This window comes from Salmo salar, chromosome ssa22, assembly GCF_905237065.1.
Source record: "Salmo salar chromosome ssa22, Ssal_v3.1, whole genome shotgun sequence".
In the NCBI taxonomy this organism is placed as follows: Eukaryota; Metazoa; Chordata; class Actinopteri; order Salmoniformes; family Salmonidae; genus Salmo; species Salmo salar.
In genome coordinates, this window is record NC_059463.1 from 13321835 (window position 1) to 13453326 (window position 131492).

At 43.0% G+C, this 131492-nt stretch overlaps 1 protein-coding gene across 12 annotated transcripts; it reads left to right on the plus strand.

The window, feature by feature from the left end:
- The first annotated feature begins 19151 nt into the window (after positions 1-19151).
- On the plus strand, positions 19152-121588 carry LOC106582844 (band 4.1-like protein 1). 12 transcript variants are annotated; one of them, XM_014166354.2, is made up of 26 exons: positions 19152-19323; positions 80361-80497; positions 80969-81136; positions 84438-84542; positions 88980-89022; positions 90384-90459; positions 93246-93464; positions 93961-94048; positions 94133-94285; positions 95426-95523; positions 96964-97139; positions 97322-97569; positions 98222-98257; positions 98892-98924; positions 99836-99985; positions 105214-105288; positions 105733-107466; positions 109296-109346; positions 109870-110250; positions 111502-111633; positions 113796-113876; positions 114703-114768; positions 117216-117311; positions 117453-117533; positions 117695-117811; positions 118372-121588. In XM_014166354.2, exons 2-26 carry the CDS (start codon positions 80378-80380, stop codon positions 118375-118377), a joined length of 4533 nt encoding a protein of 1510 aa, XP_014021829.1. In that variant the 5' UTR covers positions 19152-19323; positions 80361-80377; the 3' UTR covers positions 118378-121588. The 12 variants fall into 12 exon arrangements, with proteins under 12 accessions (XP_014021829.1, XP_045561750.1, XP_014021822.1 ...); XM_045705794.1 differs by having other exon boundaries at positions 97325-97569; XM_014166347.2 differs by having other exon boundaries at positions 93961-94285.
- The last annotated feature ends 9904 nt before the right edge of the window (positions 121589-131492 follow it).

Genomic DNA, 131492 nt, shown 5'->3' on the forward strand with positions numbered 1-131492 from the left:
TTGGTCCACATAATATTTTCCCCAGGATTTAGGCTCGTTTAGGCAGGTTTTTGAGAAGTTCAATCAGGCTTTCTTGTGTCTCCTTCAGCAGTGGGGTCTTCCTGTGTTTACCAACGACCAAATTACGCTTTCAAGGAAAATACTTATAGGGGAGGTTCGATAATGCTGTGGGCTTACCTGGCTCCACGATGGGGCAAAACTGAAACTTGTGCCCCCTCAAATCTGTATCTCCACTGCACTGTCAGCACAATGGTCAGAACACACTAGTGGCTATGGAAAGCCACTGGGGCTCAGGGTTTCCGTTAGCTGGAAATGTACAGCTTTTGACCGATAAAATAAATGAAAAGCTAATAAATACAATTTAAGGTGGCCAAATTATCTGGAGCTGCCCTGCTGCTGAGGAGAGAGAGAAAGCGAGGGAGCAGTCTTGGCCTAGGCTGCTGTTGTTTGCGAATATTGAGGCCTTTTTCATTGAAGTAAAATGAAAGTTAGAGAGTGCCTATTGTAAAAAGCCTACAAGTATGCAACCATTTAGTCACATTTTGCGACCCTTTGACAACTGGCTGTGGGAGATAAAAAATGCATCAATGCGGGCAGAACATTCATTCGCCTCACTAAAAACGAGGCTAAAACCATGATTTGGTCAAACAGTAAAGTACATTATCCTCATGATTCCTGTAATGAAAGTGTCTGCCTGCCTGCCCCTGTACCTGTTTTGCTGCATGAGGCCTGCTGCTGAGTCGAGTGAGCCACTCTCTCTCTCTCATTTCCCAGGAGGAAAAAATGCTCTGGGAGAAAGAAAAGTGATGTTTTAAAATCCAATTGCTGGGAGAGCATAGCTACCCTGTTGTTACAGATGTTCTCATCTTTCTCTAGGTATACTTTTCATTTCTCAACTCTCAAATATGAGGTCAATAGCAACTACTTTACAAAGATATTTGATATGGTTTTGAGATACGGAGCGTACGAAATGTACATTGGCCATTGCAAGTGCATAGGCCTCATTGGATGGTACAGAAGGCTACAACTGTGTGACACAAAAATGTGACATTAAATGCACTGTTAGATGAATACATGGCTACTATGAGTGCGTATTATCTTTAGAGTTAGTGATCTAGCTAATGGGTTTTGAGTTTCCACTTAGTCAGGTGGCTGAATTAGCCGCAAATAAATTAGCCTATGATATTAGAGCGCATAAAGATGGAGGCAAAATCATCTCTATTGAACAAAACAAAGTCAGAACATTCTGGAGCCTTATTTCAACAGTAGAATATAACAACAATAGCAACATTCTACCCAAAATAAATGACAATCACTGGATTACGTTGTGCATTCAAATATTTAGTATAATGTTTTTCCTCATAATCCTGGACTATCGGACCACCATTTTATAATGTTTGCAATCGCAACAAATAATCTGCTCAGACCCCAACCAAGGATCATCAAAAGCCGTGCTCTAAATTCTTGGACAACCCAAAGATTCCTAGATGCCCTTCCAAACTCCCTCCACCTACCCAAGGACATCAGAGTACAACAATTGGTTCTTATTGAGGAGAATAAGAACAATCCCAAATGTATTTTTGATACTGTCGCAAAGCTAACTAAAAAGCAGCATTCCCCAAGAGAGGATGGCTTTCACTTCAGCAGTGATAAATTCATAAACTTCTTTTACGAAAAGATCATGATCGTTAGAAAGCAAATTATGGACTCCTCTTTAAATCTGCGTATTTCTCCGAAGCTCAGTTGTCCTGAGTCTGCACAACACTGTCAGGTCCTAGGATCAAGGGAGACACTCAAGTTTTTAAATACTATATCTCTTGACACATTGATGAAAATAGTCTTGGCCTCTAAACCTTCAAACTGAATACTGGGCCCTATTCCAACTAAACTACTGAAAGAGCTGCTTCCTTTGCTTGGCCCTCCTATGTTGAATATAATAAACGGCTCCCAATCCACCGGATGTGTACCAAACTCACTAAAAGTGGCAGTAGTAAAGCCTCTCTTGAAAAAGCCAAACCGTGTCCCAGAAAATATAAAAACTAATCGGCCCATATCGAATCTCCCATTCCTCTCAAAAATGTTAGAAAAAGCTGTTGTGCAGCAACTCACTGACTTCTTGAAGACAAACAATGTACAGTATACAAAACACTTCAGTCTGGTTTTAGACCCCATCATACCACTGAGACTGCTCTCGTGAAGGTGGTAAATTACCTTTTAATGGCATCAGACCAAGGCTCTGCATCTGTCCTCGTGCTCCTAGACCTTAGTGCTGCTTTCGAAACCATCGATCACCACATTTTGGAGAGATTGGAAACCCAAATTGATCTAAACGGACAAGTTCTGGCCTGGTTTAGATCTTATCTGTCGGAAAGATATCAGTTTGTCTCTGTGGATGGTTTGTCTTCTGACAAATCAACTGTAAATTTTGGTGTTCCTCAAGGTTCCGTTTTAGGACCACTATTGTTTTCACTTTATATTTTACCTCTTGGTGATGTCATTCGGAAACATAGTGTTAACTTTCACTGCTATGCGGATGATACACAGCTGTACATTTCCATGAAATGTGGTGAAGCCCCAAAATTGCCCTCCCTGGAAGCTTGTGTTTCAGACATAAGTAAGTGGATGGCGGCAATTGTTTTTATTTTAAACTCGGACAAAACAGAGATGCTAGTTCTAGGTCCCAAGAAACAAAGAGATCTTCTCTTGGATCTGACAATTAAGCTTGATGGTTGTACAGTCATCTCAAATAAAACTGTGAAGGACCTCGGCGTTACTCTGGACCCTGATCTCTCTTTTGACGAACATATCAAGAATATTTCAAGGACAGCTTTTTTCCATTTTCGTAATATTGCAAAAATCAGAAACTTTCTGTCCAAAAATGATGCAGAAAAATCAGTCCATGCATTTGTCACTTCTACATTAGACTACTGCAATGCTCTACTTTCCGGCTACCGGGATAAGGCACTAAATTAACTTTATTTAGTGCTAAACACGGCTGCTAGAATCTTGACTAGAACCCCCAAATTTGATCATATTACCCCAGTGCCTGCCTCTCTACACTGGCTTCCTGTTAAGGCTAAGGGATGATTTCAAGGTTTTACTGCTAACCTACAAAGCATTACAATGGCTTGCTCCTACCTATCTTTCCGATTTGGTCCTGCCGTACATACCTACACGTACACTACGGTCACAAGACGCAGACCTCCTTACTGTCCCTAGAATTTCTAAACAAACAGCTGGAGGCAGGGCTTTCTCCTATAGAGCTCAATTTTTATGGAATGGTCTGCCTATCCATGTGAGAGACACAGACTTGATCTCGAGCTTTAAGTTTTAATTGAAGACTCATCTCTTCAGTAGATCCTATGATTGAGTGTAGTCTGGCCCAGGGGTGTGAAGGTGAATGGAAATGCACTGGAGCGACGAACCGCCCTTGCTGTCTCTGCCTGGCCGGTTCCCCTCTCTCCACTGGGATTCTCTGCCTCTAACCCTATTACGGGGGCTGAGTCTCTGGCTTACTGGTGCTCTTCCATGCCGTCCGTAGGAGGGGTGCATCACTTGAGTGGGTTGAGTCACTGACGTGATCTTCCTGTCCGGGTTGGCGCCCCCCTATGGGTTGTACAGTGGGGGAGATCTTCGAGAGGGCTATACTTGGCCTTGTCTCAGGGTAGTAGGTTGGTGGTTGAAGATATCCCTCTAGTAGTGTGGGGGCTGTGCTTTGGAAAAGTTGGTGGGGTTATATCCTGCCTGTTTGGCCCTGTCCGGGGGTATCGTCGGACAGGGCCACAGTGTCTACCGACCCCTCCTGTCTCAGCCTCCAGTATTTATGCTGCAATAGTTTATGTGTCGTGGGGCTAAGGTCAGTCTGTTATATCTGGTTATATCTGGAATATTTCTCCTGTCTTATCCGGTGTCCTGCGTGAATTTAAGTATGCTCCCTCTCATTCTCTCTCTCTCTTTCTCCTTCTCTCTCTCTCTTTCTCTCTCTCTTCTCTCGGAGGACTTGAGCCCTAGGACCATGCCTCAGAACTACCTGGCCTGATGACTCCTTGCTGTCCCCACTCTACCTGGTCATGCTGCTGCTCCAGTTTCAACTGTTCTGCCAGAGGCTATGGACCCCTGACCTGTTCACTGGAAGTGCTACCTTGTCCCGGACCTGCTGTTTTGGACTCGCACCTGCTGTCTCTCACTCTGAATGATCGGCTATGAAAAGCCAACTGACATTTACTCCTGAAGTGCTGACCTGTTGCACCCTCTACAACCACATTGATTATTATAATCTGACCCTGCTGGTCATCTATGAACGTTTGAACATCTTGGCCATGTTCTGTTATAATCTCTCCACCTGGCACAGCCAGAAGAGGACTGGCCACCCCTCGGAGCCTGGTTCCTCTCTATGTTTATTTCTAGGTTCCGGCCTCTGTATGGAGTTTTTCCTAGCAATCGTGCTTCTACATCTGCATTGCTGCTGTTTGGGGTTTTAGGCTGGGTTTCTGTACAGCACTTTGTGACATCGGCTGATGTAAAAAGGGCTTTATAAATACATTTGATTGATAAATTTGATTGACAACATCACAAGATAATGAAATAACGTATTTCTTCAGTACCATCTCAGTAATCTATTACATTGTTTAACAAAGCACTGTGAATGACTATATTTTTTTTCTATTGCGTGATGGCACAACATTTTTTATGGATGTGACCAAATCATGGGCTGGTGTCACCAACTGAAAAGCTTAGTGGCACCAGTGCCAGCAGGGGAAAATGTTAGTCTGGAGCCCGGCTACAAGGGGAATGTCCTCGCTATGGAAAAGTGAGAAGAACATTGGCGCGGACAAAGCATGCTAGTGTGCAACTCGCTATTCAGGTACATTGGGGGAAAAAAGTATTTGATCCCCTGCTGATTTTGTACGTTTGCCCACTGACAAAGAAATGATCAGTCTATAATTTTAATGGTAGGTTTATTTGAACAGTGAGAGACAAAATAACGACAAAAATATCCAGAAAAACACATGTCAAAAATGTTATAAATTTATTTGCATTTTAATGAGGGAAATAAGTATTTGACCCCCTCTCAATCAGAAAGATTTCTGGCTCCCAGGTGTCTTTTATACAGGAAACGAGCTGAGATTAGGAGCACACTCTTAAAGGGAGTGCTCCTAGCCTCAGCTTGTTACCTGTAAAAAAGACACCTGTCCACAGAAGCAATCAATCAATCAGATTCCAAACTCTCCACCATGGCCAAGACCAAAGAGCTCTCCAAGGACGTCAGGGACAAGATTGTAGACCTACACAAGGCTGGAATGGGCTACAAGACCATCGCCAAGCAGCTTGGTGAGAAGGTGACAACATTTGGTGCGATTATTTGCAAATGGAAGAAACACAAAAGAACTGTCAATATCCCTCGGCCTGGGGATTTTTTTGTTGTTTTTCTGTCTCTCACTGTTCAAATAAACCTACCATTAACATTATAGACTGATAATTTCTTTGTCAGTGGGGAAACGTACAAAATCAGCAGGGGATCAAATACTTTTTTCCCCCACTGTAGGATGAAATATCAACGTTTTATTGATTATTGATTTCGTATTTATAATCATGTTTTATCATGTTTTATACAGTTGAAGTTGGAAGTTTCCATACACTTAGGTTGGAGTCATTAAAACTAGTTTTTCAACCACTCCACAAATTTCTTGTTAACAAACTATAGTTATGGCAAGTCGGTTAGGACATCTACTTTGTGCATTACACAAGTTATTTTTCCAGCAATTGTTTACAGACAGAATATTTCACTTATAATTCACTGTATCACAATTCCAGTGGGTCAGAAGTTTACATACACTAAGTTGACTGTGCCTTTAAACAGCTTGGAGAATTCCTGAAAGTTGTGTAATGGCTTTAGAAGCGTCTGATAGGCTAATTGACATCATTTGAGTCAATTGGGGGTGTACCTGTGGATGTATTTCAAGGACTACCTTTACACTCACTGCCTCTTTGCTTGACATCATGGGAAAAATCAAAAGAAATCAGCCAAGACCTCAGAAAAACAATTGTAGACCTCCACAAGTCTGGTTCGTTCTTGGGAGCAATTTCCAAATGCCTGAAGGTACCACGTTCATCTGTACAAACAATTGTATGCAAGTATAAACAACATGGGACCACGCAGCCTACATACCGCTCAGGAAGGAGACACATTCTGTCTCTTAGAGATTAACGTACTTTGGTGCGAAAAGTGCAAATCAATCCCAGAACAACAGCAAAGGACCTTGTGAAGATGCTGGAGGAAACAGATACAAAAGTATCTATATCTACAGTAAAACGAGTCCTATATCGACATGACCTGAAAGGCCACTCCGCAAGGAAGATGCCACTGCTCCAAAACCGCCATAAAAAAGCCAGACTATGGTTTGCAACTGCACATGGGGACAAAGATAGTACTTTTTGGAGAAATGTCCTCTGGTCTGATGAAACAAAAATAGAACTGTTTGGCCATAATGACCATCATTATGTTTGGAGGAAAAAGGGGAAGGCTTGCAAGCCGAAGAACACCATCCCAACCGTGAAGCACGGGGGTGGCAGCATCATGTTGTGGGGATGCTTTGCTGCAGGAGGGACTGGTGCACTTCACAAAATAGATGGCATCATGAGGTAAGAAAGTTATGTGGATGAATTGAAGCAACATCTCAAGACATAAGTCAGGAAGTTAAAGCTTGGTCGCAAAAGTGTCTTCCAAATGGACAATGACCCCAAGCATACTTCCAAAGTTGTGGCAAAATGGCTTAAGGACAACAAAGTCAAGGTATTGGAGTGGCCATCACAAAGCCCTGACCTCAATCCTATAGAAAATCTGTGGGCAGAACTGAAAAACCTGACTCAGTTACACCAGCTCTGTCAGGAGGAATGGGCCGAAATTCCCCCAACTTATTGTGGGAAGCTTGTGGAAGGCTACCCGAAACGTTTGACCCAAGTTGAACATTTTAAAGGCAATACTACCAAATACTAATTGAGTGTATGTAAACTTCTGACCCACTGGCTGAAATAAAAGCTGAAATAAATAATTCTCTCTACTATTATTCTGACATTTCACATTCTTAAAATAAAGTGGTGATCGTAACTGATCTAAGACAGGGAATTTTTACTATGATTAAATGTCAGGAATTGTGAAAAACTGAGTTTGAATGAATTTGGCTAAGTTGTATGTAAACTTCCGACTTCAACTGTATTTGTTATTAGTGTAGGCCTATGTATTAATCCAAACCTGTTATTTAAGTTATTTAAATATGAAAAACGTATATTTCTGTTGAGACATTTTCTTTTGTGAAGGTTTAAACCAGTTCATAAGTGTTTTGTTTCATTCTGTTAAGCGATTTTCTTTGGCCAAATTAAATTCTAACTGTAACGTTGTGTTTTCTGCAATGTAATATCCTGCTCGTATTTTCTATATAAACAATGGCTTGACTTATTCCAATAAAGTTTAGAAACTTTTATTAAGGTTTGACATTCAAAAAAATATATTATTTAGCAGACATTCTTATCTAGAGTGACTGACATGAGCAATCAGGTCTAAGTGCCTTGCTTAAGGGCACATCAACAGATTTTTCACCTAGTCAGCTCTGGGATTCAAACCAGTGACCTTTCGGTTTCTGGCCCAACGCGCTTAACCGCTATGGCTACCTACCTGCCTTGTACTACTTACCTACCTGGCTTATACTGCAGGCCTATGGTATGATGGAAATATGCACATGTGCTCCAAATGACTCCGACAGTTGAACTTGAGGTGTGGAAGAATGTTCTAGGCCTTCCAGAGTTACTCCTATAATCTAACAATATAATGCTTTACTTTATAAAAAAATATTGTTGGGGCGGTATGCAAATTTGAGTGGGTCCAGAGTTTCTGGAATGATGGTGTTGATGTGAGCCATGATCAACCTTTCAAAGCATTTCATGGCTACAGATGTGAGTGCTACGGGGCAGTAGTCATTTAGACAGGTTACCTTGGCGTTCTTCGGCACAGGGACCATTGGTGGTTGGCTTGAAACATGTAAGTCTTACAGACTGGGTCAGGGACAGGTTGAAAATGTCAGTGAAGACACTTCCCAGCTGGTCAGCGTATGCTCTGAGTACGCGTCCTGGTAATTCGTCTGGCCCTGCGGCCTTGTGAATATTAACCGGTTTAAAGGTCTCACTTACATCGGCTAAATCTAAAAGTAAAAGAATCCAATTAAGAAATATATAAATATTAGATTGAGCAATGTCGGAGTGGCATTGACTAATATACAGTAGAATAGAATACAGTATATACATATGAGATGAGTAAAGCTGTATGTAAACATGATTAAAGTGACTAGTGTTCCATTATTAAAGTGGCCAGTGATTCCAAGTCTATGTAAACTCAGCAAAAAAATAAACGTCCTCTCACTGTCAACTGCGTTTATTTTCAGCAAACTTAACAAAACAAGATTCAATAACTGAGACAAAAACTGAACAAGTTCCACAGACATATGTAACAGTCTTCTCCTTCATCTGACGATATGTTAAAATCACTGTCAGAAAAGGTGGACCAATACGCAGCGGGTTGCGTGTTCATCATGATAATTTATTAAATAAACGTGAACACGGAAAAACAATAAACAAAAGAGAACGACAGACCGACAGTTTTACAGGCTAAGTACTTACATACAGCAGTGCAAAATCAACTACCCACAAAATAACCAAAGCAAACACACACCTCTATATAGGACTCTCAATCAGAGGCAACTAGAAACACCTGCCTCCAATTGAGAGTCCAACACCCAATCCTAAACATAGAGAAACTAAACTAGACAGAACATAGAAATGCATACACAACACAAACCCTCTGCCACGCCCTGACCAAAACTAATACTCCCTCTGCTGGTCAGGACGTGACAACATATGACTACCAGAAATGGAATAATGTGTCCCTGAACAAAGGGGGGGCCAAAATCAAAAGTAACAGTCAGTATCTGGTGTGGCCACCAGCTGCATTAAGTACTGCAGTGCATCTCCTCCTCATGGACTGCACCAGATTTGCCAGCTCTTCCTGTGAGATGTTACCCCACTCTTCCACCAAGGCACCTGCAAGTTCCCGGACATTTCTAGGGGGAATGGCCCTAGCACTCACCCTCCGATCCAACAGGTCCCAGACGTGCTCAATGGGATTGAGATCCGGGCTCTTCGCTGGCCATGGCAGAACACTGACATTCCTGTCTTGCAGGAAATCACTCACAGAACGAGAAGTATGGCAGGTGGCATTGTCATGCTGGAGGGTCATGTCAGGTTGAGCCTGCAGGAAGGGTATCACATGAGGGAGGAGGATGTCTTCCCTATAACACACAGCGTTGAGATTGCCTGCAATGACAACAAGCTCAGTCCGATGATGCTGTGACACACCGCCCCAGACCATGACGGACCCTCCACCTCCAAATCGATCCCGCTCCAGAGTACAGGCCTCGGTGTAACGCTCATTCCTTTGACGATAAACGCGAATCCGACCATCACCCCTGGTGAGACATAACCGCAACTCGTCAGTGAAGAGCACTTTTTGCCAGTCCTGTCTGGTCCAGCGACGGTAGGTTTGTGCCCATAGGCGACGTTGTTGCCGGTGATGTCTAGTGAGGACCTGGCTTACAACAGGCCTACAAGCCCTCAGTCTAGCCTCTCTCAGCCTATTGCGGACAGTCTGAGCACTGATGGAGGGATTGTGCGTTCCTGGTGTAACTCGGGCAGTTGTTGTTGCCATCCTGTACCTGTCCCACAGGTGTGATGTTCGGATGTACCGATCCTGTGCAGGTGTTGTTACATGTGGTCTGCCACTACGAGGATGTTCAGCTGTCCGTCCTGTCTCCCTGTAGCACTGTCTTAGGCGACTCACAGTACAGACATTGCAATTTATTGCCCTGGCCACATCTGTAGTCCTCATGCCTCCTTGCAGCATGCCTAAGGCACGTTCATGCAGATGAGCAAGGACCCTGGGCATCTTTCTTTTGGTGTTTTTCAGAGTCAATAGAAAGGCCTCTTTAATGGCCTAAGTTTTCATAACTGTGACCTTAATTGCCTACCGTCTTAACGACCGTTCCACAGGTGCATGTTCATTAATTGTTTATGGTTCATTGAACAAGCATGGGAAACTGCGTTTAAACCCTTTACAATGAAGATCTGTGAAGTTATTTGGATTTTTACGAATTATCTTTAAAAGTCACGGTCCTGAAAAAGGGACGTTTATTTTTTTGCTGAGTTTATATAGGGCAGCAGCCTCTAAGGTGCAGGGTTGCATAACCGGGTGGAAGCCGGCTAGTGATGGCTATTTTACAGTCTGATGGCCTTAAGATAGAAGCCATTTTTCACTCTCTCTGTCCCAGCTTTGATGCACCTGTACTGACCTTACCTTCTGGATGATAGTGAACAGGCCGTGGCTCTGGTGGTTGATGTCCTTGATGATCATTTTGGCCTCCCTGTGACATCAGGTGCTGTAGGTGTCCTGGAGGTCAGGTAGTTTGCCCCCAGTGATACGTTGTGTAGACCGCACCACCCTCTGGAGAGCCCTGCGGTTGTGGGTGGTGCAGTTGCCATACCAGGCGGTGATACAGCCTGACAGGATGCTTTCAATTGTGCATCTGTAAAAGTTTGTGAGGGTTTAAGGGAGACAAGACAAATTTCTTCAGCCTCCTGAGGTTGAAGAGGTGCTGTTGCGCCTTCTTCACCACACTGTCTGTGTGGGTGGACTATTTCAGATCGTCAGTGATGTGTATGCCGAGGATATTGAAGCTTTCCACATTCTCCACTGCGGTCCCGTCGATGTGGATAGGGGCGTGCTCCCTCTGCTGTGTCCTAAGTCCACAATCAGTTCCTTTGTTTTATTTACATTGAGTGAGAGGTTATTTTCCTGGCACAAGTCTCCCATGGCCCTCACCTCCTCCCTGTAGGCTGTCTCATCATTGTTGGTAATCAGGCCTACTACTGTTGTGTTGTCTGCAAACTTGATGATTGAGTTGGAGGCATGTGTGGCCACGCAGTCATGAGTGAACAGGGAGTACAGTAGGGGGCTGAGGGTCTGCGAAGTGGAGGTGTTGTTACCTACCTTCACCACTTAGGGGCGGCCCGTCAGGGAGTCCAGGACACACAAGCTTAATGGTGAGCTTGGAGGGTACTGTGGTGTTGAATGGGCCGACAGCCTTGCGAGGGTTAACACGCTTAAATGTCTTACTCACGTCAGCCACAGAGAAGGAGAGCCCACAGTCCTTGGTAGCGGGTCGCATTGGTGGCACTGTGTTATCCTCAAAGCGGGCGAAAAAGGTGTTAGCTTGTCCGGAAGCAAGACCTTGGTGTCTGCGACGTGGCTGGTTTTCCCTTTGTAGTCTGTGATTGTCTGTAGACCCTGTCACATGCGTCTCGTGTCTGAGCCGTTGAATTGCGACTCCACTTTGCCTCTGTACTGACATTTTGCCTGTTTGATTGCCTTACGGAGGGAACACCTACATTGTTTGTATTTGGCCATATTCCCAGTCACCTTGCCATGGTTAAATGCATTGGTTCGTGTTTTCAGTTTTTTTAAAATGCTGCCATCTATCCACAGTTTCTGGTTGGGTAGGTTTTAACATTTACATTTTAGTCATTTAGCAGACACTCTTATCCAGAGCAACTTACAGTAGTGAGTGCATACATTTCATTTCATGCATTTTTTTTTTGTACTGGCCCCCTGTGGGAATACGAACCCACAACCCTGGCGTTGCACACACCATGCTGGCGTTGCTAACACCATGCTCTACCAACTGAGCCACAGGGAAGACCTTTTAATAGGCACAGTGGGTACAACAACTCCTACACAATTCCTGATGAACTCAGTCACCAGATCCGTGTATTCGTTGATGTTATTCTCAGAGGCTACCCGGAACATATCCCAGTCCGCGTGATCAAAACAATCTTGAAACATGGATTTCCGATTAGTCAGACCAGCGTTGAATAGACCTTGGCAAGGGTATTTCCTGTTTGAGGTTCTGCCTATAGGAAGGGAGGAGCAAAATTAAGTAGTGATCAGATTTGCCGAAGGGAGGGCTGGGGAGGGCCTTGTAGGTATTTCGAAAAGTTGAGAAGCAGGGGTCCAATGTTTTACCAGCGCGAGTACTACAGTCAATGTGTTGGTAAAACTTCGGTAGCATTTTCCTCAAATTTGCTTTGTTAAAATCCCTAGCTACAATAAATGTGGCCTCAGGATATGTGGTTTCCAGTTTGCATGAAGTCCAGTGTAGATCTTTGAGGGCCGTCGTGGTATCGGCTTGTTGGGAAATATACACGGCTGTGACTATAATCGAAGAGAATTCTCTTGGGAGGTAGTACGGTCTGCATTTGATTGTGAGGTATTCTAATTTCTCAAAAATCTCTAAACCTTCAAATAAAATCGAATGAATATCAATATTCAGGTGGTTTATGCCTACTAGTCGAAGATCCTTGCCATCATCTTACCCTACATAGACAACATGTGATGCATTTATGAGTTGCCTAGCATGTGCACAATACTAAAATGTCAAATTATATATGATTCCTGGAGCATTTTATATCTAATGTAGATTTGTATTTCAAAACTGTCCATGAGTGGCTGCAAAAATACATAGCCTCATGTAATTCATTTTCAAAGACACAAGTAGGCATATCATTTTTCAAATACGTGATTACAATTGGGAAGAAGTGGAATAATGAAATACGTTTGGAGAATAACAGCAGTGTTCTTGCTGACAAGCACAGTAATCACCCTATATTTTAGCCCATTGTTAAGTATGAGAATTATACACTGATCAGACTGAATAAAGTAAACAGATAATAAAATCTCCTGAAGACAAGATGAATCCAACTCAACACCGTAACCAAAGTATTGTTATATTTATTGTCCCCCCTCTAGAATCAAATTTACACTTTTGGGTTCACAATCTGTTTGACAAAAGTATTTATAGTTACAAATCAGACCTATGCATTTGTGGATTAAATCGACTTTAGTACAGGCTGTCAAAGGCTGCATTCTGCAATAGATTTATGGACGGGAGTATCAGCAACCTAATTTTGTTGACAACATTGTACATAAAACATTGCTACCGTGCTACACTTTACAGTTGTATAAACTTAGCAGAGAATGTTCCCCCTCTCCATTCAACTCAACTTTAATAGTGAGGGGCGTTTCTTTAAAACCTGCTTCCAATTCCCTCGATCCCTTACATAACTAGACCAATCATATACTTCAATGTGTCACTGTTCACAAGGAAGTGGCAAGACAGGACAATGATAGAGGTTCTGCTCGTGATGTTAAATTGCAGGCACAGATGCTACGAGTTCAAAATGATTTGGAGCACAGTTGAAAAGTTAACGCGCTGTACTTTTCAATGCGTAATATATAAGAGGTGTGCCGTGAAAGCGTGAGAAGAGGGTCAAATGCGTGTGTCTCACAGCCAATGCGTGGCAGCTCTGGATGAGAAGATTTTGAAGAGCACTCTAAAAACACTCCACTAAGGCTAGCAGCAGCAGAGTGGCTGCATCTACATTTCTGCTATTACATCATTTTACCAAACAATTCTGATACAGAGTACCAAACCCTAGCCTTAACCTAACCCTGCTGTAGTGCTTCATAGCAGGCTAATTGGGATTTGCCATGATGAAAAATGTCAATAACGTAAATCTCTGAGGCAAAACCAAAGTCCTTCAACGGCGGGAGGTCTGTTGTGTCCTTGAACGTGTTTTGGAATTTTAGAACCTGGTGATTTATGTGGTAGCCAGCCACCATTCAATCCCAAACGCCTTCACTGGAGGCAGGGTCACATTACTGCCCCCTATAGATGTTACCCTTACAAAAAAGATTGCAGTTTTGAAACTGCAGTGTAAGTGCAGTAACTGCAGTTGACTGTGGTATTTTGGACACAGTAACTGCAGTTATACTGCACTCTAACTACAGTTACACTGAAAAATTACTGCAGTAAAACAAACAGTGTTATTTTGGACACAGTATTTGCTGCATACTGCAGTTGTACTGCGCTCTAACTGCAGTTAAAATCAAATCAAATTGTATTGTTTACATACACATGGTTAGCAGATGTTAATGCGAGTGTAGCGAAATGCTTGTGCTTCTAGTTCCGACAGTGCAGTAATATCTAACAAGTAATCTAACAATTTCCCAATAACTCCCTAATACACACAAATCTAAAGGGGTGAATGAGAATATGTACATATAAGTATATGGGTGAGTGATGGCCGAGTAGCATAGGCAAGGTGCAACAGATGGTATAAAATACAGTATATACATGTGATATGAGTAATGTATGATATGTAAACATTATTAAAGTGGCATTATTTAAAGTTGCATTGTTTAAAGTGACTAGTGATCCATTTATTAAAGTGGACAGTGATTGGGTCTCAATGTAGGCAGCAGCTTCTCTCAGTTAGAGATTGCTGTTTAGCAGTCTGATGGCCTTGGGATAGAAGCTGTTTTTCAGTCTCTCGGTCCCAGCTTTGATGCACTTGTACTGACCTCGCCTTCTGGATGGTAGCGGTGTGAACAGGCAGTGGGGTCATTGTTTTTGGCCTTCCTGTGACATCGGGTGCTGTAGGTGTCATGGAGGGCAGGTAGTTTGCCCCCGGTGATGCATTGTGCAGACTGCACCACCCTCTGGAGAGCCTTGCAGTTGAGGGCGGTGTAGTTGCCGTACCAGGCTGTGATACAGCCAAACAGGATGCTCTCGATTGTGCATCTATAAAAGTTTGTCAGGGTTTTGGGTGACAAGCCAAAACTCCTTCTTCACCACACTGTCTGTGTGGGTGGACCATTTCAGTTTGTCTGTGACGTGTACGCCAAGGAACTTAAAACTTTCCACCTTCTCCACTGCTGTCCCTTTGATGTGGAAAGGGGGGTGCTCCCTCTGCTCTTTCCTGAAGTCCACGATCATCTCCTTTGTTTTGTTGACGTTGAGTGAGAGGTTGTTTTCCTGACACCACACTCCGAGTGCTCTCACCTCCTCCCTGTAGGCTGTCTCATCGGTGTTGGTAATCAAGCCCACTACTGTTGTGTCGTCTGCAAACTTGATGATTGAGTTGGATGCGTGCACGCACACTTGTGGGGCCCCAGTTTTGAGTGTACTGCAGTTATACTGCACTCTGACTGCAATCTGTTATCGTAAGTGTAGGCAGGGGGGATGGGAGTTGTGTGCTGACTTTATACTCCAGTATAGTCCAACAGAAACAGTGCTAATCTGAAACACAGATGGTCCGAATCACAGGTTGAGAGTGACAGGACTCTCACCGACTGCATGTCTAACATATTGATACATATTGATGTGCAGTGGTATACAGCTAGTGATTTCATCATCTTCCTGGCTGCAAGTGTGTCTGTACTCCCTCGCAGCTACACTGAGTGGACAGACGCTGTACTTTTCCACAGTGGTACTGGTCTGTTTGAAGGTAAACACACTCAGTGACGCATGCTTATTAATGTTTGAGGGGCAAGGGGAGTTCTAAGCATAGATCAGTGCTTCTAAGAAGGCAGTACATCATTATTTACATTATCTACAGCCCAGAGAAAGAGGGGAAGGTAGGAAATGATCTAAACCAGTGAGTAGGCTACGACAGGTCTACTGTAAGTGTCTGCTCTTTTTTCATCTTTACTGCTTCGCTACATGAGAACATCATGCATGGCATGAAATAGTTGTTTTTCCTACAATACAGTGGATTTGATAGGCCTAACAACCAGCCTGGTCTTACAGACATGGTAAACGTAAATCCGGCAGACTGAAATGAGTATGATATGTTACTCTTGATATGGTTACGTAAGACAGAAGGTTACTTAAGGCAAAAATGAAAGGAGGGTGGTTGGTCAGGGTGGTTGGGTCGGCATATAATGCAAACGTCTAATAATCCAAAGTTTGCATGTTCGAATCGCATCACAGACAATTTTAGCTGATTAGCAACTTTGCAACAACTTACTACTTTTTAGCTACTTTGTTACTAACACTAACACGAATGTTACTAACACGAATGTCTAGCAACCCAAAGATGGTGTGTTTACCTCTCATCACAGGTAGCATTTTAGCTTATTAGCAACTTATTGCAACTTCTTATGCAACTACTTAGCATGTTAGCTAATCCTTCCCCTTCCACTAACCTCAACCCTTTAACCTAACCTTAACCCTAACCCCTAGCCTAGCTAATGTTAACGTTAGCCATCTAGCACCCTAGCTAACGTTGGCCACAACAAATTGGAATTCGAACATATCATACAAAATAGATGATGGACATCCACAAATGAATACATACCATATGAAACATAACATATCATACTAAATGGAGGGAAACAGATTTACATTTACTACGTTATGTCTACTAGTGATGCATGGGCCAACTCATAACCCTCATCCCTGTGGAAATAGGGGCGGACAGGTTTAGGGCCATTAAATATTGTGTGGATGAAGGGCGGCTATGTGGTGGATGGGTTGAATAAAGAGTAAATAATAGTCTACCTTAAAAAATCCATAAATGTATAATTCTTGTGCAATTTATATCTGTAGGGTACATTGAAGTTTTTCTTTAATTATTTGAGGCTATCTGGGAATAGTGCATAAGCCTACATTTGAGGGCCTACTGTACGCGTGCAAAATAGCCTACACGCCAATTGACAAATGCTTTTGGGAACGGGCAGAAAAAGTTAACCTCAATCCATGAAGAATTTGTTCTTAACTGACTTGCCTAGTTAAATAAAGGTTAAATAAAAGAAAAATGTTTTCAAACCCTTTGCTATGAGACTTGAAATTGAGCTCAGGTGCACCCTGTTTCCATTGATCATCCTTGAAATGTTTCTACAACTTGATTGGAGTCCACCTGTGGTAAATTCAATTGATTGGATATGATTTATAAAGGCACACAACTGTCTATATAAGGTATCACAGTTGACAGTGCATGTCAGGGCAAAAATCAAGAGACGAGATTGAAGGAATTGTCCGTAGAGCTCCGAGACAGGATGGTGTCGGGGCACAGATCTGGGGAAGGGTACCAAACCATTTCTGCAGCATTGAAGGTCCCCAAGAACACAGTGCAGCACTCCACCAATCAGGCCTTTATGGTAGAGTGGCCAGACGGAAGCCACTCCTAAGTAAAAGGCATCACATCCTGCTTGGAGTTTGCCAAATGGCACCTAAAGGACTCTCAGACCATGAGAAACAAGATTCTCTGGTCTGATGAAACCAAGATTGAACGCTTTGGCCTGAATGCCAAGCGTCACGTCTGGAGGAAACCTGGCACCATCCCTAAGGTGAAGCATGGTGGTGGCAGCATAATGCTGTGGGGATGTTTTTCAGCATCAGGGACTGGGAGACTAGTCAAGATTGAGGGAAAGATGAACAGAGCAAAGTACAGAGAGATCCTTGACGAGAACCTGCTCCAGAGCACTCAGGACCTCAGACTGGGGCGAAGGTTCACCTTCCAACAGGACAATGACCCTAAGCACACAGGCAAGACATTGCAGGAGTGGCTTCGGGACAAGTCTCTGAATGTCCTTGAGTGGCCCATCCAGATCCCGGACCTGAACCCTATCTAACATCTCTGCAGAGACCTGAAAATAGCTGTCCAACTAGACAGAGCTTGAGAGGATCTGCAGAGAAGAATTTGAGAAACTCCCCAAATACAGGTTTGTCAAGCTTGTTGTCATACCCAAGAAAACTTGGGGTCTGAATACTTATGTAAATGTAATATTTCAATGTATTTTTTTATACATTTGCAAAAATGTCTAAAAACCTGTTTTTGCTTTGTCATTATGGGGTATTGTGTGTAGATTGATGAGGAAAATTAACAATTTAATTCAGTTTAGAATAAGTCTGTAACGTAACAAAATGTGCAACAAGTTAAGGGGTCTGTGTGGTGATTGAGGCTCGAAACAAATTCGACAGTCACAAGAGGGGGACTTTAAATAGGCCTAATGTACATCAAGGGAACTGTAGCCTACTGCTCAGATGGGTTAAAATGGAAACTGAAATCTAAACACTGACTGCAGGTCTATTACCTCTCTCACAGCCTTAATATTAACTCCTGCAGAATTAAGCATTTCTTGCAGTAAAAGGATACACCAAACGTAGGCAAAATGTTCACTTGGGAACAGGAGTGGAGAAATGATTTCTTTCAGCATCTTGAGAGAATGCAAATGCTGTTTGAAACCTTCCTTTGAAATCTTATCAGAAACCTGTTTTGTTGTTTTCACAGCTTTCTATTTTCTTACAAACATCAAACTGATGTAATTTGGAAATTTTGAACAGAAAATCTTTCCTGTTTTTTTTGTTATTGCATTTTCTCCCCAGTCCCTAAATTCCTGGCAAAGATGACAGAGAACGTTACAGATGTCAACTTGATTTATGACATTATTCTGGTTTATTTTGTCTTGTAGGGCAACATATAATGACAGAAGAGAAGCTGCATGTAATTGATTATAGACAAGCCGACTAACAAATAGCCTCGAAAATTATAAGCAGAAATCAAACAACAACAAAAAACCTGCACCCAATGTCAAAAATCGTTCTGCTGTCTTTGATTGTAGCCTACAGCTCATTTTCTATATTAACGGTTTAGGGTTGGGTGCAGGCTTCAGATGTTTTCTTTATCACATAGTCGGGTGGACCTGATGGGTTATTAGCAATTGCGGGCGGGTGCGGTTGAACAAACAGCTGAGTCGCGCACCACTAACGTCTACCGCTGAGTCCAGGTTGAATAGATTGACATACTTTCAAGTTATAGGCCTACAGAACAAACCATTTTATTTGACCTTTTTAATCAATTAGAACAGGATAGGGTTCTTGTTTAACCAAGAAGGAAAACTATAAATGCATGTTCTCACTAAGTAGTGCTACCATAGTTTACACATAGGTGGTAATCTATGTCGCATGTATAAGCCATTCATAAAGAAAAGGCCCTGACTTGATGTACCAATTTCACTATGCCTGGTATCGTCTTCTATATGCAAAATGAGACTGTTTCATCGCATATTCTAGACTCCCTCAATAGGGGTTTGTGTTATGCCAATGATATAAATCAAAGTCTTTGCAGTGCCAAAGAAGTGAAGGCCGTTCTCTGCGTTGGGGGGAAAAGACTTGCGCGTCTTTCTCTACCTCACAGTCTCTGTCCCTCCCTCTTTCACTCTCCTTCTCTTCCTCATACTCACTCGAAGCTCGCTCACTCCCTCATACCACTGCTCCCTTTAAAGCAGGGAATAACGACGGGGCGGAGGCAGTATTGGATTGATTTGGCCGCGGTGCGCAACGTCAATGGTCCACACCTGGATGTGAGTTTGACGGAAAGGTAGGTAGCAACATTTTGCATTGTATTATTTACATTCCAAAGCCTACATGCGCATCCATCTCATCATAGGGAATAGTTTATTACGCTACAATCTCTCCTTACTTCTAAATAAATTGTTGCCGATGCATGAAAAAAATAATAATAATCCACTATTGTTGCTCCCGCTAACGTTGTCCACAACACACACGTCCAAAAATGTACTTATGCCTCGTTTTTTAAATATAAAATGTTGGTAGGCTATAAGGCCATTTGTAGGCTATGCTGGATTCCGTTACTTAGTGATTTTTCTTCTTCTTGATGTAGCCCTACCGCACTATTTAGTGGGATTGGCTACAATCATGTTGTGCAATGGTATTCCATGTGAAAGACACGCTAGACCGAAATGTGTTTCACTATTTTATCTTTTGTAAGGGAGACCATGTCAATGCTTGGTTATTCTGCAATAATTCCATTCCATACGATTTCCTTTATGCTCCTCGAGTATAAAGCGAATATGATTCGGAATATGTTTGGTGGAACATGCCCATAGCCTCATCATCATAACATCCCATATGCGCACACAGGAAATTATGTGAAGGCGATGTGTGGCATGAGGTGATAGGAAATAAACGTTTCATTTCCATGGCGCGTCCTATGGCTCCAGAGGCACAACTTGTAGCGTCAATGACGCGGCTATTCGCCTGACAGCCCCCGCCCTAACTCCTGACAGAATTAATAACAAACCTACTCTTCATCTAGCCATGATGTCATAAAGAGCCAGTAGACCCACACAAATAATGAAGAATAACTCCGATAGATGTCACGTATCTTAAAGGGAGAAAACTGTTTTAAGAAATAGGAGTTCCCAGTAATGAGAATAAAAAGTTGTCATCAAACACATCCGTATACGTTATCAGTATCACAGGGACCGTGTGGTGTAGTGAAGTGAGGGTAGCCTTGAGGTGACTGCCTGTTAAGCCCGAGGCTGTGTTAGCCTACTGGGAATGTTGCTGTGCAGAGGACAGAAGAGAGCACTTTCTATTCTATTCTATTATGGTATGTTCTGTTATATGACCACTCAGGTGGGTGGCATCTTGTTTAAGGCCATGTAGCGGAGTGAATTTAGATAGCTGATTACACAGTCAATCCTTGAGCACTTATGTTGAATACATTGCCAGGTATACCTGCATGCAATTGCTCACACAGTGCTTTCACCTTTTTTTATCATAACGGTTTCACCAGGCATTACAATCCATACCCAGTCAAATGCCTCCTTTTTTATCATCACGGTTTCACAATCCATACCCAGTCAAATGCCTCACCTCTACATCCCTTTGTTAAGCCTGCGTAACAGTGTGATGGCTTGAATCCCACTCACTCTTAAAACTAGCAGACTCTCACTCTCACTCACCTTCATGTTTACCCTCATGGGAGATGCTGTATAGTTTTTGTTGTTGTTTCTGTTCATTTCAGCCCTGCGCAGCTATCTCATAGTATGTCTCTGGTTGACAATTGTCAGTCTTACTGTGTTGAGTACTGCTGCTTGTAACCAATGTTAATTCACACCATCTCTCGTGACTGCAATATATCGATTTGTTTTCGTCTAGGACTTTAATTTGTCTCAGTCCTGCTGTCAAGGCAAATTGGATCTTCTATCCCAACTTAAAGTTAGCACAATCCACTTGCCTGATTTTCCCCAGACATGCCCATCTCACACAGTGCACACACACTCCGCCTGACTGATGCTTATGCACACACCCACACACAAACACACACACACACACACGCACGCGCGCACACACACACGTATGCATAACATGTTGAGACACCGATCCAAATGGCAAACATAGTCCCATTTCACACCCTCTCTGAAACACCCAAACACCGCCAGGGTGCATGTTCAGTCAGGCACTTCTAAAATGACTGTGTTTGACGTTTCTCAAAGGCATTTGTATGAACTGTGGACAGAATATTGAGTGACTGACAGCCCATCACCAATACCCAAATCACTGATTGTTGTGGCCTTTGTCCAGATAATCACACCAAAGAAGGTATTCCTACTGTCACGCTGGTATAAAGGACTTTGGAGACAGGCGCAGGAATACACCATAGGGGTTTTTAATACACCCAAAACAAACACGTCTACAAAACACTGGGCTGTACCCAAACTAAAGAGTGAGGGTAAACCTCGTTGAACTACACCCGTAATACACACTATATATAGCACGCAGCATAACAGCTGCACCAACGCATAGGTACTCACACCACCAACGGACATGGGAACAATAACCGACAAAGACAGAGGGAACATGTATAACATACTAATCAGGGGAAATGGGAACCAGGTGTGTATAATCAGACAGTCCGGGGTTGGTGGTAATGAATCCCGTTCAGTGAAGCCTAGAAAGCCGGTGACGTAGACCTCCAGAACTGGTGAACAGAATGAGCAGCAGTACCGGGGGGATCCGTGACACCGACAGATACCTCTCACTGTGAGGGAGTACAGTGGAAGCATCTGGCAGAAGTTAAATGAAATAACCATTCAGAAGACTAGGCTCTGTTGCATGCTCAGACTGGTCCATGAATGGTGGTGGTCTCACCTCTGACCATCATGCTTCTGAGGCCTTTCTGGTTTCTTTGACAGCAAATACATAAGATCTGGACAGGGTTTCCCAAAAGCATTGTAGCTCGTCCATTTAGTTTCAATGGAATTAAGATGATCTTGTTGCTATGATGATTTTGGGAATCCCAGCCCTGTTTCAGATCAGATGCTTCAATAAAAATGTAACAACTTTAGGTTCTCATAAAAGGCAAACATCTCTTCAGTGTATTTAACCAACACAAACTACACTGAGTGTACAAAACATTAAGAACACCTGCTCTTTCCATGACAGACTGACCAGGTAAATCCAGGTGAAAGCTACGATCCCTTATTGATGTCACTTGTTAAATTCAATTCAGTCGGTGTAGATGAAGGGTAGGCGACAGGTTAAAGAAGGATTTTTAAGCCTTGAGACAATTGAGACATGGATTGTGTAAGTGTGCTATTCAAAGTTCCCTTTGAACGGTGTATGGTAGTAGATGCCAGGCGCACTGGTTTGTGTCAAGAACTGAAACATTGCTGGGTTTTTCATACTCAGTTTCCTGTGTGTATCAAGAATGGTCCACCACCCAAAGGACATCTAGCCAACTTCACACAACTGTGGGAAGCATTGGAGTCAACATGGGCCAGCATCCCTGTGGAACGATTTCGACGCCTTGTAGAATCCATGCCCTGACGAATTTAGGCAGTTCTAAGGGCAAAAGGGGGAGTGGTGCAACTCTATATTAGGAAGGTGTTCTTAATGTTTTGTACGTTCAGTGTATGTTATGTGTATCGCACTGATACAATGGACATGGTCATTGGTGAGGCTTAGTGCTTTTTTTTTTTGGGGGGGGGGGTGTTTTGTCTTCAGTGGACAATTGACCTCTTCATGGAGCTCTACGGTACTCTTCATAGGGCTGTATTCTACATTACTGTTAACATTTGTCATGCATCATACAGTATCTGACTGTGGCAATCACATTAAGGTGAACAGCTTGCTACTGGAAGTCTTATTTTTATGGAGGCGTTTCATTTGGACAGCTTTCAAGTTGTGTTTAATTTTCGACTGAATGGAATGTTGATTTGGATAGCTGTTGTCTACCCTCCTCTTGAATTTGAACTTGGCACAGGATGGATATTTTGTTGTTATTAGATTGCATTAATGATGCTGCAACATTTACAACAAAGTAGCCATTTAATTCACCAAACCCGGCTAATTAAGCCAAGTATATAATGAAATAACTTGTGTCAATTGCCTTCCTGTGATCTAGCTATGTGAAGAATGCTTACCAAAAGCCTTATCAAATGCGTAAAACGAATACATGTGGTAAATATTTAATCGCTTGATTCAATCAGCTATCCAGCACGTGTTGGTGAAGTCACTGATGTTTAGCCACAGGACATAATCCTCTTTTTGTTTGGGTCTGAAAACTGGAACTAGGCTATGATATAAATGCTCTATTAGGCCCCATTCCCACTACGAGAGACAAAGGAGAGTCTGAGGAGCGGGGTGGCGAAAGCGATTTTTCTACTTTTCATTTCACATTACATCCATGTGTTACCTTTCGTTGTGACTGGTAATTCGTCATCCTTGGTCCGCAACTCAAATTGACCTTATATCAGTCGCCGCTAGCCAGTAAGCACAAACTATTTAACAATTCAAGCTACTTTTCTTCTAAAACATATTACAATATTGAATAATGCAACCAAACTATATTCCAGTCTTGAATAATGCAACAACCAACAAGCATGTGCATTCAATTAAAGGGTTTATTTTCTCGTCCGTACACATTAAATTGACCTACAGACAGGTAACGCCTCAAAAGTCTCAATGTACAGACATTTTCCTTCTTTTTTAAAATCTGTTTAAAAAACATTGCTATGCTATTACAATTTTTACTGTAATAGTGTTGGCTGAACAAGACAATTCTGTTTACACTGCTCTGCTGCTTAGAGGGGGCAACTGTAGGGCGAGTGTCGAGCGCAACTTCTGGAGGTAGCCGTGGAGACGTTACAAGTACACCAGTTTACATTGTAGTATGTGTAGCCGCTTAGATCCAACCTCTTCTGACATTTATGCTCAAATCATCGCTAAGTAGACCTCTATTTCTTCATCTGTATCATCATGTTCTTTCAGCAGTTTCTTCCATCCCAGCTTATTTTTATAGTTTGTTTGGGTTCGTTAAATCCCTCTCTCTTAGCCAGCGCTGTCTTTCTTCCAGCCGACACAGTCCGAGTCAGCAGCCTTACTGGGTAGAGCTGTCAGACAGTAGCTTTGTTAACATTAGGCCTGGAATACTCCTCTGCCAGTTTAGATCTCCCCTGCCCAGAGCACCACTTGCCTGCCTATACTCTTAAAAATAAAAGTGCAAGTTGGAACCAAATAAGCTTCTTGAGAGCAAAGCCATAGTGGGACCATTTTAGGGTCTCTGAAAAATTATAAATGGGATGATTCTTTGAAGAACCATACAAAAATCACAAACCATAAATGTTTTGGCCCACCAGGACTGGAATTCAATAGCCCTGCTGTAGAGTTTTAAGCCTTATTTGCATATTTCCCAGGGTGGATTTTGAGTGAATTTTAGACTTACCAGTACCACCCACGACTGTGTTTGCTAGTGACAGAGGACATGGTTGTTTTATTCATTCACTTTCAGTCTTGTGGCCTTCACCAAATGAGGTCCTAAGAGAATATGTTGTCATTAAAATTACATTCTTTAAGACAATACATATTTCATAAGACCTATTTCTTAACACAAGCCTAGTTTTATCCTAATACAGTTAGTCTGAAACTCATATTTTACAGCCTGCTAGTCATATTATGCTGGCTTGCAAAGTGATGTGTAATTCCTGTTGGAATCCAGCCGGAGTGGGGATATCCAATTTTTTTCTAATTTTTACTCACCTGCATTCAGAATGACTGCCAGGATTGGGAAGACCAAGATATGAGACTGCCTTAATCATCTAAATTGGAACAACCATTTCAGTAATAGGTGCAATAAGTCCAACTAACAGATTGGATTAGTTTAGGAAAATGTATTATTTATATTTGAGTAGCATAAGATGACTCAATCAATCAATGTACATGCAAGAAAATAGATATTGAAACAAATAATTCTAAAAATCAACCTGCAATAGAGCATGCTGGGAAATATGATATTGGTGGGTGTGGTTTTGGTTCATCTCTGGTTATTAACACCAACACTGGAGTTCATTTAACTATTTACAATGTAAAGGCAAGAGTTCTCCAAGGTACCTTACGAGCTGGGGAATAGGCATTTATGAACACTTTTTGTCATTGTACTGAGAGACTTGGATGAAAGAGAACTGCTGCCATGACATCACATCATATCACTCCCCTGACAGCTCTGTCTCTGTCTGTGTCTGTCTCTAAGCTTTTGTATGTCTGTACGGTAAACGTGTGGCACATCTGTCTCACTCTGGGGTCATGTAGATACATGAGTTGGTCGTAGTGTACGTGTGTGTGTTTTGTTAAATGCTTGAGGCTGCTGGAATTTTAGATCACAGCATGCTAACTTAAGCCACCCATAGACTGTTCACTCGACTACTGTCCGGCAAATAGTGCCTGAGCATCTGCTCAGATAGATTCTACCCCCAAGCCATAAGACTGCTAAATAACCACAAGACTGCTAAATAGTTAGTTGCACTGACTCTATGCACATTCTCAAGACTATATATACACTCACACTCACACACTACACTGACACTCACAGAAATCCCAAACACATTCACATACACTACATATGCGCACACACATACACACACATCATATGCTGCTAATCTGTCCTTTATTTGACTCTTTTTATTATCTATCCTGATGCCTAGTCACTTTACCCTGCCTTTTATGTACATATCTACCTCAAATTCCTCATACCCCTGCACAGTGATATGGTACTCTCTGTATTTTGCTTTATTCTTATTTTTTATTTTATTTTTTTAACTTGGCATCGTTGGAAAAGGCTCGTGAGCAAGTATTTCACGGTAAAGTCTACACCTGATGCATTCGGCGCATGTGACCAACAACATATTGTTTTGATTTTCCCTGATTTGCAATTCAAATGAGGAAGTATGAAGCACCCACTGGGTCTGAGGCACAAAGGCAGTGCTCCTCGCTCTGCTCAGTCTTTACCTGGAGACAACCAGCTCCTGTACCCCATGTTAACCTCATAGACTGATCCTACTGCTCATTACCACTTAACAACATGCTGCTTTCAACGTTAGAAAATAGAAGTGCATTATCTTGCTTGTGTCATTATTCATTTATTACAGTATCAAACCAGAGGACATATGAACCCAGATCTACACAGACTTTAGTACGTGGGCTTTACAGTGCGGTGTGTGTTGAGGACAGAGTGTATGCTTTAGTCAGTGTCTCCACTGAGCTGTCATTGCTGCTGGCCCTGTGGAATGTTCCCTGGCTCCGTGTTGTAGTTGGGCGAATCTGGTCACGTCTCATGCAGCGGCGCAGGGACGAGTCGGAGGGAGTCACAGAGACGAGCCACAGGCTTGGTCAGGGACACTGTACTACTGAGAACACACATAGACAGAGGAGGAGACTTTGCTTTACACTGCTCTCTGAGGTTAGGGTGGCAATGCAACGTCTATTCTGGACAGTGTCATTCATGTCGTTGTAAAGTGTGGCGTTTCAGAGTAGTGATCACGTGCTTTTGTCTTGTGAGAGTGGGTGACATAATGTTTTTATATTGTGAGGGATGTGAAAGGATATTACACTGATTGATAGTTGATGTTTTGAGAGATGCCTGTCAAACACCAGTTTGAAATGAGCGATACAGTGTACAGGATAAGACACACCTGCAACGAACGGTAAGCACAGTGTAAGTAGGAGCAATAAGAGAACTGAAAAGCAGATGAAAGGATTGTAATCTCGTTAGTGAGGAAACAATGATGCCTTTAAAAAAGGACAAGGAAAATGTTTCCATAATACCATGGCGTGGAACTGGCCAAGGGGGGAGCTGGATGTCTATTCACGTTCTTGGTTTAGAAAGCTTTCGCTCTGGGATTGAATTAGGCCTTACAAGAGGTGTAGTGGAATCCTTGTGGTCTTTTCAAAATCGTATTACCCCGCAACAGAGTAACTCCCTTGATTTAACGCACGGAGGGCTGTGTTCCCTCGTGGTCAGACTGTTGGCAAACACAGTCGATGGCTGATTTTTGAATGCGATATTAGTCCAATGTTTTATTTGTGTACCACTCCTGGACTGCAGTAATTGAGATGATTTATCTTCATGAATCCGCAACCTTGTTGGTTACTGAAGCTCTGCCATCACAGGTTTTAAGGAGAACCATAGGACTATTTGCTGTCTCTGACCGCTGGGGACAATGGGTATTGTCTTGCCATAGGAAGTCAATAAATGTCTCTTTTTAATGGGCTAGACAGACAGTGTGTTGTTGACGTTTCTAATGACTGCTGGGCAATGAGCTGTCTCTCCTCTCTATGTGTTCTCTCTGGCATCATGGCTCTTTCTCTCATTCCCTCAGTGTTGTCCCTTCACCTCCTACTACTGTCGCTCTGTCTGTCTGCTCAGGAGATATATTTTGTATCATTTTTTTTTTACGTACTGCACTAGCCTCACTGATTCACTGGCACCTCTCTCGCATCCGTCTCTGTTCCGATGAGATGGGTGTTCTACTACTGTAAATCCCAGGGAGCTGCTATTTCATTTCCTTAAGACGGTTTTAGTCCTGTCTTTTATTTCCAGCTTGCCATCATAGCTCGTTGAGTGTGATGGGAAGTGTCACTTTGTCCTTCTGAAGGGGAGGCAGAGCCAGCCCAGAGGGGGAGTGGAGCGTCTGGTCTGTTCTCCAGAGCTGCAGAAGCTCTCTGTGCTCCTGCTGATTGCAGTGAGTCAGCAGGTTCTGAGGCTGGGATGGTTTTCTCTCTCTTTTTTTTCTTACATACCTGCCTCCCCCCCCCACTCTCTCTAAAGAAATCTCCCCTCCTTTTTCAGGGATGAGTCATGTCCCATGCTCTCTCTGATCAAGTGGGATGATGATTATATGTGCATGCTTCATGCCTCATTGTCTTTCAACCCAGCTCAGACAGTGGGGGTGTGCTCTTCTCTTTGTGCTACTGTATCTTACAGCCATCCAGTATCTCAGGGATTCAGTGATGTTGATTGGTGGAGGAGTTGTGTAGCTGTCTGTAGCTCTATGCAGCCAGTGATGTTGGCAGGTAGCCTAGTGGTTAGAGTGTTGGGCCAATAACCGAAAGGTTGCTAGATCGAATCCCCGAGTTGACGAGGTAAAAATCTGTTGTTCTGCCCCTGAACGAGGCCGTTAACCCACTGTTCCTAGGCTGTCATTGTAAATAAAAATTTGTCCTTAACTGACTTGCCTAGTTAAATAAAATAAAAAATGTCACTGCAGAATGTGTTTTTCCTGTTGTCTGTCTGTGACCTCAGCGACGCTTAAACTCTCCACTGTAATAAACATCAGAGATTGTAATTAGCCTGTCAGGAGATGAAATGAGAAGAGCACGTTTAATCAGTGCTCATGTAAACTGTGACATTCGATTCATGCCACGTTTGTTTTTATTTTTTGATGACGGCGAGTTCCCATGATCTATCCACACACTGCTGCAGAAAGTATTACCATCAAACTGGATATTGCAGGGCAGACCGGTTGGATAGGGGCGACATCACATCAATTTGTTAGCTCGTGAGAAGAAAAAAAAACATGTCTTTGTTTTCACTCAATTCCCAGTGCTAGCTTCCCTGGTCAGGATGCTTGTTGATGTTTGTAGGCTAGTCGCCTAGCAGCAGAAGGTGTGTGGAATAGTTAGGGTCTGAGGAGCAGAGGAGAGGAGACTACTCCTAGTCCCGCTGGGCCTGTCTTGTGGCTCCCAAACTGGTCAGACAGGTTGGATAGGAGATCCCGGATGTGCCTCACCATACTGTACTTGGTGTATGCCTGCTGTGTGCTTAGAGATCTATAGACAATGTACAGGATTATTTACAAGCTAACCGATATCAATGTATGTGTGAATGACGTCTGGTCTCAGGTAATTGCTGGTTTGTATGTAGTGTGTGTGACTGTGACAGGGGTGAGGTGTCTGCAGCCTGTTATTATGTCACAGTGCTACTTTACCCCTGATGCCTGACACAAGGACACTCCCAGCTCCTCTATCATGACCATGAGCACAGCAACACACAGTATCTCTCTGCAATCAGCTACCAACTCTGCTCTTTCTCCCTGCAGACAGAACTACACTGCCAACTTTGGTCCTGGAATACTCAAATGGGTTAGCCATATAATTGACTCCAATATGTCAATGGGTGTGAGTGCCTCGCCCGTTAGAACTTATTAAAACCGTACATGCTTCCTATGATTTAAGATTCAGACCAGAGACTCACGTCCAGGGTGAGTTTCATAGTCACATTTCACACATTCGGTTCCTCATAAACAGGGAGATTTTACTGGGGATATTAAAGAGCTGACGTTAAGTGTCTTAGTCAGGAGGACGTTAGACCGTAACCAGTATATGACCTACCGACAGGCCTGCTGTTGAACATCTAGACTACACCACAGCTCCATCCTAAAGGACTAAAAACTGAAACCGAGTGATATGATTTGATAACGGTGTGTGTGTGTGTGTGTGTGGCAATCCCAATCTATTTATTAGTAGACTAACAATGATGTTTAAATCACTTCTCTGCATTTTCTATCAACTCAGAACTGAAACGGGTGAAATGACTTGATAACATCACTGTAGTTTAATTGTGCGACCGTATGACAATCCTGATGTGTTCAGCAGTCAACGACTAGGGGGTTTGTTTGTGTTGTTGTGCTCACTGATGCACTGTTATCAGCAGAAGGAGGAAACAGAGCTCTCAGTTCTCCTTGGCACCTGCATGCAGAGCTAACATAAACCCCTCAGTCGTGAAGAGAGCCCACACAGTGTTGTGGCACTCTCTGAACAGATCGCCGTATTTCTCAACTACAGGCTGTATTAACCGTAATAACTAGTAATTGGTAGTTGAGTCCGTTAGTTAGTGTAGATATGTTAGTACTAGTAGTCGTTAGATAAAGTGAATTTCCCCCATACAATGTAAAGCCCTTTGATCAAGACAAAAAAAAGCGTTATATTAATCGAACCCGTTAATTAGTTTTCATTGTATAGTTCCACAGTTTGAGATCCTAGCATCTGTTCTGCTCTCCACACAGATATTTCTGTGATTCTCTGTGGTACATTGATTCTCATCGTGAAAAAAGCCAAAAAGGTCCTTGATAATTCGTATCATGATGTTGAAGAGTAGCCGCCATGGTACCGCTCTGCTGCTGCATTCCTTTTGGACATTGACACTAGCACACAGCGCTGCCAACTCCTCTACAGTGCACTGATGCTTTCAGCTAGCACTCAGTAGACCTTCTATTCTGATGCACACAATGGTCTTTAAACAAGAGACTGGTTTACTGGACTGACAGTAAGTCTTAAACAGTTAGCTCTTCGGCTCAGTAGTAAAGGCATTGACTGGGTGACTCTTAGTTAGGCCTCTCTGTGTCTAGATGGCAGTAACATCGAGCTCGCCATTCGACCCCTTTACTAGCTCCCTGTCACTGACACCAATAACACACAGAGTCCCTTTAGCTTCCTTTCAGCCATGCTCTGATCCTAATAAGGAGATGAATGGCTCTATACAAACAGGAGAGTGAGCTGAGCTTGGACTGGACCCATGCCCACTGCCAGCCTCTCCTTCTAAAATGTCTGTCTCTCTCCCCCAGAGCGTCTCCTCGCAGACTCACCCGGCCTCTCTACCAGCCTCCCCTTGCTTCGCTCAGCTCTCAGCTTTTTGGGTAGAATGACCAAGTCCCATGTGGCTGGAATCAGGATGTAACAACTAGGGACATGAATGTGGTCAGACAAGAAAGGAGAGAGGGCAGTAGGAACTAATATTGCCACAAACACTTCCTCCCTTCTCCCCCTTCATGACTCTCTCCCTCCTAGGCAGGCAGACCAAAGCATGCTAAATGGGCACCAGCTGACAGAAAAAGCAGAGAATATTTTGTGTTAAAACGCATCTTTAGTGGCTGTCAGCGAATGACAAGCCCCATGTAAGAAATCATTGTTTTGGTGTTTTTAAGAAAATGGAATAGAGTTCACTGGGGCAGTATTTCCACTTGGTAACTGAGCATGTGCCAGTCAGGGATAGGATTTCCCAAGGGAGGCCTTTTCAACTAGTCTCCCATTTAATATAGCTCTGCTTCCATGGTAACTCTGTCTCCCTCATACAGAAGAGTGCTGTTCTCTTTGTTGAATGTTTTATACACTAGCGGTCTTTTGTCGGTCTTAGTTGACATCTTCATTTCTTAATAAATGTGTCAGAAAGGAGTGGTGTCGACTGAAAAGGTGTGCCTGCCACACACATTCATAGCAGAGGTGTTGAATATGAGTGTAATGGTAACACCCCAGAGAATGTACAGTACTGCACACAGAAGCAGTTCATACACTTTTGAGCTTTTCAGATTAGGTTGAAATACAGTATTTTTTTGCCACTGTCCTTGAATCTCTGGTCTTCAGCCTTTTTAAAGGACAAAACTGTAAGCCTTCATACCCACGTCTATCGACTATTGTTGTAAACAAAAAGAAAATCCTTCGTTCCCTCACATACTATGGTATGTCTTGATATGTTCTGGCTTCTCTTCTTTACACATTACTCTAACATGGCATAGGACCCACCCCCGCATGTCCTTCTCATTGGTTCCTTACAACTCCTTCAATACAGTGGCATACCGTCAGCTCAGGGACTGAATGTGTACATCAGGGTTCCCCCAACTGGCAGCCCGTGGGTGTTTTTTATTTGGCCCCCTTATATATATATTTTGTTTTTGTTTCGGACATAAAAGACTGTAAAAACACCAGCAAATCAGCTCCAACTGATTTTAATTTTGGAGATGTGTTCCAAAGTATTCCCACGCATAATAGAGAGATGTATGTGATCGTGTACAAGATTTGAAATGATTATGTTTGAGTCAAATATTATACCTGTTTGGGATTCTTGCGGTCAATTTGCAGTCTACAAAGGATTTGTGGATGCCCCCCTGATCATCCACTCAAGAGAAAATCGGTGCGCCGCTGAACCTAGTTGATGATCCACGGTGTAGATCTTCTATCTTCTATTGAGGTGATGGAGCTGATCTAAATGGACAGCCTTGAATAAGACCCCTTTAATTCCAGTCAACAGACTATCCATTAATTCCATTACCAGCCAAGACATCAGGCAGGCAGTCCTCCTGTGTTCTGTTTGTTTTCAGTGTTGGACTTAATTTTCACTAGGTAGCCTAAGGGTCCAACAGCCATTGTGTATGTAAGCAGATGCTTCAGTCAACACCTGTGGTCACTGCCCACTGTCTAGTCACACAGATGCTAGGCTTTGCCAGCAAGTTTCACAGTTAAAATGTATATAACACACGATTGGCATATTTTGTAATGATTATATGTTTGGCTGGCATTTATTGCAGTCTTTTTTGGGGGGCTACAATTTGATTTTGAGAGTCACTGACTGGAAGGAAATTCTGTGTTCTCGCCATCAATTAAATTTAATAAACTCGTATCTCTGCTTTGAGAGTGATGAAATATTTTTATAGAGTCACGAATCTTATGTTTTCACAGCAACCACAATGATTTGCAAGCAGCTTATGGTCAGTGGATTGCTATTTGCAGCATTATCGTGTGCTGATGACAGACCTACCAATGGCCGTCCAGAGTTTTGTCTGCATAGCCTTTGGCTGCATTTATTTATACAGTATCTGCCTTCTCATAATCATGGCTCAGTCAAAGTAAGACTATCATTACGATTCAGTAAAATCAATCAAACAAGACAACAAACAGATTTAGATGGCTTGAGTATATTTGTGACCGTCCGGCTCAAACAAGTCTTATGTACTGTAGCAAAATTTGAAATTGTGTTTTTTACATTGGATACAAGTACAGACTCAGAGCTACAAAATGGTATATCATACACTACAGTCGAGGAACAATTAGAAAGTAATTACACTTTGAACTACTAACTCGCTACTTCCAGACACAATTGAGAGAAGTACATTACTCAACGGCAGTCAAGCACCCAAGCTAACTGGCTAACATTGGCTAGCTTGCTAGCTACTTCCAGACACAAATGAGAGAACCCCCCCCCACTCTGACCATTTTACTCGCCCTAGCAGAGCTGGTTAAGCTGTTTTCATGTTATTCAGAGCGTTGGTGACTAACTGTGGTGCTGGCAACAATTTTTTATTATGCTTTTTTGCAGAAGTTTACTGACACCAGCCATATTCAACGGGTGTTGAGCGTTCGTAAATTCATCAGTTATTTTGCACTCTGGTACACTCAGATGAGAGTGCTCTAAAATTGGAGTTGATGGCCAGACTGAATTTACGAACGCACCCGAAATGTACATTACTCAACGGCAGTCAAGCACCCAAGCTAACTGGCTAACATTGGCTAGCTTGCTAGCTACTTCCAGACACAAATGAGAGAAACCCCCCCCCCACTCTGACCATGTTACTCGCCCTAGCAGAGCTGGTTAAGCTGTTTTCATGTTATTCAGAGCGTTGGTGACTAACTGTGGTGCTGGCAACAATTTTTTATTATGCTTTTTTGCAGAAGTTTACTGACACCAGCCATATTCAACGGGTGTTGAGCGTTCGTAAATTCATCAGTTATTTTGCACTCTGGTACACTCAGATGAGAGTGCTCTAAAATTGGAGTTGATGGCCAGACTGAATTTACGAACGCACCCGAAATGTTTACTTGCATAGTGGAGTCTTTTGTTAAGACACGTATTTAGCTAGCTAGGTAAACAATGAACCATAATCCCAACTCATGACGTTACTACCCTGCATGAATCTGCTGGTAGCTAACCAACCAGGTTCAATGGTAGCTAGCTAACATCAGGTTATAACTAGACAAGCAAATGGCTCTGAAATATGAATAAGAAGATCATACACGTAACGTTAGCTAGAGAGCCAGCCAGCTAACGTTAGCTAGCTTGTTAACAGTACACTTTAACATGAAATGAAAATAGAAATGTGTAATATCTGAAAATATACCTAGCTAGACTATCTTACCCATATACATCATGGATGGATGTGTCTCCTGCCAGATGCCATGGTTGCCCTTAGTTTAAAGATGTAATCCGGAGACAAGTGTTTTTTCTCCTTAGCTATCATACTCGAATTCCACTGATTTTAAAACTCGGTCCTCCAGAAAGTGGAGAGCAACAGTTATGCATTTTTATTTTGCGATACATAAAAGCAGCATTAGACTGGATTACCTAAACATAGACGCGTATTATACGGCATGTCTAACCCACTCATTATCTCAGCCAATCATGGCTAGCGGGAAGATTGCTGTCTTTTTCTGTGGCTAAACCAACTAGGCTCGTAATTTAACAATTTTATTTGTATGTACAGATGGCATACACATTTGTTATTAAGGCACATAAAAGTTCACATGTTCGAGAAGGCATTTCTGCCAAAAAACACATTTAGATTTAAAAAATAGTTTACGTTCAAACGGCTCTTCTGTGAAGTAGTGACCAAACACCTAGTTTCCTGAAACGAGTCACATTTTGTAATTTCACTCGCTAGATCAATGCAGGAAAAAATATTACACGGTAACGGGATCTAGTGTGTCCAATGGACAGCCTGAAATGACCACAGGACCCGTTGATGTGTTAGACCCCTTCTCCCCATGCTTTTTCCTTAGCTGTCACAAAGGCAGTCATCTTGAGTGACCCTCTATGAATATGGTATTGACGTGAAAGGGACCCCGTGCCCAGACCTAGAGGAGACCGTTGATTATTCTAGCGACAGGCTATTCATTTTTTTGTTGTTGTTAGACCTGCACAATGCTGCTTGACTCAAAAACAAGACGTAGACACGAGATCAATTTAAGGAACATGGCAGGAACTTTCGTCTGCTCAATCGTAAATGTCCACCACTAAATCATAGCTCACACTTGGCAGCCAATCGTCAGGAAGGATGATAGGCAAGACCGTAGGAGGTGAGGGAAGCACTCACCCTCTCACAATTCCCCTTTACTAACGGCCATTCTTCCAGTGCAGGGATGGCCAGCTTTGATTGGGGTGGGGGCCACAAAAAAATCTAAACTCATCATGAGGGGCTGCAGTGGCTTGCAGGTCTGTGTACCCACATATGCAGTCTGAGCCGGCCTTTGCCTTTGGGGGCACTAAGTTAAATTATGGGGGCCCACCTTGCAAGCAAAACATTTTAGTTGCCCCCCCTCAACATTGTTTGTTTGTTTTAGGGTTAATTTCCTGCAATTCTACACATTTTGCCATGGGTGGAGAGAAGATTTTGCAATTGTTTAACTATACTGAACAAAAAATAAATGCAACAATTTCAACAATTTCACTGAATTACAGTTCATATAAGGAAATCGGTAAAATGAAAAATTAATTAGGCACAAATCTATGGATTTCACATGACTGGGCAGGGACACAGTTATGGGTGGGCCTGGGAGAGAGTAGTTCCACCCACTTGTGAGCCAGGCCCACCCACTGGGGAGACAGGCCCAGCCAATCAGAATGAGTTTTTTTCCCCCACGAAAGGGCTTTATTACAGATATAGATACTCCTCAGTTTTATCAGCTGTCCGGGTGGTTGGTCTCAGACGATCCCTCAGTTGAAGAAGCCGGATGTGGAGGTCCTGGGCTGCCATGGTTACATGTGGTATGCAGATGCACAACCAAATAAAAAAAATGTACCTTGTGTATTCTACTATTCTAACTCTCAACTGAGTCCCCCCCCTTGAAAGAAAAAAAAATGATATCATTTTCCTAGATTTTTGTGTAAATTGATCTGCGGGCCTACAAAAGGAGGGCCGCTAGTGACATGTTCTGTGGCCGGGGTTGCCATGGTAACACTGATGTAACATTAGCGACCTTTTGGTGGCATGCTGGAGCAGCTGACCTCACAGCAGGACCATGCTCACACGTTACACAATGTGCGAGCTAGTAACCCCAGCTTAGAGGTCTACTCGGCTGAGGAATGTATGAAGGAGTTAATATAACCTACTGAAGAATGAGTCTGACTGGCTTCATGCTCCTCATCGAATGTCACCAGCTCTGTCGATCTCCAAACTGCCACTGATGCAAATATTGTCTGCTGAAACGCTGACCGAACCCATAGGATTCTCTATTACACGCAGCCTTTATGGATTTTTCATTCAGATGATGGTGGAACACACACACGTACACTCCTTTTAGCCTCAGGCTGAGCGTGGGATGACTGTGTGAGCAACGCAGTACTGCTCATGTCAATCTCTTCACCGATGGACGCTGTGCGCTATGATCACTGCTGTGTCTCTCTCTCTTTCGCCTGAATGGATGCTGATCAAGTTACTCCCTGAACACCAGTCACTTTAATAATGTTTAAATATCTTGCATTTATCTCATATGTATATACTGTATTCTATACTATTCTACAGTATCTTAGTCTATGCTGCTCTGACATTGCTGGTCCATATATTTAGATATTCTTAATTCCTTTACTTAGATTTGTGTGTATTGGGTGTATGTTGTGAAATTGTTAGATATTACTTGTTAGATATTACTGCCCCGTCGGCGCTAGAAACACAAGCATTTCCCTACCCCCGCAATAACATCTGCTAAACATGTGACCAATAAAATTTGATTTGGCCAAGCCTCTGGGCCTCTGCAGAAGGACCTGGGGGATTTTCTAGGTCATTTTCAGCAGTGTGTCTTTGTGTGGGTGTGTGTGCGTGTTTGTCTAATGGCACTCTCTCCCCTCCATGGACAAGGCCAACCGGACAAATAGTGCAGTGTCAGCACAACAAGATCCTTTTATCTCAAGGGGCAGGCAGTGAGCCGTTAGAGAACTAAATGAAAGGTGTGTTTGTTTTGGTTGATTGTTGCCCTCTCTGGTTCTGTGTTTCAGCGTGTCACAGGGAGGTACAATAGTCTTTTGTTTCCAGGTGTTCCCTGAGCTGCCTGCCACTGAGTGAGGAGTGCTGAGCTGCTGCAATAGAGGTCATGTTCAGAGCCTGTGTGTGTGTGTGTGTGTGTGTGTGTGTGTGTGTGTGTGTGTGTGTGTGTGTGTGTGTGTGTGTGTGTGTGTGTGTGTGTGTGTGTGTGTGTGTGTGTGTGTGTGTGTGTGTGTCGAGCTGCAATATAGGTCATGTTGTGAGCCACCATTGATAGTTACTTCCTTCTCATCTTGCCCAAAGCACACCTTTATCCTGGCCTTACTTGAGCCACGCATCACACACAGCCTTCAGTTATAATTCTGCATGTCCCTTAATGGGAAAAAAGCCTGTTGTGTTAAGCAGGCCGTGGTACAAAAAAAAATGTCTGAGATGATTATAGAAGACAGAAACTCAGCCCTATAAGCAAAGATCTAGATAATTAATGACGATGCAGAACGGCATAGAGAGAAGAAGCAAGTCACACCCACCACCACACAAACCCACAACTCATTTCAATATCCTCTGACATATCTCAGTGGGAGGAAACAGTAACCATCATCACTCTGAATGTGGACCATCACTACTCTACAAACATACAATTTCAGATATCAGAACATGGAAAACCCTAGTGTGTCTTGACTAGCAGTTTGTGCCCCTGAGTCAGGTCTTTGGATAATTTAGTAGAGCCTTGGTGAGGGGCATTATGGGTAGCATGTTGGCCATGACTTCATGCTTGCCCTCCTTTCCCTTCCTCCACCCCTCTGTCCTCCGGTCTGTGGCTCATTCAGATCAGATTGATGGTTTTTATAACTGGCAGCATTTTTACTAAGGATTCCAATGAACTGGGATTAAGGGCCAGCATACTAAACAGGGAGGTATATATGAGAGGGCTGACTGCTATCGATTCCCTCTGCTTCGATCTGACGAGCAGCCCATGAAGGGAGGGAGTGTCCCGATGGTGACTGATGTGCAGGATCAGGATCAGTCTGAGTTGTAAGCTGTGTGTGGTGCAATAGAGCTGGTGTGGGTGTGTGTAGCTCTAAACTGAACAGGGCTTATTTTGGAGCTGGTTTGGTGTGTGTGTAGTCTGTCGCTCACTGCACAATTGGGTAGGGAGGGGTTGTTCTGGCTGACGGTCTGGAGACAGGGTCAGCCAGGCTATCAGTAAGTCCTCCTGGGGGGTGGGTACTGTCCGGTGAGTAGCGCTCTGTGGAACAGCTTGTTGGCTGTCAAGCAGTCAACTCCCTTTTCTGCCAGAAAGCTCACACACACATACACATAGGCACTCACACACATACACACACACACATGTAGTTACAGGCCCTGCACCGCAGTGACGCATAACCTCAGTGGGAGGTACAGACCACGAGAGGAGCCTCCTCTCTCACTTATAAACACACTACAACGTTGCGACAGGGTGTGTGTGTGTACTGCATGTGTCTCTCTCTTTGTGTGTGTGTATGTGTAAATTACATGGTGCCTGTTTTAGACGGCTGTACTGTTTGTGTATATTTGAGAGGTCCCATGTGAGAAGCTGCAGTACTGTAGCTGTGAGTCGTTTGAGAGGCTGTGAATCTGTTGGCTGGCCCATTGCGAACTACTCTAATGAGTCAATCTCAGTGTGAGACCATGTTATGCAACAGTGTAATGCTTCAGTATGGGCTGTATTTATCTGTCTTTGCAGTTGGGTTCTTGTAGTCTACACTGTTACAAAAAAAGGGTTCCAAACGGATAACCATTTTCGGTTCCAGGTAGAACACTTTTGGGTTCCATGTAGAGCCCTCTGTGGAAAGGGTTCTACATGAAACCAAAAAGGGTTCTTCAAAGGGTTCTCCTATGGGGACAGCCAACTAACTCTTTAAGGTTCTAGATGGCACCTTCTTTTATTAGAGTATATCTGGACAGCTTTGGTGTGTGTTTGGGTGCAACAGGGGGATTTATGCTGCTTAATAAACACATGATTAGCTGGCACTTGTGCAAAGTACAGGTAACTGTCAAAATAAAGGAAACCCCAATAAAGTGTCTTAATAGTGTGTTGGGACACCACGAGCCGCCAGAACAGCTTCGATGCGCTTTGGCATAGATTCTACAAGTGTCTTGAACTTTATTGAATGACACCATTCTTCCACGAGAAATTCTAGCATTTTGTTGATGGTGGTGGAAAACACTGTCTCAGGCACCACTCCAGAATCTCCCATAAGTGTTCAATTGGGTTGAGATCTGGTGACTGAGACACGCGCGTGTGTGTGTGCGCACACACACCCTGTGCTCCTTTGAGATCCCTCTTTCACAGTAACTGAGATCTCTTCTTCTGGTAGCCAAATTAATGGGCAACTTGGCATTTTTTACAAATGACCCTAAGCTTGATGGGATTGCCTAATTAACTCGGAAACCACCAGTTCGAAGCGCCTGCTATTTCATTTATCTTTATTTAACCTTTATATACAATGACAGCCTATCCCGGACGATGCTGGGCGAATTGTGCGCCACCCTACGGAACTCACAATCACGATACAGCCTGGAATCAAACCAGGGTCTGTAGTGATGCCTCTAGCACTGAGATGCAGTGCCTTAGAGCGCTGCGCCACTCGGGAGCCCCTGAGTTTCCTTTATTTTGGCAGTTGCCTATATACTGTGAGTTCAATCGGTCTGTTGTGTGAATAGGCATGGGGACTTAAGGTGGACCAACAATCCCCTGTGGTGGGGTCTGAATATGGGGAATAGAGCCTGTTTGTTTCACACCAGCGCACAGAGCCAGTAGACATACGCTAGCAGAATGTACACATCTTTTACACTGCAGAGGATGAATGTTAATAAAAGCACAATCACTTGTTAATATATGTTCCACTGCTAGCTCAAGGACACCTGCCTCATTTCACCATGCTGCTGCTTTCTAGTGATGGATTTTTATATGTCTTCTGTGAGATACTCTGGACTGGCAGCAGTAGTGGATTTAAAAAAAAATGGCGCAGTACTGCAGTTATTTGGCACATCAATAAAATAAATGTTTTGTTATTCTGTTCAAACATGGTTTGCAGTTTGAGACATTTCAGAAGATTATACAGAATACAGATTTAAATCATTGGTTAGAAGGCATGTACAGTTTGGCTTTGCAGAAAACGATCATGCAGTCCGAACTTAATTTAAAACCTCTTAAAAGTTTGGGCTCCTGAGTGTCGCAGCGGTCTAAGGCATTGCATCTCAGTGCTAGAGGCGTCACTACAGACCCTGGTTTGATTCCAGGCTGTATCACAACTGGCTGTGATTGGGATTCCCATAGGGCAGCACACAATTGCCCCAGCGTCGTCCGGGTTAGGGTTTGGCCGGGGTAGGCCGTCATTGTAAATAAAAAATTGTTTTCTTAACTAACTTGTCTAGTGAAATTAAGGTTAAAAAAAATTATAATTGCTCCGCCATTTCCTGGTTGCTAAAATTCTAATAGTTCAACTAATTTCAGTTTGTGACAAAACAAGCAGTCATTGTGTAGAGAGGATCATTGTACCATCTAAACCGTTGTGAAGTATATTTTCCATAACCAGAAATATTGTATTTTCAGCTGTTTGAAGCTGGTGTACAAAACTGAAACTATAAGTCACAAAAAGGACATTTAAGAACGGGAAGAATAGAAATGGTGCACATAGAACAGATCTACTGCTTCTTAGACTTGCTTTCAATGAGAATTACAGATCTATAACTCAATTCCTATGTGAATTTGGTCGGTCGCCCAAAAAGTTACATATTGTAGCTTCAACAAAGACACAATCTTGTGGTTCAGTTACAGCTTAACGCCTTAAGGCAGACTGAAAACAGTCAATAACGTTCTGTAGATATGTTTATTTGCAAAGAACCCTTGGAGTGTTAACAGGCAGTGAATGACTAACCAGACAAAACAATACTGTTACCTCTGTTTCTGCTAGTCATATTAATTGAATGAGAATGCATGCAATAAGTAGTGCACTATATAGCAAATAGACAGACTTTTGTAGTGACCTTTGTAATGTAATACAGTACTGACTTTTGTAGTGTACTATATAGGGAACAGGGTATGATTTGAGACAGTTAGCTTGCACTTTACACACCTTTCTGCAACATTACCATAGCTCTGAGACAGAGAGTAGTCAAGGGCTTCTGACCTTGTTTTCACCTGCTGTTTTCTGTAAGCTCCCAGCATGCCGCAGTAATGAGAAGCCCAATGGCTGCGATTATTCATGTGAGCTTCAACCTGAGCGAAGGTCACAGGCGTGCCACATGAACGTGCGATAGTATGCCGAGGAGTCGTCCATCTCCTCATTTGAATTCCATGCTGTCACTGTCACTTGTCCGCTCAAGCTTAACATTGTTGTCATCTATCGCCCACCAGGTACCCTTGGAGAGTTCCTCAATGACCTTGGCACCTTGATAAGCTCAATTTCCTGACGATGGCTCACTGCTCTTCATACTTGGTGACTTCAACCTCCCGACGTCTGCCTTCGATTTAATTTCTTTCCAACTCTCTCTTTCCCCTCCTTGCTTCTTTTGACCTCACACTTTCCCAATCCCTCCAACTCACAAGGCAGGCAATACGCTTGCCCTCATCTTCACTAGAGTCTGCTTGCCTACTAATCTCACTGCAACCCCCTCCAGGTCTCTGATTAATTTGTTTCCTTTTCTGTCTACCTTTCCTCCAACTCTAACCACTCAGCCCCTACCCACATGGTCATGCGCCGTCGCAATCTCCACTCTCTCACTCTCTCTCTCCCACTACTCTCTTATCTCTCCATACTGCTAAATCCTTCTCTCTTCTGTCTCCTGATTCTGCTTCTTCGACCCTACTCTACTCCCTTTCTGCATCCTATGACTCGCACTGTCCCCTTTCCTTCTGGGCGGCTTGTCCCTCCCCTCCTGCTCCGTGGCTGAGTGACTCATTGCAAGCTTACAGATCGGGGCTGCGGGCAGCTGAGCGAAAATTGAGAAAAACAAAACTTCCGGAGGACCTTTCATCCTTTCAGTTCCTCCTCTCTACCTTCCTCTGTATCTGCTGCCAAAGCCACTTTCTACCACTCTAAATTTCAAGCTTCTTCCTCTAACCCTAGGAAACTCTTTTCCACTTAATCCTCCACCCCAACCCCTCTCCTCCCCCTCTGCAGACGACTTTGTCAACCACTATGAAAAAAAGGTTGACGACATCCGCTACTCATCCAGCCTATTGAGTCCACTGGTCTCACTCACACAGAACTACCCTACTCCTTGACTTCTTTCTACCCTTTCTCTCCAGATTACATCCTGTGACTAGTGAGGTCTGGCCACCCGAAAACCTGCACGCTCAACCCCATCCCCTCCTCCCTTCTCCAGACTATCTCTAGACACCTTCTCCCATTCCTCACTTCCCTCAACAAATCATCCCTGACCACTGGCTGCATCCCCTCTGACTTCAAAATGGACCGACTTGCTTCCCTCCTCAAGAAACCAACACTTGACTCCTCTGACATCAAGAACTAAAGACCTGTATCCCTTCTTTCTTCTCTTTCCAAAACACTTGAGCGTGTTGTCTCTGATGAACTTTCTCATTATCTCTATCAGAGCGATCTTCTTGACCCTAACCAGTCAGGCTTCAAGACGGGTCACTCAACTTGAGACTGCTCTTCTCTGTGTCATGGAGACTCTCCGCACTGCAAAAGCTGACTCTCTCTCCTCTTTTGTCATCCTCTTAAATCTATCTGCTGCCTTTGACACCGTGAACCATTAGATCATCCTCTCAGGGCTAGGCGTCTCAGGCTCTGCACACTGCATCCTACCTGGCAGGTCGCTCCTACCAGGTGACGTAGAGAGGATCTGTATCTGCACCACATACTCTCACTACTGGTGTCCCCCAGGGCTCGGTTCAAGGCCCTCTCCTCTTCTCTCTATACACCAGGTCACTCGGCTCTGCCATATCCTCACATGGTCTCTCCTATCATTGCTATGCAGATGACACACAACTACTTTTCTCCTTCCCTCTTCTGACACCCAGGTGGCAACACACATCTCTGCATGCCTGGCAGACATCTCAACTTGGATGTCGGACCACTACCTCACCTCGACAATATGGAACTGCTCTTCCTCCTGGGGAAGGTCTGCCCACTCAAAGACCTCTCCATCACGGTTGACAACTTCATAATGTCACCCTCCCAGAGTGCAAAGAACCTTGGCGTGACCCTGGACAACACCCTGTCTTTCTCTGCAAACATCAAAGCAGTGACTCGCTCCTGCAGTTTCATGCTCTACAACATCCGTAGAGTACAACCCTACCTCACACAGGAAGTGGCGCAGTTCCTAATCCAAGCACTTGTCCTCTCCCGTATGGACTACTGCAACTCGCTGTTGGCTGGGCTCCCTGCTTGTGCCATCAACCCCCTGCAACTTATCCAGAACGCAGCAGCCCGCCTGGTTTTCAACCTTCCCAAGTTCTCTCATGCCACCCTGCTCCTCCGCACACTCCACCTGCTTCAAGTTGAAGCTTGCATCCACTACAAGACCATGGTGCTTACCTACGGAACAGCAAGAGGAACTGCCCCTCCCTACCTTCAGACTATGCTCAAACCCTACACCCCAACCCGAACACTCCATTCTGCCACCTCAGGTCTCTTGCCCTCCAACCCCAACGGGAGGGCACCACCCAGTCCAAGCTCGTCTCTGTCCTGGCACCCCAATGGTGGAACCAGCTTCCCCCTGAAGCTAGGATACCAGAGTCCCTGCCCATCTTCTGAAAACATCTGAACCCCTACCTCTTCAAACAGTATCTTAAATAATCCTCCTCACTTCGACCCCCCCCCCCCCCCAAATAAATAAAAATAAATATAAAGAACACTTAACCAGCACTTGCACTTGATTTCCCCCCCCTACGTTATTGAGGAAAAATGTTCTTTCTATGCCTGTGATATGTGGTTGTCCCACCTAGCAATCTTAAGATGAATGCACTAACTGTAAGTCACTCTGGATAAGAGTGTCTGGTAAATGACTAAAGTGTAAATACCAGAGCTAAGCTGTGAGAATTTCTCTAGCAGTCAGGAACTTAACATTTTAGCAGATGCTCTTATCCAGAGCGACTTACAGTAGTGAGTCCATACATTTTCATTTGTAACAGTCCCCTGTGGGAATCAACCCAGAACCCTGGCACTGCAGGTGCCATGCTCAACCAACTGCGCCATACAGGACCCTGTGGCAAGCCATCAGATACAGAGACAGGCATCCACAGTGCCATAATAACAATGTCATGAGAGTATCCACCAGCCTCAATGCAATTAACTGCGTTGAGGAGACCCACTTTCCTTCTCCCATATAGATTTCACACAGCCCTAGTGAATACTACCCCTCTGTGTCAGCTCAGCTGAAGGCTGTTCAGGGTGAAGCTGTACTTTGGTAGAAATCCCCATAGACTGAAGATGATGAGTCACCATTTATAGTTTGGATGGAAATGATCCGCCGATTATGTTCAATATAAACTACATGCATAAACTACATGCATATACATGCGTAAACTACATGCATCTACATCAATCTGACTCCAATATTATGTGAATCAATGCAACAGGCACTTTACGCCTCTGTAGGAGTCTAGTCAAGCTAGCGAGCCTCACATCACCACTTAGTATGAGTATAATGAACATGTCTAACTTGCACCGTTACGCAATTATTAAGAGACCAGATACAAATAGCTAATCCTGGCGACCAATGTTCTAGCAGTAATGTATTGAGGCAAACAGATCAGAGATGTCATGGTGGTACCCGAGCATGTGTAGTATATAGTGTAAATAAGAACTACCAATATACCTACTAAATACTCTGTAAAATGAGGAATACATGTACTCAATTCAGCTAATATAATTTATTAGTCACAAAAGAATTAACACTCAAACACTTAGTGTACATGATACATTACAGAGTACTCAGAGTAAATGACGATCGACTAAATAAGATGTAACGTGCTAACATGTGTCTTCAATTCAGAATAATCTCTAAGAGAAAAAACAAAGTGTGTTATATACGCAGGAGCTTGGCAACAAGTTCTCAAAGTATGAACAAATTCACTCTTCTGTTAACCATGGCTCCCGAAGGGCGCAGCGGTCTAGGGAACTGCGTCTCGGTGCCAGAGTTGTCACTACAGACCCTGGTTCAATTCCAGGCTGTATGATTCAACCAGCTGTGATTGGGAGTCCGCACAGTAGGGTGATAGGGTGGCGCACAATTGGCTCAGGGTTGTCCAGGGTAGGCTGTCGTTGTAAATAAGAATTTGTTCTTAGCTGACTTGCCTAGTTAAATAAAATAAAAAATTCAAGCAGGAGCTTGCCCCCAACCTGAATTAACATTTCTTTGCACTTTGCTAGTAAAAAAATAACCATGAAAACACACCCAGATTATAATCTAATCAACTCAATTTAAATGATAGGAGCATACCCCTGTGTCGCTCCTCTTTGAACTGTCCTCCATCCAATGAACAAAATATGTTCCCATGTAACAATTATCAATAGTACTTACAGTGCAATGAAACATATCATAATTCATAGCTCTTTATGAACTATTGAAACAATCCAAACATGACAATTGAATTCACATAGTAACATTCATTTAGTCTATTTCACGTTTTAATACAGGCCTTGGCAATTATTTTCCATGGAGGGCCACATTAGAGTATATTTTTGCCATCACGGGCCAGAATCATATTGCAGGATTATACGTCAGGTGTATGACTGTGTTGACAGATATATCTACTGTAAATCACATCCAGATATGCTACCTATTTTACTTTTATAACATGCACAGAAATAAACCACATCCATGTTCTTCTTTTGGTAGGTATTTTCATTATTAAACATGCAATGAACTACACGGATGGAAAAGTACACTGCATTCAGCACCAAGGACAGAACTCAATCAGTGTGAGGAGTGAAGTCTCTGATGGGCATTGATTAGAGCAGTGAAGTCAGGTATAGTTTCTGACGTTGCTATGCGCAGGATTGCTGAGAGGTGAGAGTCAGTACGAGATGATCTGTGCATTGACTTGTTATATTTCATCACTGAAAATGTCTGTTCACATACATAGGTTGACCCAAACAGTACAAACATCTTCTGAGCATGACTCCTAATCTTTGGAAAGTTTTGTTCATCGAAGAGATGCATAGAACCTCGTCAGTGACATTGTTTTGAATAGTTCTCCAATCACTGCATCAGACTGAAGATCGATAAGCTGAAGTTGCAGGTCAGTGGGAGCGTTATCCACATTGAAGGTGAAGGGAGAGGAAACCAACAGCATGTCATTTTCCAACACTTTGAAATCCTCAAAACGAGGAGAAAACTCACAGTTCAAAGCACGAGGCAGTGATGTATACTTCTCCAGCCGGTCATCAGGGAACAGACTAGTAGTGTTGGAAGGTGGGTGAGATTGTTGGCTTCTACTTGGCAGGTCAGGAGGAGTAATTTTCCCTTGAAGGCTTTGACAAGGCTGTACATCTGATGTGCAAAAAGGCCCTTCCCTTGTAGTTTTGAATTCAGTTCATTCATGAGAGCCATGATGTCCACGGTGAAGGCAAAATCAGCCAACCATTCTTTATCTTGCAGCTGAGGGAAATCCACATATTTTCCTTTCATTTGCAAAAACTCAGCAATCTCCGACTTCAGGTCCCACACCATTTTTAAGCACCTTCCTCAAACTCAGCCATCTCACGTTTGTGTGGTAAGGGAGATCTGCATGACCCAACTGTCTCTTCCAACAGTGAGACAAACTGCCTGTGGTTTAAAGATTTTGCTCTTATGAAGTTTACCACTTTAGTGACTGTATCCACAACATGGCTCATTTTCAGAGCACATTTACAGAGCACGTCCTGATGAATAATGCAATGCAGGAAAATATGTTTTTATCTGGGCTCAGCTCAACTACTTGATCTTGTATCCTTTTCAAAAAGCCAACGTTTTTTCCTGTCAAGTTTGGGTACCCATCAGTGGTCACACTGGATACCTTTTCAAAACTCATTCCCAGCTTTGCCACACACTCATTAACCTCCTCCAGTCAATCTTTCCCTGTGGTTGTGCTCTTCATTGACTGCACTGACGCAAACTCCTCTGTAATTTCAAAGTCTGTGGTTATGCCTCGTAAGAATATCAACAACGGCACTGTGTCACGTGCATCACTGCTCTCATCCAGGGCCAAGGAGAAATAAGTGAAATCTTTTACCTTGTCTTTCAACTGTTGTTCCATATTCTCTGCGATGTCCTCAACACGCCGTGTTACTGATCGTCTTGATAGGGAAACATTTTCAAACAGCTCTTTCTTGTCGGGGCAAAGTATTGCTGCAGAGTCAATTAAACATTCTTTAATGAATTCGCCCTCAGCGAATAGCTTGCTATAGCTAGCTCTCCCAATTCCGTCATTTGCTGAATGCAGTTTTGTGAAAAGTCCTTGCTGCTTTTGCAACAGATAAAGCAACTCTTTTGATGCACTTGTCCTCTGCTCAGAAGACATATTCCTATATTTCTCTGCATGCTTCGTCTGGAAGTGTCGGGACAAGTTGTAGTCTTTCAAGACAGTGATGCTCTCTTTGCACACTAAGCACACAGCTTTCCCTGATACCTCAATAAAGAAATATTTTGATGTCCACTCTTGCTGGAACACCCTACATTCATTGTCCACTTTCCTTTTCTTTGAAATCTTTGAAAAACTCATTTTTGCACAATTTCGAGCTAGCTACTATTTGTAACTGTGATGTGTGTCAGTCACTGTCTCTCCTTGTGCAGTTGTTATTTATACGTGCCTTCAAAATAGATAAATAATAAATGTCCCACAAGCAGTGGGCATTAAATCATTACACAAAGGCAAGTATTAATTTGAATAACAAATACATTTTTCAAAGCTTTACTATCGCAAATTCTTTTATCTGAGCATGATTCCATGAGCCGTATTGAATCAGGTCGCGAACCGCAAATGGCCCCCGGGCCGGCCTTTGCCCAGGCCTGTTTTAATCTGTCTTCACAACTCCAACAGTGTCTGTGCTCCCAGGGTACTGTGGAAACCTCCCTCCTGGAGAAAGCCCCAGATAAGGTGTGTTTGACCTCTGTGATAGCCCACAAATGGTCAACCATCCAAAGAATGTCATAAACCGTGATTGAGACATCCCGCTGTTCTCCCACGCCAACTAGTTGCCGGGCGCGAGTATCACCTTCTCATTCTTCCACTACAAAGCTCACAAGGTCTCATCAAACACAGAGCAGAGGTTATGCTGGGCCTGAGGCGAGATCTGGCGGTGGACAACATACAAAAGCTTTGGAAATGCTTTACCACAGAAGTGTAGCCTTCAGTGTGAGTACAATAGCAGGCAATGCCTGGCTGGTAACAGATCTGTATGTGCTTGAGCCAACTGCTTTGTCATGTAGTGTTATGACATGCTTGTAGGCACTGTAATTCACATGATAGAGCAGAGGGGTAGGCTAAAGCGCAATCTACTGCCAGAATGATTGCCAATGATGGACAGAGACAGAGAGAAATACTAAGCGCTGTAAAGAGATTTGTTAAATTCTTCTGTCTCAGGGCCATTTCCCTCACTAGCCTCTTTGTCTCTGAGCCTAGTGGAGTAGCTCCCTGGATGTAAGCATGCCTGTTAGCTGTGAAATACAAAGACTTGATCCAGCATGAGTCCTCAGAAACGTCCATGGCTTTCCATGCTACATCACTATACTAGGGGTGTGCCGACCTGACTATAGTCGTACTTCAAATCAAAGCAAAATGTATATGTAACATGGGCCGAATACAACAGGTGTAGACCTTACAGTGAAATGCTTACTTACAAGCCCTTAACCAACAATGCAGTTTTAAGAAAAATACCTAAAAAAAGAAATTAAGTAACAAATTATTAAAGAGCAGCAGTAAAATAACAATTGTGAGGCTATATATAGGGGTACCTGTACAGAGTCAATGTGTAGTGGCACTGGTTAGTCAAGGTAATTGAGGTAATATATTCATGTGGGTAGAGTTATTAAAGTGATTTATGCATAGATAATAACAGTGTAAAAGAGGGGAGGGGGCAATGGAAGTAGTCTGAGTAGCCATTTGATTAGATGTTCAGTAGTCTTATGGCTTGGGGATAGAAGCTGTTTAGAAGCCTCTTGGACCTAGACTTGGTGCTCCAGTACCGCTTGCCATGTGGTAGCAGAGAGAACAGTCTATGACTAGGGTGGTTGGAGTCTTTGACAATTTTTAGAGCCTTCCTCTGACACCGCCTGGTCCTGAATGGCAGGAAGCTTGGCCCCAGTGTTGTGCTGGGCCGTATGCGCTACCCTCTGTAGTGCCTTGCGGTCGGAGGCCGAGCAGTTGCCATACCAGGCAGTGATGCAACCATGGTAAAGCTGTTGAACCTTTTGAGGATCTGAGGACCCATGCCAAATCTTTTCAGTCTCCTGAGGGGGAATAGGTTTTGTCATGCTCTCTTCACAACTGTCTTGGTGTGCTTGGGCCATGTTAGTTTGTTGGTGATGTGGACACCAAGCAACTTGAAGCTCTCAATCTGCTCCACTACAGCCCCGTCGATGAGAATGGGGGCGTGCTCGGTCCTCCTTTTCCTGTAGTTCACAATCATCTCCTTAGTCTTGATCACGTTGAGGGAGAGGTTGTTGTCCTGGCACCATATGGCCAGGTCTCTGACCTCCTCCCTATATGCTGTCTCGTCGTTGTTGATCAGGCCTACCGCTGTTGTATCATCGGCAAACTTAATGATGGTGTTGGAGTCGTGCCTGGCCGTGCTGTCATGAGTGAACAGGGAGTACAGGACGGAACGAGCACACACCCCTGAGGGGCCCCCGTATTAAGGATCAGCGTGGCGGATGTGTTGTTACCTACCCTTACCACCTGGGGGCAGCCTGTCAGGAAGTCCAGGATCCAGTTGCAGAGGGAGGTGTTTAGTACCAGGGTCCTTAGCTTAGTGATGAGCTTTGAAGGCGCTATGGTGTTGAATGCTGAGCTGTAGTCAATGAATAGCATTCTCACATAGGTGTTCCCTTTGTCCAGGTGGGAAAGGGCAGTGTGGAGTGCAATAGAGATTGCATCATCTGTGGATCTGTTGGGGCATTATGCAAATTGGAGTGGGTCTAAGATTTCTGGGATAATGTTGTTGTGAGCCATGACCAGACTTTCAAAGCACTTCATGGCTACAGACATGAGTGATATGGGTCGGTAGTAATTTATTTAACTAGGCAAGTCAGTCAAGAACAAATTCTTTACAATGACGGCCTACCAAAAGGCATCCTGCGGGGATGGGGGCTGGGATTAAAAATATAGGACAAAACACACATCACGACAAGAGACCACACAACACCACATAAAAAGACCTAAGACGACAACATAGCATGGCAGCAACACATTACAACACAGCATGGTAGCAACATGACAACACCATGGTAGAAACACAAAATGGTAGCAGCACAAAACACGGTACAAACATTGTTGGGAACAAAGGGCAAGAAGGTAGAGACAACAATACATCACTCAAAGCAGCCACAACTGCCAGTAAGAGTGTCCATGATTGAGTGTTTGAATGAAGAGATGGAGATAAAACGGTCCAGTTTGAGTGTTTGTTGCATCTCGTTCCAGTCGCTAGCTGCAGCGAACTGAACAGACGAGTGACCCAGAGATGTGTGTGCTTTGGGGACATTTAACAGAATGTGACTGGCAGAACGGGTGTTGTATGTCTCAGATAGGGGGAGTCAGGCCTAAGAAAGTTTAATAAATAAGCAACAACCAGTGGGTCTTGCAACGGGTATACCGAGATGACCAGTTTATTCAGGCAGGTTATCTTAGTGTGCTTGGGCACAGAGTGGTCTGCTTGAAACATGCTTGTATTAAGACTCTGACAGGGAGAGGTTGAAAATGTCAGTGATTACACTTGCCAGTTGGTCAGTGCATGCTCGGAGTACACGTCCTTGTAATCCGTCTGGCCCTGCGGCCTTGTGAATGTTGACCTGTTTAAAGGTCTTACTCACATCAGCTGCGGCGAGCGTGATCACACAGTCGTCCAGAACAACTGGTGCTCTCATGAATGTTTCAGTGTTACTTGCCTCGAAGCGAGCATAGAAGTAATTTAGCTCGTCTGGTAGGCTCGTGTCACTGGGCAGCTCTCAGCTGTGCTTCCCTTTGTAGTCTGTAATAGTTTGCCAGCCCCTGCCACATCCGACAAGCGTCGGAGCCGGTGTAGTACGATTCGATCTTAGTCCTGTATTGATGCTTTGCCTGTTTGATGGTTCGTCGGAGGGCATAGCGGGTTTTCTTATAAGCTTCCGGGTTACTGTGGGGACAACGTCATCGATGAAGCCAGTGACTGATATGGTGTACTCCTCAATGCCATCGGATATGTAACCATAATTGGCAGTTGATAGTCGGATCGGATGATACTCGTGATCGGAAAACACAGAAGTGTTTTAATATGCCTAAATAGATTTTGCACGTCTATAGACCAAACAAGATTCAGATTAGGAGCAGCACGGAGGGTGTGTGTGTGTGTCTGTGTCCTCAATTTGCAGCACGCAGTTTGCTGTCACTCAGTCAGAATCAACGTTTCATCTTTTCTCCCTACCCTCGCCCTGCTTGTTAGATACTATGCACTTTGAGAGCTTACGCAAACGTCTAACCCATTTGGTTGACAATAGTAGCAGGCAGAAGGCAGCATCAAGAAATGATCAGACCGAAACATGCAAGGAGAAGTGGTTGGGTGAAATTGAAGCAAAGCGAGCGGACCAATCAGAGCAGCATGATCAACGTACAGCCCACCCTTCTCTTTACAGACAGGCAAACTAGCCAGTTGAGCTATTTAGAACACGTAGCAATTTGCATTTGATTGAAAGATGTGCGCTGGCACCCAAAATAAAAACAATTCCGATCGCGGATTATAATAAAAAATACCACGCTGCACTTTGGTCCGCTCCTTTCGACAACCGTGACATCCACAGATGAAACAATAACAAAACGTTTGCCCCGCCTCTGTTTTGGTAAAAAGCTGAGGGATGGGCCTGGAGAAATGTAACCACTCTCAGGTTAATAGACAGAGCTATGGATGCAAGGACTGACTATCCATGATATCAAAATTATTGTTTTAACCATGCTATGAGGCTATACAGGGTTTGTTTGCATTCACAATGTTTACAAACATTAGAGAAAAAGAAGCTGATATTTTGAGTTTTCATGGAGTGTGACAGTTGAACTAAGCTCATGAGGCATTTATAAGTTATATTCTTCAAGATCCATTGTCTGTTGAAGAATATAACTTATAAATGCCTCATGAGCTTAGTTCAACTGTGAGAACCCAAAAAATATGCATGTTATAATCTATAAATCCAGAAATGGATGTACCAACTACAGATTGCCCCTTTAAGTCTATCAAAAGTGTTTGAGTTTGAGCATCTGTCCATTAGGCCTGTGTTTAAAAAAAATGTATCAGCATGAATTAGACTGAGCAATAAAAGCCCCACTTTTATTCCATAGGCTGGAATCTGCACTGTGCAGCTGTTGCAAGATTGCATTTTTCACTGGCTGTCCACTGGTTTCAAAAACAATGTTTGATAGGCAGTTTAAACTTCTTGAATTCAACCATTATTGGGTTCAAATACACATTTAGATTTGTGAACAGCCATCCACAACAACCACACAACATAAGGTGCAAATAGCTAAAGGAGAGAGCAGCAGTGTTATAGCCCACAGAAGCCTATTCCTGCTCTTTCCCCGCGATCCATCAAACACATTTGGTGTCATTATAGTGGTCTCTGACTTCTAGTCAGACTCGCTCAGGTGGAACAAACTTAATCTTGTGCCTTTTTTTCATTGCTGATTTAAATGTCATTGAGAAAACAGAAGTGTCAAAGATTTTTTCCAGCAAACATCCTTTCTTAATTTAAAAGTAATCCACAAAGTAATCACCTAGTTTTTTAAAAGTATCTAATCTGATTACAATATTTTTACTGGTAACGTAACGGATTACAGTTACCGTTTTACATGTAATCTGTTACTTCCCAACCTTGCATACAGTACAATATGACTTCAATTTAACACATCCTTAAAGCTGAATTAGTCCATTTAATTTAAATACAATTTTCAATGAACACGTCCACCTATAATCTGTGAGTCAAGGACAGGATGTAGGTGTATGTGTGTGGCTCCTTCCCTCCGACTTGTTTCTGTGGCAGAGTGACCTTGTGTCATAAACGCTTGATTCCACTCACAGATTGCAGAGCAGATGTCACATAGTGCCTGGGGCTGCAGAGATTGGTTAACCAGGTTCCTTCAGGAGTTAGAGAAGGGTGAGAGGAGTGGAAGACAGTTTGTGGAAGTGAGAGATGGATGAAACAAACAGTGTGGTGTGGCAAATCTCATCTAGGAGAAAAAATACAGTCAGTAAGCATTTATCTGGATGTGTTTCAATCAATGATCCCCAGGTCTGAGTTAATAAACTTTGTTTCTGGTGGAACTGAGCGTTTGCTTATCTGTTATGTCTCATTGGATTCAGCTGCTTCTCCCTGAGGTATCACTTCTACACCCTGTGGGAATGGTGACACAGATGTACAGTACCAGTCAAAAGTTTGGACACCTACTCAATTAAGGGTTTTTCTTTATTTTTACAAATATCTACATTGAAGAATAATAGTGAAGACATCAAAACTATGAAATAACACATATGGAATCATGTAGTAACCAAAAAGAGTTAAATAAATCGAAATATATTTTAGATTCTTCAAAGTAGCCACCCTTTGCCTTGACAGCTTTGCACACTCTTGACGTTCTCTCAACCAGCTTCACCTGGAATGCTTTCCATCAGTCTTGAAGGAGTTCCCACAATAACTGAGCACTTGTTGGCTGCTTTTCCTTCACTCTGCGGTCCAACTCATCCCAAACCATCTCAATTTTGTTGAGGTCGGGTGATTGTGGAGGCCAGGTCATCTGATGCAGCACTCCATCACTCTCCTTCTTGGTCAAATAGCCCTAACACAGCCTGGAGGTGTGTTGGGTCATTGTTCTGTTGAAAAACAAATGATAGTCCAACTAAGCGCAAACCAGATGGGATGGTGTATCGCTGAAGAATGTTGTAGCCATGCTGGGTAAGCGTGCCTTGAATTCTAAATAAATCATCAAACAGTGTCACCAGCAAAGCACCCCCACACCATCACACCTCCTCCTCAATGCTTCATGGTGGGAACCACACATGCGGAGATCATCCATTTACCTACTCTGCGTCTCACAAAGACACAGTGAGTCAAAAATCTCAAATTTGGACTCATCAGACCAAAGGACAGATTTCCACCGGTCTAATCTCCATTGCTTGTGTTTCTTGGCCAAAACAAGTCTCTTCTTCTTATTGATGTCCTTTAGTAGTGGTTTCTTTGCATCAATTTGACCATGAAGGCCTGATTCACGCAGTCTCCTCTGAACAGTTGATGTTGATGTGTCTGTTACTTGACCTCTGTGAAGCATTTACTTGGACTGCAATATCTGAGGCAGGTAACTCTAATGAACTTATCCTCTGCAGTAGATGTAACTCTGGGTCTTCCTTTCCTGTCGCGGTCGTCATGAGAGCAAGTTTCATCATAGCGCTTGATGGTTTTTGCGACTGCACTTGAAGAAACTTTCCAAGTTCTTGAAATGTTCTGTATTGACTGACCTTCATGTCTTAAAGTAATGATGGACTGTCGTTTCTCTTTGATTATTTGAGCTTTTCTTGCCATAATAGGGACTTGGTCTTTTACCAAATAGGGCTATCTTCTGTATACCACCCCTACCTTGTCACAACACAACTGATTGGCTTAAATGCATTAAGATGGAAAGAAATTGCACAAATTAACTTTTAACAAGGCACACCTGTTAATTAAATGCATTCCAGGCGACTACCTCATGAAGCTGGTTGAGAGAATGCCAAGAGTGTGCAAAGCGGTCATCAAGGCAAAGGGTGGCTACAAAGTGTGGCTACTAAATAAAATATATTTTGATTTGTTTAACACTTTTTTGGTTACTACACGATTCCATATGTGTTATTTCACAGTTTTGATGTCTTCACTATTATTCTACAATTTAGAAAATGGCAAAAATAAAGAGAAACCCTTGAATGAGTAGATGTGTCAACTTTTGACTGGTACTGTATGTCTATAACATATGTCTGATCTTGTTCGGTCATGTGTGTGAATGATTCCTTATGGTGATATAGGTCCCAGAGCGCAGAGATGATTCATCTTTAACCCTACTTTACTTTCAAAGAGATTTGAGCAGCACATGATCATTACAATGTCACCCCAAAGAGCTTCACTGTTATTATTTGCGGTGGGGTGATGTGGTGCAGCTGCAGAGATGTGCCTCTGCTTTATCGGCTGCTTGCTGTAATGGAGCCGTCAACAGATAGCTAACTGCTTATTATTCCAGTCCTATCAGATCAGAAAGGGCCTCAAGCTTAAGCAGCAGCACCATACCTACTTCCACCCATGCCCAGTGTCTCTGTCCTCATCACACCCACCACAGAGAAGCAGCATCTGCAAAACATGCAGAGTATTAGAATGACTCTCACAGGGTTGGAGTGGACTCTTCTAATAAATCAGTTGTGTACTCAGTGAATGTGAGTCTGAGATCTGGGGACACATCCATCCATCCAGTATCACCGAGTTTTTATTTGGTCCAGTGGACAGGTTGGTTCCTTCCTCAGCCCAGAGACCAGCTCCTTCCCGCTGTACTGCAGACTTTGTACCGTCCGTATGCAGCCCCCCCCACAAAGATGCCCATATGGCATGGCCCTGTGCCACCCTCGGCCTGCCTGAGCAGTGAGCAGTAGGGCACCTGCTCCAAAAGGGCTGTGTGTGGTGTTCCTTTGTTTGTTTGTGTGCGTGTGTGTGTGTGTGTGTGTGTGTGTGTGTGTGTGTGTGTGTGTGTGTGTGTGTGTGTGTGTGTGTGTGTGTCTGTAGCTGATTACTGCTTCAGGCTCTGTTGTCATAGTATTTGAGGGATCATTTCCTGGTCATAGCTTAATCTTGTGATTTGATGCAAGAATTGTTGAGCACTATCTCCCATGCCATAGTCTCCTGCCTCCTCTCGTCTCTTCTTCTCCTTTCCTCCCCTCCTCACCATGCTCTGGTTATGTCAGCCAGCGTGAAGTTCCTCACCCACAGTACCCTGCAGTATTTTTCATACTGGTGGAAGAATGGCTGTAGATGGGCATATCAGATACATTCTATAATTTTGGTAACTGGTATCAGGGAATGTCATGAGGAACCTTTCCAAAATATACAGTGCACTCTGTAATTATTGGGACAGTGAAGCATTTTTTCTTCTTTTGGCTATATACTCCAAAAGTTTGGATTTGAAGTCCAACAATGACTATCAGATTAAAGTGCAGACTGTCAACTTTAATTTCAGGGTATTTTCATACATACCGTTTAGAAATTACAGCACACTTTGGAGATAAGCACCCCATTTTAGGTTAGCAAAAGTATTTGGGACAAATTCACTTGTGTATTTAAAAAGTGATGTATTTGGTACCATATTTATAGCACGCAATGACTACATCAAGCTTGTGACTACAAATTTGTTGGATGCATTTGCTGTTTGTTTTGGTTGTGTTTCAGATTCTTTTGTGCCCAATAGAAATGAATGTTAAATAATGTATTGTGTCATTTTGGAGTCACTTTTATTGTAAATGAACACTTCTACATTAATGTGGATACAACCATGATTACGGATAATCCTGTAGGCATCATGAACAATGCCGAGTGAGACAGACAAAAATTGGGGGACTATGTACAAAAAGTACTTTAATTTCTAAACGATTTAAAGCTGTCAGTCTGCACTTTAAGCTCATAGTTGTTGTTTGATTTCAAATCCAAACTTTTGGAGTATAAATGCTTCACTTCCCAATAATTATGGAGGGCACTGTATTTGGAGTGTGTTGCCTGCCCTTACTACACAAAAACTATTTGTGCACTAGTGACTATGTAGGGATTGTGTAGTGAATGTGTAGTTTAGGCTCTACTCAACATTCACAAGTAGAGTTTTATAGTGTTTAGTAGGAAAACCGTAGTGTTTCAAGGTGTAATCAGGTAGAGATTTTTTATACTTGATGTCGGTAGTAAATAAGTAGTCAACACTACAGCCAGACTACACTAGCTTTTCACAACAGCAGAAGAGGTCAAAACAGGAAGTAGAGGTTGTTAGCTAGCTACTGTTTTTGATTCATTCAGGCTGTATCACATCCGGCCATGATTAGGAGTCCCATATGGCGGCGCACAATTGGCCCAGTGTCGTCCAGGTTTTTGCCGGGGTAAGCCGTCATTGTAAATAAGAATTTGACAATCCTGACTGTAATTATCTTCCATCCATCATCATCCTGTCTTTATTAGCCCTTATGCTGGCCCATCTGAAAGTTTAACTTTCCTTTAAGGTTTATGAATACTTTCATGTCGTTGTTTAACCATTTATATACGTTTTTATCACATCAAAAAGATTGCTAGCTAAAGTGGTGTTAGCCGTTAGCCATTTTCATAGAGATGTATTGAGTTTAGCCTAGCTCTTTGCTAGCCCCATTGAAATGTAGCTATGTACCCTCTGTTTTCGTCATGCTAGCTAATAAGCATGTGTGTTTTTATGCAAATGTATGTTCATATATACTTACCCATTCTACTTACCTATTTTGACCTGTTGCCAAGGAGGCCCTTGACATAAGAAGACTGGAGGCCATTGTTGGTAAGAGTAACAGTTGATTGTCTCTTGTCCTTGGCTTTATTTTCTAAAAGGTCACGTGGTGGAGAAATGTGGCTGCAACAAAAAAGAAGATCTGAAGGTTAAGTCAAAGTTGAATGAAGACGAGGCCTTAAATGGATTTACAAAAGTGTAAATATGTATTTTAATTAAAAAAAAAGGCAATTATGTTTGTATAAGCTTATTACTTGTTAGATGATATAACTGAAGTTTGAAACTTGAGGAAATAACATGTGCACTAGTCTAGTAGTGACACAGTAGTAAAACGAGATGTCAATAGTGATTTTGAATAGACAAGCATTAGTAAATGTTTTCAATAGTAATTCAAAAGGGTTTTTGTAGGAAATAATAAAGGACAACACTACACACACAGATGGCAATAGTAATTCAATAGGAATTGAGTAGGCATACAGCAATAATGTGTAGGCATTGTCATAATTCAATACTGAACGTGTAGGAATTGTGTAGGTTTTAAGTAGTTATATAGTAATCATTTAAGGGAGAATTATGTAATGATTTGAGTAGGAAATATGTAGTGTTCACCAGTAGTGAAACACCCCAATTCATTACTACATAAATCACCACTGGTTTACTACACATCTCAAAAGCAATCAAGTAGTAAAACCAGTAGGTTTTGTGTAAATCTTGTGTAGTAGTGATGAGTAGTAATCTAAAATATTTTTTTCACGAGGGTGCTCTCCGTGGGTGTTCAATGCAATGCTGTGGCTGTATTGAAACACACACACACACACACACACACACACACACACACACACACACACACACACACACACACACACACACACACACACACACACACACACACACACACACACACACACACACACACACACACACACACACTCAGCACCACTGTCCTGCTGTTGCTTTGTCTGTATTCTGGATGACTCTTTGTGTTGCTGTGGCCAGCTAGAAAGAGCTCTAGGCCAGCAACATCCACTGAACCAGCAACCCATTTATCCTGTCCTTCTGTGAGCTCTCTATTACTCCACACAGAGCATAGGAAATGCAGCTCGCCCACTCCAGGTTTCTGCTAGACGGTGTGGTGTGACAGCAGGCCATGGTGTACTGGCAGGAGCCAGCTGCCTCTGGGCAGCAGAAGGATGCCACTCAGTTTGTGCCTAGATGGCACTCCTATACCAACCGTCCCAACGGACCCATGTGTCTGCACTGCACATTTCCTATTCAGAGCATACTGCACTGTCATTCTGAGGGGCACCAATGCAAATGTGTACGCATTAACTGTGGCACAAGGTGATTGATTTGCGGTGTTGAAGGCGGTGTTCTGCAAAAAGTTATATTACTGTCATAGAAAATCATCAGATACTTTAATATCTTTATCAGAAACTATTTATTTAGTTAATGCCTCCCCTTACAAACAACCATGATCAGTAGAATTGTTGTCTACATAAAAGTAATATTACTAAAACGAAGTCAGGTGAATAACACTGTCCTCTCTAATTTCGTTTCATATGATAAGGCTGTGTTGCTATGATTAATGATGCCAACACTACATTGATCAAATTCGCATTAGGGAAAAGTGCCATTGTCTGCCCCAGCACCATTGTTACTGTTTTGTTGATGAAAACGGAGGAGAGAAGCTTTCGGAAGCGTAGTAAAGAAATGTGCAGTGCATATTCTGCTGTCCTATTGCATGTGCAATGATGTCCGACCGAAAAAAAAAAAACACGAGTTTGTTGTTAGCAGTAACTTTTTTGTTGTAACATCCCAAATGGCAGTTTCACTAATTAAGGATTCCAGCTTTAACTAAATTCCCCAGCCTTCTCTGATGTTTGAGCCGATATGCTCTAGGGTTCTCCAGCAATCCCACAACAACTCCTGTGTATCGCCCCTGATCCGTCTTGATCCCCTGAGATAAATACAGTAAAAACACGTTGCTATAACTTAAGCCGGCCAGTGAGGCTTCTGACACCCACCATTTTCAGCTTGATTTAGGCTCCCACTACATCTTCTAGGGGTGAAAGGAAATTGGAAAAGCCGTCTTGGTGACCACATGTCACCAGCAGCGGCAGCAGCTCTGGTATGAGAGATAGCTTCTCTAGTCTAAACGGTGCTACGCCCTTCCCACTACTGGAACGTGTTAGCACTCATTCTCTTTTGACTATCATACAGTGTTATACCCAACATGAACAGCTACTCCTAGGCACACATCATTAGCTTTCTCAAGGACATGGATTATGCAATATATTAGCATAGAAACTAATATATTGTAGGCAGTAGGACCATCATTTCCAGCAGGTTTGGGGTCAATTAAGGTAAATAAATCACAGTTAAAAGGTCATTTCTGTCACCCCCTTCTGGGACAATTGTGCACCGCCCTACAGGACTCCAAATCATGGCCAGTTGTGATACAGCCTGGAATCGAACCAGGGTCTGTAGTGACACCTCTGGCACTGAGATGCAGTGCCTTAGACTGCTGTGCCACTCGGGAGCCCACGTGAACTGGAAAGGAAATGAATGGTTCCTTTTGTTTCAGTGTTGCAGTAGGTAATTTGAAATTGTTGACTAAGATGGTATGTCAGCTTGATAGACAGGCAGCCTAACTGCCAAATGTCATTCCTGTTTGTCTTGTAGAGTGGTTGGTAAAGTGGCTTCAGCTCATTTAATTACAATGTTATCTAGATATGTAAGTACTACACAAGAAGACTGGGAGGCACTTTAACTAACCATGTTGTCTAAACTGCCCCAACCTGTATGTTCTTTATCAGCACTTATCGGACACAGGAAATTGCTTCATGTACAGTTGAAGTCGGAAGTTTACATAAACCTTAGCCAAATACATTTAAACTCAGTTATTCACAATTCCTGACATTTAATCCTAGTAAAAATTCCCTGTCTTAGGTCAGTTAGGATCACCACTTTATTTAAAGAATGTGAAATGTCAGAATAATAGTAGAGAGAATGATTTATTTCAGCTTTTATTTCTTTCATCACATTCCCAGTGAGTCAGAAGTTTACATACACTCAATTAGTATTTGGTAGCATTGCCTTTAAATTGTTTAATTTGTTTAATTTGGGTCAAACGTTTCACGTAGCCTTCCACAAGTTTCCCACAAAAAATGTTGGGTGCATTTTGGCCCATTCCTCCTGACAGAGCTGGTGTAACTGAGTCAGGTTTGTAGGCGTCCTTGCTCGCACACACATTTTCAGTTCTGCCCACAAATCTTCTATGGGATTGAGGTCAGGGCTTTGTGATGGCCACTCCAATACCTTGACTTTGTTGTCCTTAAGCCATTTGGCCACAACTTTGGAAGTATGCTTGGGGTCATTGTCCATTTGGAAGACCCTTTTGCGACCAAGCTTTAGCTTCCTGACTGATGTCTTGAGATGTTGCTTCAATATATCCACATAATTGTCCTGCCTCATGATGCCATCTATTTTGTGAAAAGCACCAGTCCCTCCTGCAGCAAAGCACCCCCACAACATGATGCTACCACCCCCGTGCTTCACGGTTGGGATGGTGTTCTTCGGCTTGCAAGCCTCCCCCTTTTCCCTCCAAACATAACGATGGTCATTATGGCTAAACAATTCTATTTTTGTTTCATCAGACCAGAGGACATTTCTCCAAAAAGTACGATCTTTGTCCCCATGTGCAGTTGCAAACCGTAGTCTGGCTTTTTTATGGTGGTTTTGGCGCAGTGGCTTCTTCCTTGCGGAGTGGCCTTTCAGGTTATCTCGATATAGGACTCGTTTTACTGTGGATATAGATACTTTTGTACCTGTTTCCTCCAGCATCTTCACAAGGTCCTTTGCTGTTATTCTGGGATTGATTTGCACTTTTCGCAACAAAGTACGTTCATCTCTAGGAGACAGAACGCGTGAGGTCTTGGCTGATTTCTTTAGATTTTCCCATGATGTCAAGCAAAGAGGTTTGAAGGTAGGCCTTGAAGGTAGGCCTGAGTTTGAAGGTAGGCCTTGAAATACATCCACAGGTACACCTCCAATTGACTCAAATTATGTCAATTAGCCTATCAGAAGCTTCTAAACCCATAACATAATTTTCTGGAATTTTCCAAGCTGTTTAAAGGCACAGTCAACTGAGTGTATGTAAACTTCTGACCCACTGGAATTGTGATACAGTGAATTATACGTGAAATAATCTGTCTGTAAACAATTGTTGGAAAAATTACTTGTGTCATGCACAAAGTAGATGTCTTAATCGACTTGCCAAAACTATAGTTTGTTAACATGAAATTTGTGTAGTGGTTGAAAAATGAGTTTTAATGACTCCAACCTAAGTGTATGTAAACTTCTGACTTCAACTGTAGATGATAGCTGTAGGGCAGAGAATGGACTGTAGGATTTTTGGGAAGTGCACCCGTACTGACAGTCTCATTAATGGTCCTCTGTACCTCAGTTGGTAGAGCTAGGTGCTTGCAAAGCCAAGATAGTGGGTTAGATTCCCAGGACCAACCGTACATAAAAGCGTCTGCTAAATGGCATATGTTATTTATATTATTATTAGCTGGGGCGTTATAGAGGCAATGGGCCAGGCAGAATCTGACAATAATGTTGGTTATGAGTGCAACTCAGTTGTGTCCTGCTCGTAACGACAACCAGTTTCTGGTTGAGTTGATGTCATTTCAACCAGGTTTGTCCCTGGGCTGTTATTGTATTTTTGTTAAAGGATATTGTGAGCTAGACAAAATATATTGAATGAGGTGAGGAAAACTGATTCCTTGCCAAAAAATTGTTAAGGCATTGAAGTGGAAGAGAACAGAGAAGGGACTCATTTAATTAATGTGACCATATTTTTTTAAAAAAGAGCAAATGTCAGCACTTCTATTCATTATTCTCAGTGCTAATTTAAAGTAGCACTTTTTAAAGCGGAACTTAAAGGAACAGTCTCTACAAATATCCATAGTTGGACTAGATTTGAGTTCATGATAATCATCTCTTAATAGCCTGGATTTGAATAATGATAATACATTTTGGGGAAATAAAGATAACATACTGTGTACTAAATTATTAAAGGTTCAATTAGACTAGCAGGGCACGGAAGACAGAAAGCACACGGGCCACAACATTAAAGATGCCAACACATTGTGCTTGTTATTGTAAGGCTCTGGGTGTAGTGGGTGCGAAGTCAGGTGCAGGAAGCAGAGAGTACAGGGTAGTGCTTTATCTGCACACACAGCGAACATAAGCCACCCCACGAAACTACAGGGCGCACACAAAACAAATGCCCCAAACACTGGGGACTGAAACAGTCCGGAGAAAACCCACGACCGAAAACACGTCAGACACAAGCGTGCACAGTAGCAACACACAAACAATCCCGCACACAGAGCAGGCGGGCCTACTGGCTAAAATAACCTGACTAATCAGCCCAACACAAAACAGGTGAAACCAATAAACAGAAAGGGGGAAAAAAGGGAATCAGTGGCAGCTAGTAGGCCGCTGACGACGATCGCCAAGCACCACCCGAGCAGGAAAGGGGAGCTACCTTCGGTAGGAGTCGTGACAGTTATTGCATGTCTTTACTAGGATTACACCTATACAGTATTTTAGTATCTTACTGTTCCATACAGTGCTGTGTGTAGAGATGCTAGCAAGCCCTCTCTTGTCATCATGTGTTTATGCTCTGTTCTCCTCCTAGCCCTCAGGCCTCATGGTGCCTGTTCATTGGTTCATGTGCTCCCACACCCACTGCCCTTTCTTTTCACCTCAGGGGCCTAACACACCTGCCACAATATGCCAGTAAAGAGGAACGCATGTACGTAGCATGAACCTAGACACCTAACCCACCTGCCAACAGTACAATACTGTATGCCAGTAAAATGAACTGTACTAAATACTTATAATGCTCTGACATCCAGTACACAATGAGAAACAAGGAGGGGAACCTATACCAAAGGGAGAGGAACAAAGCGCCAAACTGTTGTTTTTCATCACCCCTGCTGCTGAATGGAGACAGATACTGTACAACATAGTCCATATATATATACTGAACAAAAATATAAACGCAACATGCAACAATTTCAAAGATTTGACTGAGTTACTGTTCATATAAGGAAATCAGTCAATATAAATCAATTCATTAGGCCCTAATCTATGGACTGGGAATACAGAAATGCATCTGTTGGTGACAGATACTTTTGTATATATAGTGTATGTGGACACCCCTTCAAATGAGTAGATTTGGCTTTTTCAGCCACACCCGTTGCTGACAGGTGTATAATCTCAAGCACAACGCTATGCATTCTCCATAGACAAACATTGGCATTAGAATAGCCTTACTGAAGAGGTCAGTGACTTTCAACATGGCACTGTCATATGATGCCAGCTTTCCAACAAGTCAGTTTGACAAATTTCTGCCCTGCTAGAGCTGCCCCAGTAAGTGCTGTTATTGTGAAGTGGAAACATCTAGGAGCAACAACGGCTCAGCCGCAAAGTGGTAGGCCACATAAGCTCAAAGAACGGGACCGCCAAGTGCTGAAGAGTGTAGAGCTTAAAAAACGTTTGTCCTTGGTTGCAACACTCACTACCGAGTTCCAAACTTCCTCTGGAAGCAACGTCAGCGCAAGGACTGTTCGTCAGAAGCTTAATGAAATGGGTTTCCATGGTCAAGCAGCCACCCACAAACCTAAGATCACCATGCGCAATGCCAAGCATCAGCTGGAGTGGTGTAAAGCTCTCCGCCATTGGACTCTGGAGCAGTGGAAACACGTTTGCTGGAGTGATGAATCACGCTTCACCATCTGGCAGACCGACGGACGAATCTGGTTTTGGTGGATGCCAGGAGAACGCTACCTGCCCGAATGCATAGTGCTAGCTATAAAGTTTGGTGGAGGAGGAATAATGGTCTGGGGCTGTTTTTCATGGTTCGGGCTAGGCCCCTTAGTTCCAGTAAAGGGAAACCTTTACGCTATAGCATACAATGACATTCTAGACAATTCTGTGTTTGGGGAATGCCCTTTCCTGTTTCTGCATGACAATGGTCCCATGCACATAGCGACGTCCATACAGAAATGGTTTGTTGAGATGGTGTGGAAGAACTTGACTGGCCAGCACAGAGCCCTGACCTCAACCCATGCGAACACTTTTGGGATGAATGGAATGCAGACTGCGAGCCAGGCATAATCGGCCAACGTCAGTGCCCGACCTCACTAATGCGCTTGTGGCTGAATGGAAGCAAGTCCCTGCAGCAATGTTCCAACACCTAGTGGAAAGCCTTCCCAGAAGAGTGGAGGCTGTTATAGCAGCAAAGGGGGGGACCAACTCCATACTAATGCTCATGATTTTGGAATGCGATGTTTGACGAGCAGGTGTTGGATTGGCTCTGCCCTGCTGTCTGTCTTCTGTCCCTGGTGTTTCTGGCAGGTAGGAATGTGTTGTTATGGACAGCTCTGCAGAAGTAGTAGTAATCACTGTAGTTCTCCCTCCGTAGTGAGGAGGAGCTGAGGCCACATCACCCACGGCCAGGCCCCTGTCAGCAGCCATCAGCAGGAGCAGTAGCAGGAAGTGTGTACTGATGAGAGGTCACAGAGGGTTTTGTCTGGAAGGGATACAGCTTTTGTCCAAATTTACTTTTCGTGGCAGGTTAGGAGAACTTGCCCAGCAGGTTAGGAAAATGTAATTAAAAAGGTTAGGAGAAAGGTTAGGGTTAGATAAAATGCAAAAAATATATATAATTTTAACGTCAATTTGACAAAATCTATATCCCATCTAGACTGTCACAGAGCTGTAAGAGTTGGAATGTGCTCAGGGGCAGGGGAACAGGGAACTCAGAACACACGATAGCAACTTGTATTTATCTCAGACATCCAGCGCTTGGCGTTTTGGAAAAGTTCTTACGGCAGTGTTTGAGTGCATTCCATTAGTGTTGAAATGGGTCTGTCAGAATACAATAGTATTGTGTGGGTCAGAGTGATGCTAGTAACATTACATGTCCACAGACACACTTTACACTTTGTGAGTGACACGGAGTTAACTCTTCACACCGAAACACTATATAGTACACTGGGTCTGACGTCATGAGGGAGAGAGAGGAGATGAAAGATGTCACTAGCTGAGGCTATACAGTTTTTTCAAAAAGTCACTATGAATGTGGTTATGCCTCTAAATCAAGTCATGGTACTGTGTGTGTGTGTGTGTGTGTCTGTGGTTGGTTGAATGTGAGCTGGCATCAGGTGATGTGATGGGTTGCCAGGCAGCTCTAGTCTGGCTGTGTGTGTGTGAGAGAGTACGTACTCTGACTCTGAGAGAACCTGACACCTGGCATGGGAGGTCTCTCTCTGTCCTGTACCATCACATCACATGCACACTGCAGGCACTATGTAGTACAGTAGCTGGAGAATAGCGTGTCATCCTTTCGAGATATACCTCCAGTCTCTCATAAGCAGTGAGGCTTTTGTCTTCTGCTCTGCCTCTGTGATACAATTACTCTGTGCTATGGCTATCCATGTCTCTCTTCTCTCGCCTCTTTTCAACATGCCGATATTGGTTTTTCAATATCGAAGCACCTCACTTGATTGCAATGAATCGACGTTCAAATGGCAGAGCAGGCAAGCTAGCTACCAACCAAAGTTCTTGCGTGTGCTAACGAGAGAATTAAGGTGGCGGTAGTTCACGTGGGAGAGATTACCATTCATTCCTAAACCACACAGAACAGAGGAGGAAATCACTCTGCATGCAGTCCTCCTCTACACCATGTAGTTACACCATGTAGTTACACCATGTAGTTACAGCATGTAGTTACAGCATGTAGTTACAGCATGTAGTTACAGCATGTAGTTACACCATGGAAATGGTCAACAGGGATTATTCACTAACTACCACTGAGCAGAATAGATTTGCAATGAGATTTGAGGGGAGGATTAGACTGCCACTGGTATTGTAAAAAGCCCTCCCACTGCAGATGAATGTGTTTTGGCAGGTTCTCACTTGGTCAAAACAGAGATGAAAGTGTGAAGCAGGTTATCAGTGCCAGCGAATGACTCCCACCGGTCGGTCCTCAGAGGAAGGGATATACTGTGTGTTGCTGGGCCCAGATCCTGGTGTCAGCCTGGTGTCTAGACACAGCAGATTGTTGATCCCCCTGGTTAGGGAGCTGTGTGGTCCTGACTGCAGCACAGAGCAGAATAACACTAACGCTTGGCATTCCTTTCTGTTATAATCCCTCTTTCCCCTGCCTATCGTTTAAGTCAATCATCTCCCTTTTTCCTGATTTCTTATTTTCCTGCTCCCTGCCTCTTCCGCTGGCCTCCCGTCATTCTTTCTTCCTCCATCTCTTCTTTCTCTTCAACAGATAGCGTTGTCACATATGCTGATTGGTAGGAGGGAAAAAAAACGTCTGAACTGTTACTATGGCAACTGAGTCTCTGAACTAAGCCAGTCCTCTTCTGCACACACATGCTCTCTCTCTCCGTTCTCTCACTTAGATTAAAGCTGTCAGAGAGAGAGAGAGAGAGAGAGAGAGAGAGAGAGAGAGAGACTCTTTGTAATGAATAATTACAAGATACTGTACATCAATTAATTCAAGAGGTGCACTTTTAGTTGTTACCCTAGCACTGCACAGCTGATTCAAATATTCAACTAACCATCAGGCTTTGATCATTTGAATCAGCTGTGTAGTGTTAGGGCAAAAACCAAAACAACCCCCCTTTGGGTTCCAGAGGACCAAGTTTGGGAAACGCTGGCCTACATACAGTATGGTATAGGAACACACGTCAGTCTGCTGCTTTTAGGGGACAATGAACAGGCGTTCTCCTCTGCAGCGGTCCTGGTGCTGCATTTGTCCAGGCCAGGGACATACAGGGCTGTTATAACTAATGAGGTTGAACAGGAAATGAATGTGCACCAATGTGTTCCGAGGGATCCTCCACTTCCCTCTGTGACATCAGTCTGCGTTAATTTGGTAATTAATCTGAATCCATAAATAGATCTCCAGATAGGAGACCCAATTAGAACCTGAGGAATGAGTTGGTTCTGGATGACAATGTGTTGGCTATGTGCGTGTGTAAAAAAAAAAATCTATTTTTATATATATATATATATATATATATATATATATATATATATATATATATATATATATATATATATATATATATATATATCATATATACATATACACACACACACACAAAAGTGAAGGCGCTCCGAATACCCCCCAAAATAACCCCCCCACCCCTATTTGTTCTCTGAGCCCTCCTTATCCCTCCCACATACCCACCATCTCCACCCTGGCTTAGCCTACGACAAACGTTCAACAGGTACTGGTAGGGGCAGGTAGACAGGACAGGACCGGACAGGTATCACATTTTATTGGTCACATACACATGTTTTGCAGATGTAACGGCGGGTGTAGCGAAATGCTTGTGCTTCTAGATACAACAGTGCAGTAATATCAAACAATACACACATCTAAGTAAAGGAATGGAATTAAGAATATATAAATATATGGACGAGCAATGTCAAAGCGGCATAGACTAAGATACAGTAGAATAGGATAGAATACAGTATATACATATGAGTAATGCAAAATATGTAAACATTATTAAAGTGACTAGACAGGACAGGACTGAGCAGGTAGACTGGACACAATTTAATAACAAATTCGACATTTGTCTTTGGGAAGAGTAACCGTCTTGCAGTATATTTGGTAAAAGATTGTTGTAGGGGTTGAATCTTGTTTGGTCATGTCAACCTGATTAGATACAGATAAAAAACATACAGTTGAAATCAGAAGTTTACATACACCTTAGCCAAATACATTTAAACTCAGTTTTTCACAATACCTGACATTTAATCCTAGTAAAAATTCCCTGTCTTAGGTCAGTTAGGATCACCACTTTATTTAAAAAATGTGAAATGTCAGAATAATACTAGAGAGAGTGATTTATTTCAGCTTTCATTTCTTTCATCACATTCCCAGTGGGTCAGAAGTTTACATACACTCAATTAGTATTTGGTAGCATTGCCTTTAAATTGTTTTACTTGGGTCAAATGTTTCGGGTTGCCTTCCACAAGCTTCCCACAATAAGGTGGGTGAATTTTGGCCCATTCCTCCAGACAGAGCTGGTGTAACTAAGTCGGGTTTGTAGGCCTCCTTGCTCGCACACGCTTTTTCAGTTCTGCCCACAAATTTTCTACAGGATTGAGGTCTTTGTGATGGCCACTCCAACACCTTGACTTGGTTGTGCTTAAGCCATTTTGCCACAACTTTGGAAGTATGCTTGGGGTCATTGTCCATTTGGAATACCCATTTGCGACCAAGCTTTAACTTCCTGACTGATGTCTTGAGATGTTGCTTCAATATATCCACATCATTTTCCTGCCTCATGATGCCATCTATTTTGTGAAGTGCACCAGTCCCTTCTGCAGCAAAGCACCACCACAACATGATGCTACCTCCCCCGTGCTTCATGGTTGGGATGGTGTTCTTCAGCTTGCAAGCCTCCCCCTTTTTCCTCCAAACATAACGATGGTCATTATAGCCAAACAGTTCTATTTTTGTTTCATCCGAACAGAGGACATTTCTCCAAAAAGTACGATCTTTGTCCCCATGTGCAGTTGCAAACCGTAGTCTGGCTTTTTATGGTGGTTTTGTAGCAATGGCTTCTTCCTTGCTGAGCGGCCTTTCAGGTTATGTCAATATAGGACTCGTTTTACTATGGATATAGATACTTTTGTACCCGTTTCCTCCAGCATCTTCACAAGGTCCTTTGCTGTTGTTCTGGGATTGATTTGCACTAGAAGACAGAACGTGTCTCCTTCCTGAGCGGTATGACGGCAGCGTGGTCCCATGGTGTTTATACTTGCGTATTATTGTTTGTACAGATGAACTTGGTACCTTCAGGCGTTTGGAAACACGTTTAAATGTTTTACTCACGTTGGCTGCAGTGAAGGAGAGCCTGCAGGTTTTGGTAGCGGGCCATGTCAGTGGCACTGTATTGTCCTCAAAGTGAGCAAAGAAGTTGTTTAGTTTGTTTGGGAGCACAACATCACCAGCCCGGGTCGCGCATTCGATATGCTGATACAATTTAGAGAGCCTTGTTTTCAGATTAGCCTTGTTAAAATCCCCAGCTACAATAAAGGATATGTGGTTTCCAGTTTACATAGAATCAAATGATGTTATTTCAGGACCGTCGACGTGTCTGCTTGGGGGGGATATACATGACTGTGATTATGATTGAAGAGAATTCTCTTGGTAGATAATGCGGTCGGCATTTGATTTTAAGGAATTCTAGGTCAGGTGAACAAAAGGACTTGAGATCCTGTATGTTGTTATGATCACACCACGTCTCATTAATCATAAGGCATACACCCCCGCCCTTCTTCTTACCAGAGAGATGTTTGTTTCTGTCGGCACGATGCGTGAAGAAGCCAGGTGGCTGTACCGACTCTGACGTATCCTGAGTGAGCCATGTTTCCGTGAAACAAAGAACGTTACAATCTCTGATGTCTATCTGGAAGGCAACCCTTGCTCGGATTTCGTCTACCTTGTTGTCAAGAGACTGGACATTGGCGAGTAGTATGCTTGGGAGCGGTGCGCGATGTGCCCGTCTATGGAGCCTGACCAGAAGACCGCTCCGTCTGCCCCTTCTGCGGCGCCGTTGTTTTGGGTTGCCGGCTGGGATCCGATCCATTGTCCTGGGTGGTGGACCAAACAGAGGATCCGCTTCGGGAAAGTCGTATTCCTGGTCGTAATGTTGGTGAGTTGACGTTGCTCTTATATCCAATAGTTCCTCCCGACTGAATGTAATAAAACCGAAGATTTCCTGTGGTAACAATGTAAGAAATAACACATAAAAAAACAAAATACTGCATTGTTTCCTAGGAACGCGAAGCGAGGCGGCCATCACTGTCGGCGCCGGGTTAGCTCTGAGATGATGAGACTTGACAGTGAGGCGTAAATAGATAGATGATATTAAAGACACACATACTGTATGTATGGCTGTTTACATTGGAATGGTATCCCCATAGATTGCTACTGCTGCACAATGGTGTGTGTGTGTGTGTGCTGCAGTGAAATAAAAATGTTGGTTTGTATTAATAACCCTATGAGGCACTTTATTTAGGAGGGAGCTGTGTTTGTGAGTGAGAGAGCTTCTTTGCAGTAATTTCTGTGATTCAGCCATGGAGGGAAAACGTATTTAGCGGTGTGGCACAGAGACTCAGCTGGATAAGACAGCCAGGGAGAATTAGTCCCTGGAGCAGAGCAAAGCAGAGAAGTCACACACACTGCCCTTTTGTCCCACAGGAGGGGATTTAATGCCTGTCGATTCCATGCGATTGTTAGTAATGAGACAGCGGAGGTTGAGATGGCATAGAGGAGGACGGATGGTCACAGGGGTCTCTTCATGCTGCTTTAAGCACGCTGCTGCATGGACAGTATGTCACTACCTTAAACCTTCAGCCTCTGTCTGTCCCTTTTGATCCTGAGAGAAGTGGTCATGTTTCTGTCTCTGTCCCCTGGTGATAATGACGGCCGCCCACCGGCCCAGTCTACCTTAGCCACGGTGCATTATGGGGATGTGATTTGTGCCATGAGGGCAGCGGGGCAGCAGGGGTCAGATGGGGATTGGATTAGATACAATCTCCACTGAGGTAGTGTGACACTGAATACAACTGGCATCAGACTGGCTCACCGTAGCCCCAGCAGGGTTGGCTCCATTGGGGATACTGCCATCTCGGATAGGCCATGTTTTTCTTGGTAGAGTGTCAGAGGCGAATGCGTCCCTGTGTCCGATGCCTGTCTAAAAGTGTATACCTTGACAGAGTGGAATTATGGGGGAAGACTAGTAGGGATAATGGGCTTTGGCATCCACCACCTCACATTCCTGCATTCATTTAAATAACCCATCCCTCTGGTATCCTGAATAACAAATGTATTGCTGTATGACTATTGATATCAATTATATATAAAGTGAAGCCAATTCAGAAAGAACTTGAGTTCTCGCCTTAGCTGACACATCAGCTAAGATTGTTACTAGCAATCTAATTGGTGCAATCCCCCCTACCTTATTTTGCGATCCATTTAAGCTAACTGGTTCTGCTCACACATCTTGCTGCTACTGCTAGTATGCATTTGCAATTTTTTCTTCCACCACCACCACCTCAGCCTCCACCTGTTAGGTTCTGTTTTCCTGCTTGGGGATTGGTATAGCTTACCGCACTCACTGCTTTTAGGAAATGTTATATATTGACGCTTTGCTTGGGCAGTGAGCTACCCTGAAGGAGCAGAGCCTATATCGCTAAGACATTCTTAAATAAACGGTTAAACATATTTCTAGTTGGTGTTTCCTTTCTGAAATGTAGTTTTATGTGACCTGTCTGTATCACACAAAGGAATTAGGATGCAATTTCTGTTGTAGGTGCAATTGATATAGCAACTGCGATATACAAAGCAATTAAAACGCAATTGAAATTGCATGCAACATCCAACCCTGTCATACATCACATTATGGCTTCATTAATGATTTGTTTATCCAAACATTTGGTAATTGCAACAGCAGCAATATAGACAAAATGCTGGCTGTACAATTTAGCTAGCTAGCCAAAATGTTACCTATTTGCCAACCATATTTTACCAAGCTAGCTAACTATCTAGCGATGAGCTAAGCTAGCTAGCAAGTGCAGTTCATGTTGGAAAATTTGGGTTGAAACTGGACAGAGAAAGGTCTGGGTTCACTTTTAAAATGAATTTTGTTGATTGCCAGACCATGTACATAAACCATGACTAGCCATGGTGTCTTGAATGTTTTATACATTTCCCATTTGGGGTCTCTTTTGTCATGGTTTGCAGCAGCACTGGCAGCTATGTTGACATGACAACTGATGAGTCATGTAAACGTTTTTCTGCTCACTGATTGGACATTGCATACAGTCAGTTGTTATATCAGTTATTCATGTTATAGTTAGCATAGCTTACTCAATATGTTTAGATAATGACTAGGGCTGTTGTGGTGACCGTATTACCACCACACTGGCAGTCGAGTCTTGACGAAGTCAAATTCCATGTGACCGTTGTGTCACGGTAATCTGCTTTTATGCACTCTGCACATGTGTTGGTAGAATGTATATGGCGCCGACAGACATGACTGCTCTGCTTCTAGCTCTTAAGCAACTTTGCAGTATTTAGTTTTTTTGTGTGTTATGTCTTACATTATTAGCCTAGAATGTTTTTTTTTTGCTTTATTACATACAGCCAGAAATAACCTTTGGATATCAGAGCAACAGTGACTATCCAGCATTAAGTCCAGAAATATGACTTTCCCAAATTGGAACCTATGTTCGTACCCCCAGGGCAATTGAACTTATCCCAGAGGCTGCTCCAAGACACCGCCGGCAGAGAAGAGGTATTCAGAGTGGACTTCTAGTCCCTCCACCGCTTCCAAGTATTTTACTTGCTTATGTTCAGTCCTTCCAGAGAGACATCAGGGACTGCAACATACTCTGTTTCCCAGAATCTTGGCTCTCTCTGAATATACTGTCCACGTCCATACAGCCAGCGGGGTTCTCAGTACATCGCGCAGACAGGAATAAAGAACTCACCGGGAAGAAGAAAGGCAGTGGTGTATGTTTCATGATGTTTCATGACAGGAACTCAAGTCCTTTTTTTTTTTTTTCACTCGACCTAGAATGTCTCACAATCAACCGTATTACCTCCCAAGATAATTCTCTTCAGTTATAGTCACAGCCATGTATTTTCCCCCTCAAGCCAATATCATGATGGACCTCAATGAACTACACTGGACTTTGTGCAAACTGGAAACCATGTATCCTGAGGGCGCATTTATTGTAGATGGGGATTTTAACAAAGCAAACTTGAGGAAAACGCTACCGAAGTTCTATCAACACATTGCCTGTAGTACTCGCGCTACAAGAACTCTCGACCATTGTTACTCTCCCTTCCGGGATGGCTACAAAGCCCTCCCGCCCTCTCTTCAGCAAATCAGATCACAACTCGATTCTGCTCCTCCCTTCCAATAGGAAGAAACTCAAACAGGAAGTACCCGTGCTAAGGTCTATTCAACGCTGGTCTGTCCATTCAGAATCCATGCTTCAAGATTGACTTTATCACACAGACTGGGAAATGTTCCGGGTTGCCTCTGAGAATAACATGACATATACATGGACACGGTGACTGAGTTCATCAGGAAATGTATAGGGGATGTTGTTCCCACTGTGACTATTAAAACCTACCCAAACCAAAAACCGTGGATAGATGGCAGCATTAGCGCAAAACAAAGTACGAACCACCGCATTTAACCAAGGTGACTGGGAATATGGTTGAATACAAACAGTGTAATTATTCCCTCAGTAATGCTATCAAACAGGCAAAACGTCAGAGACAAAGTGGGGTCGCAATTCAACGGCTCAGACACTAGCCATATGTGGCAGGGTCTACAGACGGATTAGTAAGGGAAAACCAGCCACGTCGCGGACACTGATGTCTTGCTCCCGGACAAGCTAAAGACCTTCTTCGCTCGCTTTGAGGATGGCACAGTGCCACCGATGTGGTCCACTCCCACGGACTGTGGGCTCTCATTTTCTGTGCCCAATGGGAGTAAGACATTTAAGCATGTTAACCTCTTGGGGCTATGTGGGACGCTAGCGTGCCACCCGTGGTGCACCCTATCAACAGCAGGTGCATTTCAAGAGCGGCAAATTTGAAACCAAATAAATGTCAAAATTCAAATTTTTCAAACATACAACTATCTTACACCCTTTGAAAGATAAACATCTCCTTAATCTAACCACGTTGTCCGATTTCAAAAAGGTTTTACGGCGAAAGCATAAAGTTAGATTATGTTAGGAGAGTACATTGACAATAGCTGTGTGTAATGTTTTGTCAATTCAAAGACAGGCGTCACCAAAACCATAAAACCAGCTAAAATGATGCACTAACCTTTGACAATCTCCATCAGATGACACTCCTAGGACATTATGTTAGACAATGCATGCATTTTTAGTTCTATCAAGTTCATATTTATATCCAAAAACAGCGTTTTACTATGGCGTTGATGTTCAGGAAATCATTTCCCTTCAATAACCGGCAGTCAAGTCAGCACCACAAATTAAATAATTAAAATGAGAAAACATTGGTAAAATATTATATTGTCATTTAAAGAATTATAGATTTACATCTCTTGAACGCAAAATGAACCCTAAGTCACTGTGTGTTAGATAGGCAATGACTTGAAAAGACGACAAGCATCAGATTTCCCACTTCCTGGTTGGATTTTTCTCAGCTTATGCCTGCCATGTGAGTTCTGTTATACCCACAGACATCATTCAAACAGTTTTAGAAACTTCAGAGTGTTTCTATCCAAATCTACTAATAATATGCAAATATTTGACTCTGGGCCCGAGTATTAGGCAGTTTACTCTGGGCACGCTTTTCATCTGAAATCGAAAATACTGCTCCCTATACCTTACAAAGCTAAGTTCCTGACTTATGTCTTGAGATAATTTTTCAATATATCCACATAATTTTTTTACCTCATGATGCCATCTATTTTGTGAAGTGCACCAGTCCCTCCTGCAGCAAAGCACCCCCACAACACGATGCTGCCACCCCCATTCTTCACGGTTGGGATGGTGTTCTTCGGCTTGCAAGCCTCCCCCTTTTTCCTCCAAACATAAAGATGGTCATTATGGCCAAACAGTTCTATTTTTGTTTCATCAGACCAGAGGACATTTCTCCAAAAGTACTATCTTTGTCCCCATGTTCAGTTGCAAACCGTAGTCTGGCTTTTTTATGGCGGTTTTGGAGCAGTGGCTACTTCCTTGCTGAGCGGCCTTTCAGGTTATGTTGATATAGGACTCATTTTTACTGTGGTATAGATACTTTTGTACCTGTTTCCTCCAGTATCTTCACAAGGTCCTTTGCTGTTGTTCTGGGATTGATTTGCACTTCTCGCATCAAAGTACGTTCATCTCTAGGAGACAATGTGTCTCCTTCCTGAGCGGTATGACGGCTGCGTGGTCCCATGGTGTTTATACTTGCGTACTATTGTTTGTACAGATGAACGTGCTACCTTCAGGCATTTGGAAATTGCTCCCAAGGATGAACCAGACTTGTGGAGGTCTACAATTTATTCTCTGAGGTCTTGGCTGATTTCTTTTGATTTTCCCATGATGTCAAGCAAAGGTAGGCCTTGAAATACATCCACAGGTACACCTCCAATTGACTCAAATGATGTCAATTAGCCTATCAGAACCTTCTAAAGCCATGACATAATTTTCTGGAATTTTCCAAGCTGTTTAAAGGCACAGTCAACTTAGTGTATGTAAACTTCTGACCCACTGGAATTGTGATACAGTGAATTATACGTGAAATAATCTGTCTGTAAACAATTGTTGGAAAAATGACTTGTGTCATGCATGAAGTAGATGTCCTAACCGACTTGCCAAAACTATAGTTTGTTAACAAGAAATTTGTGGAGTGGTTGAAAAACAAGTTTTAATGACCTCAACTTATGTGTATGTAAACCTCCGACCTCAACTGTATATACTGTACTCTACTGTATTTTAGTCAGTGCCACTCCGATGTTGCTCGTCCTAATATTTATATATTTCTGAATTCCATTCTTTTACTTTTAGATTTGTGTCTGTTGTGAATTGTTAGATACTACTGTACTGTTGGAGCTACGAACACAAGCATTTCCCTTCACCCGCTTTAACATCTGCTAAATATGTGTGTGTGACCAATAAAATTTGATTTGATTTAGTACCCAGCTCGTTAACAACCATTAGGTTGCTAATACCCTGGTACTCACCACTCTGACATCAATGAAAATGCAATAGAATATTACATCAAACACTGATCATCAAAACAGTATGATCCTTTTAAAACTCACCTCACTTTGATGATCATTTTGAAGAAAGAAGATCAACAACAGGTTGACAATTTGTGGAAAACATGGTCTGAATTAAAATGTTTGTTTCTTTATACAAACGCCTCATTTAAGTGATAATGCCCTAGAAGCTGGTGTTTGGCGGATATATTGGCACATGTGTTGTTAGGACCGAGACGACTAAGTCGAGGCAAACCATGCCAATATATCCTCCAAACACCGGCTTTGAGGTCATTATTACTTTTATACAACAGGTTACCCACATATTCAAATAACGATTGACATTTGTTTTGATGAAAAAGTTATTTTGATTCATTTATTCATGCTATTTCATCCTTCCACAAGATATAGACATAAATCTAGGGTTGCTAAGGCTGGTTGTTCATTCTATTGGTTCGGTTGCCAGAGACGTAACCCGGTAGTTCAGTCTTTTTGTTCTGTATCTATGGACACGACCCAGTCATTCTTTTTAAATGTTCCATTGCCATACTGGGTGGAAACATTCTTATCCCTTGCTTGCTAGCTAGTCAACTACCGCTAAATTACAGTCACGTCAAAAATCCACCAGAATAACAGCAAAGTAGCTGCATTTGCGTTTGTTTAAGGTGTTTTCTAGTGACATTTATTTGGATACATCCATAAAAAGGATGCCCTGATTTTGCCTGGCATAGAAAATGTCCTCTCTCATCAGGACGCTATTGTTCAGAGGAGCTAGCCAACACAACTAACACAATCACTTGAAACTGAAGCTAGAAAGACAACAAACTAGCTGCACTTCATTTAGTTTGACCTGTTTTCTATTAATAGTTCTTTGTATATATCCATAAAAATGATGCTGATTTATGATTTCGACTGGCTGAGAAAAGCTGCCTACCAGTCTGTCTCATCCCGATACGTTCATTAATATGGGGCAGCTGGAGATCGAATTTGAATATTGAAGGAATGTTGCAAATGTTGGACAGACAGACAGCAACGTTTATACAAATCTCCGCTGTTGAAAACTAAATGTTAGTCTAAAAGAAATGTGAGATAATGTCTAGATGCTTTTTATAGTGGAGATCAAGTTTATAAATTGCCTGGCTGGGCTGATGAGCCAGTGTGGTCCCGTGTGGCTCAGTTGGTAGAGCATGGTGTTTGCAACGCCAGGGTTGTGGGTTCGATTCCCACGGGGGACCAGTACGGGGGGAAAAAAAGGTTTGAAATGAATGCATTCACTACTGTAAGTCGCTCTGGATAAGAGTGTCTGCTAAATGACTAAAATGTTAAAAATTTGTATTGCGTAATCAGATGGAACAGAGTAAATGGGCATTTTAATGTCATAGATTTAGCTGGTGGTAAGTTGTGGAATTTAAATAATTTTTTCTTTATGAAATTGGGGAGAAAAAGGGTTAGTTTCCAATTGGTAGTTACAGTCTTGTCACATCGCTGTAACTCCCGTATGGACTCGGGAGAGGCAAAGGTCGAGAGCCGTGCGTCCTCTTAAACACAACCCAACCAATCCTCACGGCTTCTTGACACAATGCCCCCTTAGTTACTTTTCACAATGAGGGAATGTTTGGCCTTAACCTGGAAGCCAGCCCCGCCAATGTGTCAGAGGATACACTGTACACCTGGCGACCGTGTCAGCGTGCATGCGCCCGGCCCGCCACAGGAGTTGCTAGAGTGCGATGGGACAAGGACATCCCTGCCGGCCAAACCCTCCCCTATCGACGCTGGGCCAATTGTGTGCCGCCCCATAGGTCTCCCAGTCGCGGCCGGCTGCAACAGAGCCTGACTCAAACAAGGATCTCTAGTGGCACAGCTAGCGATGCGGTGCCTTAGATCACTGCACCACTCGGGAGGTGGAATGTGCTTTTATCCAATCAGCATTCAGGATTAGACCCACCCGTTGTATAAAGTCTAAAAGCCTACCACATATTAAGCACGGCAGAAAACCATTAAACGATGCTGTTGGTTCATTGATTGTGCAGGGCAGCTTACAGAATTAGCCTACAATTATAGTGAATTTGTATTTGATTTTGAATAGCTTAGTAATAGGGCATTTTTTGTATTTTCATAATTAATAAGCTGACACATGACCTTTTAGCTACAGAATATCTCACCACTGTGCGTTTCCATCTCCTGTTCTCTCTCCTTCATCCCTTTCTCCATTACGCAGAGAGAGGGGCTCTCAACAGTTTCATGAAATATGTTTTGCTGTGAAAACATGTTGCTATCGATGTTTCCAAACAGATTTCACTTGGTTTGGCTGCAGGAACAGGGTTGGATAACCCATGGCATACAGAGTTTGGGTGGAATATCACCTGTCGCGCTGGGAGAAGCTGCATGCTCCTCAAACAGTTGTTGATGGATGGAGTGAAAAATAAGTGCATTATTAACCCAGACATTCCCATATGCAATCCCGTGTGAAGCAGAGTTTTGATGGTTGCCACTAATAAGAGGGGGATCCCAGCTGCTACTATATTTATTTCTCAGCTGCTAATATTAATCACAGCTCAGCATGATTGAAATCAAACGGGAAAGCGGCCTCCATTCGCTATTCGAGTGCATACGGATTACATTTATTTTTTTCCCCCTGACTCTGTTCCTGCCCATTTTGATTATGGGCCATTCTAAATCAAAACTAATTTTACATATTAGTTAAGACAAGATTAAATTGAGAATAGTCTGATGGGTGAAAATATGATCACTTGATGAGAGAACAGCGTGTGCAGCCATAGGCAAGGAACGGAGCGCAAGCTTGTTTTTGCGGTTTTTTGGTTCAAATCATCAATAGCCTATAGTTGCATCACGCAGCCCATATACATTTTGATTTCTTAGACATTCTAAGGTTTGTATCATTCGCAACTGAAGTTGCCAAATACATCTACCCTATAGGACCTGTTTCAAATGATCACTTTTACACTCAAAATATCCTTTCTATTTTATTAAATAATTGCACAGGACTTAAGCATATCTTGTCTGCTAAATGAACTAGCATACAGCCCATGGCATTTCACATAGTCAGATCACATATAGTAAGCCTGTTCTGTTAACCTGAAATACATTTTCATCATATCATAGTGTTTCTTTAGACCTGCCTAAAAAAAAAAAAGATTTATTGTGATGGTGTATATTAAATTGATTTATTTGACTTTTGAAATGTAGATGTTCCAAAGGTGCGCATCAGCAGCTGGTATGCGTGGAGGCCTGGAGATGCTAAACGTGTTTATGTTAATAAACGGTCAGTTACCGTGAGACCGGCAGTCATTTTGTATGACAAGCTGACAAAATGTCATGACGCCACAGCCCTAGTAATGACCACTACCATTAGTCTTTAGTGAGGATACCTCACTGTTTAATTCTACACGCTCACAATCATAACTCTATTGAAGTTACCAGCGGCTCCTAGAGTTAACAACATTCAGTCCACAATCTTGCATGCAGCTAAATTAATTACAGGACTTTCTCTGTGATTGCATCGTCTCAACTGCTGAAGCACTGCTTGCCTAAATGGAAGACGATTACCTGAATGAGAGATGTCTTAAATGAAGTGAATGTCCTTGATGACAAGGTGGTTTTTAGCAGCCAGTCACCACAGGAAGCAGAACGATGGTGGCGGTCTGCAGCACAGTTTATCTGTTACAGCCTCTGTTTGCTGTATATGGCTCTGGAGGCCAGAGAATAATGGAGGCCAGAGAATAACTGCTACCACTAAAGAGCTGCATCACATTAACCTATGGCATTTTGAAATGTAATTTTGCGATGTCATACCTTGCCATTGCTGCTGCCTGAGAAATACCCAGTTGGTACAGGCACCTACTTGCATACTGTTTGGAAAACTCTCTTTTTGTGTCATGCAGGTCACTTTGCTTTTGTTTTAAGAATTAAACTAAGAATTAAACTATAATGTATTTTTTGTGTGTTTTTTTTTTTTTTTTAGGTTAAGGAGAGGTTGCTATGCCAACAGAGCCTGGCCCTGAGTCAGAGGTGAAGAACGCAGCAGAAGTGTCCTCCCAGCAGAAGGGGGCAGCAGCAGGCATGCAGGACTCTGCTTCAGACGGCAAGATGGCTAAACAGGTACGTAGGAGAGCACAGGAAGTTCAATCTACAGTATAATTAGGGCCTTGTGTTTTTTGTGGTGAGATCACGTGTAATCTTCGTCCTACATCAACCGTTGACAGACATTTACACACATTCAGTGATGTCATAATTATAATGTAAACTATCAAAATAAAGAAAGTCGCACACTCCATATATAAACTCCCAGCAATTTAATGGGTATTTACCAACGTTTCGGCATCACCCTGAGGAAGGCACAGTGATGCCGAAACGTTGATAAATACCCATTCAATTGCTGGGAGTTTATATATGGAGTGTGCGACTTTCTTTATTTTGATAGTTTATAGTTTATTCGCCGTTAGTCAGCACCTCCACACAAACAAATTTTTCTTGGTGTGTGCCAGCTCATGTTTTTTAAAGTCATAATTATAATGGACATCATTAATTTACTTCAAATTTCACCTGTGACTATATAACGTCCCTCTGTAGGACCAGGACTCCAAACTAATCGACGACCACAGGGAAACAGACGACGTGTCAGAGAAGACCACCCCATGCAAGACCCCCAAGTCCCCTCAGAAGACTTCCAAACGGCCAAAGACTGTTCCCTTCAAGGTCACCCTACTGGACACCTCTGACTATGAGGCGGGGATTGAGGTAAGGAATCTCCCCCCAGAGGAGTGCTATGTTTTACTATTGCAGGCCACATTTCCAAGTCCTGGAAGGAACAAGGCAAAATATGTTTGTGTGGTTTTACCAGCAGATGCAACTAGTTTCTTTACTTTCGGACGTTATGTCTTTGTTGTGATTATGTTATAGAGCTGCAGAGTGCAGATAAAGCCGGCATAAAGCAGATGACAGACAGGGTGTCATGTTGGGAGCTCTCCGTGGGGCAAGGGTAATGCAAGGTTATACCATTCTCTGCCACAGACACACATTCCAATCATTAGGATTAGTGACACAGAGAATATAGTGAAGGAAAAGCAGGCTCTCTCGCTTACAATGGCTGTTATTACAGCTCCATCACCAAAAAAGACGTCTTCATGCTGGTAGAGAATGGTCACTGTAGTCAGGATCCTCTCCCTGGCTAATCTGTACCAGCCTACCTTTTAGCAATGCAGATGTATTTACATACACTAGTGTTACTTTCAATTGTATTTGGTTGCACAAAAACAGTCCACGAGAAGCCGGATGTTAAATACAATTCCATTTCAACTTACTGTGCCGGTGGGCAGGACGGTTGGTCATTATGACGAGGGGGGGGATTAGAGACAAAATCGTATTATTTAAAAATACTTTTCAAACGTGGGCCTGTTGTAGACCCACTTCCCCTCTGCTTATCCCATCTCCAAATAAAAGTCCCCCCCCCAAGTTATAATACGATCGTTTCGATATTTTGTCTCAAATTCCTCCTGTATAGTCCGACATGAGGTAAGCAGAGACGAAGTGGGTCTACAACAGACCCATGTTTGAAAAGTCTATTTTATAATACGATTGTTTAGATGTTTTGTCTCAAATGACCCCCTTCATAAAGACCAACCGTCCTGCCCAAGTAAGTTGAAACGCAATTGTATTTAACTTCCCACGGACTGTTTTTGTGCAACCAAATACAACTGAAAGCAATGCTAGTGCATGTAGAAATGAAAGCACCTAGTGTCAGCCAGGAAGACAGGCTTTGCCACGCCCCACTGCCCTCTCTTCCCTCTTCCATGGCCCCTCCTAGACATAAATATACAACATGGCAGAGCAGAAATACTGGACACTTTGAGGGTCAGAGGATATTTCCCTTTTTGCCACATAAAATCCCTCAACAAAACCCAGTGACAGAACAAATGGAAATCTATGCTCGTTACATTGCGACAAAGGTGCAGTCAAGGAGAAAATAGAATATTGCGTTATCGTGAGCTGCCCTTATAATACTTCATTTAATGCTAAGGTGTGTGCGTTTGTGTGATGTAAGAATCTCAAGAACATTAGCCTCGCTTTCCACCAACCTTTCTCAAAAGAAGAAATAGCAAAAATAGTCAAACAAATACTCTCAAGCCACTCTCAAACCTTTTGTTGCTCTCAACACTGGAAATAAAACTCCACATTATGATTACCAAAGCCTTTATGCAATGAATTGTCCTTTGCTTCCCTTTGTACTTACATTCATTACTACAGAATGATGTACATATCGACCCCCCATTTTACTCTTCATATTGACATAACAAGCTGCTGCAGTACAGTGTTTATCCAAACCCCTTACCTCACTCCCGGCTTGCCTCCGACCCCCTTCCGGTGTTTAATTGGTGGGTTGGAATGTCAAGCCAGTCCTATCAAACCTCCTCCATGCTCCAGGAGTTGATAATAATAGCGTTGAGGGAAGGCAGGCACCACTCTGACAATTCTCACTGGAGGAGGTGCCCCATCCAAGGGTTAATTAGCCCGTCTCGTCATGACTGCTTGGCTCTGGCTCCCCAGGGGCTGCAGGGGGAGAGGGGGCCGCACCCTCCCATACTTCCCTCACCCCTTCCTTCAGCTCACTAGGGCATACTCTATCAGGCCATGCATGGATGAGCTGCACTGTGTTGTTGTGCAGAATGGTGCTATTGTTGGCGCCATATGTTTTATAGAATACTTTGTGACTCTGACAATGAGTTTGTTTGTACTCTTTGCCAATACTTAAGTGTGTTACTTTCTCCTGTGTTTCTTTTGTGGGAAAACACTTGTGAGGAAGTTGTCAAGGTGGAGTTGAAGTAATTACACCGTGAAAGAGAGTATCCATGGACAAACACCTCAGTGTCTTAGTCACCGGCGTATTAAGATCAGACCCTACAACCACGTCTATGTCTTCTCTCTACAACCTTGCCATGGGGACGGTGTTGAATGAGATGGGGAGAGTTCATAAGTGCTTCCAGAGTATTATCCCACCATCTTTTCAACCATAATGAGCCAAAGACACACTCCCAGGAAAAGTAATAAATACTGAATACTAAAACTCCTCCTAGCTCTGGCCTTGAGATATTAAGGAACCAAAAACGAGAGGGATGGAGCACACATCTGCATCTGTTTCCCTGGCAACGGTTTGCTCTGTCTCCCTGTCACCGCGGAAACCAGGCTCCAGGGAAAGCGCCGAGCCGCACAGACGCTTACTACCAGGGGAGCAGGACGCACAGCTCACACACACAGCTCACTAGCTACGTACTCCAGGGAAAAGTGTGTGTGTGTGCGCGTGAGTGCTTGTGTGCGTGTATTCAGCAGCACCTTCCACCCATAGTCTGGACTCTGGGATTGAAAGACCGGGGCACCATGTTACTCTGATGGAGTCAGAGTAATGTTATTTTTTTTTATGTGTGAATGTCTTCTTGAATTTACACAATAGTTTTCCCCCTCTATTTGTTAAAGTTACATCAATGTACTGCATATCATCGCTAGAATGATTTGCTAAAGTGCCATCCTATCAGTTGTCTCTCTCCTTTTGACATCTGAGTAGCTTTGATAACTACATTTCCACACTTCTTCAGTCTGTCCTTCACAGGAATGTGACAAGAAGATGAACCATTTGGATAGGGTTGAGTGGCATTGGATATTGCACTGTTTGCAATATCATGCAGAAAGCAATCTTCCTACAATTCAGTGTTAATTTTCCCTGTCAAGTATTTGATCAATTCTGACTGTAACACAGCACTCAAGGGCAGAGCTGTTCTAGCCTGTAGACAGCAACAGATAGCAACTGGTGTCAAGATGGCTTCCCTATCTGGTTGGGGAGAGAGACACATTTTGTTGCGTTGATTGATACATTTGCAGTTACATGACACTCTTAATACACTTCCAAGAATACAAATGTATGCACGTCAACATAACCATGCAGTGTTGTTATGCTTTAATCAGTGAGGCCAGGTCACATGGTCAGAAATCTACTGAACCTTGATTGACCCTTGATTGTAATGACACGTGTGTCTGTGTGTTTCTGCAGAAGCACTGCAAAGGACAGGCCCTGCTGGACAAGGTGTGTGAGCACCTCAACCTCCTGGAGAAGGACTACTTTGGTCTGACATTCAGCGAGGCGGACAGCCAAAAGGTTAGTGCCTTGTCATGTAGCCTCTGTGACCATTCATGTACCCCCTCTCCTTCCTTCTTCTTCTCATGAAATACTGTCTTCGGAACAATCCCCATTCCTCTCAACATAACAACAGAAGACACAGCAGGCTCTGGCAATAGGGAGTCACTCCATTAGGAATTGGAAATGAAAAATGTGCATGCTCAGTCAGATTCAGATCAACAAGCAATTTATACAATTTAAGATAACATGGCGCCCTAAACTCCTAAGAACACATTTGAACACTTAATCATCATCAGCCTACATTAGACAGCCTGATTAGTGCTCCGCTGACGTCTGTACTTTTGAGAAAGGGTAATTGGAGTAGAATGGGTGTAATTATGGTTATTACGCAACTGGCTAAGATTTAGCTCTGAGACCAAATTGAATGGCCATGATAGTCAGCCTGTATTAAGTGGTATTAGGGTTGTTTCGAGGATGTGTGTGTTTTGGGTCTACCCTTCCTGTGTACACCTCACCTTCAGGGCAGGTATTGCAAATGGCAGTGATTGTGTAAAGATAGGATTTGGCATGTTGAAAGAGAACGGCCACTAAGGTGAGACAAACACACCCGTCTCCTGTCACTAATAAAAGCTTGTATAGGTCTCAGTAGTTACAGAATGACATGTTGTGACCTGATTTGTCCCAATTGGTTGAGATTTTTGAGCCCGTTCTGTCTGGAGAAGAGAAAGTAGTGTGTGTGTGAGGCAAACGTGGTAAATGCTGGAAGATTTATCTCACAGCATACAGTTGAAGTCAGAAGTTTAATACACCTTAGCCAAATACATTTAAACTCAGTTTTTCACAATTCCTGACATTTAATCCCAGTAAAAATTCCCTGTCTTAGATCAGCTAGAATCACCACTTTATTTTAAGAATGTGAAAAACTCAGTTTATTAGGTATACCACTCCATTCACCAAAATGGTTTGCTCCTACAAACAGTGATTCACGTGGCCATGGCTTGCTACAGTTGAAGTCGGAAGTTTACATACACCTTAGCCAAATACATTTAAACTCAGTTTTCACAAATTCCCTGTTTTAGGTCAGTTAGGATCACCACTTTATTTTAAGAATGTGAAATGTCAGACTAATAGTAGAGAGAATGATTTATTTCAGCTTTTATTTCTTTCATCACATTCCCAGTGGGTCAGAAGTTTACATACACTCAATTAGCCTTTAAATTGTTTTACTTGGGTCAAACGTTTCGGGTAGCCTTCCACAAGCTTCCCACAATAAATTGGGTGAATTTTGGCCCATTCCTCCTGACAGAGCTGGTGTAACTGAGTCAGGTTTGTAGGCCTCCTTGCACACACACACTCTTTTTCAGTTCTGCCCACAAATGTTCTATAGTATTGAGGTCAGGCCTTTGTGATGGCCACTCCAATACCTTGACTTTGTTGTCCTTAAGCCATTTTGCCACAACTTTGGAAGTATGCTTGGGGTCATTGTCCATTTGGAAGACCCATTTGCGACCAAGCTTTAACTTCCTGACAGATGTCTTCAGATGTTGCTTCAATATATCACTGAATTTTCCTTCCAATTATCCACATAACCTAATATCCACAGAATTCTCCTTGGCAAGTCTGTTAGATGTCCTAAACGACTTGCCAAAACTATAGTTTGTTAACAAGAAATTTGTGGAGTGGTTTAAAAACGAGTTTTAATGACTCCAACCTAAGTGTTTGTAAACTTCCGACTTCAACTGTAGGTACCTCTGAGAGAAGGTAGGCCCCCTCTTCAATACCAGGCATATCTGAGGGCAGCCTTTACTGTCTGGGGTCCTCGGTGACTCTAAGCCAAACAATACTTGATTGAAATGTCTTCCTCAAACTCCTCTCTGCCTCTCTTTGAGAATATTATGCCCACACCATTTGGGGAGAACATCTATTGTGTTTATGATTGCTTTGTGAACTTTGACTGCAGTGCATCCTGGCAGCAGAACGGTGAGAACAGTTGCTATTCCTGCTGGACTGCTCTACAGAGAGGAGACAAATGAGACAGTGCCTTTTAGTTATTGAGTGGTATTTGGCCCAGGCCGACATCAGAGAGATTCAGGAGGATAATAAATGACTGCTGTTGATTATGGTGCTTAGCACGCTGATTAAACACCAGAGGACCTCACTTGGGTTGTGTGTGAGTGAGAGCTTGTTAGTGTCTGTGTGAGTGGATTTCAGTTCATTAAATGCAAACCTCATCGGCCAAGTTGTGTGCGTGAGCGCTGCAAAATAATTTTACCCACACCAAGAGCTAAAATAGAATTTGGTTCTATTTGAGACATACCACACGCTGAAAGTCCCCTCCTTATTGGATATCAGTAAGATACAAACCCACGTTGATGCTTGTTTGACAAACAAGGAGAGATTAATTCAAGAACTAACTAAAAACTAACTAGGTTTCTCTTTTTATGTGTGGATTAATCGTCGGAGTAGAGAAACACGATTTTATATGTCTCTGGGTCAAAATTCTACAAAGAACCATCTAAAAAGAGGAACATGTGCATAACAGGTAAAATAACAACCCAATGTTTATCTCTAAGGACAAACCAGGCCCCCAGTGTCCGGTCTGGAGCGTGACGCCCAGAGCTCTGCTGGTTGGCTACTGCGTAGCATGCTAGAGGTGCCAAAAGCCCTGGTCTGCCCTAGAAAGCCTATGTAAATTACAATCACCAGAATGGCCAAACAATGTTTTTTTAGACGGCCATTTTGGCCTGTAAAATGTGTTTATTATGATCAAGTTTGATCCTCACAGTGAATTATTTGAAAGGTCGCTACAAATCGAGATATTTAATTAAATAGTGATCCATTCTGACTACTACATTTGTGACTTGGACCACCTGGATTTGGTCTTCTGTAGCAAAATTAGAAAATTCGTTTTATTTTTACATTGGATTAAAGTAGAGACTCAGAGCTACAAAATAGTATATCATACACTGCATTTTTGAGGAAGAATGGGAAAGTAATTCTGCTTTGAAAGTTGATAAACTTGTTTACTCACTTTTGAGAAAATGGCCTTTGAATGTTCTGGTATCTAGTGAAGAGCTCTTCTTTGTCTACACCCATTCAGCATCGTTCACACCCCCTTAAGCTTTAGCCCCACCCATCTCCTTTCGCTCTCGGAGAGTTCAGAGCGCACACTTGATGCTCTGGCCGATGATTTGTTTACCTCTGGATAACATGAAAACATGCTAACCAGCTCTGCTGGCAACAATTATATTACGTTTTTTTGCCGACGTTTACTGACACCGGCCATATTTAACGGGTTTTGTACACTTTAGCTAAGACATGTAGCTAGCTAGGTAAATGATGAACCTAGCTAGGTAAACAACGTGTAAGATCAGACACGTCACGTAACATTAGCTAACGAGCCAGCCAGCAAACGTTAGCTAGTTAAACAACAATGAACATAGTGCAAAATCATGCCGTTACTATCCTGCATGAATCTGCTGGGAGCTAACCAACCAGGTTCCATGTTAGCTAGCTAACATTAGGCTCTAACTAGCAAAGCAAACAGTTCTGGGATACTAATAATAACGTCATACACATAACATCAGCTAGGGAGCCAGCCAGCTAATGTTAAGGTTCGGAAAAGGGTTAGGGTTAGCTAAAATGCTAAAATTGTCCCTGATGCAACTAACATATCTAGCTACAACCAGGCCTGCCCTGAGAACAGACTTGGTTTCCATTAATGCGATGCTGCGAAATTGGCAGGAACACTCATGGTTTTCCAAAGATAGTATTGGAGACTGCGGTGCTGTTTCAACCTATTCCACTCCTGATTTTACAGTGATAGAGTGATACTGTAGTTGCTGCCAAAAAGACTTTCAACATTATTCAGCAGCTGGGATGTGCCACTCAGGCTCAGAAAGCTGGGAAGCTCACTGTCAGTGGTCAGGCACATGGCTGCCTGCACTATTATCCATGCAATAGGCGTATTCACACTTCCTGTTCAACTAACAGCACATGAGCATGGTGTGATTGTCAAAGAGCAGGCCATGACCTGAGAGATTTCACAAGGGACAAGAGGGTGTGCATTGAATGAGAAAGCGTTATCAACACAAGGCAGGAGGGAAAGTAGCTGTACAAAACTGTGCCTCTTGTGGCGAACGATGTCAATGTACATATCTGGTGTGATACGAGCTAGGATAACTGGCCGGTGGTAATTTACTGTCAAAATGGGCTGCCAGATGCTGGGACTGACACTCTCATTTCCTCATACTGAAAGTCTCAGTGGGGGAGGGTTCCTCCTGCTTCCTCCCTCTCCTCCTCATTCCATTGAACCATATGTACAGTGATGGCTTTCACTAGAAACACCATTTGCAATTAGAGCTGCGTAGTGAATCAGAGCATGGCAACAGGGTGTGCATTAGCCACGTCTCTCACAGACGCCTGTGAATGCTCTCTCTTCTGTCTGTCTTTCAGAATTGGTTGGACCCCTCCAAGGAGATCAAGAAGCAGATGCGCAGTGAGTATCCTTGGCCCACACGTAGTATACGCAGCACATTGCACAGACACATCACACCCACACACAGCGACCGAAAACACAGTTATTATTCAAATACTGTTTGTTTGTAAATGGAATCTGCTAAGTACTTATGCAGTAGAATGAGAAGCTGTAGGTCCATTTAAGACAATATAATGAGTTTATGTTTAGTATAAGCATGTTTCTATGCTATTGTTGTAGCCTTTTGCCGTAATTAAATGTTCTCGGACACTTTTATTGGTGATTTGGCTATGTCATACATGGGTCACACACAGGTAGAATCAGGAATTCCCCAAGGAAGCTGTCTAGTCCCCTTACTTTTTCAATCTTAACTAACAACATGCCATTGGCTTTGAGTAAAGCCAATGTGTCTATGTATGCCGATGACTCAACACTTTACATGTCAGCTACTACAGAGACTGAAATGTCTGCAACACAGAATGTGTGGCAAGGAATAAATTGGTGCTAAATATTAAAAAAACTAAATGTATTGTATTTGGGACAAATCATTCACTAAACCCTAAACCTCAACTAAATCTTGTAATAAATAATGTGGAAATTTAGCAAGATGAGGTGACTAAACTGCTTGACGTAACCCTGGATTGTAAACTGTCATGGTCAAAACATATTGATACAACAGTAGCTAAGATGGGGAGAAGTCTGTCCATAATAAAGCACTGCTCTGCCTTCTTAACAACACTATAAACAAGGCGAGTCCTACAGGCCCTAGCTTTCTCACACCTAGACTACTGTTCAGTTGTGTGGTCAGGTGCCGCAAAGAGGGACTTAGGAAAATTACAATTGGCTCAGAATAGGGCAGCACGAACGTACACAGAGAGCTAACATTAATAATATGCATGTCAATCTCTCCTGGCTCAAAGTGGAGGAGAGTGACTTCATCACTACTTGTTTTTGTAAGGTATTGACATGTTTAATTCCTGTCTGAACTACTGGCACACAGCTCGGACACCCATGCATACCCCACAAGACATGCCACCAGAAAGGAGTCTTCACAGTCCCCAAGTCTAGTACATACTATGGGAGGCGCACAGTACTACATAGAGCCTTGACTACATGGAACTCTATTCCACATCATGGGTTTTGTGTTGTAGATATGTAGTAGTAGAGTAGGGGCCTGAGGGCACACACTTAATGTGTTGTGCAATCTGTTGTGAATGTATTGTAATGTTTTTAAAATGGTATAACTGCCTTAATTTTGCTGGACCCCAGGAATAGTAGCTGCTGCTAATGGGGGTCCATTATAAATACAAATACATCACCTCAGTAATAGATGTCCAGTCAACATGGGCAGTAAACTCATCCCCTCTCCTCTCTGTCCTCAGCTGCTCCTTGGCACTTTGCCTTCTCTGTCAAGTTCTACCCTCCAGACCCCTCCCAGCTCACAGAGGACATCACCAGGTACTGTGGTCCAGCAGGGCAGCATGAAGAGGCACCCATATCATTTTCACACTGTATAAAAACTCAGATCATTAGGTACACCACTCCATTCACCAAAATGGTTTGCTCCTACAAACAGTGATTCACGTGGCCATGGCTTGATACAGTTGAAGTCGGAAGTTTACATACACCTTAGCCAAATACGTTTAAACTCAGTTTTCACAAATTCCCTGTCAAATTCCCTGTGAAATGTGAAATGTCAGACTAATAGTAGAGAGAATTATTTATTTCAACTTTTATTTCTTTCATCACATTCCCACTGGGTCAGGAGTTTACATACACTCAATTAGTATTTGGTAGCATTGCCTTTAAATTGTTTTACTTGGGTCAGGAGTTTGGGAAAAAACGGATTCAGGCTACTAATAATACAGATTTAATAGGGCCCTATATAAAGTATACACACACACACATATATATATATATATATATATATATATATTGAATCTGAATACTTTCCGAATGCACTAATATATATATATATATATATTAGTGCATTCGGAAAGTATTCAGACCCCTTCACCTTTTCACATTTTGTTACGTTACAGCCTTATTCTAAAATGGATTCAATTGTTGTTTTTTCTCATGAATCTACACACAATATCCCATAATGACAAAGAAAAAACTGTTTTTTTTATTTTGCAAAAATAAAAACTGAAATATCACATTTACATAAGTATTCAGACCCTTTACTCAGTGCTTTGTTGAAGCACCTTTTGATTACAGCCTCGAGCCTTCTTGGGTATGACACTACAAGCTTGGCACACCTGTGTTTGGGGAGTTTATCCCATTCTTCTCTGCAGATCCTCTCAAGCTCTGTCAGGTTGGATGGGGAGCGTCGCTGCACAGCTATTTTCAGGTCTCTCCAGAGATGTTCAATCGGATTCAAGCCCGGACTCTGGCTGGCCCACTCAAGGACATTCAGAGACTTGTCCCGAAGCCACTCCTGCATTGTCTTGGCTGTTTGCTTTAGGTCTTTGTCCTGTTGGAAGGTGAACCTTCACCCTAGTCTGAGGTCCTAAGTGCTCTGGAGCAGGTTTTCGTCAAGGATCTCTTTGCAATTTGCTCCGTTCATCTTTACCTCGATCCTGACTAGTCTCCCAGTCCCTACCGCTGAAAAACATCCCCACAGCATGATGCTGCCACCACCATGCTTCACTGTAGGGATGGTATTGGCCAGGTGATTAGCGGTGCCTTGTTTCCTCCAGACGTGATGCTTGGCATTCAGGCCAAAGAGTTCAATCTTGGTTTCATCAGACCAAAGAATCTTGTTTCTCATGGTCTGAGAGTCCTTTAGGGGCCTTTTGGCAAATTCCAAGTGCGCTGTCATGTGCCTTTTACTGAGGAGTGGCTTCCGTCTGACCACTTTACCATAAAGGCCTGATTGGTGGAGTGCTGCAGAGATGGTTGTCCTTCTGGAAGGTTCTCCTATCTCCACAGAGGAACTCTGGAGCTCTGTCAGAGTGACCATCGGGTTGTGAATGAAGCTTCACCATGGAGCTGTGAAGGGAACGGCACCTCCATACCTTCAGGCTCTGATCAGGCCCTACACCCAAACAAGGGCACTGCGTTCATCCACCTCTGGCCTGCTGGCCCCCCTACCTCTGAGGAAGCACAGTTCCCGCTCAGCCCAGTCAAAACTGTTCGCTGCTCTGGCACCCCAATGGTGGAACAAGCTCCCTCACGACGCCAGGACAGCGGAGTCAATCACCACCTTCCGGAGACACCTGAAACCCCACCTCTTTAAGGAATACCTAGGATAGGATAAAGTAATCCTTCTAACCCCCCCCCCTTAAAAGATTTAGATGCACTATTGTAAAGTGGTTGTTCCACTGGATATCATAAGGTGAATGCACCAATTTGTAAGTCGCTCTGGATAAGAGTGTCTGCTAAATGACTTAAATGTAAATGTAATGTAAATGTTCTTGGTCACCTCCCTGACCAAGGCCCTACTCCCCCGATTGCTCAGTTTGGCCGGGCGGCCAGCTCTAGGAAGAGTCTTGGTGGTTCCAAACTTCTTCCATTTAAGAACGATGGATGCCACTGTGTTCTTCAGGACCTTCAATGCTGCAGAAATGTTTTGGTACCCTTCCCTAGATCTGTGCCTCAACAAAATCCTGTTTCGGAGCTCAACGGACAATTCCTTCGGCCTCATGGCTTGGTTTTTCCTCTGACATGCACTGTCAACTGTCCAATCAATTGAATTTACCACAGGTGGACTCCAATCAAGTTGTAGAAACATCTCAAGGACGATTAATGAAAACAGGATGCACCTGAGCTCGAATCTCATAGCACAGGGTTTGAATACTTATGTAAGTAAGGTATTTCCGTTTTTTTCTAAAAACTGTTTTTGCTTTATCATAATGGGGTATTGTGTTTAGATTGAGGAAAACATTTATTTAATCCATTTTAGAATAAGGCTGTAACATAACAAAATGTGGAAAAAGTGAAGGATTCTGAATACTTTCCGAATGCACTGTATAAGCTCGCAGCATGCAGTCTCTCATACTTACAGTGTCAGTTTGCACATTAAAATATCACTGTCAAATAACAAAAGTTTGTGTTGAAAGACTTTGTACAGTTGTAATAATTTCAGTGCATATTTCACAGCTGTCAAAGAGTTCCAAATCCCACTCTACTTAGAAGGATTAGCTACATTTGGAATTCCACTGACTGTTATGGATTATCTTCTCAACATTCTTGTTGGAGCTTTGGCCAGGCCTTTTTTAACGTCTCCTTCTCCTTCACAGGTACTACCTGTGTCTGCAGCTGACAGATGACATGTTGTCAGGTCGTCTGCCCTGTTCCTTCGTGACCCACGCCCTGCTGGGTTCCTACGCCGTACAGGCCGAGCTGGGAGACTATGACACCGACGACCATGGCCCCGACTACGTCAGCGACTTCCGCTTCGCACCCAATCAGACGCGAGAGCTGGAGGAGAGGGTCATGGAGCTCCATCGTAACTACAGGTAGGAGTTATGGTTATGTCCAAGAGTATAATCTGAATACCAGATAATGATAGGGCCATGACTAGGGTCTTGTAGGTTTTCCTGGCCAGGTCACATGGTCAGAGAAACCTCTAGGCCCAGTTAGGTTTAGTTCAGTTGCATTTTTGTAGTAAATCCATTTGAGTTATATCTCCATCTCCCATTCATATGGAACCATTGGAGCCTGCTGATGAACCTTTGCGCAGACCGTGTCCAACAACATACCATACATATGTTGACAAATGCCACCACATTGCCCTGGTCTGTCATGGCTGTCTACATGGAGGCCTTGCCAACACTGTCGATACTTCCCAAGTCTCAGGGTCTCCCCCATCCCTTTCCTGGCATGGCCCCTGGCTTGGCTCTTGGCCAAGGAGTTATGGTAGAAAGGTGGAGGGAGAGACATGGGATTGAAAATATCATTCTTATCATTTTGAGTATTCAATTGGTTCTCCCGTTCTCCCATTTTTGGTTTCAGGGGTATGACTCCAGCTGACGCAGAAATCAACTTCCTGGAAAATGCTAAGAAGCTATCCATGTATGGGGTGGACCTTCATCATGCCAAGGTATGCTGTTACATAAGACATTTTGTGAGTCTAAGTTTCTATGTGACTGTGCAGGATTATTTATTTGGTCTTTGGCTGCTCCAGGATTCAGAAGGGATTGACATCATGCTGGGCGTGTGTGCCAACGGGCTCCTGATCTACCGCGACCGCCTGAGGATCAACCGCTTCGCCTGGCCAAAGATCCTTAAGATCTCCTACAAGAGGAGCAACTTCTACATCAAGATCCGGCCTGGAGAGGTAAGCTGAACCAAGTTAGTGGCTTCTCTGTACATTCTTAGAAAAAAAGGTTCCTAAAGGGTTCTTTGGCTGTACCCATAGAGAACCCTTTTAGGTTCCAGTTAGAAAGAGTTCTACATGGAACACAAAACGGTTCTACTTGGAACTAAAAGGGTTCTACCTGGAACCAACAAGGGCTCTTCAAAGGATTCTCCTCTGGGTGTAGATGAAGTCTTAGCCCCTTTCAAAATGAACATGAGACATTAACATTTATGCAGTATGCACCCCATCATTTCTGTTATAACTGGAAATGCGTCCTGCTAAAGATTGTGAGGAAACGGATGTGTGGTTTTCCAGAGAGCTGGAAAATATTTAGGTCCCCCTAATTTTGCTGCTCCACAGGCTTAGAATCTATAGCGTGCCTTTCTCGCCCAGTCTCTATTCAGTTCTTGCTGCACTGCAGCCTCAACCTCTGCAGCCTGGTGAGCTCAGCCCCAGCCCAGAAGCTCAGCCCATTGTGACAGGCTGTCTGGCCAGGGCTGCTAAAGTGACAGAGGCCCACAGTGAGCCTGTGGAAGAGCAGGATAAAGAGAGCCTTTAACACTGCCAGTGCAGCTGCAGCAGCACCCAGAATAGAGGGATGAAAAGTATAAATATAATCATGAAAATTGAAATGCTACCCTCATGTTTGTCTCCACTGTTTGAAAATGGTCATTTCTTAGCCATTTGCTTGGCTCAGCGCAGGAATCTGTCTGGTGGTTGCAGGGCTGGAATTTCAGGGAGAACAGATTACTAGTGTACATACTTGGGAGTTTTAACCTTGCTTGTCAGTCATTTGGCTTTGGAACAGGTGTCTGTGGGTTTACAGAAGTGAACAGTTTCACACTGTGTCTGTTTGTTTAGAGCTTGTTTCATCTCCTGAGTGACAAGCAGGCCGATTCAGCGAATCTATCTGAAAAGCATGAACTTCAAATTGTGACCGTTTGGAATAGGAAATAAAGTGATGATACATTACAAAGTTGTTTTTTAAGAATGTATCATGTCATACAAAACGGCAGTCTCTTCTTCATACACACATACCTGCTCCTCTCTCTCTTCCCTCCTTCCCTTCCTTTCGGACTTCCCCTCTCCCTCTCCCTCTCCCTCTCTCTCGCGAACCAGTACGAGCAGTTTGAGAGCACTATTGGCTTCAAGCTTCCCAACCACCGGGCGGCTAAGAGACTATGGAAGGTCTGCATCGAGCACCACACCTTCTTCAGGTAAGAGCAACTTCAGGTATCTAAATCCCCTCCCTTGTAGCCCTCTTGTACCTCTGTTACGTTACCCCATGCAAGCCATTTCTCCTTAAGTCCTCTTGATCTTTAGGCAGCCAAATATAACCAAACACCACTCGCTTCAATCGTGTTCCCATCTCTCTATAGCTTTTTCCCCAGCCGCTTCCAGCACCTGCTGTCTCACTGGCCGGGGAAGCTCAGGAGTGATTAGAGCACAGCTTTGATCAGGGCTCTCTCTCCCTGTAGGCATCATCCACAGCAGGCTTTTTGTTCCACAGCAGCCAGCACTACACTGAGGCTCGGTGTTTCCTTCTCTGTTTTGTGTCTTCGTCTTCATGTTATGACTTGTGTTTCTCTGCCTGTGCTGCCTCAGGTTTTGAGGAATTCACTGTAAGGGGAATAAGCAACCATGTAGCCTAGTGGTTAGAGCGTTGGGCCAGTAACCAAAAGGTTGCTGGATCGAATCCCTGAGCTGACAAGGTAATAATCTGTTGTTCTGCCCCTGAACAAGGTAGTAAAACGACTGTTCCCCGGTAGGCTGTCATTGAAAATAAGAATTTGTTCTTAACTGACTTGCCTAGTTAAATAACAAATAAAGTATAGAGCAAGGGTCCTAAACTTTTTCACTAGGAGCCCCACTTCTAGCATTTGGGAACATCCTGCGCACGCTCATGCGCCACGTCTTTTTCTATGGGCACAAGCACTGTTCATGATGCAAACTGTTCACAGCCCTCTTGTTGGTGGAGAGAATTTTGCAGGTTTAAATTCTTATTTCCTGCAATACTACACATTTTGTCATGGGTTGCATGGAAAAGTTTGCCGTTTTAAGCAAATTTTCTCGTAATTCTATACATTTTGCCATTTCTATGTATTCATGTAATATCTGAGGAACTGAAAGTCTGAAAAACTATGTGCAAAAAAAAACCTAACTGACATGGGTTAGTTGATCTGGACATTTCTGACAAGTTATAAATAGCTCTGACTGATATGACAAGAGGAACTGATGATGCACTACCCAATTTTGAAATTACACCTTGTGCATTCTACTATTACAACTTTGAAGAGTACGTTTAAAACTGGACCGAGTTTAGGAACCACTGTATAGAGCAATGTTTTCAAGCAGGTCCTGTTGCTCTAACACAAGTCCAGTGCTCTCAGCATTTTACAAAGCCGTTTACTACATTCAGTAATTACTCTCATACTTATATCTGGTATTTCTCTTAATAGTATTGCTGTGAAGCAAGGATGGTGAATTTCTCTTTCACCAGTATTTTTAAGTTAACCCTTGTTGTTTTTATAACGTTGCAACCAAAATGCCACACAATCAGACAATGAAGATGTTCCTGAATCTTGATTCTCCAGGTTAAAGTCTCCAGAATTAGGGCTGATGAATTCCTCTCTGTCTGTGGACTATAACACCTCCAGGTTAGTGTCTCCAGAGCCTCCTCCTAAGGGCTTCCTGGTGATGGGCTCGAAGTTCCGCTACAGTGGGCGAACACAGGCCCAGACCCGGCAGGCCAGTGCCCTTATAGACAGGCCCGCGCCACACTTTGAACGATCCACCAGCAAGAGGTACCTGCTGTCCCGCAGTCTGGATGGAGGTAGATACCATGGTTGTGTTACTCAAAGGCTACTCACACAAGTGACAATTATGCAAAGTGAATTATATTATGAAATATCAGTGGCTATGGGATATTTTTTAGATGCGGCTATGTATGTATATCTAGTGCTGGATTGTTCCCCTGTAAAAAAAAACTGTCCCACTGTGCCTTTGTCTAACCAGCAGAGTTCTCCCGGCCAGTGTCGGCCATGTGTGAGAACCAGGATGGTCTGTCCCGGCACTGCGTCAGTGAACACCCCCACCTCCACAGCCCCTCTGGGGACGAACAGGAGACTGAACTGGAACCACCCAGTCTGGAGCAGGACCAAGAGGACCATGAGGAGGATCAGGATGAGGAACGGGATCCTGAGGAAGACCAGGACCAAGAGGAGGCGGGTGTCACCACCCCCAGCAAGAAGAAGGAGATCAAGGTACTGTTAGGTGAATGGGAGGAAGGGTTGATAGGGTAGATGATTTATGATACCGCGGTTGTCATATCTGGTTCAGAGGGTAAATGGCCCAACCTCGCATGGTTGACAGATCTATATGTTTTAGCCAATTCCTCTAACATTCCTTAGACTACATGACATAGGAGTTGGATAAAGCACAAACAGATCTGTTGACCCAGGCTCAGCCTACTTGTCCCGACTTGCAATGCAGGAAAGTTCTCCTGTAACAGGGTGATCAAATTAGGATCCTGCATCTGTATGGAAGCTTAGAGAGTCACACTGCTCGTGTGGAGATCATGTTTTTGTCAGGGTGGATCTGTATGTCTCAGTGAAGATGGTAGTGACTGCAAGGGTGCTGGAGTGTACCGCTGGAACTTTTCGGGTCGCTGTGACGTTCCCTGCTGGGGTTTAAAAAGCTAAAGATTTGTCAGAACTAACTCTGCTCCCTCTCTGCCACTCTTTGGCTCATAGGCTAACCGTTATGGCTCACTATCCCCACTAACTGTTGTATCGAACCTTCACTTCTCTCTCATAATGTCAAGCCAACTTAACCTCTCCTGCTGCTGTTCTTTCTTGCTTTCTCTCCCTGTCATTCACTAACATGCTCTCTCTCTTTAACCCTCGCTGACTAAAGGAGGATGCTGGGTCCCCACTTGACAATATACAGGAGGTATTTGGTGTCTTGTGCCCTGTCTGTCTCTCTGTTAGTCTGTCTGTCGGTCAGTGAGATTGTTCTTTGCCTACCTGTCTTGTTGTTTAGTAATCCTGCATATTCCTGTTAAACTAGCAGTGATTGGCCGACAGTGAGTCATCTTCTGCACCGTGTTATATTTGTTTGCGCCCAAAGTATTACATTGAAGCTGCAAAGCCTTCATTTTCTGCTGGTAATGCAATATTTTATTTCCTTCTAGAATGAACTACGGTTTTGGTAGAGCTGTATTTTTAGTTAGCATGAGGTGGTGCTCAAATCAAATAGACCTGACAAAGTTCCCCAATGATCATTCAACTATCAGAACAAGAGCCTAACTACAAGGATTTAACAGGCAATTCAATGTGAACATCTTAAGTCAGCCTGCATGGTTGTGTATGTGTGAGTTCCTTGTTTGTGCTTCTGTGTGTTTGTGTCTACTGCTGCTGCTGTCTTGTGTCCTGTCCGGGTTGCTCAGTCCTGCATCTGTCTGCCTGCCTGACCTCCTTGACTCACCATCTCTGCTCTTCCTCTCTGTCTCTGCATCCTCCCCCGCTCCCCTTACCCCGCTCCACATGCCCCTGTCCCTGCTCCTGCCCCAACTCCGCCCTCTCAGTTGGACCAGGAGACAACCCCTCGACACAAGGAGGTACAGCTCATTGTGCTGATGATCTATCCAGAGTTGGAGTCTGTTCCAGGTCTATTCAATTGGACATTGACATTTCTTCAGCAGTTAAAATCAGTTCTGTAATTGACTGGAATTCAGATGGAATTGATTTCAACCCTGGTTCTGTCCCAGTGCTTCATGACCCACTCAACTGAACAAGTGGTCTCTACCAAAATCTCATGATACTATTTGCAGAGTATTGAACATCATGGAACACTGCAATGTATGACTAGGACTAGGGGAGAAAGTGCACTGAAGCTCCATTTCCTCTCTAGGTGCCTGTAGCATTAATGTGATGGCCCTATTGTTGCATGGAGATGCAACCAGCCTTCATATGAATTAACAGCATTCACTTAAGTCAGCCTTCAATTGATAGGCAGGTACAGTCAATGAAAATGAATATTAGGCAACAGTAGACTAGCTAGCTAGTCACTAAGATGATTTATTAGGGCATTCAGTTGTTTTAATTTTGTGTTTGTTTCATTTTAATAAACAATCCAAAAAGTTAGATAATTTAATTTCCGTGGGTTTTAATAGCATCCCAAATGCCATGTTCATTAATAGACAGACTACTGAACAGAATAGCAATGCGATAACAGCCCACAAACAATGCACTTGATGCATGTGCTGAATCACTAAGTATTAAGACACATTAGTTTAAGTCATTGTGTCTTTTCTTGTGTGCTGCCTGCAATATTAATGTCACTTTGATGTATTATTTCAGATCACGTTCCGCTCGTCCATGCATATCAAGTCATAATGCAATTGAATTGAGTGACAGTGTGATTACTACAGTGGTAATTGATATAGATGTCAAATGAATGTATATTTCTCTCTCCTTCTCTCCCAATCCTCTCTAATTATCATTATCTATCCCCTTTTATTCAATACAGTTTTTGGATAAGTCGGAGGATGTCTTATTGAAGCACCAGGCCAGTATCAATGAGCTGAAGAAAGCTCTGAGGGGGCCCAACAGCAAGCTGACGAACCGTGAGAAGCGTCTGTCAAGAACGTCCCCAGGCGGCACACCCGAGAGGAAGGCTGTGAGTGTGGGATAAGGGTGGTGAGGACCAGCGGTCCACTGGAGCACGGGTGGAGGTTGAGAGATTCACAACCTTTAACCTATGTACCAATTCTCTACTGTATGCCATGAATATATCACTGATAATGCCTTAAAGCTGCAATATGTAACTTTTTGGGCGACCATGACCAAATTCACATAGAAACGTTAGTTCTAGATCTGTCATTCTTAGTACAAGCAAGTACTTTCGGCTTTGTACACCAGTTTTAAACAGCTGAACATACAATATTTTTGGTTATGGAAAATACACTGCTCAAAAAAATAAAGGGAACACTTACACAACACAATGTAACTCCAAGTCAATCACACTTCTGTGAAATCAAACTGTCCACTTAGGAAGCAACACTGATTGACAATAAATTTCACATGCTATTGTGCAAATGGAATAGACAACAGGTGGAAATTATAGGCAATTAGCAAGACACCCCCAATAAAGGAGTGGTTCTGCAGGTGGGGACCACTGACCACTTCTCAGTTCCTATGCTTCCTGGCTGATGTTTTGGTCACTTTGAATGCTGGCAGTGCTTTCACTCTAGTGGTAGCATGAGACGGAGTCTACAACCCACACAAGTGGCTCAGGTAGTGCAGCTCATCCAGGATGGCACATCAATGCGAGCTGTGGCAAGAAGGTTTGCTGTGTCTGTCAGCGTAGTGTCCAGAGCATGGAGGCGCTACCAGGAGACAGGCCAGTACATCAGGAGACGTGGAGGAGGCCGTAGGAGGGCAACAACCCAGCAGCAGGACCGGTACCTCCGCCTTTGTGCAAGGAGGAGCAGGAGAAGCACTGCCAGAGCTCTGCAAAATGACCTCCAGCAGGCCACAAATGTGCATGTGTCTGCTCAAACGGTCAGAAACAGACTCCATGAGGGTGGTATGAGGGCCCGACATCCACAGGTGGGGGTTGTGCTTACAGCCCAACACCGTGCAGGACGTTTGGCATTTGCCAGAGAACACCAAGATTGGCAAATTCGCCACTGGCGCCCTGTGCTCTTCACAGATGAAGCAGGTTCACACTGAGCACATGTGACAGACGTGACAGAGTCTGGAGACGCCGTGGAGAACGTTCTGCTGCCTGCAACATCCTCCAGCATGACCGGTTTGGCGGTGGGTCAGTCATGGTGTGGGGTGGCATTTCTTTGGGGGGGGCCGCACAGCCCTCCATGTGCTCGCCAGAGGTAGCCTGACTGCCATTAGGTACCGAGATGAGATCCTCAGACCCCTTGTGAGACCATATGCTTGTGCGGTTGGCCCTGGGTTCCTCCTAATGCAAGACAATGCTAGACCTCATGTGGCTGGAGTGTGTCAGCAGTTCCTGCAAGAGGAAGGCATTGATGCTATGGACTGGCCCGCCTGTTCCCCAGACCTGAATCCAATTGAGCACATCTGGGACATCATGTCTCGCTCCATCCACCAACGCCACGTTGCACCACAGACTGTCCAGGAGTTGGCGGATGCTTTAATCCAGGCCTGGGAGGAGATCCCTCAGGAGACCATCCGCCACCTCATCAGGAGCATGCCCAGGCGTTGTAGGGTCATACAGGCACGTGGAGGCCACACACACTACTGAGCCTCATTTTGACTTGTTTTAAGGACATTACATCAAAGTTGGATCAGCCTGTAGTGTGGTTTTCCACTTTAATTTTGAGTGTGACTCCAAATCCAGACCTCCATGGGTTGATAAATTGGATTTCCATTGATTATTTTTGTGTGATTTTGTTGTCAGCACATTCAACTATGTAAAGAAAAAAGTATTTAATAAGATTATTTCTTTCATTCAGATCTAGGATGTGTTGTTTAAGTGTTCCCTTTATTTTTTTGAGCAGTATATATTTCACAGCGGTTTAGATTGTACAATGATTCTCTACACTATACTTGCTTATTTTGTTACATAAACTGAAATTAGGCAAACTATTAGAATTTTAGCAACCAGGAAATGGTGGAGCGATTTCTGCGTAGTGCACCTTTTTAATACTTCTGTTTAAACTGCCCTAACGTTTGATGAAGAGGCTGTGTATGACTGACAGCATTGATATTCCAGTCTTACAGTTGACTCTCCTAGAACCCAGTATGCTTGGAGGTCAACAGAGGAGAACATGTTTTTATTCACAGGGAAACAGACAGTACTGGGGTTTTGTGTTTGTGTGCTTTTGAAATAATCTACAGTCTGATGTGAAACCAATAACTGTCTTTTTGACCATGACTTTGAAGGACAATAATAATTCTTCAAGGTATTGTAGGTGGTTATTTATTGTAGATACAGTTGAAGTCGGAAGTTTACATACACGTCAGCCAAATACATTTAAACTCAGTTTTTCACAATGCCTGACATTTAATCCTAGTAAAAATTCCCTGTGTTAGGTCAGTTAGGATCACCACTTTATTTTAAGAATGTGAAATGTCAGAATAATAGTAGAGAGAATTAATTATTTCAGCTTTTATTTCTTTCATCACTTTCCCAGTGGGTCAGAAGTTTACATACACTCAATTAGTATTTGGTAGCATTGCCGTTAAATTGTTTAACTTGGGTCAAACGTTTCGGGTAGCCTTCCACAAGCTTCCCACAATAAGTTGGGTGTATTTTGGCCCATTTTTCCTGACAGAGCTGGTGTAACCTCCAGCATCTTCACAAGGTCCTTTGCTGTTGTTCTGGGATTGATTTGCACTTTTCGCACCAAAGTACGTTCATCTCTAGGAGGTAAACCGTTCAGGATGGAGACACGTTCTAATGGCTGTGTGGTCACATGGTGTTTATACTTGCGTACTATTGTTTGTACAGATGAACGTGGTACCTTCAGGCGTTTGGAAATTGCTCCCAAGGATGAACCAGACTTGTGGTCTACAATTTTTTTTTCTGAGGTCTTGGCTGATTTCTTTAGATTTTCCCATGATGTCAAGCAAAGAGGTACTGAGTTTGAAGGAAGGCCTTGAAATACATCCACAGGTACACCTCCAATTGACTCAAATGATGTCAATTAGCCTATCAGAAGCTTCTAAAGCCATGACATCATTTTCTGGAATTTTCCAAGCTGTTTAAAGGTACAGTCAACTTAGTGTATCTAAACTTCTGACCCACTGGAATTGTGATACAGTGAATTATAAGTAAAATAATCTGTCTTTAAACAATTGTTGGAAAAAGTACTTGTGTCATGCACAAAACCGAGTTGCCAAAACTATAGTTTGTTAACGAGAAATTTGTGGAGTGGTTGAAAAACGAGTTTTAATGACTCCAACCTAAGTGTATGGAAACTTCCGACTTCAACTGTAGATATTGCTGCAGACTCAGACCCAATCTATTGGATAGTGTGATGGTACTGCTAAAATATACGGAACAAAAATATAAACGCAACATGCAACAATTTCAACAATTTTACTGAGTTACAGTTCATATAAGGAAATCAGTCAATTGAAATAAATTCATTAGGCCCTAATCTATGGATTTCACATGACTGGGTAGAGGCTCAGCCATGGGTGGGCCTGGGAGAGCATACAGTAGGCCCACCCAGTTGGGAGCCAGGCTCACAGATTGGGGAGCCAGGCCCAGTCAATCAGAATTAGTTTTTCCCCACAAAAGAAGCCGGATGTGGAGGTCCTGGGCTGGCGTCTGCGGTTGTCACGTTGGTCTGCGGTTGTCAGGCTGGTTACTGCCAAATTCTCTACAACAACGTTATAGTAGAGAAATTAACATTAAATTCTCTGGTAACAGCTCTGGTGGACATTCCTGCAGTCAGCATGCCAATTTCACGCACCCTCAAAACTTGCGGAATCTGTGGCATGGTGTTGTGTGTCAAAACTGCACATTTTAGATTGGTGTTTTATTGTCCCCAGCACAAGGTGCACATGTGTAATGATCATGGTGGTAATCATTATCTTGATATGCCACACTTGTCAGGTGGATGGATTGTCTTGGCAAAGGAGAAATGCTCACTAACAGGGATGTAAACAAATTTGTGCACAACATTTGAGAGAAATAAGCTTTTTGTGCGTATGGAACATTTCTGGGATCTTTTATTTAAGCTCATGAAACATGGAACCAACACTTTAAATATTGTGTTTATATTCTTGTTCAGTCTAGATCATAAGAACACATTGAATTAGAAAAAAATGAAATCATGTTCTGCGTTTATCATTGAAGGAGGGTGTTTGTGGTCATACGCACATCCTTAAAAACAAAGGTGCTGGGCTAACAAAGACCACTAGTAAAGAACAAGAAGGCCCGCACATTGTTGAAGCTTCCAATTCACCGCTTTATTGACGACGGATCTTCGTTTGTAGTAAAATCCCTGTTTATTTAGAGATGGTAGAAAAGTGATTCTGCAATAACTTGAAGAGAAGATGTGCAAAATCTGGAGATTTACTGAATATGAGGCATTAGAGCAACAACCATCTCAAACGTCTGCCCACCTTGATTGCCTGACAGTTAAAAATCTTCCCTTTGTGTCAGAATGCAAAAGCCCCTGCCACTTTGATCACTTTCACATTGTGATTGTACTGTTAAGATACAAAGATAGTACTCTCCAGTGTAGCTCTGTCAATGCAGTCTGTTTCCAGGTATTTATGTAGTCTACTGACACGTTCACATCTGCTCTCTGAGAACAATCAGATTATAGCCATAGAGATTATCATCAGACGTCCTCGAGGGCATGAAAACGCCATCTGTCATGTACCTACATAGATCTGAGGGAGCGACGCTATTGTCCTGATTTGAATAATGACAACGTGTGGCCTGAGAAATCTCTCTATCCTGGAGGAGTCCAACTCGGAGAGATTCAGAGGAAATCATAAAGCCTTTGATGTAGTTGCAAATGTTATTTTTGCATTGCAAATACCTTCTCAGTTGGTTATGTGGATTTGGGAGCTGCAATGTGCAGGTGGAAGCTAACTATGCCCATGTTTCGTTATTTGATTCAAGATTCATCTTGATTGGCTCTTAGATTTCAGATAGGACTTTGATTCAGGAGAGTCGTACAGTATTTTTGGAAAATCCCTTGTCTCCCTAGCCCCTTGAATCAACATTTCTTCCCCCTTTCTATCCTTCACTTTCCTTTTCCCCTTTCGCACGAAATTACCAAAAGTTGGATAGTATGCTGTGACAAAGAACCATACAGTTGGGGCTCATCTAATAGCTGTTCTCCTCCCTCTCTCTTCCCCCTCCACACCTCTCCTGGCGGGTAACGCTCGGCCCCCCATCAGGTGGGGGGCAAGGACCCAGTAAACAGCTTCTCTGTAGAGGGCTTCTTCCAGAAGACTTTGGTGACTTCCCCAGAGGTTGCTCTTCACTTCCTCTTCCTCTCTCTTCTAACTTCTACCTCATAACATTCTGACTGTACTGTAGTTGACCATTTATCTGTAATGAAACTGTGGCCTGGTACCATTTTATAGAAATACTGCTCACTCAGATATATCTGATATCCCTTGCATCTTGTTGTAATCTGACCTGCTGCAGTCATTGTGTCTGAGAAAATATTTTAAGAAATGCAATAACCAACATATACATTTTGATGTAAAATGTAACATTTCGATGTATGATTGCAGCAATTGAAGCAGAAATGATTAGCAGATTACAGTCTATGAGCATGCACCTAGCATCTACATGGAGGATTGTAGAGGATCTATTTGTACAATAAAAACACATCTCTTTACTGAAGCTGTTAACCTATGTTACAGTTCAGTTGGCACCTCTAACTGTGTTTAATCTATATCAACATGTAGGGCTCTGAGGAGTGGGTATTGATTGAGAAACAAGACACTTATCAACAGAACCGTGACTGGAAGGCCGAGGAACAGAACAAAGCTTCCACCTCGCCTCCCCCATTAGTCCCGGATTCCTCTTGGGAAAGGAAGAAAGAACTGGAAAAAGAGACAGAAGTAGCCAAGATGATTCATGTCGAGGCTACAGGGGAGGATGGGCCAGAAATGATAACAGATATTGATAACTTTCCTTTGCCCAAAACCACAAGGGAAGCCCATGATGAATGTTCTGAACCGCGGCTGACTAGCAACAGCCGGTTCATGGTGGAATTAGCTGAAACCACTGAATCTTCTGATGATGATACACAGTGGAAAGTACCTCCAGCAGATGACTCTGGTGCAAAGAATGACATAGTCTCAGACCCAGACCCAGTATCAACCCCAGTCCCATTCCGAGACTCTAAGAAGGATCATCAACCCCACAGACACAGACAAAAGAAGAGACCTAATAGTTTAAACCTGGGAATGTCAACAGAATTCGTCTATGAGAAAGAGGGCGCCGGCTCGAACGGCGAAGAAGACAATGAGGGATCAGACTGGGAGGACAGTCCTACAGAGAAGACAAAGGTGGGACTAATAGACCGCCCTGAAGACAGAACAACGAGAGAGGAGCCAGACGACCAGTGTTGGGGGACGAGTGTGCTGATGAAAGATGAGGAGAGATCACCAGAGGCAAAATGGACGGAGAAAGTGGTGTCTGCCGCTGTGTGTGAAGATAACAAGATGGACCACATTACGTCAATAGGAGAAGACAAGGAGACTCTGGGAAGTGCTGTGGATGATCCGGCAGGGTGTGATGAAAACGACCAGGCTATGAGCTTCATCACCGATGAAGTCCAGCCAGCAGATGAAGTGCTGGGCTCTGTCAACGGTCCTGATAAGAAAGAATGGGATAGTTTAGCAGAACAGGTTAAAGAGTTTGATCGTAGAGAGAAGAGCATGACTGACAATAAAGAACACATAGCAGAGGTCAAACTGAGGGTGGTCAAGACCCATGAGCGAAAAGCCAGTAACTCTGGGGGGGAGGACATGGAAGGTCTCATGTCAGAGGTCAGGGGTCAGAGAAGGTCTTTTCAAAGACTATCAGGCAGCAGTCAGTCAGAAATAACTAGGATCGTTCCTCTCAAACCCGAAAGGTCAAAGAGCTTAGCATGCAAAGATGAGCAGGACAAAGGGAGTCAGGAGACTGAGTCTGAGCTGATTGGAGTTTTTAGAAGAGAGTACAGATGGTCAGGGGGTTTGTCAGAGGGACCCTCAGACATCAACCGGAACGACGCACCCACCTTTCATCCAACATTCACCCTGCCTACATCATTCATAACAACCAACACTAGTCCAGCAAGACGGACTCACTCCCCAACCACGTCACACAGAGAAGCCACACAGATACAGGGCAGCTTCTGGGGTCTGGAAGGCTTGACGAGAGTCGAGGCTAAAACTGAAGAGCTGGTCCAGGAACAGAGCAGCACTGCCTGTGACGATCCCTTTCAGGTGGCTAGAGAAGCCATAGAGAGTAATCAGCTTCTCAGCTTTAAGGCCTCAGTTCCAGCTCCAGCTTCAGCGATTCCCAGAACAGCACCTCCTGCCCCTCCAGTGAAAACACGGAAAGCCAGAGAGTCTGGACTCATACTCCGGAACATCAACCGCAATGCTAGCAGGGAGCCTGGCCTGGATGCTGCCAAGAAGAGACACTCGGTAACTTGGCTTTTCAGTCATTTGGAAGCAAAAAGCATCGCATGAGCTTCAGACTGACCCGCACACTCCCATTTTCTTATTTTCCTGTTTTCAGTGACTTGAATATACATGTAACTTATATGTGCCTGTATATGAAGAAGGGGGTTGTGTATAACTTATGAGACACTTGTTTTGGCTGCGTCTCATTGGCTGATGCCGCCATCAATGCATTTTGTCTGCTATGAGTTTGGATCCTCCCCATTTAGCCCCCCTACTCCTCCCTGCCTCCCTTCACCCTTATGCTTCACAGCAAACCTGAAACACAACTGCTTGCAAATCTGTAAAACTCACAACAGGGCTATGGTAGAGATTGTCAAAAAGACGAACACAACTTTTCATGCTTTTGCTCTTGGCTTCTATTCCCCCTCTATTCACATTTGAACCTTGATGTTCCTTCCAACTAACCCTCTAAGCAAGTCTCTTTCGCAGAGGGTTGCAGGGAAACAAAGGCTCTTGCATATTGCCATGGCGCTGAGTTTTTTTTGCACTTCTCCTCCATGCTGTTTCCAAGCTGAAATGTGGAGGAAGGCATGGACTTCAGACATGGTTTCATACATGTTTTTCAGCTCAATTGACTGTGACAGGAACTGTATGAGAAAATGAGAGAAACATGTCATTATCACCCATAAAGGCACTCTATGTTACATATACTGTACAGTATGCTCATCAGTCAAATGTCGGCCATTAATCTCCTGACCTCAAAGTTACTTTTTAAAGAAAAAAGTAGTTTGGTTAATGTAATGTAAATATTTGACATGTTTTTTTTTTATATGTTTTTTTCCCCTTCAAAATATCAACTTCATTAACATGAAAATGATTAACGGTACCTTATTGGGTAATGATTATTTATAAACCAGATCAAATGCTTTACAAGGATCATACATTGGATGCTATGTGCATTCTTGTAAAGCAAAGGACCCACCCAGACTGTAAAAAAAGAGGCAGGCAACAAGCCCTCAAGCAGCAATCCCCAGGCTGCTGTACTGTAACTACACAGACATACTAGCTTTCAGAAAGAGACTCACCACTTTCATTTCACAGTTGGTGTCATTAGGTGCTTGCATGTATTTGGCAGTGGAATTAATATAATTAGAAATTAGGACTGGGATCAAACAGCTTAAATCATTCCCTGCGTTTAATCTGAGTCTAGGCCCAGGACACTTTGGCATGATCAGGCATGGAATGAGGTGTGAGATCACTTTGTAAGCTGCCTCACCCAAAAACTAACAAACACCATGTGAGAGCACCAGCCGTTCTGTATACTGGGTGTTAAAAAACAGAATGGGCTTCCAAGCATATAAAATCAGTACAAGCCTGCTTATTTTGACTTCAAAAACTGCCTTTATGTCATTGAAACCAAACACTATTCTTTGGCCATTTGAGCCCCTTGAAATTCAGTCTGCGTGGTTTGCGTCATTCTATGATTCTGTCCTTGGCCAATGATTGACTGTTGCCGTGCTGCTACGGCTGTTCTACACTATCAAATCTTACAACCTGTCCATAGAACATTCTGTACGACACTCTAGTTTATACTAATTCCAAGTATGACAACTGGCTTGACATGGTGGGTTCATTTCTCTTGTCCAAGCTGGTAGTAAGCGTACTTCTTTTTTTGTACTCACAAATAGATGGAAGGGGGAACTGCCCTTCTATGTTAGAAACGTGCTGTTTTGTTGTTCTAACGGTCTGTTAGTAGAGACCCAGTCTCTCTACTGATGTCTAGTAGTCTGTCTCTCCAGCTTGGACTAACCTCTGGCTGCTCTCCTTCTTCCCCTGCTTTCCCTCCGCAGGAGCCTCTCTCCACTCTTGCCATTTATGAAGATACAGTAGATGATGCCAAGGTCACTTTACGTTTTGAATTCAACCGCATGCCTCACCATTTTCCCATTTCTCCCCTGTGGTAAATTAGTCACTCACTCCCCATTGTCTTCCTCACTGTCACACATGGGTAACTCTGTCATATGAGCAGCATACATAGAGGCTGAACCCTGACTATGCCACAGGCTACCCTCCATTACGTTCAAAGTAATTTCCTCTGTGTAAGACTTCCCCATTTATCTCCTCTCGTCTCCATATACGATGTGGCAAATTGCATGCCTGGAGAAGGTTTTTATGATCGATTTTTATGATAATATATACATGTATAATAGGTATCAGGGCCTCGGAAAGATCCTACATGAGTACTTATGCACACCTCCAGGCCAGGGCATATTCCCTTCTAGAGGATCATTCATCCACTGTCCATCATCATCATTATCATCCCCTCTCTCATGGTCACTCCCTGCCCTGAGCTGCGGCCAGACTGGCCGTGTGTTGTGATTTTGTTGTGGCGGCCATCTTTCTGTAACCCCCTCTCTCACCCAGAGGGAAAACTGGGAGAGGAGGCCTCGGCCGGGCTCCACCTCGGAGGAAGACCACGAGCGTGACACGGTGGTCTTCATGAAAGAGACCCAGTTGGGCATTGAGAGGAAGTGCTCCAGCATAACGGTCAGCTCCACGTCTAGCCTGGAGGCTGAGGTGGACTTCACCGTCATCATGGACCTCCACACGGGCGTGGAGGATTTCTCCAAGGGCCTGTCTGAGCTGGGGGAGAAGGAGCGGTTGCCTGAACGGTTGCCCGAGGTGGGCCGGGACGACTTTGAGGAGACCTCCAGGTTCTATTCGGCCCGTCTCATGGGCTCCCATGACATGTCCGCTGTAGAGGAGATGCCCCCTGTGCACCGTGAGGAACGTGTGCGCCATGAGGTAGACACAATGTACCCCATCCCTGATCCTTGCCACTCCCCGTCTCCTCCCTCCTGCTTCTGAGAGCGAATACTGCCTTTAAAGGGATACTTCATTATTTTTTCAATGAAGCCCTTTATCTACTTCCCCAGAGTCAGATGGACTCGTGGATGCCATTGTTATGTCTCTGCATGCAGTTTGAAGGAAGTTGATAAATAGCGTTGGTGCAATTGCTAACTAGGTTTAGTGAAATGACTGGAAGACCATGGTGACTGCTAGCATGCTAGTACGTACCATCGACTTCCAGTCATTGCGCTTATGCTTGTTAGCATTGGCTCGCGAAACTACCTCTAGCTTCCTTCATACTAGATGCAGAGACGTAGAAATGGTATCCATGAGTTCATCTGACTGGGGAAGTAGATAACTTCGTTCCTTTAATGAAATCACCAGTCACCTTTTCTGTTGGAACATTTTCAGTTGCCATTTTTTTTGTTTGTTGATGTTTTAATTTTATGTTTACATGTATTACAATTATTTGTTATATTTTTGTTTAATCTTTTGATTTTGTTTATTTATTTTCCTATGGTTTGTCCATTTGCTGTTTTGGTTGTTTCAGATTATTGTGAAATGTGTATGTTTTCTTGTATTTTCCCTTCCATTGTCAGTCATGCTTGCTTTACTAAATGTTTGGTCTGAAATGAAGTGATGCACAATTGATAATGTAGTGTATGACTATACTTGTATTGCTTCATTGTCTGTTTGAACAGTATTGTAATTTTTTTATAAGAAATGTATTGTAGTTGAACTAAGGATTAACATGGTCAGTAACATGTCAAGGCCACAGCACGTACATTACAGAATATGCAGTATTCAGACATCACGTAAGTAAGATTCAAATATGATGGATTTTCATGTGTCTTTCAAGTGATTCAGCAACCCAAAATTATTTCCAACATACAAACATAGAAAACAACATACAGTATTTTGATTTGTTTAACACTTTTTTTGGTTACTATGTTATTCCATGTGTTATTTCATAGTTTTGATGTCTTCACTATTATTTTACAATGTAGAAAATAGTAAAAATCAAGAAAAGCCCTTGAATGAGTAGGTCTGTCCAAACCTTTGACTGATACTGTACTTCGGGGCTCAATTTTAGGACATTTGTTAAAGATTTGTTTACCGTCAGGTAATATTGACGACGTTGGAGAAGAATAGACTGTCTATGGTTGATGAAATCTTAGTGTACCTGTCTGTTTCCTCCTGCTGCAGCCCCCAGTAGCCAGGAAAGACCCCAGTGCTGTTAGCGCTGCCCAGATGCTGAGGAAGGCCGACACTAAGATGGAGACACACACCAATGGGTCAGAGGTCACCAGCACCAACATCATGGACATGTCCGAGCAGGTACACTAGATCAGTCTATGCGTATGGACTCACTCCTGTCCCTCTGTGTTTTGATGTTTGATTTAGCCTGGTACAGTAGTCAAATCTGTTTGTGCTCTAGCCAAGTCCTTTGCCAACAAACATGACAGATGAGTTGTCTAAAGCACAAACCGATCTACTACCAGATAAGTGCTATCAGTTTAGTGTTGTAATATTGATCATATATGCCTCACATGCGATCCGGGACTATACATTTAGCCTATTTAAAATGTTTTCTGACTCCATAAAGATATGTTTGCAATATGCAAGAGACTACAGTTGAGATACAGTAATAGGCAATCAAGAAAGGTCTGAGAATGGAATTCTTAAATATAAGTGCATTTAATTAACATTGTAAAATGACTGAAATCACATACAAGGCATAAACCTCAAGTTACAAAGCATTGACAAGCTTTGTATTGACGGCATTATTCTCAGATTGATCAGAGAGGGAGAGAGGGGGAGAAGTCATAGCCTGAAAGGGCATGCCCCAAGAGTCCATGAGGTGGAGAGAGAAAGAAAGAATGAGAGAGAGCATGAATCTCACCAGCGCAGGCCAGGAACAGAAAAGAAAGAGACAATGACCCCTTTATAAGATCTCAGTTTGGATTCAACATTTGAGTTGTTGAACAGTAGCATTACAAAGTGAAATCAGATATCAGACTTAAAGGATGTTATCACACAGAACCTCTGTCACCCAGAGGTGTGACAAGGGGGTTGGTGAGATAATGCCGCATTCCTAAGACAACACAAAGGAAATCCTTGCATCCAGTTGATAAGAGTCACTTTGGTACCAGTGCAGATTAGTGTTACCAGTGCTAGTGCATGCTAATGATCAAATGACAAATGTAGCAGAGTGGCCCTACAGTTTGACCAGAAGGCATCTGAAATTATCTTCAGCGGGAAATGGAAACACTGAGTGAATAAGACAGTAAGACCATTTATAGGTTAATTTTTACCCCATCAATATAGTTTTATATTTTTGTAAACAGAAGGAAATGTAATTAGTCATTTAATATAATCCTAATATAGATGATAATTGTTCTCTCCGTAGCTCTGCTGTACTGCAGCTCTTGATTCAATTGAGTGACATATTCTCACGACCACAATGACTTAAAGGTCCAAGGGAGCCATTTAAAAAAAAATCTCAATATCAAATCATTTCTGGGTAACAATTAAGTACCTTACTGTGATTGTTTTAAATAAACAAAAATAGCTTCTTAGCAAAGGGCAATTTGTCAATTTTGCTAGGACTGTCTGGGAGTGGTCTGAGTAGGAAGGGAAGGGAAAAACGGAAATGTAGCTGTTATTACAGAGAGGTTTGGAACTCTCTTTCTTATTGGTCAATTAACACATTTACCCCATGGTGATGTCACCATGGAAGGCCAAAATCAAATCATGTTTTTTAATGCATTGGGACTTTAATAACATTGTTATAGAGGGATAAAAGTATTGACAGGACATTAAAAATAATTATGAAAGCATGCGGGAGTTCCATTCATCTCTAATGGCAGAGCATGGAGCTGTGCCGGTCCCAAAGGTGCCTGATTAAAATGTAATTGGTGCCTCTGGTGTGTCATTCATATAATGATGAGGATGAGCTGTGTTGGAGCGGGTTTCTTTGAAGTGAAAACCCAAGTCAGTGTGTGTTAAGCATAGAAATTGATTGACTTGAATACACTGAGTGTATTAAACATTAGGAAGACCTGCTCTTTCCATGACATAAACTGAACAGGTGAAAGATATGATCCCTTATTGATGTCACTTGTTAAATCCACTTCAGTCCGTGTAGATGAAGGGGAGGAGAGAGGTTAAAGAAGGATGTTTAAGGCTTGAGGCAATTGAGACATGGATTGTATGTCTGTGTCATTCAGAGGGTGAATGGGCAAGACAAAATATTTAAGTGCCTTTGAACGGGGTATGGTAGTAGGTTCCAGGTGCACAGGTTTGTGTCAAGAACTGCAACACTGCAGCGTGCAACACAATATTAGGAAGGTGTTCTTAATGTTTTGTACACTACGTGTAGGTACATAGTCTTCTAGATAACAAATAGCCATATCAAGTGTGTTGAGCCTCTTTGGCAGATGTGCTCTTGATTTGGAGTAAGCAACGATACAGTAGCGTTTGTGTGTGTGTATCTGCAGCAAATGGAGGCTGACATCAACTGTAACGAGACAAAGGTCTCCAGCAGCACTGACGTGGCTAAGCCACCAGAGGGCGACCTGGTATGTATCAGACACTCTATTGACAATAGCAGAAAGGCTTGAAGACTATGCTCTGCAAGCTCTGGCTGCAGTCTGATTCACTACCCTTCTCCCTGAACTGCACACTAATTCAATCCCCCTGGTGGATTTGAAAGGAACTGGACTGGTGTAAATATGGTGCTCATGGGGGAAAGGGTATAGAGAATCACTCAAATCTGCCATGACAGGTTTTGCATGTGCAAATAACGGGCTGCACATTTAGAGAGTATATTTTGCCAGTTTGTTTAGTTTTCTACCTTAATATTGCCTCACAATTTTTGCATGTGCATCCTTTTAAAATAGGCTTGTTATAAAGACTTCTCCCCCCTTCTAAACTGTGCCGAGTTACACGTTTACAGTATGTTTTACTGCTACCACATAATTGGCTTGGGTTATCTATGGCACTTAATATTTAAATAAACTCCAATTTGTATCACAGTGCCAACAAACATGCTGTAATGATAATGACAGGAGGATCTGTTGGGTTGAATTTTGCTAGTTGGTACATTACCATGTTGATACCATACTTCTGTATCAAATTGTTACGCTACACTCCTGCTTGGCTGCCTATTGGCTTTATAACTTGCTTTATAAATTCATCCTAATACCTTGCTTCTGATTCACTACGGTCATGGTAGCTGCATGCAATCTGGTGATCAGGTTTGAGGACTGCTTGTTCCCATATGGACACATTGCTCTTCTCCCTGATTAGTTTAATCAGCATGAACATGATGACTTCATCCCTTCATCCAAGTGACATTTTCTTTCCTCCCTCCCTCCCTCTCCTCATCCCTCTCTTTATCCCCAGAACCAGAACCAGGAAGTTGGCAGTAGGAAGGAAGTTCCTCTCCCCAGTATAGAAAATGGCTCCCATGTAAGTACACAATTCACCTTACCATCCTCCACCACCCTCCTCTCACTCAATAGACTATGTTACTGTACTCTGACTCCAGAAATGTAGTCCTATACTGTAGCTCTTGATTAATTTTAGCTGACGCAGTGATAAAGGTTCCCATGAAACAATGCTCTTGTTTGTTGTTGAATTGAAGCAGTGTCTGTGATTCACTGTATGTTGTCATGTAGAGAGAAGTGGGTAAAGATGCAGTTGTATTTTGGCTGGGCTATACCTTGAACCAGCAGCGTAGTGTGTGTGGGTGGGTGTGTGTTTCTGTGTGTTTGACATTGTGTTCAGGGTTTAAATTGGGACTTTGGAGGTGGCAGAGCCAAGGTTAGGGTTTTGCTAGGGTTAGGGTTGAACCAGGGTGTGGACATGAAGCTAAGGTTAGGGCTAGGGTTAGGAAAGCGGCTAGGGTTACGCTAACTGCTGTAAGTATAATGTATTACCATTCTAGGGTGAGGGTTAGTACTTTTATTCTACTTTTTATCCTACTCCTATATGTAGCCTTAGAAATAAGGTTAAGGAAATCAATAACTTGCTAACATCAAATACTTAATTTGATGATACAGCAGTAGCTATACAAGGATGTAACATGTATAGAAGAGACATGGATGCAAATGGGGAGGTGTTGCTGTATGTGCTTAGAGAAGATCTTATGTCAAGTGTTATTGAAGTGTTGTGGTTGCAGGTTCATCTGGCATATTTAAAGCCTTTTCTTTGGGGGTGCTGCTATAGGCCACCAAGTACTAACAGTCAGTATCTAAATAATATGTGTGAAATGCTTGATGGTGTATGTGATGTAAACCGAGAGGTCTACTTTCTGGGGACCTGAATATTGACAGGTTTTCATCAAGCTTTTCGCTTGAGAAGTTTCTTACTGTAACCAGTGCCTGTAATCTGATTCAGGTTATTAATCAACCTACCAGGGTGTTTACAAAAACTACAGAAACAAGATCACTCGCATGTATAGAACTTTGTTCTAAAGCTGTATCCATACCCTTTGGATGCAGTGATCACCCTATAGTGGCTATATCCAGGAAAGCCAAACTTCCAAAAGCTGGGCCTAAAATAGTGTATAAGAGATGAAACAAAATATTTTGCTGTGACTCTTATGTGGATGATGTTAGAAATATTTGTGCGTCTGATCTGCATCCAGATGGTGCAGTTGATGAATTTATGAAATTGCTTCTTCCAATTATTGATTAACATGCACCTGTTTAGAAACTGAGTGTTAGAATTGTTAAGGCTCCATGGTTTGATGAGAAATGTAAAAAATGTCTGGTTGAAAGAGATGGGGCAAAAGGAGTGGCTAATAAGTCTGCCTGCACATCTTACTTGCTGACTTACTGCAAATTGAGAAATTGTGTGACTAAGCACAACAACAAAAAATAAGAAACTGTATTATGAAGCCAAGATCAATGATATAAAAATACTTTGGAGTACTTTCAATTAAATTATGGGCAGAAATACAATTTCATATCCATCTTTCATCGAATCAGATGGCTTATTCATCACAAAACCATTTGATGTTGCCAGTTATTTTAATGATTACTTAATTGACAAAGTGAGCAAACTTAGGCAGGAAATGCCAACAACGAACAGTGAGCCATCGTATTCATGCATAAAAAAACGAATAATGAAAGAAAACCATTGCAAGTTTGAATTGTATATTTTTGTAAAGTTAGTGTGTGAGAGGTGGAAAAATGATTGTCATTGATCAATAATGACAAACCTCCTGGCGTTAACAATGTAGATGGAAAGCTGTTGAGTCTATAGCCACTCCTATCTGTCATATCTTTAATCTGAGTCTAGAGCAAAGTCTTGGTCCTCAGGCCTGGAGGGAAGCTAAAGTCATTCCTCTACCCAAGAGTGGTAAAGCTGCCTATCAGCTTGCTGCCTGTTCTTCGCAAACAGTTGGATTTTTTGTTGTTGACTAAGTACAAATAAAGCAACACCTCATGGCAAAACGTCCATGTGACCTACAGTACTTGTTGTGTGTATGTACTAACTGATAGATGAGCACACACACACACACACACACACACACACACACACACACACACACACACACACACACACACACACACACACACACACACACACACACACACACACACACACACACACACACACACACACACTACATGTTAATGTTTATTAAATGTATTTAAATTGTAAAGTCTTTTGTCTGTAATATATTTTTCGTTACGTGTCGGCTAATGGGATCCTAATAAATGAAATCAAAAATCCTTGTTGGACCCATAAGGTGCTGGAGCTAGGCTCCATCTGTCTCTCTTTGACCCTTGCTCCGGGTAGCTCCGGCTCAATCCAACCACTGGTTGTGTGTGTTTGTGTGCATGTGTTCGTAGCAGCTGTGCTGATAATGTAAGTGACCCTTCTTTCTCCTAATGACCGTGCTGCAGGTGAAGGCGGGCACCCTGGGGAGAGAGGCCGTAGTGTCCCCGCTGACAGTCACCGCCGACAATGTCACCTCAGCAACCACAACTCAAGTTACCAAGGTAACCCCTCGTGTCTCCTCTGCGACCGTTTAAAAAAAAAGGTCTTGACACTTCCTCTTCACTTAATATTCACTATAGACCTATGAAAGGTCACAATCGTTATCTGATCAGTAGATTGATGTTGACTGTGTTGTGTTTCAGACAGTGAAAGGTGGCTACTCCGAGACCAGGATTGAGAAAAGGATCATCATCACAGGAGACGATGATGTGGACCAACATCAGGTGAGGAACAACAGTCACAGCCGTTACTAAGTTAGAAGCACTGTAGAAATGCATGTCATTTGTATGGCATCTTTCATGGACACTCAAAGACACCAATATTGTTGATTGAGGTGCAAATGAATAGTGTCCATTTAATGGGAACAGTGACCTTTATCACACAGGCCCTCGCCATGGCGATACAGGAGGCTAAGCAGCAACACCCTGACATGCTGGTGACAAAAGCAGTGGTTGTCAGGGAAACAGAGTCTCCCGCTAAGGAGCAACATAGGAAATCGGAGGTAGGTGGAGCTGCAATGTAAACATCACTGTCAAGACACCGTGGTATTGCCTCGATAAGTAGGGAGATAGTGATAGACAGTGTGTTTGTGTGTGTGTGTGTGTGCGCGCGTATGCATTTATTTGTGAATGTATGCCATACAGGCTATAGGTGGCTTTAAATATGCCATAGCTCACTCGTACAGTATGTTCGACATGGAAGTCAATCATGTTGTTTAAAATGCAGGTTACAATCTATTGTCATGATTCTTGCACTGCAAGCAACTCTGCAGAGTGGTCACTAGCTGGCAAAGCCACAAAGTCATCAAATCAGATTTAAACCTAACCATAACCTTAACCACACTGCTAACCCTGATGCCGTACCCTAACCTTAAATTTAGACCAACATTTTTACGATATAGGCAATTTTGACTTTGCAGCTGGCCCATCTAGTGGAAATCGCTCAGTTCTGCCTCCAGGGAAAGATTCATGATGACAAACCTCAATTTGCGTTTAAACCATCTTGTTTATCCCAGTGTCAGTCTGTTTCACAGAGCTCTGTGTTGTTCTCTCTCTGTTTCAGTCCTGATATCTCATGGTGGTTCCTGGGAGTGGGGTCAGGAGCCCATCAACTCCCTGACTCTCCCCACTCCACCGTTGCAAGAGGACTACAGTAACCTACCCACAGTGTATACTACAATACAATAGACAGCTCTCCTTGAAATAATCTCTGTCTCCTCTACAACAATATACGCCTCCTCTCCTGTCCCTTTAGCCAGAACCGACTGTGATGCCGCCTCTGACTCACCCTCACCCACCAACCACTCTTCCTCTGGAAAATGCCATAGAAAATGCATAGTGTTCGTACAGTAGACCCCCATGAGGTCTAACTCATGGTTTGTGAAGAATAGGGCTACAGATGTAGGATCTTAATTGTGTGTGTGTGTGTGCGCGTGCGTAATGAAGATCCTACACCTGTATTTGGTCGTGAATAGGGCTGTTTAGCTCGGGGATCGTGAGAGATCAGTATAATGGTTCTGGTATTCTACATCCCCAGACAGACTCTGTATGTACAGTACAAACATAATGGCATGTTAATGGTTCATCACCCCCGATCAGCATAGTTCAATGAAATTATTAGCGACGACGATGTAATCCACAAAAAAATCTGATTGACCTTTCCCCAGAACACATTGACTTACCTGTAAGTACTGGTCATTTATTCTTAAGGAACTCAATAGCCCACCCCCACAAATTGCTGTAATATATGGTCACCGTGGAGATGCCTGCTCTGTGCTGACATCATGCATGAAGCATGGGGACTGGGTGAGTGGAGTGTGAGGAAGGGGTTTGGGGGGAGGGGTGCTCTGCAGGGGCCAGTAGTGAGGGTCAGCCTTTAATGCTTGTTGTCACCAGCGTGACACATATAGTCAACAGCTGTCTTACTAGCTTTTTAAACATTTTTAACAATAGAACAATCTAATTTAAAGTCCAGTGTTTGCTTATTTTCTGAATATAAATAAAAATGTGTCGATTTAGCGTCTCATACTCACATGCATGATTCTAAGTAGTCGAGGGAATGAACGATACGATACAGAGCTGTCGTTGAACTGACGTCCACAGGAAGTGCTCAAGAAGGATTCTGTGGAATATACTTCTGCAACGTGTAGACACTGCATGTCCAGCAAAGGTGATTGGCCTATACTGATAGGAGAGTCAACTGAAGAAATACGTGGACAGACACTTCTACAACATCAAGAGACTATGAGTTGGGACTCCGCTTGGCATTCAGGGTGCATTACTACTACTACAGGCTCTGACGCTCGTTCTCTGGATTAATACAAACAGAATCCTTCCACACCCCCTTCTGTGCTCCTCTCCTCATCCTGTTCTCCTTCAGTCATCATACTGTTATACTTTCAGTCGCAAATGCTGGTCACGTAGTGCAAAAGTCAAATCATACCCATTTCCCCATGTAGTGCACTACTTTGGTCAAAACTAGTACACTCTACAGGGAAAAAGGCATCATTTGAGACAAAGCTATAGTCTGGTCAAATGAGCAGTTTTTAATATAATGTTTTACAGTATCTAATTATTTTATGAAGTGTGAGGATATGTTTGATTTGATTTTTTTTTACTTTCGTTTTTAAGTTATGGTGTATGAGTTCAACATTTGTATTTATAAGAGTGGTGGTGAATGTGAGCCGGCGGGTTTCTTGCCTTCCCTAAAAATGATTATTACGTGTGTGATTCCTTTTTCTGTACCTTCACAGACAAAGCCTGGATTCATAGTGTGACACGTTTAAGGCCAAACTCCATCATCTTCGACAGATAGACAGGCGGGGAACCTGTTTCAGAACACCTAGCAAGGCCTCCATAGCCCTGCCTGGCCAAATCTGTATACGTGGCCAAATCTGTATACTCTCTGGATAATAACTCTAAAGCTATATTCAACAGCTGCATATACATTCGTCAGTCAGTCAGTCTGTCTGAGAAATCAACAAAAACTATGCTGGAACAAACTGTTGAATAAATACTATGCATTGTTCCCTGTGTGGACTAACTTTGAAAATATTACTGAGGAGAACCAGATTCATTTTTGGTGTGCCGCTCTGCTCTCATCTCCTACAGTATATGATATTGTTTATTACAGCGGTCAATCTTAACTGCTTGTGAGACTTGCAATAACTGTCTCTTTGTAGCCACCTCGCTATTGTAATCCATTATCAATCTATTTAAAAGAGAACTGTGAACTCTTATGCATATAAAAAGCACTACCAAAACGTTCCAAGATGGAGTTGAATCTAAAAGTTGAGTTCTGCCACCGTGTTCCCATGGCTTTGTTACCGTGCTTGGCATAATTACTCCACTCTCACTTCACCCTGAAGTAACGGAGAAGATCCTTTGAACTTTGTCTTAACTGCTGTAAAGTTCAGTCTCTGTGAAACAGAGTCCCTAACAGTTATTTTGTATATTTTATTTCATTTTATCTGGTCAAATGACACTGGATTCATGTTAAGGCACTTGCTTGCAGCGATAGGCAGCAACGATATTGTTAGAAATGTGTGTTTTTTCTATACTGGACACACACCTTTGAAAATTATTACTTGCTGTACAGTATAGACATTGAGGAAGAAGTTGCTCTGTATAGCTGATGTGCTGTTTTGAAGGGTGGGAGGCATATTGTATGTATGAACATAAATACTTCTATGTGTGCATTTCGTTACAAATATACTGGAAGAGTGGTATGAGGTTGTGCACATTTTGTAGTAGAGGATTCACAAATGTGCAATGTTAAGACTACAGACTACGTGTAAGTACTAATGCAGTGCACTTGTTATACTGATGATGGGTGCCTTACTGTTGGAGTCACTGCCACTGGAAACCATGGAAGTAATTATTTAGCCTACCAGTGTGATCTACTGACATTTCAGCCATCCACTCTCCATGTGGTTTTGAGGTCATAACCTCATAAGGTCCAATAGAAGAACTGCGTAAATCTATATATTAGCTATGATACACTGTTTCAGTGGTAGGAATAATACGAATTGGAACAAAAATATATTGAAGAGCAGAAGGATTACAAACAGTCACAGGCCCCAATAGGACAGAACTAACTGGCTGATTCCATAGGCTCACATAAGGCACTGTCCACCCCACTCTTCCTCTTCCACCCTTCAATTCACCTCAACCTGTTTGTTCTACATCCCCCCTAGTGCTTGGTGGTTTGTGTTTGCTGTATTTGCGTTCAGTCTAAATGGAAAACATACATACGTAAATAAATAAATGTCTCAATGCTATTTTCATTGTCTCTGCGATTTTCATGAGGAAGACAAATGCTGCAAGATCATGTTGTGGAAACTGGTAAAGGGCTTGAGGCGGTAACATTTAGTTTGTTTGGTATCCTGCATTGCCATCTTGTGGCCCTTAAGAGAACTGCAAATGGGAATAAAATTACAGAAGGACAATACTCAGTCAAGCATAATCATCACTATCCTCAAATTGATTAAAATATCGCTTAATGGTTATAGTTCTACTGTTACTGCCAAGTGCCATTTGTTCTATTGTTGCTTCGTATTTTGAACATTTTGACTGTCATTTTGACTGTCAACTCTTTTATGTATACAATCTATGCTCTAAGGGGGGAATTCTGAACCGAGTTAATTAAGCCCGCATAAATGGAACGTAATTCCCTTTTTATGCACTTTTCCCTTTTTATGCACTTTTCCCTTTTTATGCACTTTTCTATCTAAGAGTATTCTGACTTTGAACTTAAGCTTGAGGAGCGCGTGCTATTCACCCGCTATTCGATTGAGGTGGAGATCAACGAAATGAAGGCGTGGCAGAGGTGTGTCTACAGATTCTGATCTTGACAGACACATTTATCAACATAGAGGTCTTCGATCACTACTCTGAACTGACAAAGGGGGACCTGAACATCTCATTGCAGAGAGCAGCTTTACCCAACTCTGTGGAGACCGAAGGGGCCTCCAGTGTTATCCAAGCCTGAGACTGGGTTTTTCATTTGCAAGTCTAAATTGAATTAATGATAGATAAATCGGAAGTTTCTGCATGAGTGCTTAGTAGATAAACACGAGAAAATGTTACTCACTCTATACATACAAAGAGGCCCAACCTAATTTATTTTAATACAAAACACAATGCGGAATTCTATAACCATCACCAGTAATAAACCTAAGGGCACAATGGAAAACAGCATCTAGTGGTTTAAGTGTAGATGCTGCTTCATGCATATAGATAATATCCCCATAATCTAAGATAGACATGCATTGCCTGCTGTTTGAGGTTTTATGCTGGGTTTCTGTATAGCACTTTGTGACATTTTCTTTTAATTTCTGACACATTAGTATCCAAGATGGCATAGCAGTCAGACGTCCTTTGTCCTCGTCTTGTCGTATCCCGTGTATATATATATTTACATATTTTCTTCGCATATCTTTTTATATATTTTTTTCTAAAAACTCAACTTCAAAACACTCTCCTGCAACCCGCCTCACCAATTTAAAAAAAGAGAAGTATTATTTACCTGAAATCTGAAATCCACAACAGAAGCTAGCCAGAAGTTAGCCAGTTCACTAGCTAACGTTAGAATTCAGCTAACCACGGTTGGCGGTCATCAGCTATCCCTTAGCTCGAAAAGCTATCGCCAGTTTTGTACAACGCGACTCAGACCAGAGCATTCCGGACCTATTTTCTCTCCATTTCTACCGCAAGCTCTGGACATTTACACCTGGATCTTGCAGCTAGCTAGCTGCTATCCGAGTGACTATTGGCTAACGTCGGTCCCGGAGCTAACATCAATTATTCCGGAGCTAGCCAGCTGAAGAGTTCCATCAGCCACTCCTGGGCTACAATCACCTATCCGGACCCGTTTTACTGCCGATGTGGAGCCCCATCGGGCCTTCACGACTGGACTTCCGACGTTATCTGCCCGAGGAAGTTATCCAACTGGCCCCTCCGTCGCGACATAACCGGAACACCCATCTGCGGCCAGCTAATCATTAGCTGTCTTATCGGCTGCTATCTGAATAGGTCTATCGGCCAATTTTCTTGGGCCACTATAACTATTTTTCCAATTGGATTGGTCCCCTCTACCACACGGAACCCCAGTAATCTACCAACGGAAACGCACGAGGTGGCTAAAAACTGACCATCTTCTGTCAACTTGCTACCCATGGCCCGGCTAGCAGTCTGAATCGCCGTGACCGCAACCAACCTCACTACTCACTGGACCCTTTTGATCACTTGGCTAAGCATGCCTCTCCTTAATGTCAATATACCTTGTCCATTGCTGTTCTGGTTAGTGTTTATTGGCTTATTTCACTGTAGTGCCGCTAGCCCTGCTCATTATACCTTATCCAACCTCTCAGTTCCAACACACACACATGCGATGACATCACCTGGTTTCAATGATGTTTCTAGAGACAATATCTCTCTCATCATCACTCAATGCCTAGCTTTACCTCCACTGTATTCACATCCTACCATACCTTTGTCTGTACAGTATACCTTGAAGCTATTTTATTGCCCCCAGAAACCTGCTCCTTTTACTCTCTGTTCCGGACGTCCTAGACGACCAATTCTCATAGCTTTTAGCTGTACCCTTATCCTACTCCTCCTCTGTTCCTCTGGCGATGTAGAGGTGAATCCAGGCCCTGCAGTGCCTAGCTCCACTCCTATTCCCCAGGCGCTCTCTTTTGATGACTTCTCTAACCGTAATAGCCTTGGTATCATGCATCTTATCATTAGAAGACTCCTCCCTAAGTTTGTTCAATTCACTGCATTAGCACACTCTGCCAACCCGGATGTCCTAGCCGTGTCTGAATCCTGGCTTAGGAAGACCACCAAAAACTCTGAAATCTCCATCCCTAACTACAACATTTTCAGACAATATAGAAAGGCCAAAGGGGGCGGTGTTGCAATATACTGCAGAGATAGCCTGCAGAGTTCTGTCCTACTATCCAGGTCTGTACCCAAACAATTTGAACTTCTACTTTTATAAATCCATCTCTCTAAAAACAAGTCTCTCACCGTTGCCGCCTGCTATAGACCACCCTCTGCCCCCAGCTGTGCTCAGGACACCATATGTGAACTGATTGCCCCCCATCTATCTTCAGAGCTCGTGCTGCTAGGTGACCTAAACTGGGACATGCTTAACACCCCAGCCATCCTACAATCTAAGCTTGATGCCCTCAATCTCACACACATTATCAATGAACCTGCCAGGTACCACCCCAAAGCCGTAAACACGGGCACCCTCATAGACATCATCCTAACCAACTTGCCCTCTAAATACACCTCTGCTGTTTTCAACCAAGATCTCAGCGATCACTGCCTCATTGCCTGCATCCGTAATGGGTCAGCGGTCAAACGACCTCCACTCATCACTGTCAAACGTTCCCTGAACCACTTCAGCGAGCAGGCCTTTCTAATCGACCTGGCCCGGGTATCCTGGAAGGATATTGACCTCATCCCTTCAGTAGAGGATGCCTGGTTATTTTTTTTAAATGGCTTCCTCACCATCTTAATTAAGCATGCCCCATTCAAGAAATTTAGAACCAGGAACAGATATAGCCCTTGGTTCTCTCCAGACCTCGCTGCCCTTAACCAACACAAAAACATCCTGTGGCGTTCTGCATTAACATCGAACAGCCCCCGTGATATGCAACTTTTCAGGGAAGTTAGAAACCAATATACACAGGCAGTTAGAAAAGCCAAGGCTAGCTTTTTCAAGCAGAAATTTGCTTCCTGCAACACAAACTCAAAAAAGTTCCGGGACACTGTAAAGTCCTTGGAGAATAAGAGCACCTCCTCCCAGCTGCCCACTGCACTGAGGATAGGAAACTCTGTTACCACCGATAAATCCACTATAATTGAGAATTTCAATAAGCATTTTTCTATGGCTGGCCATGCTTTCCACCTGGCTACCCCTACTCCGGTCAACAGCACTGCACCCCCCACAGTAACTCACCCAAGCCTTCCACATTTCTCCTTCTCCCAAATCCAGTCAGCTGATGTTCTGAAAGAGCTGCAAAATCTGGACCCCTACAAATCAGCTGGGCTAGACAATCTAGACCCTGTCTTTCTAAAATTATCTGCCGAAATTGTTGCAACCCCATTACTAGCCTGTTCTTTTGTGTCGTCTGAGATTCCCAAAGATTGGAAAGCAGCTGCGGTCATCCCCCTCTTCAAAGGGGGGGACACTCATGACCCAAACTGCTACAGACCTACTGTGGGGGAAAAAATATTTGATCCCCTGCTGATTTGGTACGTTTTCCCACTGACAAAGAAATTATCAGTCTGTAATTTTAATGGTAGGTTTATTTGAACAGTGAGAGACAGACTAACAACAAAAATATCCAGAAAAACGCATGTCAAAAATGTTATAAATTGATTTGCATTTTAATGGGGGAAATAAGTATTTGACCCCCTCTCAATCAGAAAGATTTCTGGCTCCCAGGTGTCTTTTATACAGATAACGAGCTGAGATTAGGAGCACACTCTTAAAGGGAGTGCTCCTTGTTACCTTGTTACCTGTAAAAAAGACACCTGTCATCAGAAGCAATCAATCAATCAGATTCCAAACTTTTCACCATGGCCAAGACCAAAGAGCTCTCCAAGGATGTCAGGGACAAGATTGTAGACCTACACAAGGCTGGAATGGGCTACAAGACCATCGCCAAGCAGCTTGGTGAGAAGGTTGCAACATTTGGTGCGATTATTCGCAAATGGAAGAAACACAAAAGAACTGTCAATATCCCTCGGCCTGGGGCTCCATGCAAGATCTCACCTCGTGGAGTTGCAATGATCATAAGAACGGTGAGGAATAAGCCCAGAACTACACGGGAGGAACTTGTCAATGATCTCAAGGCAGCTGGGACCATAGTCACCAAGAAAACAATTGGTAACACACTACGCCGTGAAGGACTGAAATCCTGCAGCGCCCGCAAGGTCCCCCTGCTCAAGAATACATATACAGGCCCATCTGAAGTCTGCCAATGAACATCTGAATGACTCAGAGGACAACTGGTGAAAGTGTTGTGGTCAGATGAGACCAAAATGGAGCTCTTTGACATCAACTCAACTCGCCGTGTTTGGAGGAGGAGGAATGCTGCCTATGACCCCAAGAACACCATCTCCACCGTCAAACATGGAGGTGGAAACATTATGCTTTGGGGGTGTTTTTCTGCTAAGGGGACAGGACAACTTCACCGCATCAAAGGGACGATGGACGGGGCCATGTACCATCAAATCTTGGGTGAGAACCACCTTCCCTCAGCCAGGGCATTGAAAATGGGTCGTGGATGGGTATTCCAGCATGACAATGACCAAAACACACGGCCAAGGCAACAAAGGAGTGGCTCAAGAAGAAGCACATTAAGGTCCTGGAGTGGCCTAGCCAGTCTCCAGACCTTAATCCCATAGAAAATCTGTGGAGGGAGCTGAAGGTTCGAGTTGCCAAACGTCAGCCTCGAAACCTTAATGACTTGGAGAAGATCTGCAAAGAGGAGTGGGACAAAATCCCTCCTGAGATGTGTGCAAACCTGGTGGCCAACTACAAGGAACGTCTGAACTCTGTGATTGCCAACAAGGGTTTTGCCACCAAGTACTAAGTCATGTTTTGCAGAGGGGTCAAATACTTATTTCCCTCATTAAAATGCATACCCCATGACTTATTCCACATTTTGTTGTGTTACAGCCTGAATTCATAATTGATTAAAACACGTTTTTATCTCACTCATCTACACACAAGACCCCATAATGGCAAAGTGAACAAAATGTTTGCCGAAATGTTAGCAAATTTATTGAAAATGGAATACAGAAAAATCTTATTTACGTAAGTATTCACACCCCTGAATGAATACATGTTAGAATCACCATTGGCAGCAATTACAGCTGTGAGTCTTTCTGGATAAGTCTTTAAGAGCTTTGCACACCTGGATTGTACAATATTTTCCCATCATTCATTTAAACATTCTTCAAGCTATAATTTTTTGTTGTTGATGAGGGGTAAATTTGCTTTAATATTGCAGATAGATTGTGGCTTCCATCAATGTAATTGTCTGCATCATTTCCAATCCCCCTGTCACGTCCTGACCAGTAAAGGGGTCATTTTGTTATTGTAGTTGGTCAGGACGTGGCAGAAGTGTGTTTGTTTTGTGTGTTTCGGGTTTTTTGGGTTATATTCTATGTTAATATATTTCTATGTTTGTTCTAGTTCTTCTATTTCTATGTTTAGGTCATTGGGTTGACCTTCAATTGGAGGCAGCTGTTCCTAGTTGCCTCTAATTGAAAGTCCTATTTAGTAGGGGTGTTTTCCCATGGGTTTTGTGTGTAGTTGTTCCATGTATAGCTGTGTAGCCTCACAGGACTGTTTTTTGTCGTTGTTTTTGTGTAAGTGTTTTGTTTTGTTTTCCTTCTAATAAAAGAAGATATATACCCGCTGCGTTTTGGTCCAATTTTTACGACGCACCTGACACCCCCATATAAATATATATTTTTTTATATGTACAGTACCAGTCAAAAGTTTGGTCAAACCTACTCATTCAAGGGTTTTTCTTTATTTTTACTATTTTCTACATTGTAGAATAATAGTGAAGACATCAAAACTATGATATAACACATATGGAATCATGTAGTAACCAAAAAAGTGTTAAACAAATCTAAACATATTTTATATTTGAGATTCTTCAAAGTAGCCACCCTTTCAAGGCAGAGATGCCTTGACAGAGATGCTGGGTGCTGGTGGAGGACGTCCTGGACCCTTCGTTGCTGCGGGATTTCCACCGTCTCCATCTGGATCGCCCTGTGCCTCGTCCTCCGGGTCGTCCTCGAGGTCGGTGTCGGCGCGCTGCTGGAGCCGCGCGTCAAGGGGGGATACTGTCACGACTTCCGCCGAAGTCGGTCCCTCTTCTTGTTCGTTCGGCGGTCGACATCACCGGCTTTCTAGCCACCACCGATCCACTTTTCATTTTCCATTTGTTTTGTCTTTGTCTTATCACACCTGGCTTCACTCACCTATCACTTGTTTATTATTTAACCCTCTGTTCCCCATGTTGTATTTGTGAGTGATTGTTATTTGTTACGTGGATTATTTGTCAGGCGTTGCACTTTTGTTTTAGACCGTGTTTTTGGCACTTGTATGTGTTATGTGCTGTCATTTAGTAACGGGTATTAAAGTGCGCCTGTTTATTATACTCCGCTCTCCTGCACTTGACTTCGCCTCCCATATACATACATTACAGGCAGTCATCAATTAAAATTCCAAGATATTTATATCCGGTTACAGTCTCAATCTCATTGACCTGGCAGGTAAAAAAGGTTCAGAGGTCTATTTCTTGCTTTAGAAAATACCATTAGTTTAGTTGTGAGGATAAGCTTCAATTTACACAAGGTATGTTGAACAGAATAAAAAGCAGTTTGCAAGTTCTGGAAAGCTTTTGTGAGAGATGAGGCACAACAATAAATAACAGTATCATCAGCACATTCAGCATTTAGCCAATTTTAGTCTTATTTATTTCTATAAATAGTGAATAATAGGGGATCAAGTACAGAGCCCTGGGGCACACCATTACAGACAGACAATTTAACAGACATGAACCCATCAAATTGAGTGCACTGAGCTCTATCAGACAGATAGTTAACAAACCATGCAACTGCATGCTCCGAAAGACCTGTGCTCGACAATCTCTGCCTCGGTATAGTATGATCAACTGTATCAAATGCCTTAGAGAGATCAATAAAAAGTGAGACACAGTGCTGTTTTTTGTCAAGGGCTTCAGTGAAATCATATAAAACCTTCATGACTGCTGTAACTATGCATCTTCCTGAAGCCCGATTGGTACATTGATAAAATAGAGTTAGTATATAAAAAATATTTTAGCTGTTCACTAAAAAGGATTTAAAGTATTTTCACCAGGGGTGACAGCTTTGCGATTGGCCTATAATTATTTAAAATAGTTGGATCTCCCCCTTTTAAAAATGGTAGAAACCACTACTAAAGGACACCAATAAGAAGAAGATACTTGCTTGGGCCAAGTAACACGAGCAATGGACATTAGACTGGTGGAAGTCTGTCCGTTGGTCTGATGAGTCCAAATTTGAGATTTTTGGTTCCAACCACTGTGTCGCTGGGAGATGCAGAGTCGGTGAACGGAAGGTCTTCGCATGTGTGGTTCCCACCATGAAGCATGGAGGAGGGGGTGTGATGGTGTGGGGGTGCTTTGCTGGTGAAACTGTCATCGATTTATTTAGAATTCAAGGCACATTAACCAGCATGTCTACCACAACATTCTGCAGCGATACGCCATCCCATCTGGTTTGAGCTTAGTGGGACTATCATTTGTTTTTCAACAGGACAATGACCCAAAACACACCTCCAGGCTGTGTAAGGGCTAATTGACCAAGGAGAGTGATGGAGTGCTGTATCAGATGACCTAGCCTCCACAATCGCCCGACCTCAACCCAATTGAGATGTTTTGGGATGAGTTGGACCGCAGAGTGAAGGAAAAGCAGCCAACAAGTTCTCAGCATATGTGGGTTCTCCTTCAAGACTGTTGGAAAAGCATTCCAGGTGAAGCTGTTTGAGAGAATGCCAAGAGTGTGCAAAACTGTCATTAAGACAAAGGGTGGCTATTTGTTGAACACTTTTTGGATTCCTACATGATTCCATATGTGTTATTTCATAGTGTTGATGTCTTCACTATTATTCTACAATGTAGAAAATTGTAAAAATAAAGAAAAACCCTTGAATGAGTAGATGTGTCCAAACTTTTATTTTATGTCTGGTTATGACACCTACATAAGATTGTCAAAACCCGCATTTACTCAAATTAGTTTTTTCCTTGTAATTAATTCTTTACAGTCATATTTGTTTCATCATATTTTAAATAACTTAATAACATATTTTAAATAACCATCCTGTGTCACAATACTTGGACGAAGAAAATACACTTGATGACACTGTCAAGAAGCATTATGACCTTTCTGTGTCACTTTACTTGGACTAAGAAAATACACTTTATGACACTGTAAAGAAATCATTATGACCATCATTATTGTATAAGCCAGATAGGCCTTTAACGTACATGCCCTTATCTCAGTCATCAGTCAAAAAGAGGGTGTCTTGTCCTGCTCCTGAATTCTGCTCCTTCATTCATCCAAGTCATCAGCAACAGAGCATTGTCTGACATCAATGTGTGCACACTTACAATGATAATTTACATTGGACAATTGATTTTTTTTTTAAAGAACATAAACATACTGTTGACATGTAGGCTACGGTGGAATGGAATGTTTTGCCTTGTGTGGTAGGTTTTGTGGGTTTTGACACTCTTATGTAGGTGTCATAACCGGACATAAAATAACGCAATATATGTCACAACAGGTCTAAATACATGGTTCATGACAGTGTTATGACCATATTACAGCAGGTTATGACAAGTTCTGTCAGCTGTTATTACATATTATGACATGGTTATGACCGTGTCATAACGTGTTATCAAAAAAGGTAATATACACATCAAACAAATCCACTAGCAGAGTGGCTTTACACTTGGTTAAGAAGCTATCCCTTGAAAATAAGGGAAAGCCGCACACTCTAGGAGCTCAGATGCAAAGATTTTATATCCAACGTTGGATGTAACATTTTTGCATCTGAGCTCCTAGAGTGTGCGGCTCTCCCTTATTTTCAAATGTTCTACTCCGTTAGCCAGCACCTCGCCTTAATAGGTGTGCGTTTCTTTTTCTTCTAAGAAGCTATCCCAACATTAACCAAGCCTTGCAGGAGTGGTTGAACCAAAGACCGGCAGAAACGGTTATCTCAGCGTGGCGTTTTTTCCACTCTACCACTGTCATAGATAAACACATGTTCTGGCCAGTACCGCTCTTGAATCGACATGTCAAAAATCTGTGGCACTGCCTCTCGTGGCATAAGAATGACAGTCCCTAACAGTAGTGAGATAGTTCTTTAGATACTGGGGGACTGTACCATACACAATTTTATGGGCCAATCCGAGCTTCAGCTGAATGACCCTTTTATCAACTGATTGCCACTGTAGTTCACTGAGCTGAGAAGGACCAACACGAGTCCAAGGGCTAAGATTCAGAATGACCCTGTCTGTAGCTTGTTCTTGATGGAACTTAGGGCAGCTACTGAACCAGGTAGTGCACGCATAGTCAAAG

What these genes read in the sequence shown, in the direction of transcription:
- LOC106582844 (XM_014166347.2), top strand. Translation starts at nt 80,378, where the DNA reads ATGCCAACAGAGCCTGGCCCTGAGTCAGAGGTGAAGAACGCAGCAGAA. An exon ending in ACGGCAAGATGGCTAAACAG is followed by an intron (nt 80,498 to 80,968) that starts GTACGTAGGAGA and finishes GTCCCTCTGTAG; the next exon opens with GACCAGGACTCCAAACTAAT. An exon ending in CTGCCAAGAAGAGACACTCG is followed by an intron (nt 107,467 to 109,295) that starts GTAACTTGGCTT and finishes TTCCCTCCGCAG; the next exon opens with GAGCCTCTCTCCACTCTTGC.